Genomic DNA, 111,290 nt, shown 5'->3' with positions numbered 1-111,290 from the left:
GTTCCTGCTGAAGTGCAGACAGTGAATTTCAGAGACCCTCAGGCAGAAATGCAGATGTTCAGTCTCAAGTCATGCTTGTTGCTGTCCTGCTCTGCACTTATATGGAGTAATTAGGCGCTTAGCTTAGTCCTTGGAGCCAAGCCCTCAGAATGAGTCCTGGCTGCAGAAACTCGGTCTCTGTCTTGTCACATGAGTTCTTTCTCTCCCTCACTGTTTAACAAGGTCTTCTCAGAGCAGGGTGTTGCCTCAGATCATCACCCTAACCCCAGAATGCCTTCACTCTGACATCCCTCCCCTCCCCCGTCCCAGGTGCATAGCCCTCTCCAGAACAGCCCCTTGATCCCTGACAGGGGTGGGTCTCACTTTCAGATTCTGCCCCCTGATCTGGTCTGGCCCCGTACGTGCCACCAGCAAAGAGCAGCCATGATGGTGAAGCAGGCCAAGGGGCCAGGCCTGAATAGGAGGGCGGAGGGACTGAGACCTCGGGGTGAGTCTAGACCAGCCCTGTCTCAGAAGAACCTACCAGGCACATAGGTAGCTTTAAATTTTCTAGTGTCCACATTAGAAAAAAAAATCAAAAGAAACAGGTGAAATTAATTTTATGAACATTTTATTTAGCCCAGTATGTCCAAAATAGTATCATTTCAACTGTAAATATAAAAAAAAACTTTAATGAGGCATTTTGCGTCTCTGAAACCCTGTGAGAATTTTACACTTACAGCCAATTCAGAAATTAAATTTTTATCCAATATACTTAATCTGTATTTAGATTTCATTAAATTTATAGTTGAAAAAATAGATTCACATCCTCAATTGTTCCAAAGATACTTAAAAAGTTTTCCAATGACTGAATTGGGTACCAGTCTTCAAATGTCAATAAAATACAATTTTAATTTAAAATCAGTTCCTGGGTTGCACTAGCCACATTTCAAGTGGCCACCTGGGTCTAGTAGCCACTAGATAGGACAGCCAGAGTGCAGGATGTCTCCCTTGAGGGTTCATTGTGGCTCCTCCCACCCCTGGCCACTTGCCCAGAGCTGGTTGGTCATCATAGACCCTCCCCCCGCCCCCAGCCACCCCTCCCCCAGCGAGGGAACAGTGGCTTCCAGCATCACTTCATCCAGGGCAGACTTCCGGTTGCCCATGATAGGCGTTGCCCTCCTGGACACTGTCCTTAGAGGGAAGAGAGCCCAGCGTCTCCGATGGCTTCCCGGGTTCTTTCGTGCCTCAGTCCATCCAAAACAATTACAGCCCCAGCTGGGCGTTTCCCTCCAACCAAGCACATACCTACGGGAGGCCCGAGTCACCGTCTGCGTTTCATGTTTCTGCTCCCTGAATAAACGCTTTTACTCTGAAAGCACGTGGCCGGCGTGCTGTACAGGAAGCAACCACTAGCCTCGTGGCCAGTTTTATTCCGCGCTGTTCTATGCCAAGCCCTTGATTAGAGCACCTCCCCTCACAAGCTGCGCCAGGTAGGTGGACCAGCCCCCTCTACAGCAGGGCTCAGGTGACCCCAGGGCTGCTGTGCAACAGGGATTTGATCCCTGGTGTCCTGGCACCGACACCGCCCTTTCCACCTTATCGCTGTGCAGCTCAAAAAGCAGTCGAGCCCAGTCCTTAACAGGAGACCGAGCCCTCCTAAGACCCAGGATTCAAATGCCAGAAGGCTCGCGGGTTGAGGGGATGAGGGTGGGTAGAGGTGGGTGGTCATAGAGCGCTCGCCCCTTCCCATGTGCTCTGCCTTCTGGGGAACGCTGTGACCACTAGAGGGCGCCGCGCGGGCCAGGGAGGTGCTTCGGCGAAGCTTCGGACTGAATCCTGCTCAAGGTGGGCACATCCGCAAAGAAAAATCAGGGTCACGGTTTCCTCCCGTCACCCTGACAGAGGTCCCCGCCTAGCGCGTATCTGTGTGAGCCCACAGCTGACCTCGTTTGGGTTTTGAGATCTTTTGGGTTATTCCTGTATTTGGAGGGAGATAGTTGTTTATGAACAGAGCACTGGGTAAGAATTCTTTCTGTGGTTTTACTGTGTCCTAAGTGTCCTCTAAAAAGAGCACATTTCAGAGTCTTGGAGAGGGCAGGGGTTTCTGAGACACTGGTCTGAGTTCTAGCCTTGTGCCAATAACTAACTGACCCTGTGTTGATCCATTCATCCAACAAATATTTATTGAGCACCAGCTATGTGCCTGACCCTGTACTAGTTACTCTAGGGGACACGAAGATGAATAAGATGTGACTGTGCCCTTGAGTAGTTCCTTGTTCAGTTGGGACATAGGCAAGAAGACATGATTATAGCTGTGTGGGTAAAGGCTGTAACGGGACACATGGTGGGGTGGTCAAGGAAGGCTTCCTGGAGGAGGTGCTGGGGATGAGGGGAAGAGGCCTTGAAGACAGAGCAGAGAGCAGGTACTGAGGTCAGAGACAAGGTACCATGCCCGCACAGCCTTTTTGGGAATCGGAGCAGTTCAGGATGGCCAGAGTGTGGCACACAGGGCAGAGGGGTGGGACATAAAGATGGAGGGTAAGCAGGGTTGGATGAAAGTCCTGGAGAAGCTTGGAGGAGACAGTCCCTGCCTTCCTTGTTTTGGGTAGTGCTCCAGGCTAGCTGTGAAGAATGGCCTGGAGAATTGTGCCATGGTGAGCAGGAAGTCAAGGCTGTTGGGAACTGTTGCGGCCAGGAAAGAAGAGGGGGAGATGAATAGTGGGTGATGGAGTGAGATGGGAGGCTGGGCTGGTGTGAGAGAGATTAGGGAGGACCATATCTGGTGCAGACCAGGTTGGGGGGACAGAACAGTCTATGGTGCCCTCTACCCACCCTCTCCCTGGGGGCCCTGCTTCAGTAGCTGATGGATGCCCTTCATCACACTGGGATCAAGGCAGGAGACACACATGCAGCGGGGGTGGGGGGTGGGGCCTCAATGTATGCAGCTTTGAGGTCGTTGAATTAAGGAGCGTCAAGCAGAGATGCCTGGTAGGTGTGTGAGTCTGATGCTCTGGAGAGAGGGCAGGGCTGCAGGGGTACATTTTAGGGCCACCACCTTGTCCATAGCAATCCGAGGCATTGCACTCCCACAGCGAGAACGGGGAGTGAGAAGAAGCCCGTGCACAGAAACAGGGAAGAACAAAGCAGAAGAATAGAGCCCAAGATGGGGACTCGGGGTTTCAAGGAGCAGAGGCCGTGGTCAGAGTTGAATTTGGAAAAAGATTGCTCTGACTAAAGAGTGCAGAATGGAATGGAGAGGGAGAAGCCAGAGGCCTGGGACAGCAGAATGTCCAAGAAGAGAGGGACCTCTCAGAGGGCTCCCATGGGGCTCAGATGAGACTGTGGCAATTACAAGCTCAGCGTCCCAGCCAGAGACAGAATCGTCCTTCCATAGAGAATGTCTTCTTTTTGAAGAGCAGAGATGGCAAACTGGCCACCTCTCTGCTTTAAAACATTTAGAATTAGTTGCCAACATTTTTTTTTGAGATATAATTGACATATAACATTGTATTTGTTTTAGGTGTACAGCCTAATGATTTGGTATATGTGTATGCTGTGAACTGCTTATCACCCTAAGTTTAGTTAACATCCGTCCCTACACCAAGTTACAATTTTTTCTTGTGATCAGAACTTTTAAAATTTACTCTCTTAGCAACTTTCCAATATACAACTGTAAGTCGTCATGCTGTACATTCATCCCCAGGACTGATTTATCCTATAAATGGAAGTTTGTACCTTTCCACCCCCTTCACCCATTTCACCCAACTTGCCAACATGTACAATTCCGAGGATTTCACACAAAATTCCGATTTCTGGCTTTTCTTGGAAAAATCAGAAGCTCTCACGACAGTAGCCCTGCATTTGGCACTGCAACACTGTCGGCGCTGAGTAGCCATGGCTCTCTTTAGATGCGGCATCACCCTTCATTCTGTCACAGTCACCATCACCCCCTACTGCTTCCCTGACACTAGTGTCAGTTGCCGTGCACCATCCTGCTGAGCTGGTGTTTTCTTACACTCGGCCTGCTTCACTCATTCCCGTTACCTGTTAGCGTTTGTGTCTGATTCTTTTAGGAGTGTGGGGCGCACAATTATCTTTATGTGACGGATCAGCCAAAGTGCCTCTGTAAAATAATACTCCCACGCACTCAATCTGTTTGTTTTTCATGCACACCTCCAAGGTGAGTGTCTTTCAATCTGAGCTACAGTTTCTTGAAAAGTGTTTAATAATTATATTTAATATATTTTAACAACAATAGCCTAAGAATACTAATTTAAAAAAAATTCACACATGCCCTGGGACTTCCCTGGCAGTCCAGTGGTTAAGATTCCACACTTCCAAAGCAGGGGGGCGCGGGTTGGATCCCTGGTTGGGGAACTAAGATCTCACATGTCATGAAACTTGGCCACAAGAGTTAAAAAAAAAAAAAAAAAAAAGAATTCACACATACGCTCAAGTGTGTCATAAACCAAATTTTATTTCAACTGCAAAACATTGGCTTGTGCCACTGGGTTACATTGTTTCGAGAAGGCCTCAGAAATAAGCTTTAGTAGGTCACTATCCAGCTGAAGAGTAGCTTGATAAGGCTAGTGGCTTTAAAATGCCACCATTTGTCACAAATCTTTGTCAAGGTTTTCTCAGTACTGACTATGGAAGTAAATTGTTTAGTAAAGCTGGTACAAGACTGCAGATGGCTATCACAACAGGCATTCCAAATTAGATACAATAAAAAACAGGAACCTGTCGCTACGGAGGGAGAGAGGAACCGGTCAGATGTAAGACAAGAACGGAAAATTTGTTTTTCCTTCAGAACACTTTTCACTGTATATCTTTTTATATTTCTGATTTTTAAACCATGTACAGTATTAACTATTACAAATGTAAATAAAAACCTTCATTGTTCAATTTTATTATAAACCAGTGCTTGCTTAGGGATTCATCGTGCTATGATTGTAAAGCATTTATGTTTGGGTTTCTTTGGAAGCTGGGCCCTGGTTTTTAAAAAAAAAAGGAAAATCACCCTTCTAAGAAAACGCTCTTTGCCCTACCGGGATCCCTAAAGGCTTGGCTGGGGCGCGGGGTGGGCGCTGCAGGGAGACTTCCCGAGCAGCAGGTGACGCTACGAGCCCCGCGAGCACCTCTCCTCAACCCGTTTTTCTCAGCAATGGCGGGTGACGGTGGGGAGGGGGGAGGGAGGCCTTTCTCTAGGGGTGGCTATTCTGAAGCCTGATCTCAGGTGCGGACGACGGTTCCCATTCCCGCGGGATCGCTGACCTCGAGGAGGGTTAGAGAACACCATGGAGCTCTCCGTGCACCCTCCCTCGCGAGGCGGGGCGGCAGTGGCGGCACGGAAGACACAGGCCTGGGGAGAATTCGCGCCAGGCGGCAGGCGGGACAGCGGGCAGCCCCGGGGCGGGCGGGGTCCTGGATGAGAAGCGAGCCGGTGGCCTGAAGAGGCGACTGACTGAACCGGGCACCCGGGGAGCCAGGCGGCGCGGCGGAGCGAGCGGGCAGGGAGTTGACAGACGGCGCGGCCGGTGCGGCGAGCGAGCGAGGGAGCGAGCGGGCGGGCTAGTACGGGGCGCAGCCATGATCACTTCAGCCGGTGAGTGGGATCGCAGCCGGCGCCGAAAGGGAGGAGACGCCACGCCGGCTTTTAGCTGAGTCAGGGCCGGTGACTGGGCACCTCCCGGCGGAGCACCGACCTGCGCGGCTGCTCACTGCGCGAGGCTCACGACCCGGGCCGGGGGCTGGCAGTGTGGCCCGGGCTCTCCGGGGGACCTCGCGACCCCCTCCGGCTCGGGGGAATCGCGCTGGGTTGACCGGCTCGTTCTTCCTCCGCAGCCACACCCCCGTGCCCGGACACGAGGGGCTTCCTGGGCCCTTCTCCGACCCCGACGTGTTTTCCTTAATTCTCTTCCTTCGGCGGTTGACCATGTGGGCCCGTCCGAGCCCAGCCCTTCCTTGCAGGTGGTTAGGGTGGGATGGTCCCCCAGTGCAGCCGGACTGTAAGGCAGCCCATGCTACTTAAGTACTTCTCGACCTGACCTAGCACCTTTCTCTTTAGAGGGAAATCTAAATTAAACTAGGCTTGAGGCGGGTCGTTTCTGGGTCTGTTCTAAGGATGTTTAGTTAAAGCACCCAGAGAACTTTCGTGTTCGGTGAAGACAGCATCCTGAAAGCAGACATTATACTGAGAATCCAACTGTGTTTTTGAGGCTAGATGCTAACTATGCTGCCTTGAAGAAAGAACTCACGGGTGTCTGGGGCAGGTTTCCTACACTTAACCGTTGTGTGCGTAGATCGTGGAGTGACGTTTGCAGCGGGATAAGCTGTAGAAGTCAGGTTTCAAGTGGAGATTTTTAAGTCCCGGGCTGCAGATTGATGTGCACGTAGCTGTCCACAGCCTCGGTGCCTTTTTTCGTGCCTGCTCACAAACTTTTTTCTCGTCCTGTTTTACTCTGCACTTGCCCCACAAGTGCTTTGCTCTAAACAGACTGATAATCAGAGGGCGGTAACTTGTAAGGAGCTCCAAACCATGTGTTTATAAGGATTGCTTAAAGAAATTGGTGGAGACCCTGGGAGACATAATAGTTCTCTTTAAAGACTTGAAGAGCTGTCACGTGTACGTGGGATTAGAGTTTTGTCTCCAGTGGTTACAAATGATTGGGAGATGAATTTTAGTTCAATGTAAGGAAAATCTTTTCCATCCAGTCGGAGTTCTCTAAAGAGAAAATGAGCACTAAATTTCTTGCTGCTTGTAGACGTAGGCCTCACTGTTTTTCAGATCCCTCTACTTAGCCCACACCACCTTCATCTCTTGCCTGCCTTGCTTTGACAGCCTTAAGGTTTTGTTTTTCCAACAATTGCCTCCGTATAGTCCATTCTTCGTGCTGTAGTCAGAGTATTCTTTTTTAAACCGTAATCACATAATATTATTTTTCTGGTTAAAATCCTTCAGTGGTTTCCATTGTGCTTATAATAAAATCCAGGCTTATAGGCCTACATGATCTGATTCCTGGCTTGTCTTGTACTACTTTTTTCCTCTCTATACCCTAATCATACTGGCCTTTCTGTTCCTTGAATATGTCAAGTTTCTCTCCTATCTCAGGCCCTGTCCCATTCTTTTCCCCCTTTCTAAACTCCTCTTCCTCAAGTTTTCCCTTAGCTTCTCAATCCTTAGTTTCCGCTCAGATGTTAGTCTCTCCTGATCATTCTATTAAAACATGCTGCATCTCTCCCCCTCAGCTGTCCCCTCTCTTCATTACAGTCCTGTAATTACTTTGTTTACTTGCCTGACTACTGTTTTTCTCTCTGTGGTAGAATTTTGGGCGGGAAACTTTTCATAATTCTTAGAACAACTGCCAAGCAGATGACAGAAGTTCAGAATTATTTCTCGAATGAAGAAATCAGTTAGCTAATCAAATCAATAAATCAGTCACCAGAGTATTTTAAGTAGAGGCTGAAACAACACTTGGTGGGGATTTACTAGACTTTAAACCTAATGATTTTTGAGGTCTTACTCTGAGACTCGGTGGTGATAGCATAGTGTGTATTCGTTACTGTCATTGGTTACGTTTACTAGATTACTTATCAGCTTCTGCTCCAAACCTTTTGTCACTTGGTTTCCTGTCCTTTGGCTCTCTATGGGTTAGGATCTGTCCCGGGTGCTAAACAGAACCTAACAGGTACTAGTTTGGATTAGTCAGTTTATTTGTTCATTTATTGCCTAGGCACTTGCAGGGTACTAAGAACACAGTGGTGAATAAGAGGTCAACATGCACTGTTAAGTTTTTCCAAGAGGTTTGGCTGTGAAAGGGAGCGGAGAGATAGAGATAGGTGGTTACTGGAGGGAGACGTGAGAATGAATTTTTTTTTTAACATAATAAAGGAAAATTATGCGTAAAAGCTTTAAAACAATAGTCTCCCACTCCTCTTTTCCCTTATTCATTGAGGCAACTGTTTTCAACTTTTAAGCTGTGTCTTCTGGAGCATACCTTTATATTTATAAATAATATGCTATTTAAAATAATGCTATAAATTGATACAGCAACTTTAGGTAATATCTGCTGACTTCATATTATGGCATAAGAAACTTTTTAGCATCCTGAAACATTCCCCATTCCCCAGGTGCGCCTCGTCCCGCATCTAAAGGTGAGTTCTGTTGTTTTTAAGATGAGAAATATTTGTGTATGAAGTGTAGGTATTTGATTTAGTTGTGTTCCACGGACAACGGCTGCATTTCTAAGCCGGGACAACCATATAACATAGTCATAAGTGAAACCAAACAGAGTATACAGAAATCCATCACCTCTTTTGGTAAAAGCAGTTCAGACATACCGTTGATTGATGATAAGGGAATGGGTAGCATTTTTAGTGTTTCGATAAAGCATTCTGCCATTTATGATCTGTTCCACATTTAAGGTACTCTTGTCTATCAGCTCTTCGATGTCACTAGTTCACAATCCCCCTCCCCTCCCCTGATTGCATTCTTTAATCTGTCTTCTCTTCATGCTGTCAATTCAACCTCTCTGTTCTGGGTTTGTTATACCAACCTAGTGTACCAAGAAGTTCCTTTTATCTGCTTTAATGCTTTTTGAACAGTAGTATGCCCTAGCTGGAACCATGGCATAGTTTTGTTTGCTAAATTTTGAAGCTATTTGGCAGACCTACACTTACCAGTTAGAAATGGCTACATCTCCTAAGGAAAGTTGCCTTGACACTTTGTATCAGCTCACAGTTTCAACTCAGTGTTCCAGCTCAGTGTTCCGGAATGATTTTAAGACCTACATGGAAAACATATCTGAGAGACAGTTTAGTTTCCTTCATGGTCCAAGGACGGTAATTTCCCACGTCTTTTTTTCTAATAATCCCTTTGATATATGACTGTATTTCAGGGTGCATTTTTTTGGAGAGGACTGTTATTTCCTTTACTCCCCAGTGTTAGTGCTAATCACCTCAGGGTCACATGGGGAATGCTGTGCTTCAGTAATTGAAGTCAGAACAAGTGAGATTGCTCATCATTTAGCAAAACCTTCTAGGTTACTTGTGATTACAACAGAGGTGCCTTAATATAGGCATCTTGAAATAATCGAATTATTTTATTCTGTGAGTTGATGACTAAATACTCCTGCTTTTGTAAATAATTTTATAACTCTTGGTTTATTTTGTGTGAATAATTTTATTCTAAAATTGTGTAGGAAAGTTTCTCATTTTGGTCAGTAAATTAGGCCAGTGATTGACTGTAATGAATATCAGTATGACAAGGAAGGCTTATGGCTCCATTACTGGACCCTATCCCCACAATTTCTAATTCAGTAGATCTGTGATGCGGCCAAGAATTTTTATTTTTAACAAGTTCCCAGGTAATGCTAATGCTAATTGATCCAGGAACCATGCTTTGAAAACTGTTGAATTAGGCAAATAATGTGATATATATGGTATTATGAGGGTTTGATAACATAGTTAATTCTTAAAATTTGAAATATAAACCTTTTCAGTTTTAAAGAAAAATAATGATTCCTCTAGTGAAGTCACCCCTCAAAAAATACTTTTTTTCCAACTCTTGATATATTTTTGACTAAGCATTAGTTTATCTTAGGATATGTATTTCATAATCATATACCTTTTGTCTTATAGCTGGAATAATTTCTCTTCTGGATGAAGAAGAACCACAGCTTAAGGTATGAGTTGAAGAAAAATTAACTGGGCTTAATATGAGTACTTTGAAGCTCTTTGAATTTACTGATAACTGTATATCTTCCACCATTTAAAATAGCCGTCCTACTTAGTCTATCCCTAGTCACTGAAATCTAGCCCCAAAGGACAGGACAGTATTTTGGCAACAGCAGTGGTTTTCCCTAGAGTTTAACAAAGCTGAGGCAAATAAATCTCAGTGTGGCACCTGGAAACCACACACACACACACACACACACACACACACACACACACACACACACACACACACACACACACACACACACACACACACACACACACACACACCAGTTTTCTTATCAACGGCAATCACAAAAAGTTACTTCTGTATCACATATTTTAAAACTATTTTCATATGACAAAAATTTGGAATATACTTCAGTTGGCTCTAGGCACCTGAATTCATTTATATCCAAACCAGCAGCCTAGAGTCAATCTTACACATACTGTCAAAGAAGAAAAATGTTCAGTATGATAAGGAATGACATTATGTTTTATGATTGAAAACAGAAAGGAAGTATGTAAGCCCAATGGAAAGTCAGTTGGTAAACTTTTGTATTTGTCATTTAGTAAATATGACTTAGAATTTGGCCACTGATTTGTTGGAAACTTTTTTTTAAGGAAGTATAATGGTAAGTCTGTCTCAAAATCGAATTTTGGTTTTATCTTCTACAGGAATTTGCACTACACAAATTGAATGCAGTGGTCAATGACTTCTGGGCAGAAATTTCTGAGTCTGTAGACAAAATGTAAGAATTTACTTTATTTCTATAAATTGGAATAAAGTAGATCAACCTTAATTATCTGTGGGTCTTGTGGCTTATTAATTCATTTAGAGATTTGCTGCCACTAAATTGCGGCTTGAGTATTTAGATTTGGAATTTTTAAGGAGAACCACAGTTTGAACTAGGCCTATACTTCCTAATTTCTTTCAGAGAAGTTTTGTATGAAGATGAAGGTTTCCGGAGTCGGCAGTTTGCAGCCTTAGTGGCATCTAAAGTATTTTATCACCTGGGGGCTTTTGAGGAGTCTCTGAATTATGCACTTGGAGCAGGTGACCTCTTCAATGTCAATGATAACTCTGAATATGTGGAGACTATTATAGGTAATTATCTTCTATCTAGTAAGGCTTTATCTTGTTGGCTTCTTTCTTGCTCTAGTACATATAGCATTTTTTTCCCTGAATCTTTGAGGTTGCCACATTTCATTTTAATTGAAAGTTCATAATCTTTCTACAGTAATTTTATGCAGCCTGAGTTTTTAGATCTGCCTTAGAATTCTGTGCTTTTATTTTTTGTCCTAATGAACAATAATATGAATAACAGTAATAATAAAGACACTCTACTCACAAAATATTTTAAGAATGAATCTAAGAAATTATTCAGAAGCAGCCAACTTAACACAAAGATAGTTATCTCAGTGATTATGTTTATCTCTTTTCCAGTGAGCATACTGTTATATGAAAAAATTAAATCAGATTATTGTGAATATCAGAAATTAAATGATAGTAATTTATAGAGTTGTTTCTAACACAGGAAACCATTATTGAGTGTTTCCATTGTACTAGGCACTGTACTGGTCGTTCTTCATAGCATAGTTTATTCCACAGTTGCCCTGTGAAGAAGGAGCTAGCCTTGTTTTACAGATGAGAAAACTTGGGTTTCAAGATGATAAAGGCACATGGCTGTTAAATAGGAGGGTCAGAATTTAAAACCCAGGCTTCCTCACTACGAAATCCATACTGTTTCTACTAGTAGCCATTGTTTTTTTATTTGCTTCTGTATTTTTGAAGTGAGAGGGTAGCACACAGGTAAGGTTTGGGATTCTCTGTCTTGTAAGTTGAACCAGCTCTGTAAGAGTTCGTTCAAAGCTTTTGTAGCTTTAAAAATGTTTGAAAACTCCTGTTCTAATAGATGAAAGAAGGGATTGCATACCCTTCAGACGTGTCTTTTTGACTATCAAGCTTTAGATCATAGTTACAGAGAGCCCAAGAGTGTGTTCTCTGTCAAGTGTGTATAGTATAGTTTTTTGAATTGCTGATTAAGAGGAGATCTGCATTATTCACCTGAACCCTTAAAAGGAGAATATTGGTATTCTCTTTCAGAAATTGGGAAATGCTGCACAAGGCAGTCCAGAGAGGTACTTTTCAAATGTCCCTGAAGTTTGAAGTAAGATTTTGTGTTCACATTTAAAATTTTTTTGCCATGATGGTGTGAGAATGTTGCAAGTAAGTTTATTGTTGTTGGGAACTCACTGAATTGGAGTTTTCATCTGTGAATCCTGTGGGAAGAACAGATGATTTTAAAGAATAGACCGTATCATTTGAAACCAGAGCACTTTCCCTACATTAAGTTAGAAATGGTGAGTTAAGTGCATTTATCTCTTCTCTCTTATTTGAAGGATTTTTTTTTTGATGAATGTTGATAATTTTTTCCTGTGGTGATCTGCAAGTGCTTGCAATGTTAACATTTTACAAATGATGCTTTTAATCAGGACAGCTGGTCTCTAAGAGGCTATGAGGTGGTAGATGCCTTCCTATATATCATCTTAGTCTTAGCTTGTAGAAGGTGATTGTTGACTGGTAGACCAGTTCTGTTTGCTTTTCTTTGTGTGGAAATGGGGTTCACCCTTCTAGTTTTCTTGGGACTATTAGAATGGATTTTTTTAAATGTCAGTGAGATTTGTGAGAGAATATATAAAATAGAATTTAGGAAAGCCTTCCTAGGCTCTTAATGAATGTCATAAACAGTACACTCAGAAAATTCAAGGCTAGAATTTTCAATCTTCTCCCGATTGTTATAAGACTTCAGCTAGGAATGAAGCTCGGTTCTGGAATACAGTTATGACATAAACCTGGTAAGTCAGAGCACAGGTCTCATTTGAAACCTGGGAGGTAACATTTTTCTTCCTCAGTTATTAACTAAGGAAAGCTCCCCAAATGTTATAAATCTGAGATTCCTTTCTGATGAGGTAGGGGAATGTTTCCTCACAACTGCATTTGGTTCAAAAAGCTCATATTAGGGCCTGGTGAAGATTTTCTGCAACCAAACTTGTTTAAGGTCTGCTTGTGAGTGCCACTTAGTTCTTACTAACTGTACCTGAACCTGCCTAATCCTACCTGGATGGACCCTGAATGTGGTATATTCCAATTTATAAAAGTCCTCTGCTTCCCCCAAAATATAGACCCATTAACATGGGCCATCTAGTAGACCAGCAGTTCTTTATCCTAGTTCAAATCATTTCTGTTTCCTGGGGCTATAGTTTGCAACTAATTAACCTTTTCCTTGTACCTTTCTCTTTGAAAGGGAGGGTGACAGGCCAGTGAGTTATAGAGAGGATAACTATTATATATGTCATTCAGCTTGAGTGGCTGTTTTCCTTAAGAAGGTGGAAGAAGGTTTAGGGAAATTTCCTTTCTTGGTTGCTCCTAAAAAGTTTAAGTTATGATTGTAAAGTAGTGTAAGTTGTAAACATGATACCCTTCAGTATGTTGCCTCATCCTCCCCATTCACCCAAATCACTGTGAAATGAGAAAGCCAAATTATGCACATGCACCGCTGCATGAATTTTCAGACTCCCTGTTTGGGGGAGAGGGGAAGTATATGTGAATAGGTTCAACCTACCTCACATTGAGACTGAATATTTTAGCTGATTGCCGGAAAGGTTTTTGGAAATCTTCTTGGGATTGCCTTTAGAACCTGTGGCACATTTCAGGTCATAGACAGACTCTCTACTATCAAGGATCTGATAGTTTCATTAATGTGAAGAAGTGTAATTTATAGCCATGTGATAATTGCTACAATAGGGTTTTTGTTAATATCCTCAATCATGGCAAGTGTTTGTGTTTGAGAGTGAAAACAGCAGCTGTTTGTAGCCAACTCTGTAGAATAAGCAACTTAGTCAAGTTGAATAACATAATTTTGAATAATAAACAGTAAAAAGAGAAATTTTTTTTTAAAATTATTTATTTTGTGGCTGCATTGGGTCTTCATTGCAGTGCACGGGCTTCTCATTGCAGTGGCTTCTCTTGTTGCAGAGCACAGGCTCTAGGTGCGCAGGCTCAGTAGTTGTGGTGCACGGGCTTAGTGGCTCCGCGGCATGTGGGATCTTCCCGGACCAGGGCTCGAACCCGTGTCCCCTGCATTGGCAGACGGATTCTTAACCACTGTGCCACAAGGGAAGTCCTAGAAATGTTTTAAATAATGTCAGCTTACTGGAATTAGTGTGTAGCCCTGCAGTGTAACTGTTACGAACGGAACAATATTAATTTGAAGGTATAACTTACAGCATTTAAAAAATTTGAAATTTGCTCATTACTCCATAGTCATCCCATAAGTTATTTTTATGATTATAAATGTAGGCATTGTCCTTTCTAGTAGTATAGCCCAATTTACCATCTGATCAGAGTTATTTTATTTTCTCTATAGCAAAGTGCATTGATCACTACACCAAACAGTGTGTGGAAAATGCAGATTTGCCTGAAGGAGAAAAAAAACCAATTGACCAGAGATTGGAAGGCATTGTGAATAAAATGTTTCAACGATGTCTAGATGATCACAAGTATAAGCAAGCTATCGGCATTGCTCTGGAGACACGAAGACTGGACGTCTTTGAGAAGACTATACTTGAGTCGGTAGGTAGATGATGGGATTTTAGAGGTTGCTATTGATGAAGAATCAGCAGAGCAAATAATTAAAACTGAAAATTGCACGGATAGTGAAAAGAAAATCTAACTTAGATATAATAAGGTGCTCTTTTGCGAAAAATTTTATTTTTATATTTATAAAATATATGTATTTTATGTTTATAAATGAACCTTGGCTGTGTTTTGTGTTTGTCAAATAGTTGCTTTTATCTTACCACATTTATTCCTTTGAGATCTTGCATGGGGAAGTTGTCTTAATTACCCTGCCCTTTTTAAGAAGACTGTATGGGTAAACTACTATTGTAATGCATTTATCATGGTTAAAACTGTAAGCTACATTCCTGGTTTGGGGGTGTTTTGCAATAATTATGACAGTTGTAAGTCACCAACCAAAGTGGTCAGAGAGGTGCAAGACTGAGTTAAATGGACATTGATCTGCATGCCCACTTTGCCTGCCTCACTACCTATCGTTTTCCACAAGCTAGCTCTTTGCACTCCAGCCATTTTGACCTTGTCTCTTCTGCTAGATGTACCATACCCCATTCCCTTTGCCAAAAGTATTGCCCCTGCCAAAAACATCCTTTTCCCTTTCTTTCTTTACCTGCTGTATTCCTGTTCAAGATTCACAGTTCAGCTCAACTGTCATTTGTTTACAGATCCTTCTGTCAATCCCTGCCAGCCATACCCTCCTCAACCCTTAGGTCCAGCTAGGTCCACCAGATTATAACCTCCTTAAGGATAGGTACTTTCACCACTGGGTCTCCAAAGCCTAAGGCAGTGTTTAGCAGCAGTGGTAAGATTAGTTTAAATGAGTAAATGAATGAATGACCCAGTGTCATAGAACGGCCCTTATTTTGCTCTGTTTGATTTTTGTGCAGTTGTAGTTTCTCCTTGTCTTCAGGTGAATAGAACTAAAATATTTGTTTTTATTCATTCAACAAATATTTTTTGAGTGCATATTATGTGTCAGACACTGTTCTAGACATTGGAGATACAGTGGCAAACAAGACCAACAAAGTTCCTGCACAAATGGAATAATCCACTGGGGGAATAGGCAGTGAAGCCTTATTCCCTATAAGGTAAAGGGGTGATAAATTTTTTAAAAAAGAATAAAGCAGAGTGAGAAATGCGTCTTACTTTACATCCCAGTGCACATGTACATATAGATGTAACTTAGCATGAAATAATACCTACTTTTTCTACTTACAATGTAATCCTGATATTTTAAAATTGTATTTCATTTTTTAAAAAATGCTAGTCCCGTTAAGTTGATTTCATAATGTATACGCCGATAGGTCACAACTTGCTTTTTTAAAAAAATATTTTTTTAATCATTGAACAAAGCTATCTTTAAATTTTATAGTGCTTTACAGTTTTCGAAAGTTTCACACACATGATTTCATATAATCCTATAATAACCCTTTTTTATCCCCTACTCCTATATTGCCCTTCCCCCTTCCCTGTCCCCACTGATAACTACTAGTTTGTTCTATCTGTGAGTCTGCTTTTATTTTTTGTTTTATTCACTAGTTTGTTGTATTTTTCAGATTCCACATATAAATGATATCATGCAGTATTTGTCTTTCTCTGTCTGACTTATTTCACTTAGCATAATGCCCTCCAAGTCCATCCATGTTGCTGCAAATGGCAAAATTTCATTCTTTTTTGTGGCTGAGTAGTATTCCATTGTGTATATATATATATGTGTGTGTGTGACACCCCACATCTTTATCCACTCATCTGTTGATGGACACTTAAGTTGCTTCCATATCTTGGCTATTGTAAATAACACTGCTATTGGGGTGTGTATATCTTTTCGAATTAGTGAATTTTGTGAATTTTTAATTTCTCAACTCGCTTTTTGAGAAGTACACTTGTAGCTCTTCAGCATGCTTATCATGCTGAAGGACTTTTATAGGTTAGTATCTCAAATGTTGGGTATGCTTATTTATGTTGAAGGACTTTTTTAAGTTAGTATCTCAAATATTGGGTATGCTTTGAAGAACCACAAGGTAAACATAAATAATCTGGAGGGGCTTCCCTGCTGGCACAGTGGTTAAGAATCCACCTGCCAATGCTGGGGACATGGGTTTGAGCCCTCGTCCGGGAAGATCCCACATGCCGCGGAGCACTAAGCCACAGTAGTTGTGCGCCACAACTACTGAAGCCCATGCCCCTAGAGCCTGTGCTCCGCAACAAGAGAAGCCACTGCAGTGAGAAGCCCACGTGCCGCAACGAAGAATAGCCCCCGCTTGCCACAACTAGAGAAAGCCTGAGCGCAGCAGTGAAGACCCAACGCAGCCAAAAATAAATAAATAAAAATTTTTAAAAAATTTATTAAATAAATAAATAAACAAATAATCTGGAGTCAAAATTTCCTCGGGAGAGCACCAGCTAGATGTGACAGCACTCAAAGCTTGAGTCACTCAGAGCTGGAGAATAGTTCTATCACATTGTGTTCCTGGCCAGTGAGTATAGGCGGTAAGTCATGAGGATTAGCAAGACTAGAGGCAGACACAATTGAAAAGCATAGCCACTTGGTATATGTACAGCTGTATAGATCTTTTTATAATAATTAACAGCACCACCACAGTTATAGTATACTATGGTCATATAGTCATGATCCTGGATGATCACTAAATATTTAATTGTTTTCAACCTATTTTTTTTCATGAAGACAGGGAAATAGGTAATTTTCTTTTAAGATTTTCATCTAAAATGGTTAAAAATTTTAAGGTTTATTGTTTAAGTAGCAAATAAATCTTTAGCTGCCTAGAATGACTAAAGAATATCGATTAAAATAATTTGATTTCTAAATAAACATGCTTCAGTAACCAGATAATCATATCTCTTCAAATTATCTCTTTCAGAATGATGTCCCAGGAATGCTGGCTTATAGCCTCAAGCTCTGCATGTCTTTAATGCAGAATAAACAGTTTCGGAATAAAGTACTGAGAGTTCTAGTTAAAATCTACATGAACTTGGAGAAACCTGATTTCATCAATGTTTGTCAGGTAATAACATTGCATTACTTTACACTGTACTGCTGAGCCATGCCTCACTACATTATATTATATAACATCACGTCACTACAGTTTCATACATGTATCTCAATTGATCTTTACAACAGCCTTGTGAAGATACTTTATGCGTTTATATTCCATTTTACTGATAAGAAACTGAATCTCTCAAAACTAAAAAGCTGTTATAATATGTTATTTCTATGTATTCTTTTTTTCACTTTGAAAATAATCCAGGCATTTAAGGAAATTTTTGAAAATGAGATTAAAAAAAAAAAAGGTAGAAGAAAAGATAAAAACGGTACCTATGTTATGTCATTTCTAAAAAGAATTTCAGCTATAAAAATTATCTTTGGTTTCATTCCCCAAACACCAGACAAGACCTTTGGGTATATTTTCTTTATCTCTTCTATTGTATGGACTTGCTTGCACACTTTAAAAAAAATTAAGACAGTATAGAAAATATATAAAATGAAAAGTGTATCTTTCCCTTTCCATTGGCCTTTTCCCAATTAAAAGATTCATAACTGTTTTTCCTCCACCTACTAGCACATGTGGAGCTACCTCATTCTTTTCAATGGCTAGATTGTGTTTTATTGACAAATTTTTGTATTCTGCTTAGAGCACAGCATTTTATCACGCATTTGGTTTGTTATATTTTCATTATAATGTGTTCTCAATATGTGTTTCTATCCTCTATACATATTTAAAATTTAGATTAATACATCCTTTTTTTCAATGCTTTTTTAAAAAATTGAGTATAGTTGATTTGCAGTATTATGTTAGTTTTAGATGTACAGCAAAGTGATTCAGGTTTTTTTTTTTCCAAATTATTTTCCATTATAGGTTATTACAAGATACTGAATATAGTTCTCTGTGCTGTACAGTAAATCCTTGTTGCTTATCTATTTTATATATAGTTTTTGATGCTTTTTAAACCAAGTGTGAAACACAGAAAAAGCTAGAAGAAAAATATCCACCTTTATATCACCCGAAGTCCACCTAACAGTATATTTCCTTTCACTTTTCTCTGTAGAGGTTTTTGGAGTTTTGTTTGCTTCTAAATAGTTTTTAATAGTTTTAAAAATGGTTTTTAAAAACTTACATGAAAAACGGTAGTCCTTTGCTTTCTTCCTCTATGTATTTCAGTTTTATTCCTCAGAAGTAATTTTATTTCTTTTAGCTATTTTATTCCTTGTCCCTGTAAAATTTTTTTTAATTTATTTTACATTTTTAAAATACATTTTTGAACAGATAATATTACATTCACATGATTCAAAATTCGTGAAGAATCAAAGGATATACAGTAAAAAGTCTTCTTGACACTTCTTTCCTTTGGCTCCCAATTTCCCTTCCCTGGAAGCAAACAGTATCAATTATATATTTCCTTCAATTTAACATTTTTTCATGTTTTGACATTTCACAAATTCTTATACAAACTCTTTCTTGATTGTGCAGTAGTCATTCAGTGGATATACTTTGCCTTTCTTAACCAGTCTCCTGGTATTGGTCATTTATTTTGTTTCCATAATTTCCTATTCTTAATTTATAATAACTTTGGTTAATGTGTTCATTTTGAAATTGAGTTATTTGCTGCTTAAGGGAACAAGAAAATTTAAATTGAATTCTTAAAAGAAAAATCCTAAATTTATTGGGTGGATTTTGTTAAAACATGTGGCAAATCCTAAGAGTAGTAAGAGAAATACTTCAAAATGGTCATTTTAAAATGTGCCTCTTGTCCTGGCCCAGCACAATACAATGTGTTAAATGAATGAACGACTCCTACAATTTATGGTAAAGCAGAAAATAAGTTACTACAGAGCACTTGATAGCGATTTATGGATAAGATTTAAAGAAGCCAAGATTCACTCACCAACTGGTTATTGAATATTGCTGATTGCCAGGCACAGTGTTAGGAGCTGTGAATATAAGTTGTATGGATTTTCTTATGGAAGGCAGATTCCATTTTCAGGAAAACTTTGGTGCCAGGATCAGAAATAGAATGCTAGACTAGATAGTTAGTCTGCCCCAGTTTGCCTTTACTTATATTTGTTGACTATCACTCTGTAAGTATCTTGTAGACAAAGTTTTCAATTATTATGTAATTGTTCTTTATCTGCATTTCAGTGCTTAATTTTCTTAGATGATCCTCAGGCCGTGAGTGATATCTTAGAAAAACTGGTAAAGGAAGACAACCTCCTGATGGCTTATCAGATTTGTTTTGATTTGTATGAAAGCGCTAGCCAGCAGTTTTTGTCATCTGTAATCCAGAATCTTCGAACTGTTGGCACCCCTATTGCTTCTGTGCCTGGATCCACCAATACGGGTACTGTTCCAGGATCAGAGAAAGACAGGTAAAAGTATCTTTTTCTGTATCAGAACTAATTCAACAATCTTTATTTCATTTTGGGAATAGATATTTATAGACAACATAATCTAAGAATAAATTTCACCATTAGCTTTCATAGATTAGCCTCTTACTAAAGCTATTGCTCTGTTTTGCACTCTGCTGCATACATTAAGGAAAACCAAAGAAATGGACCCTTATGGAAAGAAATGGAAGTGGTTGTCTGATGGGGAGGGTGTTTGCCAGACAGCATGTGTGCTATTTAATCAGGTAAATTAAAAATCTCAGATAGGGCTTCCCTGGTGGCGCAGTGGTTAGGAATCTGCCTCCCAATGCAGGGAACATGGGTATGAGCCCTGGTCTGGGAAGATCCCGCATGCTGCGGAGCAGCTGAGCTTGTCTGCCACAACTACTGAGCCTGCTCTCTAGAGCCCGGGAGTCACAACTACTGAAGCCCGTTGCGCCTACAGCCCCTGCTCCACAACGGGAGAGGCCACCGCAGTGAGAAGCCCGTGCACCACAGCAAGGAGTGGCCCCCGCTCACCGCAGCTAGAGGAAGCCCACACACGACAACAAAGACGCAACGCAGTCAAAAATAAAATAAATAAATTAAAAAAAAAAACTCAGGTGGGGTAGGTTGGGCTAGATTTTAGGCATTTGGGTTACATATTTGTACAGTTAGAAACATTCTCAGCTTTTTTTTTTTTTTTAATTTATTTATTTTATTATTTTTGGTTGTGTTGGGTCTTTGTTGCTGTGCCCGGGCTTTCTCTAGTTGCAGCCAGCGGGGGCTTCTCACTGTGGTGCCTCCTCTTGTTGCGGAGCACGGGCTCTAGGTGCGTGGGCTCAGTAGTTGTGGCTTACAGGCTCTAGAGCACATGCTCAGTAGTTGTGGCACACGGCCTTATTTGCTCCACAGCATGTGGGATCTTCCCGGACCAGGGCTCGAACCCGTGTCCCCTGCATTGGCAGGCGGATTCTTAACCACTGGACCACTAGGGAAGTCCCCATTCTCAGCTTTTTTAACACTTTTATTAGAACTAATAAAAATTACTGTAAGTCAGTAATCTTGTAATCTTCATTTATTTAGGCTTTCTTTCATTTCTCTCAACAGTGTTTTTGTAGATTTTAGTACAGGAGTTTTGTACATTTTCCCTTAAATTTATTCCTAAGTATATTAGGTCTTTTAATGCTGCTGTAAGTGGTACGTTTAAATTTCAGTTTCCAATTGTTTGTTGCTAATATATAGAATTACAATTGATTTTTCTATGTTAATGTTGAATCCCACAACCTTGCTTAAGTCACTTATTAGGTCTAGTAAATTTTTTTTATAGATCCCTTTATAGAATTTTCTACACAGGAATCATGTCATCTGTGAACAGAGACAATTTTACTTCTTCCTTTATAACTTTCATATCTTTTCCACCTTTATTTTTTTCTGCATTGGTCAGGAAATCCAAACATTCTTCCTTTGTTCCTAATCGTGGGGTAATAGCATTTAATTTCTTTCTTTTTGATTTTAAAATTGTCTTTCTCCTTACCCTCTCCTGTTCTTGTGTTTATTTGCTTTCATGTTCTTTCTGAGTTGATCTTAATTTCTGAAGTAATTATCCTTCTTCTTCCATTCCCAGTTTTTCCCTAGTTATATTATTTCATTTCTGATATATAATATTCTTTTATATCTTGTAAAAGTTTTCTTCATATCTTTGACCTCTTTTCAAATAATCTTTTCTTATAATAGTGAATGGGATTTTACTTTGATCCTTTTCTGTGGTTTATCTTTACTGAAATTAGTTTTCCTAAATATTTACAAAGGAGGCTTGATTTAGGATAGTTTTCCTAATTTCCCTGTTCTCTAGAATTTCCTCTTTTATCGTGTTTGTGGAGTTTTAAACAAAATGGTGTCTTTGTGTTCTGAGATCTCCTGGCTCTGTTTCCTTTCTCACTTTTATTTCAGCCTTCTTTTTCCCTCATTTCTGCCGCTTTAATTTGGATTCTGTGCCCAGCATTTTCTCCTCAGTGTAGTGCTTTGACCTAGAAGGGGGTGTCGGCTGGTTCGTTTAAGAGTTGTTGAGGCTCCAGCTGCTTTGCTTCAGACTGGTCTTTGTGGCTCGTGGTGGTGTATCTTCACCTGACCGTGTTTTGGGAATCTGGGAGATACTTTGTCACCTGGTTTTGTTGTCGATATATTTTGCTAACCTAGTTAGTTGCTTTGCGTGTTTTTATGAATTTATTTGGTGGAAATCCAGTAACTGGGTTGCCTCCATCTTATTTTACAATCTTTTTCGTTTCCTAATGGCAGTACTTAAGAAGTAATTAACTGTTTTTTCCTTGCAAGATATTTAATTTGGACATGGTTCAGACCTTCAGTTTGATTAAAAGGAAAAAAAAAAGCCACCCACACATACTATTCAGAAAAGATTTATCACATTAGTAACTATTGGTTCTCTTCCTTTTAGTGACTCAATGGAAACAGAAGAAAAGACAGGTAGTGTACTTGTAGGAAAGACACCAGAAGTGGTAAGTGTGCTTTTTGAAGTTGAGGTTGCCATTTAAACATATATTTCCACACTATATTGTAAATTATTTAAAAGTGTTTCATACCTGCTTTTATGGAGGTTTATTATTAAGTTTGATACCAAAGTTATTTTATAAAAATGGATTTTCTATAAAAAGTAAAATTTTAAATATTCATCCCAGGGAATTCCCTGGTGGTCCGATGGTCCAGTGGTTAGGACTCGGCGCTTTCACTGCTGACAGGGCCTGGGTTCAATCCTTGGTCAGGGAACTAAGATCCCACAAGCCACACAGCACAGCCAAAAAAGAAAAAAGATCAATCCCAGAAGGCACTTGACTTAGAAGAAATAAAATCCTTAGATCCTTATCAAAGAATGAACTCTGTCCAGAATAACTCTGAATTACCTGTCACAGGGTGAGAAAAAAGTATGGCTTCTAACAAATAAATGGCAACTTATCATAGAGGGGGAGGGGGTAGTTTAGTTGTCTTTATTTTTAGTATTCATGGTGTGTGGAGAGTGGGGCAAGGATTAGAGCAGTGGTCTGTTGGATGTAAATGTTTCCTCCATCAGGATTTTTGGTTTCTGGTTATCAGATATATAAATTTCAACTCTTCTTCACATGGTTGGAGAGTTGTGTTGATGGCTTGGTAGTTCATGAGATCATATATATGTGTTGGTTAAAGGTGCTTTTTCTCAATTTGGAGGAGGGAGTTTCTCACCTAAACTATAAGTTGGTTGTGTATAAAGTAGTTCTCCTTGCATATCACCAGTAATTAGTTACTCTTTTACAGTTTTTTTTAATATTAAAATATTTTATATTGGAAGTGAGTTTGGAATGAATTGCATTCTTCCATCAAGCTGGTATCATATCTCAATGGCATCTAATAAAGAAATAAATTACTTTCTCTCAAATAAATGATACATGAGTTTGCTAGATCCTACTGTTAAAATATGGGTTTTGTTGTGTGTATGACTGAATTTCACTGGTTTAGTGCTGTTAAAATAAAGTTAGCTTACTGGATTTCAGTAATACAATAATTTTCATTCTTGTTTGTTCGGCAGAGTCCAGAGCCCAAGGATCAGACTTTGAAAATGATTAAAATTCTAAGTGGTGAAATGGCTATTGAGTTACATCTGCAGTTTTTAATACGAAACAATAACACAGATCTCATGATTCTAAAAAACACAAAGGTAGGAAATTCATCTGTAATGGAGGCCTTTTTTTATATTTATTTCTTTGTTGAATAAATACTTATATTTGTTATTGAATAATTTGTTGCATTTTATTCCTGATCAAGGAAATAAGTATTTAAAAAAAATAACAATGGGAGAAATGCTTGATCTTGTTGAAGAAGAAAAGGAATTAATATTGATTGAGCTCCTGTTTTTTGTGCTAGTCTCTCATTGGGAAGTTTAGTGGCTTTTTTTTTTTTAAGTTAGCTTTTATTTGAATGTATACGTGTGGCATTTGGACAAATACCACAATCAGAACATTAATACAGGTTATTTGTGTGTTTGTTTTTCCCACTGAACTGCAGACTCCTTGAGAATAGGGGTTCTTACCTTGATATTGTAACCTTTGTTGAGATATTGATCCTAACAATTATTAATATTAATTTTTGAACAGATAATCTATTCATCGGGTTCAAAAAATGTTTTAATATAAAAAGATACATAGTACAAAAAAATCTTCCTGCCTTGCCTGTGTTATTTACCCAGTATCCTTTCCCAAAGTCATTTATTCATTTTTTATTGTCATATACTATTCCATTACTAAACAGTTGTTTGATTGAGGTATATGTAATCGTGCTTCTCCAGACTTTCAAAATAATTTTTACAGATGGCAAAAAGAATAATATAATTTGCATTTATGACAGTTTTCTGATGTTTATCTTTATACCGCAGTCTCATTAAAAATAAACAAAATAGGGGCTTCCCTGGTGGCGCAGTGGTTGAGAGTCCGCCTGCCGATGCAGGGGACACGGGTTCATGCCCTGGTACGGGAAGATCCCACATGCCGCGGAGCGGCTAGGCCTGTGAGCCATGGCTGCTGAGCCTGCGCGTCCAGAGCCTATGCTCCGCAACAGGAGAGGCCACAACAATGAGAGGCCCGCGTACCGCAAAAATAAATAAATAAATAAAAATGAACAAAATAACTTTGGTGCTTGCCAGAGTTACAGTGCCGGAAGAGGTGCAGCATTGCTCCTCAGGTTACCCCAATACTTTGGAGACCTTGAGCAAGATACTGAAGAGAAATGGCGAACTGTTCAGAAACCAAAAATTAGAAAGTCTGCTGCATAAATTCCTACCCAAAATCTACTACTGACCTCAAGTTAAGACCACAAATAAAACTTTGTTTGACTTGCTTGTTTTTTATAAGCTAGCTATTTAATGTTTATAAAAGAAATATCCAAGGTTCATATGTTAAATACCAGTTCAGTTTATTCATGTTTTCACCACAAAACAGGGCCTCTTACTGTGTGTTCACATGCAAGCTTGCGTTTGTAGGAATACTTTGCTAATGATAAAAATCTGTATTTGTTTTTGTAGGATGCGGTAAGGAACTCTGTGTGTCACACAGCGACTGTTATAGCAAACTCTTTTATGCACTGTGGGACTACCAGTGACCAGTTTCTTAGGTAAATATGCTTGTAGGTTCCCACTTTGGTTTAAAATTGTCTTTGACAGAGACTCTGTTGACATTGTCACATGGATGTGGGGAACTTTCCCTGCCTGACAGTCCTGAATTTTAAATTCTACTTTTCTATTTTATAAATTTTTTAAATTGCATATGCCTACTTGTTTTGAGGTAAAATTAATTTTCTCTATTAGTTGCCTTGAATATAGGTTTTTGAATGAAATACGTTAAGCTTAGAAATTTGATACAGTTTTGCTTTTGTTCATAGTGGAATTACATGTCATGCATTTTTAAAGTCCTCAAAATATTAAGAACAACTTAGGAGGTAAAATGGAATCATCAGTAACTTGAGATCCATAAAGTAAAATGATTTGTAACAGCTCAAGGTGAACATTTTAATGCTTTGACGTTAGCGTTATAAAAAGCTTTATGGAGTTCATTTCAGTAGTGTTGCTGAATTTCCTTTTCTTACAGAGATAACTTGGAATGGTTAGCCAGAGCCACTAACTGGGCAAAATTTACAGCCACGGCCAGTTTGGGTGTAATTCATAAGGTAATATATACCGATCACTGTGAGCAGGCATCAGAACAGAAGCAATTTTCCTGGAGTTAAGAAAAAAACTAAAGTTTACTATAATTCATTGACAGGTACATTTTGTTAAATTGGGTCAGTCCTCATACAGGGAAGGATAAAGTAAAGAAGAAATGTGTGTTTGTTTTTTTTTATAAAAAGTGGAAGCCTTTTTCCTGTGAAGACTAGCTAAGACATTTCTCAAAATGAATTGAAATAAGTTATTTGCATTATCTAAGATGAATTTGGGGAACTGTTATAAAACAAGGAGGGGGTGGGAATTGCAGCATTTGTTTCTAACCAGGATGTGACTGGGTCATTTAAAGGCTGTCTTCTTGTGTGAGTGATAAAGTTGCTTAGGAGAGAGCCCCACTTCCCCCTTCACTCTGGAGAAAAAGCAATAATCATAGAAAATGTTACATCTTCTTTTCTCTAACTTTCTTTTACTGACACCTTTGTGGTGGCTCAAATTTACAGGGTCATGAGAAGGAAGCATTACAGTTAATGGCAACATATCTTCCCAAGGACACGTCTCCAGGATCAGCCTATCAGGAAGGTGGAGGTCTCTATGCACTAGGTCTCATTCATGCCAATCATGGGGGTGATATAATTGACTATCTGCTTAACCAGCTTAAGAATGCCAGCAATGATGTAAGTATTAGAATGGAAAAATAAATTCCCATTACTTAAGAGTCCAGGGAGGGCTTCCCTGGTGGCGCAGTGGTTGGGAGTCCGCCTGCCGATGCAGGGGACATGGGTTCGTGCCCCGCTCCGGGAAGATCCCACGTGCCGTGGAGCGGCTAGGCTCGTGAGCCATGGCCGCTGAGCCTGTGCGTCCGGAGCCTATGCTCCGCGGCGGGAGAGGCCACAACAGTGAGAGGCCCGCGTACCGCAAAAAAAAAAAAAAAAGTCCAGGGAAACATTAAATTTGCCAAATTATTTCAGTGAATAGAAATTTTGTAGGATTCCCAAACCAGTACTGTTCTCATTGAATCTTTTCTTTCTTTCTTTATTTGGTTGCATGCGTCTTAGTTGTGGCAGGCGGGCTCCTTAGTTGTGGCTCGTGGACTCCTTAGTTATGGCTGGCCAGCGCCTTAGTTGCAGCATATGGGCTCCTTAGTTGCGGCATGCATGTGGGATCTAGTTCCCTGACCAGGGATCGAACCCAGGCCCCCTGCATTGGGAGCATGGAGTCTTAACCACTATACCACCAGGGAAGTCCCTAGAATCTTTTCTTTTGAAGGTAGTTTCCTCTCCTTCTCTATAAGCTAAAATTGTGCTTCTCAGTCCTTTAAACCTTGTGTGTGAGGAGCAAAATAAAGTACCAGATATTTATATTGATAAAATATGTGTTGTATTCCCACACTTCAGAGTCTTGTTATGTTATATAAGTGACTTTAGTGATCATTTAGCCTAATTCTATTATTTTTCAGGAAACTAAAGCCCAAAGAAATTGCATGTACTCTTTTGGGAATCAGAATCTTGCTTGTTTGAACTTCGATGGTTTTTTAAATGTAACTCTTTTGGAAAAACTTACTAAGCAGCCCTGTTCTTTTTTTAAGGAACCTTGACACCTAGGATTTTAGACTTTAACTTTTATGTTAGTCTCTTTTAGAAGGTTATCGGGAGAGTAGCTAAGTGAGCCAGAAAATTCTGTCCTACTTCAGTGAAAAGACTGAGGCCAGTAGGAAGGTCTTTCTCAGCTAATAAACCCCCTATCCACAAATCATATAGTTTATACATATCTCTACCTCATTTCCTCTGTTGGTCTCAGGTAAAAATTTTCTTGTCAGATAAAACTTTTTGGTTACCAGCAATAAAACCCTCTGCTTAAACAAGGAGTTTATTGGAAGTAGCTTATTTAATTAAAGGAAAAGCTGATGAACCAGTTCTCACAAAGGTTAAGCACAGGGCAGTTCTAGGAATCTAGATAACAAGAAGTAATGGGATCATCTCTTCAGCGCACTACTGTCAGGATGAATGAACTTGAAATGTTTTTGGTCCTTGGGTCATTCCACCTAAGAAAGATTAAAATTCCAGAGGAGCATCTGATTGGCCTGTCTTGGGTCACAGGCCCACACTTTCGCTAGGGGAAGATGGGAGCTTATTTTAAGTGATGGTTCCACCAAGACTCGAACCAGTGGGGAGGAATATTCCCCAAGCAGGAGTGGGGTGCTGTCACCAATAAAAGGATACCGTACATTCAAAAGTAACAGATCACCACAAAAGTGTTCTTCAAATAAAGACTAACTTTTGGTCTTGACACCATTTTCTCCCACTTTCTTCATAACCATGAAGTTATGAAGAAACTTTTTTCTCCTTTATCTTCAGTTTCCTTCTATGCTGCCTCCCTCAGTCCACAAGCATCTTCAGGTCTCACCTATCCTAAAAAAATCTTTCCTCACCACTTGCTTCTCCCTTTTAGTTGTTGTCATCTTTCTCCTCCCCTTCTCATGTGAATTTATTAAAAGAGAGCTGTACTGTCTCCACTTTCATTTTTTTCATTTCCTTTTCAACCCACTATTATTTTGCATCAGCAAGCAGCATTCTTTTGAAACTGAAATTGGTGAGGTTACCACTGGCCCTCTGTATCCTTTGATCATACTTCCTAGGCCAGCTGCTTTCCATGCCTAATATCACAACGTATTTTGAAATTAGAATGAAAGTTGGATTTTAAGTGCAGTGTACCAAATAAATGGAGCCCATCCTTTTTCTCTAGATTGTTCGACATGGTGGCAGTCTGGGCCTTGGTTTGGCTGCCATGGGGACTGCACGCCAGGATGTGTATGATTTACTAAAAACAAACCTTTATCAGGATGATGCTGTGACAGGTAAGTGATTCTTTCCAAAGATAACAAACTCTAGGATTAATTAATGTAACTGTAATATTTGTTTTCTACCTATATTTTGTGGTCTCTTAAAAATCTAATGGATTTCTCTATTTGTAGAGAATTCTTTTTAGGAAGTATAGGAATAGATTTCTCTATTTGCCCCATTTATCAAACTCATTTTATAAAAATATGTTTTGTGATATATAGGCTTTTTAAAATGGTATGTCTTGTGTATATGTCTGTATAACTGACTTTTGCAAATAGAAGTTTATTAGAGTGATCTGCTTGTATCCTGAGGCTGTCTCTACTGCTAGGTGATAATGTAGAAAAAATATTGCCATAATGTCTCCTTTGAAATCTCTGTAGGATTTTGTAGTGTATCCTATCAAGATTTAAAAGGAAAATAGCTGTAAATATATGGATGTACTTCCACATAAACTATTCTTTATGTCTGATGACTTGAAACAATGCTCTCAGAAGCTAATGGTTGTTTTGATAGTTGATGCTAATAGTTAGCACTTCCAATAGGATATGTTTTATTTACTTTACGTACATAACTCGTACTCTTTAATGTTTTGCTTTTCACTCACTAGGGGAAGCAGCTGGCCTGGCCCTAGGTTTGGTTATGTTGGGCTCTAAAAATGCCCAGGCTATTGAGGACATGGTTGGCTATGCACAGGAAACTCAACATGAGAAGATTCTACGTGGTCTTGCAGTTGGCATAGCATTAGTGATGTACGGAAGGATGGAGGAGGCTGATGCTCTCATTGAATCTCTCTGCCGTGATAAGGTCACATATTATTCATCCTTTTTTCCCTGCATTTCCTCACCCTCCTCACCTGCATTATTATATCCAGCATTTACAGAAACACTTAACCTTTACTGGAAATTATCTTTGTTCCTATCAGAACTCTTAGGCACATTTGTTGATAAAACTTCTCAAAAGATATATAAAGCCTTATAGAATTTAGGAAAGAAAAACTCTGATTAAAAGAGGTGAGCAGGGCTAATTTGAGAATTTTAAATTTAATCAAGACTTCAGTGATTTTTCAAATAAGCAGATTTAGAAAAATTCTTTAGAAATATATAAGTTGATTTCTTTTAGAAATAATGTTTTGGGGATGATTTCATAATCATTTAATAAGACATAAAGTTTACTTCATTGTTTTTTCATCAGAAAACAGTGCCAATCTCTATACTTATTTATTTGGGTGAAATTTTTTTCCTTTGCCTTTTGTTTTGTTTTTACAATGGTATTGTATATGGTAGGTAGTCAGTGGTAAACAGTACTGTCCTCTGTAATCTGATAAAAACATCCACTGCTATAGTTTATTGATAAAACTAATTATTTTGCTCACCTATCAGACTACATATCTCTTCCACTCAGTGCTCAGTGGCCAAGAATTAAGTGGTAAGGTAAAAGCAAGTTAGAATGTAGAATTAGAAGCAAGCTTCTTTGTTGTTTGACAAATGGAAGTTGAGAATCATAGGGCAGTGAGTGTTGGTATTGGGCTTGAGTTTATACTTTATAAAAAGTGTGAGGCAGCATAGGCATGTTGCACAGAATATTGGGAATTAGAAGCAGTTAACTACTACCATATTAGAGTCTTTTAATTCTCCATTTGTGTAGAGAACTGCCAACCACAAAATGGTGCTCCTTGAGTTCATTTCTTACCTAAAACCAGCTCCCCTGATGGATGAAACTAAGCCTGTAGAAGTTACTATCTGAAATAAGTTGATGATTGATATTGAATTATTTCTTAGGATCCAATTCTTCGACGATCTGGAATGTATACCGTGGCCATGGCTTATTGTGGTTCAGGTAACAACAAAGCTATTCGCCGCCTGCTACACGTTGCTGTAAGTACTCTGACCTTTCTTGGATAGGCATGGAAGAGAAAGTTTGCAGACGGACACTAAATGTGCTGATGACTGCACACCCACACCACATAACTATCACCAGCGGCCCCAGGTTCAGATCCTCATTCATGGAGCACAGTCAGCCATAACCTAGCGCCAGGTTCACTTAGCTTTTCAGAAGGATACAGGAAAGGATGACAGTGTGTCTATTTGAATGAAAGTCCTTAAAGTCATTTAGGAGCAACTTCTGAAACTCTATTCCAAGGGGCACCCTCATTTATAAGGGACAGGACCATGTGAATGGATCCAGGAACTTGGACATGCACTAGAACACAGCAGGGAATGACACAGAGTCTTTGGCATCATTGAGCTTAATGGAATACATTGAGCTTAGGGAATACAGATGCCAGAACAAATTAATACAAGTGTAATGAGAGTTGCAACACAGAAAACTCAAACTGCATATTAGCTGCTTCCTTTGAGGAACATGATATGTCTTCCCGTCTGCAAATAAATTGTAAAGCATTCGTCTAGGACTTCAACACACCTCAGGAGAATTGTTCCTGGGTATTCCATATTTATTGTTATGATTGTGTATGGAATTTTCCTCCCATTACATTTTCTGCCAGGTTATTATTGGTGTAAAACAAAAGCTATTGATTTTTTTAGATTTATTTTGTAAACTGGACACCTTATTAAACTCTTTTATTGTGTTTTAAAAAAAAAGACCATGTGAATGTGTGCAGCCACCCCAGGGTAGGGAAATCTAATGAACAATAGGAACGACTTCTTTTTCCAGCCTGTGAAGTTAGCTTCCAGGTACCCCTAAGGGACATGCTCTATGACAGGAGACACGTTGCACAGGAAAGCCAATGCCCATGTTTTCCAACAGGCTTTTTCCACTCAGAGTCACCCAATACAGGTACAGTTTTTCAGTGATAAATAATGTTGCCTGATAACACAGTGGACGTTCCATATGTCTTAACCCAGTAGGTTTCTACCATCTTGGTGCTGGGAGATGGTAGACCCAAGGTCATCTTCCCATGCAGAAAAGATTTAGAGCTATTATTATTTCTTTCTTCCTAGAGATATTCACTTGACACAGTATTTATTAATAATTTATTATTTATCAGTGCAGCATGTGGTATGTTATAGAAGGTTGTATTTTGCTTGAGTTTAGGACATACAGTTTTGAAAACAACATTGAAGGAATGGTTAGATTTTCAACGTGGCCCACAAAAGCTATGGTAGAGCTGAAATAGTCTTTAGAAGTAGCCCTGCATCTTAAACTTCACCAAACTATAAAGGCTTCTAAGCCTTGAAATGAAGAAATTCTCAGATGAATTTTTCTTAATTGGGGTAAGACATTCTAATAGAGGAATACAGTAGTCCCCCCTTACCCACGGGGTATATGTTCCAAGACGCCCAGGGGATGCCTGAAACCACGGATAGTCCATATACTATGTTTTTTCATATACATAACATACATACATACCTGTAATAAAGTTTAACTTATAAATTAGGCACAGTAAGAGAATACCTGAATTGCAGCATCACTACTCCTGTGCTTTGGGGCCATTATTAGGTAAAATAAAGATTATTTGAATATAAGCACTGCAATACCTCATCGATCTGATAACTGAGAGGGCTACTATGTGACTAGTGTGTGGATAGCATATACAACTGAGACACACCAAACAAAGGAATGATTTACATCCCAGGCGGGACAGAGTGGGATGGTGTGAGATTTCATTAGAATACTCAATGACATGCAATTTAAAACTTATGAATTGTTTATTTCTGGAATTTTCCATTTAATATTCAGACCACAGTTGACTGTGGCTAACTGAAACTGCTGAAAGTGAAACCATGGATTAGGGAGGTGGCTACGGTAATATACTAATGAGATCTAGTTTACATTTAAATGATGTGGGCCTCTCATATCAGTTTATTCTACTAATGTGATGAATGTAGTAATAGGATGCATGTAGTATAATGTAATTATCCTTTAAATTTTTTCCTAGGTAAGTGATGTTAACGACGATGTCAGGAGGGCAGCAGTAGAATCACTTGGGTTCATTCTCTTCAGGTAATAATTTCTAACTTCTGATTCTATTTATATTCCATTTCTATTTGTAGTTAGTAATTAAACAGAAACTAAATATCTGAGGAAGTATGTCTAGGTTCAGAGTGAGGACCATATAACATTAAAGTTAGTACTGTTCCTCTGAAAAAGAAGCCAGTATGTTTTGAGAGTCTGAGATGCTCTTTGAGAAGCAGTAGTCCTCTTCCCATGTATATTGGTAATTCAAAAGGGATGCTATCTCTCACACAGACTTGTAGAGTTCTTGAAGCTCTTTAATGAGAGTGAAAGGTATTAGGTTTTGTTTAAACGCAAAGGAGTGGAAAATGTGCAGATTTGGAGATGCCCTTGGCATTATAGTATGGTTGTGATTTAGAGGACACACTCTGAAACCAATCTGCCAGGATTGAATCTTGGCCCTGTCACTTACTAGCTGAGTGACTTTGGGCTTGTTACTTAGCGTCTTTGAACTTCAAATTCCTAAGGGTATAGTAATAGTACCTAAGACTGTTTTTTGACAGTTAAGTGAATTAATATGTCTAAAGTCTTTCGAACTGTATCTGGCACTAGTAAGTGCTATTCAAGTGTGTATGAGTAGTGGCAGTTGCAATAGTTGTGGTAGATGCAGTAGTACTTCTTACAGTAGTTCTTCTCTCCAATTTCATATACACTGTTTCTTTTCGCTTAGGTACTTTATCTTAAAATGCAACATAGGAAAATAAAAAGTATTTCTTTCAGTTCGTTTTTGGGCACTGCTTATTAGAGTTTACTTGTGGTGAAATTACACAGTAAAATAAGTTCTGAAGGTGCATGTAAGATGAGTTTCATGTACTTTTCATCTTTGGTATAGATTGTATATATATTTTTTCCAACAAATATTTACTCAACATCCACTGTGAACTGGTTAGAGGACCTTCTCTAAGATGCAAGATAGGAAGTTAACCATTTACTGCAGGCACTAAATATATTTTTCCTATTGTGGATAAAAATGTTGAATAAAACAGCAAAGCACACATCCATATAGCATGTTAATAGGTTTCTCCTTACACCAGTCAGTTTTGTTGAATGAGGTTGTTCAAAAAAATACTAATCTCCTTTACTGTATTACCTCTAACCTCATTTGTCTAACTTGTTCACAGAGAGACTAGAGAACTTTCACTAAATCCTAAAGTCATAGTATTTATACAGATCTACTAGTCTGGTACCTCTAAAACAGATTATGTGGTTAATTGGTTATTATTGTTTTTAGTAAATTCATAGAAGTATCACGTGTTCATTGATTCCTTTTCTGAGATCTGATAAAAGCTATTTGTGTTAAGCTATTCCACATTTTTTCAAAAGATCTACAGCAGGCTCCATAGTTTAAATTTCTTGAGTCCTGTCTCTTTTTGAACACTGGAATATTTAGCCACGTACAGTCCTTTTGTATCTTTGCCATTTTCTGTTTTTGCTCAGATTTGTCAACAGTGGTTCTACAATTATATTCACAAGTTCTGTTTCAGGGAAGTGATTCATTTAGCTTAGAGACTTGAACTCATTTAAGGCACCCAGTCTCTTCACCTGTTTTGCATTTTGATCAGTCTTAACAACGTTACTTTCTATCTTTCTGGTCTAAAAAGCATTCTCCTGAGACAAAAGATGGAAGCAGAATAGAGGTTGAATAGTTCTGTTTCCTTCCTGTCATCTTTGGCATATCATTCTAGCCAACCTGTGATGCTAACCTTTCCTTAATTTTGTTCTAGAGATTAGACACAATTGAAAACCAAAAACAAATGGTTTTATTATTGCTATTCGGGGAGGTTTTTTTTTAATTCTTATTGGAAAACTAGATAATTTGTATATGGAAAATATATTCTTCTAGGTGTGCCCTTAGTAACTATTGGCCTGTATAAAGAATCCTACTCATCATGGTCTCTTCCTGTGTTTTATCTATTCAGTCGGCTACTAACTGTTCCTATTAGTCACTTTATATTTTATATCATATAAATCAGTCACCTAGTGTGTGTATTCTGCCACACAGGAAGTTGAGCTTTCGTGAAAACTGTTTTTCTTCCATTTTTAACCTGACAGTGCTTTGCTCTCTAATTATCAAAATTCATTTCTGCCCTTGTGTTTACTGTAGCTTACACATGTGCTCAGTTCCCAGTTTCAGCAGCAGATGTCTTCCATGAGCTGCTTTTAGGCTTTGCTAAGATCTCTACTACCTAGGATACTCAGATCCAGCTAATGAGTTGTTTTTGTGCTCATTATTTCTAAGGGACCATTCAGAGTTCTGTTGCTGTTGTTTTCTTTTTTCTTCATAATATGATTCTTCTAAGAGGTAGAAACTGGAAAAGACTTTATAGGTAACTTTGTCTAAAACTTCATGGATGAAGAAAATTAAATGTAATCAACTTGTCTAAGGAGTTGCAGTTAAAGCCAAGTTCTCTAATTTTAGATTGTTGTCAATTCCCTGGAGTGATTTTTTTTTTTTTTTTTTTTGCGGTATGCGGGCCTCTCACTGTTGTGGCCTCTCCCATTGCGGAGCACAGACTCTGGACGCGCAGGCTCAGCGGCCACGGCTCACGGGCCCAGCCGCTCCGCGGCATGTGGGATCCTCCCGGACCGGGGCACGAACCCATGTCCCCTGCATTGGCAGGCGGACTCTCAACCACTGCACCACCAGGGAAGCCTTGGAGTGATAACTTTTAAAGGTGAAAAAAACCTTAGAAATAAAACAGTATTCCCATTTTTTTTTGAAGAGAAGAAAATTGAATTCCAAAATTGTTAACAAAACTTCCTGTTGTCATAGAGCTGAATGGTAGAACAGAAATTCAAAACAAGTCTCAGGATAGACCAATGCTTTCTCTACCATGCCTTTACTTCAGAGCGCCTTCTTTCTGAGTGTCTGTGATAGAACATTTTTATTCTCAAATTTCCTTATTAAGTTTAATATTTGGAAAGTTTCTGTACTGTATCCTAAGAATTAGTAAATGTTTTCTGATGTGTCATCGGTTGCTTTCTTAGTGTGCTCCATTTTATCATTTCTTCCCTTTTAAATGATACTTCTAAAATAACCACAGACATTTGGCCCCCTTGAATTGTGTTTTAAGGATTTATTTCTTCTTAATTTTTAAAACTTCTTTTAAAGTATACTTATTGGACACAAATACTGAAAACATATCAGTAAACACATATTTGTACTTCAGCAACTAAGGTGAAATTGTCTTTGTAGAAAACTAAAAATTTTCATGTGTAGGGCTTCCCTGGTGGCACAGTGGTTGAGAGTCCGCCTGCTGATGCAGGGGACACGGGTTCATGCCCCGGTCCGGGAAGATCCCACATGCCGTGGAACGGCTGGGCCCATGAGCCGTGGCCGCTGAGCCTGTGCGTCCAGAGCCTGTGCTCTGCAACGGGAGAGGCCACAACAGTGAGAGGCCCACGTACTGCAAAAAAAAAAAAAAACAAATTTCATGTATATTATCTCCTTTATTCTTAGGATAGTCCAGGGAGTTGTAGTGTTTTCACTGTTTCTTTCTACTGGTATTTGTGGGTTATATGTTCATAATCTGTATGATAAAAATAGAAAATTAAATTGAAAAACATTCTTGCCAAGTTGAAATGAACCTAGTGTAATTTTAATCCAGTAAATAGGTGATTCGTGGGTCCATTGTTATTAGTCTAGTCAGCAGGTTTATTGTCACTACTCTGTACAGTACTGTGCTTGGCATTGACTGAAAACTCAGTTGGAATTGAACAGAATCTGAATTATTTCATCTTCACATCGGAAAGGAAAATGAAGAAAGAGGCTAATAGAAGTATTAGTTTTTATATACTTGTTGAAATTAAGTTGCTATAATGGTGAACAAGGTGATGATCTGATATAGACCTTTCTTAAAATTAGATAGGGCTTCCCTGGTGGCACAGTGGTTGAGAGTCCGCCTGCCGATGCAGGGGACACGGGTTTGTGCCCCAGTCCGGGAAGATCCCACATGCCACGGAGCGGCTGGGCCCGTGAGCCATGGCCACTGAGCCTGCGCATCCGGAGCCTGTGCTCCACAACGGGAGAGGCTAAAACAGTGAGAGGCCCACATACCGCAAAAAAAAAAAAAAATTAGATAATCTTTGATATCCGTGATCATCTTTGCTATGACTTAAGCTTACAATATAACACTAAATATTTCTCAATTTATACATTAATTTACTTGCAGATATGGATGGATCTCACAAGATCAGAGGGAGATTCTTGGTGCAGATACTTTTTAGACCACAAAAAATGGTTTCTTGAATAGAAATATGTTGCATCATCATAGATCCTTAGCATTTGAAGGAACCCTAGCAATCAGATAGTTACCACCAAATGTGTAAATTATCTTTACAATATCTCCATTCACAATTTTGTATCAATTTGATACATATTCTCTGTGTGCTGTTTTCTGTTTCTGCCTCAGTGTCTGGATGCTGTAACTTCCTTTAGTTTTGTTTTTTTAATTCTTCCTTCTATCTGCATCTTTGTTTTCCCCTCGCATTCAATTAACAATAATAATGGGGCTTCCCTGGTGGCGCAGTGGTTGAGAGTCCGCCTGCCGATGCAGGGGACACAGGTTCGTGCCCCGGTCTGGGAAGATCCCACATGCCATGGAGTGGCTAGGCCGGTGAGCCATGGCCACTGAGCCTGCGCTTCCGGAGCCTGTGCTCTGCAGTGGGAGAGACTACAACAGTGAGAGGCCCGCGTACCGCAAGGAATAAATAAATAAATACGGAGTAGAGTGAAAAAAATTTTTTTCAAAATTATTCTTCTAAATAGGTACAATCTATTCCTTTTCTTTGAAGGTAGAACTATTAAAGAGAGTCCCTTTGTTGCCATAGCAGTGGTTAACTTCGAGATTTGCTTTTAAATATAGATTTCCTTAAAATGTTTTAGAATAGAAATATCAGTTATGTATCAAAATGCTAAAAATTTTGTGCTGTGTTGTACTTTTTCAGGAATAGTTTATATTGGAGTTGTATTTCTTTTTCTAGAACCTTCTGGAAATACTAGAATGATCTCATTAACTAGCTCTCAGCTAACTGTAAGCAAGGAATTTTTTTTCAGGAATTGAAGCTGAACAGCTTAAAGGTCTTATAGTTAATTCTGTGGGTGTGCATATGTTTAAGCACATACACAAATTTGAAGTCAGTATAGAGCATGTGGGAAGATACTCCTTCTAATCTAGATTGTCTAGGGATAGAGCTTTGCCAGTGAGATTGCCATCTCTAGTATTTAAATTTTCTGAAACAATTTTATATGCCATCAGATACCTAAGACACAGTTTGGAATACTGTTGGAGTGATATCTGAAAACTTAATCTCTGACTTGGCAAGAATGTAAATCTTAACATACGCCAAACACTTCATATTAGAGACTGGAACCAAAATAGATAAGAATGACTTTTTTTTTTTTTTTTAAGGAACGTAAATTATTTTGCCTCTTATTCGAGATAACCCATCCCTTTTTTTTTTTAACATCTTTATTGGAGTATAATTGCTTTACAGTGTTGTGTTAGTCTCTGCTGTATAACAAAGTGAATCAGCTATACATACACCTATATCCCCATATCTCCTCCCTCTTGTGTCTCCCTCCCACCCTCCCTATCCCACCCCTCTAGGTGGACACAAAGCACCGAGCTGATCTCCCTGTGCTATGTGGCTGCTTCCCACTAGCTCTCTGTTTTACATTTGGTAGTGTATTTATGTCCATGCCACTCTCTCACTTCATCCCAGCTTACCCTTCTCCCTTCCTGTGTCTTCAAGTCCATTCTCTATGTCTGCGTCTTTATTCCTGTCCTGCCCCTAGGTTCTTCAGAGCCATTTTTTTTTTAGATTCCATATATATGTATTAGCATATGGTATTTGTTTTTCTCTTTCTGACTTACTTCACTCTGTATGACAGTCTCTAGGTCCATCCACCTCACTACAAATAACTCAGTTTTGTTTCTTTTTATGGCTGAGTAATATTCCATTGTATATATGTACCACATCTTCTTTATCCATTCATCTGTCAGTGGACACTTAGGTTGCTTCTATGTCTTGGCTATTATAAATAGAGCTGCAATGAACATTGTGGTACATGACTCCTTTTGAATTACAGTTTTCTCAGGGTATATGCCCAGTAGTCGGATTGCTGGGCAGTATGGTAATTCTACTTTTAGTTTTTTAAGGAACCTTCATACTGTTCTCCATAGTGGCTATATCAACTTACATTCTCACCAACAGTGCAAGAGGGTTCCCTTTTCTCCACACCCTCTCCAGCATTTATTGTTTGTAGTTTTTTTTGATAATGGCCATTCTGACCAGTGTGAGGTGATAACCTCATTGTAGTTTTGATTTGTATTTCTCTAATGATTAGTGATGTTAAACATCCTTTCATGCGGAGATAACCCACCTTTAACACTGCTGAAAAAAGAGTTATCACAAAAATGCCTAAAGTTTTAGTGATTTAGGAGTTAAATTTGTAAGGTATACTCTTTCTGGCAGATGACATAGAGCCCATAAGATCTGTAATAGAACCATGTTCTAGGAAAGGATTCTGCAATTTGAATTTTATATACCTGGTTTTCTTATGCTGAGTGAGCTTCTCCATAGCCAGCATATTTCTTGTGATAATTTTCTTAAACTGTGTTGCCTGGAAGGGAGCAAGGATGGAGCAATAGGTTGAGGCATAAGAATGGGTCAGCCTGAAAAGGAAAGGCTAAGATATGGGCTGTCTTCACTGCAGATTCCCTCAGCCTAAATTTATTCACCATTTATGTGAGTAGCATAAAAATAAAATATCAAGGGCTTCCCGGGTGGCACAGTGGTTAAGAATCCGCCTGCCAATGCAGGGGACACGGGTTCGAGCCCTGGTCCAGAAAGATCCCACATGCCACGGAGCAACTAAGCCCATGCACCACAACTACTGAGCCTGCGCTCTGGAGCCCACAAGACACAACTACTGAGCCCATATGCCACAACTACTGAAGCCCACGTGCCTAGAGCCCGTGCTCCGCAACAAGAGAAGCCACTGCAGTGAGAAGCCTGCGGACCGCGATGAGGAGTAGCCCCCACTCGCCACAACTAGAGAGAACCCGCGCACAGCAATGAAGACCCAACGCCGCCAAAAATAAAATAATTAAAAAATTAAAATATCGGGGCTTCCCTGGTGGCACAGTGGTTGGGGGTCCGCCTGCCGATGCAGGGGACGCGGGTTCGTGCCCCGGTCCGGGGGGATCCCACATGCCGTGGAGCAGCTGTGCCCGTGGGCCGTGGCCGCTGGGCCTGCGCGTCCAGAGCCTGTGCTCTGCGGCGGGGGAGGCCACAACGGTGAGAGGCCCGCGTACCGCAAAAAAAAAAAAAAAAAAAAAAAAAATTAAAATATCAAAAGTAAATAGAATTGGCTTCCATTTACAGAGTACCCACATGAACTCATTCTCATAAGAACCCTATGAAACGTAGATGAGGAGACTGAGAAATTAAGTATTTTTTGTAAATTCAATCAGTTAGTAAACAGCATAGATTGGATTTATTCCAGATCTTGTAGTGCAAAGTAAAGTAACAAAAAGATGAATAAAAAATTTTGTACCAGAAGTTCAACCAAGTCTTTGGGGAAGCTTGGGCAGCCATGATCTCATTTATAAGATCATTAAAATTTAGGTTCCTGGATTAATAAGGTCCCATGCCTTATTGCATGCTCTTTGAGAAACATAATGAGGTTTAGGTACCCAAGACTGGTTTCATTTGCTTTCTCCTTCTCCTCCGGTAGACGCACCTCTGCTGAGTAGATGCTTGGTGTGAGCCATCTAACAAACAGCTCTAGTTCTAAGACCGTGTCACTTTGTGTGATATCCAGCTACTCTCCCTACCCCTTCCATCAAGACAGTTTCCTGATCAGTGCAAAATTGTGACTACATTTAACTAAGCCAGACTATGAATGGCAATCTCAGCTTACCTTCAGATGTGATCATTATTTTATGCACTTATTTTTAGTCCTCTGTTCAACCCTATCACTGTTGTTCTGTGTTATGCCTTATGTCTTTAACGCCTTGAAGACAAGGTTAATACTTGTTTTGTTTATTTCATTCTTAGCATAGCTTTGCATACAATTAGGAACTAAATAAATTCTTATGGTGACATTGTTTTTTTGTAAGCCAGAAGTTTATTGATTTATTTAATTTTATTTCATTTGACTATCTTAGCATTTAACTAGTGTGCTGGATTGTTTTTTAATTTGCAACTATACAAAAATGATTTTTTTCGTTAGAATAATTTTGCCCAAATAAAATTGGGTAATCTTAATACATAATTCTTAAAGAGATGATTTTTGATACATGATGTAATTTTTTATGTAATTCTTGGTATATTTATATCTTCTTTATCTTACTCATCATTGTATTAGTTACATAAAAACTGTGCCGTTACTCTATACATAACTGATTTGCTCTTCAGTTTTGTCACCTTCATTTTCGGTGAGAAGTGTATCTAGTAAAATGATTGATGAAAACTGAATGGTTGAACTTCGGAGCCTCATTGGACTCTGGTACATGGCAGGATTAATGCCATTTCGCATTCTATGTTTCATAAAATATTTAGAGTTCTCTGCCATTGGATTCTGGAAGTACACATTACCGGAGCATTTTCTGAGAGTTTTTACTGATTTTGTGGCCCAGTAATTGCAGGTGATGTACCGGCCAAATGCATCCCGAAATGTCTTGTTGAAGAGGGTGTAGACCAGAGGATTCACCCCTGAGGAAACATAGCCTATCCACACAAATATCTCCAGGAGCATTTTGAGAGTCGTCTGGTTGCAGGAATCACATAAAGCTAAAGTTATATTTGTAATAAAAAAGGGGCACCACATAAGCAAAAAGAGGAAAAACACAATCCCTAGAACCTTTGAGGCTCTCTGTTCATTGGAAATGGTATGCACTGACTTTTTTCCTACTGTGGACGTTCTTCGCATAAGTATGTTATCACTTGCATTAGGCAGGGTTTTGTCCTTGTGAGAACCATCCAGCATTGCCACTTTTTCTGGTGTTGAGCAAGGTGTTTCATCCCTTTGGAAAACTGTGGACACAGTCAACCACATTAGGCGTTGAGGTGGCTTGTTTTTGACCAAGTAAGCTTTCTTCTGTAAAGCATGGATAGTGAGAAAGTAGGTGACAATCATGATCGCCAGAGGTGTAAAGAAGGAAGCCAGTGAGCCAAAGAGCATGAAATTGCCAAAACGATCCTTTGTCAGCCCACAAGTGATGTTGTTTGGGTTACCCACATCAGTGTCTATACCTTTAATAGGGATTGGAATGGCAATGCCTAAGGAAGAAGAAACAAGATAAATTGAATTATTTTATGACCTTTGACTCTTAGATTAGGTCCTTTTAAAGTTTATCTTACTGACTTTACCTATTAGTGTATTGTAATTCCTGGTACCCACAATGCAGAATCTGTCAAGCAATAGATCAGTGGAAGATTTGACAAATAGAACCTAAGTAAGCAAACCTGCTGTTTTTAAAGAGATTGGTTAGTGGTTTCAGTTTTGTAATTAAAGCTTCCCTAAAACCATAGTGTATGCATGAAATAGTAGAGAATGTCTTCATTTATTCTCCATTTCTCATTATCTATTTTTGTTTGTTGATCTATCCCAAGTTAAGGAAAAGAATTCAGAAGAGAAGCTGCTTTTATCTTAATATCCAGTGTAGTTGAGCTAAAGAGACTTAAGAATACATTCATGCAATATCTTAATTCTGAGTAGATACCTATTTTATAATCTTTGAGGTTACACAGTTTCATTTAACAGACAGTTTTATCTTTTGATATTTGTGAATGTCTTTTAACCTTTTCTTTCTGACTTCTTAGGGAAAACTCAGGGTTTATTGTTTTTTTTTTCAAATGCTACTTAAAAATTTGAGAGCGAGTGGATCATGAAATTTACTTGCTTTTTAAAAAATATTTATTTATTTTTGGCTGTGTTGGGTCTTTGTTGCTGCATGCGGGCTTTCTCTAGTTGCAGTGAGCAGGGGCTACTCTTCATTGTGGTGCACGGGCTTCTCATTGCAGTGCATGGGCTCTAAGCACGCGAGCTTCAGTAGTTGTAACACTTGGGTCCAGTAGTTGTGGCTTGCGGGTTCTAGAGTGCAGGCTCAGTAGTTGTGGCGCACGGGCTTAGTTGCTCTGCGTCATGTGGGATCTTCCCGACCAGGGCTCGAACCCGTGTCCCCTGTATTGACAGGCGGATTCTTAACCACTGCGCCACCAGGGAAGCCATGAAATTTATTTTCAAGATTGAAGGTTCCTCTAATAAAAATGAAAGAAATGTACCTCATGCTAATTTTATTATACTTTAAATACCATGAAGTAGGTATTTAAATATGACCTTGTTTATTAGTGAAGTAGCTTATTAGCAAGATAGCACAAGGGTTAACCCTAATCCTTTCCCTTTGAAACAGCAGATACTTTAAAATAAGTCTGAATTAATTGATCTTTAGACAACTCTAGGAAGTATCATGAAAGAATTCACTTTTATGAATCTAAAAGTACTCCTATCACCTGCATAGCCTTTTTATGGTAGCAAAGAGACCTTGACAAGACTATATTGCTCAAACCCTTTCTAATGGAGGCCACTGCTTTTTCTGCTTTTCCTCAGGTATAACACCAGAAAGAGGATTCTGTATACTTTCTTTTCTACACTAGGGGTCAGCAAACTATAGCCCAAGGGCCAAATCTGGCCTGCCTTCTGTTTTTTAAATAAAACTTTATTGGAACACAGCCATACCCATTTGTTAATGTATTATATATGGCTGCTTTTGTTCTGCTGCAGAGTTGAGTAGTTCTGACAGAACCATATAACATCTGTAAGACCAAAATATTTACTGTCTTGCCCTTTATAGAAAAACTTGGCTGGCCCCACCTCTACCCTGTTACTTGCAGGTAATCATTACACTGTTCTTTCCCCACCCCAAAGCACTTCCCTTTTAAAGTATTTAAGCTACTTATACCACTCTATTCTCCATCTAGATCATCTACCAACCTCCAGGATATATGTCTGTCTTCCTTAATGGTTTTGGCCCCTTGCTATAGTTTTCTATCCACTGTTAACCTTGCTATCATCTTCCATGACTTCATCCCATTTATTACTCTTCTAACACCTAATTTTATATTTCTTGAACTCTTCAACTCCAGTGCACTCCTGAAGCCATCCATCCATAAGTCCACTTAAAACTACCCCATAGGGACTTCCCTAGTGGCGCAGTGGTTAAGCATCTGCCTGCTAGTTCGGGGGACATGGGTTCGAGCCCTGGTCCAGGAAGGTCCCACATGCCGTGAAGCAGCTAGGCCCGTGCACCACAACTACTGAGCCTGTGCTCTAGAGCCCACGAGCCATAACTACTGAGCCTGCATGCCACAACTACTGAAGCTTGTGTGCCTAGATGCTCCACAACAAGAAAAGCCACTGCATGAGAAGTCTGCACACCACAATGAAGAGCAGCCCCCACTCACTGCAACTAGAGAAAGCCCGTGCGCAGCAACAAAGACCCAACACAGCCAAAAATAAATAAATTAAAAAAAGAAAAAACTGGCCCATATCGAAAATCATGAATTCTGATATTTCCCTTTCTTGTCCTGCTGCTCTTCATTACTTCTCTTTACAGTTATCTTGACATCTAGTGCATCCTTCCTTCTCTTTTTTCACATTCCACTAACTCCCATCAAGGCTCAGGTTACCTTCCCAACCAGCTTGTTGGTCAATGACATTTAAGTTTTCACTAGTATTTTTTATACCTTACCCTCTTATTCTCCTTTCGCCTTACTGTTGTCAGATGTTACCTAGGATAACTGTAAATTCAGAAGAAGAAAGTGAGCTTTTTTTTTTAGCACTTTGTAGAATTTAAAAACTGAACTAACCTCATTATTTGCCTTTTCTTTTACAAAGTCACTAAATTGTCATTGGTTCTACAACAAAGTGTGATGAAATGAAAATGGCATTGATCTTGGCCTTTGTGCTAAAAAGCTGTTAAGTCTTTAAGCCAACTGTTTAAAACCTCTAGGTTTCTTTTCTCATCTGTAAAAGGAAAAAGTAGATTTGTAAGATCCTTCTAAGCTGTAATTTTGGGTTCATCTTTTTATTCTTTTCTTCCTGTATACATATCACTTAGTATTAGTCCATCTTCCTGAATGCAAAGATTCTTTTTCTTATTTATCTTTGTATTCTTAGTACCTAACATATCATAGGTACTCTATAAATTTGATCAATTTATAAATTCATGTCATCCAGCCTTGATTGAGGTACCAACAGGCTGTTTATTGGCTTGATTATATTTCAGTTTCAGTGTTTTAATTCTCTTAAGGAGCCATTTCTCCTATTTTCCCTCTACCTTTGCCCTATTGTCTCCCCCCCCACCCCCCCCCGCCTCCAGCCTACCCTAACACACACTGTTTCCCTTTCCTTCTCCCTTATCACACTGAGCTTACCAAAAAGGTATGGGTTGTTTGATATGAACTACTTTAGTTTTCCTTCTCTCCACTCTAAATTTTGGCAGTTGTCACCCATCCATGCCTTTTCCGTAGCTTCTTTTTTAGAGGCCTCTTCTATCAATCAGCCTCTGTCCCCAAAGCTAGCCTTTTCTCTCTACTTGCAGATACCTCCATTCTGAATAGAGTTTTCCTTGACCCTAATTTCCTCCCAAGCCAGACTAGTAACAGTCCTTAGTTTTACCTCCAAATTTTTCAAAAGAGGTTTGGCCTTGGTATCTTTATTCCGGGAATATAAAGGTCATTTTCAGTGTCTTGCTTTCTTGATTTTTCCCCCAGCGTTCTTTTTTCTGATTAGGGAGAGAAGTCACATCTTTTTCTTGCTTTCCTTTTAGCATTTTCAGGTCTCTCTTGATTTTTTTTCTTCTTTGAATTTTTCCTTACTAGGAGAATGTGAATCTGCTGGCAAACCGTTAATGATCATAGTAACCGTTGTGAATCTGTTTTTCTGATACTAACTTATTTAAAAGATTTGAGTTATCATTTATGCTGTACTTCATGCTAAGATACTCTAATATAGCAGCTATCTTTGAGTATTAAACATGGGCACAGGGGCATAAAAACAGTTTAGAAGAAATACAATTTCTCCCCAAAATTATTTCTGAACATCGTTTGTGTATCTCTTAAAACTTGTAATTAAACATGTTCAAAACACTTAGACAGTAATGCCTTTAGTCTGCGTACATACTGGTTTCCAAGGTGAATATATGAACTCTGATACCTGCATACAAAAAGTTTGGGTTCTTTTTGTTTTTGTTTTTTTTTTCCTCTTTTCCTATTTATCTTCTTAGGTGTGATTTAAGATGCATTTCATCTTTTTAAATTGTTGTTACTTTAATAAAATTTCAAGATTCTGCATGCTACCCAGACCTTAATGATCGGTTGACATATATGAAAACTGTTTTCAGATTTAGTCTTCCTGCATGTCAAAATCAAGCCTTGAACTTTTCTTCTTTTTCACACTTTTTGCTGATAGTGTGCTTTAGAGGCTGTACGCTGAATGTAATGTTGTGAGGAGCTTGTATTGGTGTAACAGTGTCTACCAGGCCTGGTAATCTCCTAGCCAAATGGAACCAAAGCCTATATACACCACCCCACACCCTGACATTCCCCACATACCTATTGAAATTAACCACACCACTGTAATCTTGATGAATGCTGTAGCTCGTGAGTTATATTGATTGGCCTGGATTGGCTTTTTGATGGCTATGTAACGATCCACTGAAATGGCACAGAGATGCATGATGGATGCAGTAGAAAAAAGAACGTCAAGAAATAACCAGGCAGGGCATAGAACGAGTGGGAGGGGCCACATAGCCTCTGAAAGAAAGAAAAACAAAACAAAAACATATTCTCCTCAAAATGGCAACCTTTAATCTACAGTTTCTTTTTTAAGTGATACATATTTTTTAACCTTTTTCTGTATTCATCTGAAATTTTACGACTTAAGCTCCAAGGTAATGTTTGACTTCAGATAATGGAGTCAGTAATATTAAATACATTCTGTAGATGGTACCCTTTAAATACATTTTCTGTTTTGTATAATAATTACAGCTCTTTTCCTAAATCAGTTTAGCATTTTTAGCATTATTTTGACCTTTGCTCTTTTGTGTATTCCTTTTGTGATCTGTTAAAAATGTATACAGTGTTGCAACTGGAACTTAACCTTACTATTCAGATAAAATTTATTTTTAAACTGCTATTGTATTTAAAAAAAAAAAAACATTTACCGAATAGAGGAAGCAATATAATGTGGCAAAAAGAATATTAGCATGGCAGTCTCAGTGAGGCCTGGGATTTTGGCTTACTTCTAGCATTAACTAGCAGTATGATCCTTGTTTATAGCAAACTCTAATTTGGTGAAATAATTAAGTGGAATGACTTGAGTTTTCCTTTTGACAGAAGTAGTTCTTAAATAAAGTTTGCAAAAGGAATGGCTTCAGATTATTCCAAAGAAAAATGGGTTGTTACCCTTCCAATATAGTCCATCCTTCACTCCAAGCAAGGAGATGTAATAAACAGTACAGACTTGGGTTTAAAATGAAAATCTCATTATTAAGCATAGTACTTTATTTAACAAATTTTTATTTAAAAAGCATTTATTCTATACCTCATACAGTCTGAAACACTTTAGAAATATTAACTTTTGATTATATAAACCCTTTTTATGGTTTAATTGTATGTCCACTGACATGTAAACTACTTTTCTTTTCCTGGTTTTTGCGAGTGTATCTGACTTTGACAGGTATAAAATGATTGAGATAATTGAAGAGGGAACCAAGATAACTATCTCAGGATTTCAGAGCACCAAGAGACCCTTTAATTGTAAACTGTTTAAATTCAGGAAGCCTGGGTGTGGAGAAAGGTTAGTATCCCAGATCAAAAAAGGACCATAATTTAGGGAAAGAGGTTTTAGATAGACTTGAATATGTCTTTTTCAAGACTCAAGTGGGATCTCAGTGAAAAATATTTGGATACTTCACAAAAAAAGGTAGATAGCAAAAAAAAAAAAAAAAAAATAGGTAGCAAAAAAAAAAGGTAGGTAGCAAGGCTGACAAACACACCATTTGGTGCCTTCTGTTTCCAAAGTTGGTATGTGGCATGCTTAATAGAAATATTAAAATATTTCTTTTTAAAACAAAATCAGTATGAATTTTTTATTGAAAAAAAGATAAATGATTCCTTGGTACTTGGTTCCATGCTCAGCAGATTCTTTCAAAAGGATTTAAAGCATTAGGTGGAAGGAGTAATTCATACTTTTAAGTAAATTACTGTAATCAGACTTTTCCTACTTCACTGAATTGGGGGTGGGGATAAGGGACAGAGATGATAAATTATAATCATTGAGCTGGAAGAGACCTTAGAGATTATATCATTGATTTTGTGGATGAGTAAATTGTGGTACAATTAAGTCTTTGAATATGAGAGGGAGCATTTATTTATCAAAATTTAAATGTTAATTGAAAGTGTTCTTTAGGGCCTTGCTACTCAAGGTGTGCTCTTCAGATCAGCAAGGATCAGCATCACCTAGGAACTAGTTAGAACTGCAGGCTCTTGGGCCTCATCCCTTAGGTACTGAATCATACTGCAGTTGAAGGAAATACCCAGGTGATCTGTATGCAGATTAGTGTTTGAGAAGCACTGCTTTCTTGAAAAGGTTGTGTATTGAGTTTGCTGGCGTAGGATAGGCACTCAGAATTCCTCACAGAAACAAACTTATGCAAGACCGCTCAAAATAAACAAAGAAATAAAGTATGGCAGAGAAACGTGTGTTTAGAATGAATCTAATCAATCAGACTTTCTCCCTCTTAGCCGTAGTGTTCAGTTTTCCTGTTAACTAGTGGAAAAGGACCTTGAACAAAGGCAGCAATGTACTCTTTGACCTGAGCTTAAGCAAACTTATGGTCTAGAGTGGAAAGAATCATCCATGACAGATAGTTTTGCAGTGGAAGCTACTTGAAGTGAGGCTTCATCTTCAACTATCCTGAAGTTCAGATTTAGAACTGAGTAGGAAGTAGAAAAATACTCAAGCCTAGAGCTACAACCAGAGATGTTAATCATAGTTAAGGATTTTAAAAGGCAGATAATTAATGTCTTATATCTTATATCTTCTTATAGGCTTCCTTTTTTTAAATGCATGATCTCCATCATCTTTCAAAGTGGGTTGCTAATAAATTTAAACTTGCCTATTTAGCTATTCTAATTATGGATTATATTTTTTTAAATTAAGGTCTGGAAAATTCTAGTCATAAATCTAGTAGCCGTGAGTAGGAAGCCACAATAGAATTCTCATATGAAAAGTACATGTCTTTGGAATTGAACTGCCTGACCCACATACTTCTAATTGTGAGCTAAGAGGGAAAGCTCTTTAGTGCTGGTTTTCACAAACCTGTGAAACCTTGTTAGCCTCCTTTTCCAACATAATGAATTTATTTTATAAACTTCAATTTTGGAACAGAAAGTGGATAGTGGATATTAAAATTAATGCAGATCATTAAAATTTTATTACTTGAGTGCTTTCTTAATTGATAATAGTAGAGATGTTGAAACGTGATAGAGAAATTTCTTTAAGAAAGAAAGAGACTGAGATTTAGAATTAAGAGTGATGGATCTTTTTGATTAACCTTTATGATTCCAAGTTTCATGAAATACTAGTGAATAGACTGTTTTTATGAAACTAATATAAAAGTAACAGATGACTGCATTAAATAGGTATCTTTTATACAAAGCTAAAATAATTGCCTAAAGTAGAAATCACATGATACAATAATTTATACAAGTTAAAAACAGTTCTAGACATTCTCAGTTTATGAAAGGATTTTTTCTAGTCCAGATATTTTCATTCTAAATAGTATTAATTTGATAGGCTCAAGGTCAGAAAAGTTTTTTACTATTCAGAGTAACTGAAAAAGGTTAACTTGGTATGGTGAGATAGGTTAGCTATTCAAAAACTTATATGTTATTTTTATTAGGAGTTTTAATTTGGTTTAAGGATTTATAATTTCATTTATTTGTTATAATGTATTATGTCTAACTTATTTCCATAAGAATGTAATGTATTATTTTAAATGGAACATAAAAAGAAAGAAAGAATCTAAGGGAAATAAGTTATCAGGTACTTAAACTAAATTAATTACTGCTGGGGCTCTAAATTAGACTTTTTTTTAATAAAAGCTAATACAGAAAGGGGAAGACATTTAAATTATATAGTATTTGTTGTCCCACAAAAAGAAAGCACACAAAATTTCTCTGAAAAACAAATCCCGGGCTTCCCTGGTGGCACAGTGGTTGAGAGTCCGCCTGCCGATGCAGGGGACACGGGTTTGTGCCCCGGTCCGGGAAGATCCCACGTGCCGCAGAGGGAAGACCCCACATGCCGCGGAGTGGCTGGGCCCCTGAGCCATGGCCGCTGAGCCTGCGCGTCCGGAGCCTGTGCTCCGCAACGGGAGAGGCCACAACAGTGAGAGGCCCGCGTACCGCAAAAAAAACAAAAACAAAAACAAATCCCACTTCCCACCTCGTTGCCCTATCCACTTCATTAAACTCAAAGAGGAATTTACTTCCAATAAGGTTTGAATAATGGCATTTCTTTGGGTGCCTAAAATAATTACAAATTGATAATTATAGGAGCAAAACAAGTCTTAGATGAGTCTTGGATCATGGACAGTTTGTTATTTATCTAAAAATATTAGTAGCACAAATATCTTGTTTAAAATGAAGACTTGTGTGCTGTACCATCATACATAAGGGGTGGTAGAACTGCCGTTCAGTTACATACGTTTCTATTTGTCTCCCAGGGAAGGTTCAGTAACTTCTTAGACCTATGTCTAATATCTTCCTCAGAAAAGATGTCTGGCAATCATTTCAAGGATTCATGCAAGTATTGGTTAAGACCCACATATTCTGTATCATTTAATATGAAATATAACCTTAAAAAAATATTGGGTTCTGCCTTGTCCCTGGAGAAAATTCTATGGCCCTCCTGTTCGATAGAGTTATTTGAGATATAAATGTTGTCTTTGCCAAATATTATAGTTTTGGTTGATATAATTTCTCATTTCATTTGAGAAAGCAGTGTAACAGAGGTTAAGAGTGTGAATTCTAGAATCAGTTCTCCTAGGTTCAAATTGTATCTCTGCCACTTACTTATTCTTATCTCCTCTCTTGTAAAATGGGGATGATAATAATAATACTGATTTTATAGAGTTGCTTTGAGGATTAAATGCAATAATACATGTAAAGTGTTTAGAACAATATCTGGCATAGAGAAAGCACTCAAAATGTTAGTTCTTATTACTATTATTGTTTGACAGAAACTAGCCAACTAGCCCAACCATTAAAACACTCCCACTTAGAAACAATGAGCCATATCATCAGTATAAAACCTGGTATGTTTGTCTTCCTGCCTGCTGTAGCAAGAGTGCGTGCATCCAATTAAACTTAAAACTGTACTTCAAAAAAAGGGCATGAGAACATGTTTAACTGTTCAACTTTTAATTAAATTTGTCATGAAAGTATGCCTTTTACTAAAGTTGAATTTTAACTATGTTATATATGTGGCAAAGAAGCATAAGTAACCTATGTGCATTGCCAGACATTGCCATGCCTTTTTGTTCGTTTTTTTGTTTTGGAAAGTAATTGACATTAATCTCTGAATCTGGCACATAAAAGATTTCCCTTTTAAGGATTTAAAGACTATTTTTAAAGCCATCCCAAGAGGACTATGTTCGTGGAGGTAAATAGTTCATGAATGTATTGGAGCAGGACAAATCCTAAATGGCTCTAATGTCCAAAAAGGACATAGTTTTCATAGTTTTTTTAATCTCAAATTCTTATGTTTCTATATTTATCTTCTGGAAAAGACAGACCTAGACCAATGCTTAAATTTTTATTACAAAGCTTCTGCTTTGTTTTTGTTATTCTTGTTTTTTCGTTACATTTGAGCATATGAGGTATCCTGGGGTTAGATGTCCAATATAGTGTTTTAAGCGTTTCGAGTGATTTAATACTTACAAAAATTTTTCCTTGGTTTTTTAAAATTTCCACTTTCCAAAAAGAAGTGCCTTTAATTGCTTTGCTCCCTCATTTAAGAATTAGGTAGAGCAGCATTTCACTGCATAAATGAATAACTGATTTGTTTTTCTTTTACTGCTATACATTTATCTCATCTCTGGTGAAACTCACATCCAAACTAAATCTTATATTTAAGTATATAAACCCTTTGCATGTTGTACTGGTACTTGCCAATTATTAGTGCCTAAAACGTGCTGGGACCTACTTGACAATTTCACAAGATATTGGCAATGGAAGATGTAGCATAACCATTTTACAGACAAGGTGATTGAACTCTGATATGTTGTTAAGTGACTTGCATAAGCCAATACAAGAGAACCAGGATTCAAAGCCTAGGGTATCTTGCTTCAAACCCCCATCTTTCAGCCATTTTATACACCCTCTTTCAACTGTACCACAGATACTGTTTCAACTTACAGATCATGAGACATGGATTAAAACTTGTTGTAAATAAGCCAGTAATGACCAATGAATGACCAAATGCTGTATTTACTCCCTTTACATTTTTAATCATTTATTTCATGAGAGAAGGCAAAGTTCGGAGACGTTCTTAAACTGTGAATAATCTTTCTTTTTTATATCGGCATATGATGTTCTGTTTTCCTTTGCGTCCTACTCAAGTATTTCTAACCTAGGCAACTTCAAGCCTTATGTTATAAGCTACTAATTTGTGATCATGATTTTTAAGAATTATAGACAAAACAGTAAAAAACTGGAAAGTAAAGGTTAAGTCCAATGCTCCCAAAGAGGAAGAAGTGACAGAAAAGTTGATGTAGCACAATTTGAAAGACCATGTTTTGCCTGCCAGTCATAATAATCTTGGAAGAAATTCAAATAATATATAATCAAATATTATACAAATTTTTGGTTCAATAAAATGTTTCTCAGTATAAAAGCCACTTTAAAATTTTCAGTGCTCTCTTTTTTAAAAACTACATTTTATTAGAATATAAAGTTTCAGTGTTACTGTCATTGAATTTCCGTGAGATAACTAAAATAACTTATGTCATTCATAGTGGTAATTAGTTTGTTTATGTTTACAGAGCCAGGGACACTTTTGTTTGTACAGACTTCAGAAGTTCTGAAGATTATCCCTATAATGAGAGAAAAATACACAAAATCTACTTCTGCATTTTAAGATTATAGAAATTCTTATAAATGCATTAATTTAGAAAGTCTTAGTATTTGTTAACACATGAAAGGCTATCAAAAACTCTTAGTGTTTGAAGTCAGGTCCCCATTTATAATATGTGCAGTTCCCAATTTATGAATGCATCCTTTTGAAGCTTTTTAGAGGGCAACATGCATTTTCTCATATATTTTCTCATAGAAATAGAATAATGTTTTCAATAATGAATTAATTCAGTAATATTTTGAATAGTGGTTAAGTTCCCAGGTTAGTTTATTTTTAAAAATCTACTAACCTTTCTATATAGCTTAATTACTGATAGTAGAAGTGTTTCAGTCTATGAAAGAGTTTATTTTGTAATTAAAAATTTACATTTGAAAGAAGGAAATTAGGTTAAAAATGTAATAATTATTTCAGACATAGGAAGACATTCTACATATTTTGTGTTAAAATATGTTGGATTTTCTGCTGACTCTTACAGCTAAGAATATCTTGGGCCCCAAATATTTAAATATAAACTTAGTTTTCAGCTGCTATGTACCTACTGTTTTCCTGTGGAATACATGGGATTATCACTGTTGTCTGCTTTTGTGTTTTGTTTGTCAGCTTATTTAATGCCATGAAACTTTGCCTTTTAAGATTCCTTAACTGTTTAGTTGTTGATTTAAGTATCTACCACAGTATTTTGCAAAGACTAATAGATGTTTGATGGACTCATGGATTTTAAAGTTAAAATTCACTTCAATCTCATTTATTCAACATAACGTCAATTAAATTTTGTGGTAGTATGAGACGAGCATTTTAATATTTTTTGTACGCCTAGCAAAGCACAATTTAAAGAGTGATTTGACACATTAAACTATTGTGTGCATGGAGATAAGAGTTTGAATCAATGCCTATACAGTCTTTACCATATATGCATAAATGTTCCTGCATAATCCTCATTTATTTCTTTTAAACTTTATTCAGAATTAAGATTGTTTAGGTTCTCCTTTAGAGTAAGATTTCTTAATTATTTTCCATGGTTATGTGTAGCACTAGATTATTCAAAAGGTTGCAAATTTGTAAAAGGGAGGGGTATAGACAGGCAATATTAATGATTAGAGAGTCTTCTAAAGCAGAAAACCTTATTCATTACTGCATGTCCTACCACAGAATTTAAAGCCTGGATAAGAGTTGATTTAGAATGGGAAGTTTTAGCCCGTCACCATCCGATTATATATGGGGGATCAAGTACTTACTTTTAGATATCTTTCTGTACTTACTTATAAAAATGTAACATTTAAACCTGAATACAATAGTTTGAATGGCAGTTTTTCTTCACCTTCTAATATATATTCTAGTTAATAAATTTTACTTCTATAACCTGAAATATTTTTATCTTCACCATATAAGCAATTCCAAGAAGCCCTATCTGCTACAAATAATCATTTTTTCTTAAGCAATTAATGAATGGAATATCAATTAATGTCAAGCATTAAATAAGTTAAATATTCTCTTAATGCTGATTCTTAAGAGCCCTCATAATTCATCATCAGAATTATTTGTGTGTACCCAAATTCTCTAACTAGAGATGATATGCATGAATAGGAAACTACTTATATCCTTTTAATATCGTTATCTTTTTTATCAATATTATAACTAAGATTTCAGTTCTAATTATATTTTAAATTATTGTAATAACTCAGGTTTTGATCCCTTATTTTAGTAACTTAGAGGTCTGATTCCTCTAACATATATCAAGGACATAAATGGTCAGAAATCATAAAAATTAAACAGATGGATCATCTCTTGAGATGCTCTGAGCCAGACCATTCCTTCAGCAACTAAACATAGTTTTTTGTTAACAAGACATATGTGTAAGACTTGTGTTTAAGTCTTACGTACACAAACTATAAAGAGATATAACAAGACTTTTTAGAACAATTCCAATTTAAATTGGGGTTTAGAGATTTATATCGGAATTCAGTGATTCAAAGACCTTATTATTAATAATTAACCCAGCACACTAACTGTCACAGCAGTGTCCTAGATATTGCTTTATCAAGAAAAAAAAAAAGTACTAGTAATGGGGTAAAGTATAGGTCTGTTCTTCACAATAATTTTTAGGTAATGTATGCAGAATATATGAATATTGCTAACTTGGATGACTTTTTAAATGATTTTGTTAGGTGGCTGAGGAGGGAATGGAATTGTTTCCAAGAAATTATTTTTTGCTCTTTAAAACTGATTATCAGCCATAGAAAATGATGAAAAATGAGGGACTGTTTACTCACTGTACCTTTAAATAGTGCAAGTCCATATTTAAAGATTAAATGAGTATCTGTTTCTCTAATAGTATACCATAGTTCGGTGGTTTGATGGCAGGAACAAAATGAAATACTTACCAAACATTATTGTCAAGAGGGCAATCGGCATCACAAATAATCCAACCAGCAAATCAGCCACTGCCAGGGACATTAGGAAATAATTGGTAGCATACTGTAACTTTTTCTCCAGTGCAACAGCCAGAATAACGAGGATGTTTCCACCAATTGTGGGTATTATCACCATGAGTATCAGAAGAGCTGCCCAGTGCAGCTTATTTCCCTGTTCCTCAACAATCTGTTTCATTTCGTCTGGTATCGATTCTGTCTGTAATCCAGACCAGTTAGAAGAGATTAAATGGTCAAATGAGCTCTGCAAAATGTGCTCAGGAATTGTGCGTCATTCGAATATTCTATAAGAGAGAGCCATTCATTGTTTCTCTTTAATTTTTTCCGATTCCAGACAGTGGTCAGCATGGTCAGTAGCTAAGCTGGTCATCTGCATTTTTAAGCCTTTGTACCCATGCCAAATACTCAAGGCCAAAGTTGACTCCTTCCTTAAAAAAAGAATTTCAAGTTCTATAAAATGAGAGCATACGTACATTTGTCCATGTCTGTAGGTAAGGCCCGAGTGTTTAGTATTCTGCAGAGGTTCCGGTTTCCGAAGGCTTAGTGAAAGAAACTGATAGCTGTGAAAAAAAGACTATATTTTTGGTTTCTCTCTCTCCCTCTTTTTTTTTCTTGTAGTGGTGGAGTCGAGTTTGAATTTGAATGCCAGAGAGCTTCCCCTAGATATAAAAATATGTCAATTGCATTATTTTATTTCTTTATTTTCAAAACCCAGTTTAAAAAGTTGAATTTATTAGTAGCCCCTCCCTTCTCAATAGGTCTCTTGTGCATTTGTGACAATGCAGCCAATCCTCATAAACGTATGCCTGGTATGCTCCAATTAATGAAACGAGATATATTAATTTTTTCAGTGGTATAATAAAAACCTAGGTGTTTCCTGACCCTTGAATGTCTTTTTACCTTTACTTTAGAATATGTACAGAAGATTAGAAACATCAGAGCACCAAATAGTTCTGAATAGAACTTTTCATACACACTGGCCATCTACCTAGAAACACTCCAAGCCCCCCTAACGTATAAATAAATGATTTACCAGCTAGGAATCCTTATTTGTAATTGGGTTTTGTCTGAGCAGGTTTATTTTAATACTGATATAAATGCCATTTTTGTAAAACATTTTATAACTCCTTTAGTTTGAAAGAAGGGGAGAAAATACGTATTACTAGAATCCAGATACTTGTTTTTACTTATTTCATCCTTCGAAGAAAGCATGTTTCTGCAACAAATATTTTCCAAATTTATCACTTTATGTTTATCGCTTTATGCCAAATTTGAACCAGTTCTTTTTTGGTTTTAAGTAGTAATTTTTTTCTTAACCTTCCCAGTTTCCGAGGGAAGGAGGGGAAGCTGAGAGGAAGATTAAATCATTTATTCATAAAATCTACAAATCCCACGTTAAAAATCTCCCCTTTAACATTTGTAAATTTTTCATTTTGGTTTTTTTAACCACTGAATAGAAATAAAAGATTATGGTAGCAGAGTTTGTGAAGAAAGTAAAAAAGAAAACTCTTTAGATCAACTCTATATTTATTTGTTAAATACTTACCTCTTGCTTGCTCTTTACTCTCCCAAGCATGTCATCTTATCTGCTCAGTAGACCAGATGCTGCTGTGGCTGAAGTCCTCCTCCCATTGACTTATTCTGAGCCTCCAGCACTGGTGCTTGAAAGCAATGAAACAAATGTGTTGTATAGCTGTAAGCGTGCCAAGGAGGTTATTTCATCTTTGATACATTCATTTTTAGAGAGTAGCAGCATGCATTATAACTCATAAAATCACTAGTTAAGTATGTTAAACCAGTTCGTGACCCTTATTCAAGTTATATTCTTAAGAGCTCTCTTTAATATTGGGGGGACTGTAATAAACTCTGTCATTTTAGCTTAACGTAGTTCTGTTTTAGATTAACCCTAGGCTGTTTTTCCCATTTGAGAAAGAATAAGATACAATCTAGAGATACTAGAGCTTTAATTCCGTGAAGGTTCTGCCCAGTGAACCTTAGAGTGATTTCCAGAGCTCTAATTTCTACCAGTGAAACAAGATTCTTATCCAGCTTTTATGCCTTTGTTGTGGAACACAATTAATTTGCTCTGGTTACAACCTTATATAGAAGAACACAGAAAGGTTTGAATTCTACATGCTTACATAAGTTTTAGAAGAGACTTTTTCATTGCTTGCTTTTAAAAAGATGGCCTCTGGATTTGGGAGTTGGTTCATTGGCAGTTTTTTTTTTTCACAGATACATTGGGGAAAGTATGTGATATATAATGAAAATACATTTCTGCCTTATTTCAGAAAATTAGTGTAAAAGTCTTATCAGCTATTCTATCTGAGTTTTCCTTAAACTGTAAGACTAGCTTAGTACTAGAACTTCAGCATTCTCAAGGTTTCCTTTTAAAAGGTCATCATAGGGGACTTCCCTGGCGGTCCAGTGGTTAAGACTCTGTGCTTCCATTGCAGGGGGGCACGTGTTCGATCCCTAGTCAGGGAACTAGAGCCCGCATGCCATGTGGCAAAAAAATAAATAAAGATCATCATAGATTGCTCATAGTTTAAAATTATTTAATTACTTCTACATTGGCAACAGCATTTATGCCCTGTTTCAAATTTATATTCCTTCCCTTGTGTGAAAGTTATTGGAAAATATTTTGTTCATTTCAGTTCTACTGAGCACTTCAGATTTTATTCAATATTTGTTTTATTTTAACTCAAAATTCAATATTTTACAAAAAATATTTACTAAGAATTTTGGGTGAAAACGAATAAAATAATCCTCAAGAACAATCAGATGGATTTTAATGTGCCAGAATTTCTCTTCAGGACTATGAAAATATCTTAAAATAACTGCTTTATTCTGAACCACAATTTGACCCCTGTGCTCATGCAGGCAGATAGGTATCTGCAAAACAAGTAATGTCAGATTGAAAATAGCATCATTATATTTAATGAAAAGACTTGTATGAAAGAAACCTTCATTGATTTGTGTTTACAGATAAATTTATTAAAATATTCATTGAGTATATTATAAAAATACCAAACATTATTATTTTATAATACTGTGCCAATGCCGACCCTTCTCACCCACATTCACTCACTTTCTTTTTTTTTTAATATTTATTTATTTATTTTATTTTTGGCTGAATAGGGTCTTAGTTGCAGCACGCAGGATCTTGGTTGCAGCATGTGGGATCTTTTCGTTGTGGCACGCAGGCTCCAGAGCACGCAGGCTCTCTAGTTGTGGCTCGCATGCTCAGTAGTTGAGGCTCATGGGCTTAGTTTCCCCACGGCATGTGGGATCTTAGTTCCCCTGCCAGGGGTCAAACCTGTGTCCCCTGCATTGGAAGGTAGATTCTTAACCACTGGACCACAGGGAAGTCCCTCACTTTTTTTTTTTAAACCTTAACTAAAAGTAGTTAAAATTGGTTCTTGGAATGTTTTTATTTTATTTTTGTATTTTTAATTAGTTTAATGGCTAAAGGACATAACTAGCTAGAACAACTACTTATTTGGCAACCTTGAGTTATTAGAAGCATAGCTGATAATCGGAGAGAAAGCAAGATAATAATAATAAAAGGGTAGATGAATCTCTCAGTTGGCAAATAACTAAACCTGTGTTCTAAGACCTCACGCACATTAGGCAGAAGGCTGTCTGTAAGTCCCCACTCCAAATCTTCTTGCTCTGAACACACTCACAAAAACTTCTGTCCCCCATCTTTAATGAAAACAAACATTTGCACATGGTGGTAAATCTAAATAGTACAAAAGAATATCCATTGATAAATTCACTCTTCAGACGGTTTTTTCTGTTGTTATTGTTTTAATATTTGAGACAGTTTTAACAAACACGTTTCCCTCCCTTCTCCAGAGTAGAGTAACAGATTAAGAGGTGGACAAGCACTTTGGTAATAGCAAAGGGGGCCAATTAAAAAACAGGAATTAACAAGTGTAGGCGTGTAGGTCTACTCACAATAGAGACTTGTAGCTCTCATAACTCAGCCCTCCACAACTCTGTGGTGTAATTGATACCATAGTGTTGACTACCATATATTTAATAAAGGTTAAATCACCTTTATTCAGCTCTGTTTTGGATGACAGGAATACGTGAAATGCATTTTTTTTAATTTTCATCCAAAATGACAAAAAAATATAAAAGTATGATTCTAAATGGTAGAATGAGATTTCAAATATCTGGAAACTTTATTTGTGTAGAATATCTCATTTACCAAGAACTCCAGATAAATTAATTCTTACTAAAGTAGCTTAAAGGTCAAACTCAAACTCTGACCATAACCAAAACACCTAATTGGTACTTTTTTTTCTAAAATACTTATTTTTATCCCTGATGCCTTTTAATTTATTGAACAGATTCTGTCTTCTACTTCAAGGGACAGTCTAATATCTTGACAACTTAAATATCAGTCAAAGATATTTTTTATCTCTCAGTCATAGTATCTTTCAAACACTAACACACTAAGGAATTTTTGACAATATGCGGATTGTGTCCACTACATATTTATTCATTTGCGAAGTATTCATTGAGTTCCGTTAGCTTGTGGAGATACAGTGATGAACAAGATAAACATTTTCTGCCTTTATATCAATATAATTTATAATTTCATGAGGGGTGCAAACGCATATACTGATAATTATAGATATGGTACAGCTAAGACTAACTCACTTCAACAGGACCCTCAGTGCAGCTCAAATATTTCTTGGCTTTTTTTTTTTTAATTCCTTTCTTGTTCACTCTCTTTGACGAGATCAGTGAAAGAGCTAAAACTTCGCTCATTCTTCCCTGGTGACTGAATTTACCTCTTATTATTATTTTTTAATTAATTTATTTATTTTTGGCTGTGTTGGGTCTTGGTTGCTGCGCACGGGCTTTTTCTAGTTGCGGCGAGTGGGGTCTACTCTTCCTTGTGGTGCCCAGACTTCTCATTATGGTGGCTTCTCTTGTTGCAGAGCACGGTCTTTAGGTGCTCAGACTTCAGTACTTATGGCACTCAGGCTTCAATAGTTATGGCACGTGGGCTTAGTTGCTCCACGGCATGTGGGATCTTCCCAGACCAGGGCTTGAACCCATGTCCCCTGCATTGGCAGGCAGATTCTTAACCACTGCACCACCAGGGAAGTCTCTTACATCTTATTTTAATGAAAGACTTAGACCCATTTGAAAGCTCTGTCACCTTTCAACTTCTTAAAATGTCTTTCTTTTCATCCATCCTATCGTTTGGGATCATGTTGTCATTCCTCTTTACCATAACTAACTTCTACTTAAATCCTTAGTCCCAACTCTTTATGGTAATTCTTTGCAATCTTGCTGAATAAAGTATCTTCTTTTTCACACATAGAATCCATGCCTTGAATATTCATTTCCTCAGCTTTAAGTTCTTTCTTGCAGACATGCTCAGGTTTACAGTTAATGAAAAATAAAAACCTTTCCTTATCCCTTAAGTCTCTTTCCTTCATCATTTGACTTCTTTAGAGAATTGCCTATCCTTTTTCCTTCTTACTACCCACCCAATCTATAACCCTTGTAATCAGATTTTTATCCCCAACATTCTATTAAAATAACTCTTAGAAAGTCACTAATTAACACCAATTGTTGATTTTGTGCAGTATTCATCACTATTGACTGAGCATTTCTCTTTAAAACTTGTATCTTTTTTTTTACTTCAAAGACACCTTATCTGAGGGGCGGGGCCGTCAGCGCTAGGGCCGCCGGTCGGGGCTGGATTTGGGTCGCGTTCCGGCACTTTGGACCGTGGGATTCCGGGACCTCGAGACCCCGGAACCTCTGCACCCCGGAACCATGGCACCCGGCACCCCAGTGCAGCTCCGGGCTCTGGGTGCCCGGGAGCCGTTAGAAGCGACCTGTCACCGCTGGGCCTCAGCCCATCGCCCCAGTTCTAGGTTCTGTTCCATCAACACAGTCCGCTCCGCCGCCTGCAGGTCCCGTGTTCAGTGCGGCCTGAATATACTACACAAGACTGCGGTCGTGGGCTGGATCCGTGTCCTGCAGTTTGCAAGGAACAGCTGCAGCTGTCAGAAGTTCTTTTTTAAAGCTCCCATTTCATTTTGCACCCAACGTAGGCAGTACCTGCTGCTTTAAAAAATCTTATTCAATCCCCACCATAATCACAGACTATCAGTATCTTGTTTTACAGATAAGGCAGCATGCTCAGAGAGGGAAGGTCAATTTCTAGTAATTCTGAGAGGTGTGTTTGCCACAGTATTTCCACCCTGCAGACTGCGCGGGGAACAGGGCGGTCCTCTGCGCAGTGTGATAAATGCTGTTACAGCTAAAACAGGAGGAATACTTCGGGAGGGACAGGTGCCTAAAGATGAGCCCAGAGGGTGTCAGACCAAGGGGTGGGAGGGGATGGCCTAGGCGAAGGTCCTGAAGGCAGCACGAAGGCCTGCTTCCTGTGGCTTCCATGCACCTCAGGGGAAACCTGCTGTTGGGCAACAGAGTAGAGAATGGACTGGGGGGCCGTGGGGTGGGTGGGTGGAGAGAAGGGGCTGGTCCAGGAGAGGGAGGGAGGTTCCTACACACACACACAAAAAAACCAAAGACACCTTATCCTGCCTGCGTTCTTTGTCTTTCTTACAGAATCTTTTCTAAGTTTTATTCTACCCTCTTAATATGTAGATTTTCAGAGGTTCCTATCCTGTTGACTTTTCTCCTTCTTCATTTTCTCCTTCCATTCACTCTTACGGTTTTCCATTAACTTGTTGAAAAAAACTCCTAAAACTCTATTTCCAGCCCAATGACTGTGATCTTGTGGTCATGAGATGAGACAAGCAGCATACTTAAGGGTTAGGAGCTCAGACAAACCAATTTCTCTGAGCTTTAATTTCTACATGTGTAAAAAGGAGGTGATGTAACCTGCTCTGCCTACTTCACAGCAGCATTTGACCCAGTTGATCATTTCCCCTTCCCCTTCCTTAAAATAGTTTCTTTGCTTAGCTTCCACTAGACCACACTGTTGGATTTTCTCCTACCTCATTACTACTCCTGTGTAGTCTCCTTTACTTGTTCTCTTTCATGTCAACCTGTTTAATATTGGGGCTCCTCTGGGACTCATTTCTGGATCTCCTCTCCCTTCACACTTGGTGATCTCAGACACACTTAAGGCTTTGAATACTACCTATATACTAAAACTCCCAAATTTGTATCTCTAGCCTAGGCCTTTCCTTCAAACTCCAGACTGTTACATTCAATTACCTACTCAGTATTTCCCTTAGATGTCTAAAAACATCTCAAACTCAAAATGTCCAAAATTGAACTTTTGCCCTTTCCCTCCAAATCTGTTCTATCTATTGGTTTCTTTATCTCAGTTAAAGGCCGTTGCATTCTTCCAGTCTCTTTTTTTTCACGTCTTACCATCAGGAAATCTTGTTTATTCTACTTCAATATATGTACCAAATTTCAAACTTTTTCCCCCATGTTCATGACTACCACCGAGTCACAGTTATATCTTAACCAGATTTGTGAGATAGCCTCTTAACTCATCTTCTTTCTTCTACCTTTGCCCTCTGGTCTCAGTAGAGCAGCCAAAATTACCATTTTTAAACAAGTCAGATCATATCATTCCTTTGCTTAGAATCCTGACTGCCCTTCACTTCACTCATAGTAAAAACCAAGTTTCCTATAGTCTGGCCCTGTTTTCAACTACTCTTCCCCTCTTCACTACACTTGAACTATTGGCCTCTTTGCCACTCCTCAAACATGCTGGGCGTCATTCCCCCACAGGGCCCTTGCTTGAGCTGTTTCCTCTACCTAATATACTCCTTCTCTGGATAGCCACTTGGCTCACTTCTTCACTGCCTTCTTTTCTTTGCTTAAATATCACCTATCATTGAAGCCTGCCTTGACTACTCTAATGAATACTGCAAAATGCCCCCTTCTCTTGGCTCTTCCAATACACCTTACCTTGATTTACTTTTTTGGTTCTCCTTAGAACTTCACCTTTTTACTTACTTTATCATTTATTGTTTATTGTCTTTCTCCTACTAGAATGTAGTCTTTGTCTTTTTTGTTCACTGTTCTCTTTGAGTTTATCCTGCTTGGAGTTTGTTAAGTTTCTAGTCTCTCATCAAAATTTGGGAAGTTTTTGGCTATTATTTCTTCAAGAGTTCTTTCAGCCTTCTCTTTCTCTTCTCCCATTGGGACTCCCATTATGCGTATGTTGGTGTGTTTTGTGTCACCCACAGGTCTCTTAGGCTCTGTTCATTTTGCTTCATTCTTTTTCTGCTCCTCAGATTGGATAATCTCAACTAACCTAACTTCAATTCTCAATTAACCTAACTTAATATTATCAGTTAACCTTATTTGATTCTTTTTTCTGCCTGCTCAATTCTGCTGTTGAACCCCCTCTAGAGAATTTTTCATTTCTTAGTTTGATGATTTGAAGGGCAGGGGGAAACATGCTGATAATTCTGTAACTTTTTGAATGTTACACATTTCTCTAGGTTCAGGAATGCAATCTGAGATTTTTCAGAGCCATGTTTCTTATTATGGTGAAGTAGCAATTTCTTTATATAAATCTTTTCAGTCTACTTTCTTCTCACCTATTTGAGATATTTTCACTCCATTTTGGCAGCACCTGAAAGAAATTAATCTGTTTGGAAACTTACCAAAAGCTTGTCTAAAACTATAATTATTTTTAGTTTTCTGAAGTCCAATAAGATGTTAAAAAAGAAACATTAAAGATTGCACTAAATTTGTAAGGTTTGGGGCAAGATCTGTGTGGTTTTGTTTTCCTTGTGGTACTTTACATGTAGTAGATAGATAATTCAGTAAATACTAAATTGATGGTAAAAAAAAAACTCATAAAAACGGTAGTAAAAAACTACAAATAGCAGTAGCTTAGGATACAGAGTTTCATAGGACAGAAGTGTTTTTGGGAAATGAAACTGTTTTCTTCTTTTTCAGTTATTTTTGTGATAATATTTTATGTATGTTTTATGTTGTGATGAAAACAAAATTCAAAATGTTAAATATCTCCCCTCTTTTAATGGTATTCACTTTTTAAATTTTTATAAACTAGCCAAGAAATAAAGAGAGCAAGAAATGTTGCTAGAATTCCCACAACATGTAGCTCCATTGTTGAGAACAAATGCAGCTAGCAAATTTGTAATTGTCTGAGTAAATATACTTTTAAATTTAATATATCAAAATGTAAATATGAGGAAAAGCTAAGTCATAGGTAACACATTTTGTGCTAATCAAAGTGTTGAATTCCTTGCTCTCTAACTATCCCCAGCCAATATAACAAAATCCACGATTTTTCCTGTGACTTGAACATTTCTAGACATTTATTTTTCTAAATATGTTCACAGAGACATAGAGATGAACTTGTATTGCTGATCAGGGATTAGTCATTTAAATACTTAGTTTTAAATGTTGATCCAAAGCCATTAAAACAAACTACAGGAATTATTTTGTGACATTATCTTAAAGAGATAAATGTTTACATAGAAAAGCTAACATTCAAGGAGAGTCAGAATTATCTAAAATAACTGAAAAAAAGCCTTATGAATTGTTATTAAAGAGTTAGTGTATTTTCTATTAATTTGCAGGTTCTTTCTCCTTCCCTTGCCTTGCCCCCCTCTTTCTCAGTTGCATCCCTGTGTGTAATATAATGTTTTTTGGTCTTCTATATTTCCTGTAAATTGATAGTTAGATCTAGAGGCTTGGTCACATTCTGGTTCAATATTTCACTCTTTCTCTTCTCCTTCTCCTCCTTCCCCTTCTCCTTTCTCCCTCTCCTCCTCCTCCTTTTTTATTAAGAAGGGGCTGGCAGTGCACATAAGGTGTAAGGTCTAGTTGTTTCTCTTTTCATGATGTTAGCGTCTTTGATAATGATGCTGTTGTCCATTAATTCATTACCAGTTTCAAGATGGTGATGATATAATTTTATCATTTATTAGCTTAGTTTTAAAAATTAGACATATATACCAACATGTATTATGTATTTGGATAAAGATTAATGTAAGTTTCGCTTTCAGTGAATGTTTGCATTGCGATCATTGCTTAGAAAAATTCTTTTGTCCTTTTAGAGCTGCCTGTTGAAAAATTAAAATAAACCTAGAATATTATGATTTTATTGTACTCTTGAAGAGGTTGAATGTCTAAGCTAATTAAAGAATTTGTCATTCCTTGTCTTAACAAATTTTCTGAAGAAGGTGTCAGAGTTGGAACTATTATTAGACTGAGAAACATAAAAGAATTTTTTATGTGCTTTTGAGTTTATAGCCCTCACAACCTATATCAGTCTTTTATGGTAATCAACTAGGTAAAGCTCTTTGCGTTAGGCTCCCAGGCAAAGCTCTGTATTTATGTTCGCAGGCAAAATTTTTTTCTAAACCTCATGAAATTGTTAATGCCCTATTCTAAGTATAATACTTTTAACAAGTGGGAGATCATAAAATAAATGAAGTTTTAAGATACGTTTAGGATAAGCTCTTTGTGAGTCACTTTTCGCTGGAATGTCCTGTCCTTGCTGCAGCTGAGGGGCAAGGTAGGTAAAGTGTTCTCTGTGCCATTAGCTCCCTAAAAAGTTGGTGAGGAAATCTGGAGGTCAGAACCCTGTATATAACCAGTTTTCTAGGTTTAATATCCAACTTGTTTTACATTGTTTTGAATGAACTTTTGGGTATGAGTTGCCTTACCTTTCTTAAAAAATAAGAGCCCAAACTACAGCATACTAGTAACCAAATTCCTGGTTCTGGCCCAAAGGCAATTTCTGGTTATGCATTAAGATTTTAGTAATTATAGTATAGTATTCTACTCTACCACACCACTAACTCCCCAGCATAAATAAGGTGGAGCAGATATCATTTTATGCATGAAGCAGTTAAGTCTCAGAGAGACTTAATGATTGCCATTCTATTAATAAATGGCTGCACTAGAATTGGAATCCAGGTTTTTCAAATTCCAAGCCCACGTTCTTTCTACCACAGCATGTTGAAAACGAAAGGGAGAGGAGGAAGAGAGAGATCGTTTAAGGAATCACTGTATTATTTCAAGTGAGAGATGATCAGGGTCTAAAACAAGCAGTGCAAACACAAACAAGATTTAAAGGTTTCACTTGAGTGGGCAGATTAGATGTGGGGAATGAGAGAATAGAATGATTGAAAATGTGAGTTTTCTTGGTGTATAGATGAATAGTCATGACGGAAAGAGAAGCAGTTTAGGGGAGGGGTGCCCTTTGTTCCTCTTTCTGTACAGAATTCTGTGTATTGACTGAGGTATTTGTGGACTATTTAGTTAAAGATGTTCAACGGGCACTTCAAAATTCAGGATGCTGCTCAGATTATTTGGAGTCTGTTGGTAGGGAGTACAAGGGACTTAAACAGAGGGAATACTCTTAATTCCTTTGTCATTATGGTAATCCTGTGGCACCTACCTAATGAAAATATAAATTCATAACTCTGCCAAGGGACTACCGTGAGGTTTATGTCCTCACCAAATTCCCGCTGCGATGGACCAAACCCACGTGCTTAGAACAGTGTTTCTGCCTGTATACGTATAGTGCTATATTTTTTCCTTTTCTAGGGAAGATAGATTAGAAAAGACACATATTCTTGAAAGCATTTTGATTAATACAATTTAATATTGAGGTTGTGCAAAATATTCAATAAACAGTAGTTAATAGCCAGTATGTTTTTAAAAAAAGGAATTCATATGTGCACTTTATGGTTGGATAATATGGTAGTGACTTGTGCATATGCCCTTGCACAATTCCTGCTCTCTGGAAGGTTGTACAAATAGTAAGTTGGTAAGATGACTGTTAGCTACAAGCCAAGAAATTTTATTGAAACAACAAATCAGAACTTAGTTACCTGTTTCAGTGTTTTACTTTTTAAAGTAGGCCTTCCCTAGCCCTTTATGTGGTCTCCCTACTGGGAACTTCAAAGCACATAAAATTAAAAGACACACAATTAGCCCTTATGAAGTAACTCAGAGGTACTTGTTAACTCTCTCATTTTTGATTATCTAGCTGAGTTAAAAACTTAAGTGAGGAGGGGAACAAGGAAGGGCCTGATATTTTTCCCAGTGATTAACCCTTAGGATTTGAACCTAGTAGGAAATACTTGTTGGTCAAGTCTCTAAATATATATTTAGTTTGGCTCCCTTTGTCTTTTATTAAGTAATAAAAATTATTTTATCTTTAGTACCTAGCACTGTGCCACTAATTTATGGGAAAAAGTACAGAAGACACAGTCTCCATCCTTGCCCCTTGAGACGTGCAGTCTTGAGTGGTTTTATTTATAATTTGTTATGTGATAAGATGTTTGAGTTTGTCAGAGGATTTGAGTATCAAAGTATGGACAGAACTGGGCTTCCCTGGTGGCCCAGTGGTTATGAATCCACCTGCCAATGCAGGGGACACGTGTTCGAGCCCTGGTCCGGGAAGATCCCACACGCCTCGGCGCAACTAAGCCCATGCACCACAACTACTGAGCCTACGCTCTAGAGCCCGCGAGCCGCAGCTACTGAAGCCTGCACACCTAGAGCCCGTGCTCCGCAACAAGAGAAGCCACCACGATGAGAAGCCCGCGCACCGCAACAAAGAGGTAGCCCCTGCTCGCCGCAACTAGAGAAAGCCCGTGCGCCGTAACTAGAGAAAGCCCGCGTGCAGCAACAAAGACCCAACACAGCCAAAAATAAAATAAATAATAAAAATAAATACATTTAAAAAAAAATTATGGACAGAACTTTTAAGTTCTTAGCCCAATGCAAGTGAAAAATAAAAGTTAAATAATGATGGGACTTAACCTTATGGTGCAGTGGTTAAGAATCTGCCTGCCAATGCAGGGGACACAGGTTTGAGCTCTGGTCCAGGAAGATCCCACATGCTGCGGAGCAACTAAGCCCGTGCACCACAACTGCTGAGCCCGCGCACCTAGAGCCCGTGAGCCACAGCTACTAAGCCTGCATGCCTAGAGCCCATGCTCCACGACAAGAGAAGCCACCGCATTGAGAAGCCCGTGCACTGCAATAAAGAGTAGCCCCTACTCACCACAACTAGAGAAAGCCCGCACACAGCAACGAAGACCTAATGCAGCCAAAAATTAATTAATTATTTATTTTTAAAAAGTTGAACAATGATGCTGTCAACTACAGTAATTCTCCAGCAACCTCTTTGGTATGATATCACCTTTAAAATTTCATTTTTATTTCATAGGAATATTTCTCATTGATGAAATGTCCTGTAATAATGAACACTGATTTAAAACCTTTGATGATTGATTCATTTTTAAAAGCCATGGAATTGTAAAGTGGAACAGACCTTATGGAACTTTTAGTCCAATTCGTTCTTTTTCCGATGTGAAAAGGGACCCCAAAGTGTATGGTTAATTGAACCTTGTCTAAAATTATCCCAGCTTATTTAGAGGCAAAACAGGAACTAGAACATGGGTTTTTTACTTCTTATATAACTTACTGTTATTTACCTCAGTACTCATTAACTGAAAGCATATGTGTATTTGTTCATTTGTTTTTATATTATTCCTGCATGATAGTCAAGAAATATTATCTCTAGTTACAGAAAAGAAAATTTAAGTGATTTGCCTGATGTCATGTACTGAGAAACTAACAAAACTAAGACTAGAACCCAGATCTTCTGTTTCCTAGTACATTGCTTTCTTTATACTGTTCTTCTGTATTGTTGCCACTAGATTGTTTACAGATTTTTCGTACTAGGAGCTAGCTTCATCAAACTGAGAAAGAACATTTTCAAGAAAGAGTGATAGCAGAGTTCTACCTTTTTTTCTTTTTTGAGGTATGGTTGATGTATAATATATGTTTCAGATGTACAACAGTGATTCACAATTTTAAAAGATTATGTTCCATATATAGTTACCATAAAATATTGGCTGTATTTCCTGTGTTGTACAATATACCCTTGTAACTTATTTATATTATACATAATAGTTTGTACTCTTAATCGCCTACCCCTATCTTGCCTCTCCCCCAAAATTCCACCTTTATAGACAATTTGCATAAACTTGGCTCTACTCCATTTGAAATTTGAATTTACCATTCACTGGAGTTTGAGGCTAGAGGACAATTTCAACATAGAATTATAGATTTAAATTGGTCTGTAGGTAATAACTGCTTTTATTCACAACAGGATACTTTTTTTAAAAAACGTTCTATTGGGCTTCCCTGGTGGCGCAGTGGTTGAGAGTCCGCCTGCTGATGCAGGGGACACAGGTTCGTGCCCCGGTCCGGGAAGATCCCACATGCCGCGGAGCGGCTGGGCCCGTGAGCCATGGCCGCTGAGCCTGCACGTCCGGAGCCTGTGCTCCGCAACGGGAGAGGCCACAGCAGTGAGAGGCCCGCATACCGCAAAAAAAAAGAAAAAGAAAAAAGAAAAAGCGTTCTAATGAAACGTAATATATTAATAGTCTCTTTTTAAGTTTTTATTGAAGTGTAGTATACATCTAAAAATATGAACATAATTAACCTACAGCTTGATGAATTTTCGTAACTGAACACACGTGTGTAACCAGCACCTAGTTCAACATCAGTACCAGCCTTCCAGAAACTCCCCTTACAGTCTCTTCTAGTTACTACACCCAACCTGCTGCCCCCTCAGGAGTGACCACTATAACAGGATAGTCCTTCAAAGATGAGATCAGATACTTCATTTGTCAAGGTTGTCCTCTCTTCTGTATTTGCTGCAAATATGAAGAAGGTGAGAAAAGAACAATTTCTCTATTCTTATCAACACAAAAATAATTGCTGAAGACAAAAAAAATCAGAATTTTTTCATACCAAGTCTTATTTAACAATTTAATATTCAATCAGAGTAATACTGGGAGTTTTAAATCTTTTGTGCAGCTTTGGAAACACCTTGGAGTCTCTGTAAGTGACTTTTGTCTTCTGAAACAAGACACAGAATAAGCAGGAGTTATAAGAATGGACGTAGGGCAGTGTTCCCCGTCCCCATTACCCCAGCCCCCCACCCCCCGTAGGGCTGTTCCCCACCCTGGAGAAGACAGAAGGGAATGAGTAATGCTGTGATGCAGAGCTGTGGTTGAGGGATCACTGATATGTTCCTCTTTCTTTTCATATATTCTCTGAATGTTGAAGATAGCTTTCTAATATCAATAATTAGAATTCTGTTGGAGATTTTTAATTCTGTAACTTCTGTGTTAAATATAACTCTGTTGTTTCCCATAACTTTCAAAAAATTGATTAAAATTCTTCCATCTTGATTTAAAATATGTTATCTATACCACTGTCTTCACTTTCTCTGTTTCTTATCAGGACCCCTGAACAGTGCCCCAGTGTCGTTTCATTGTTGTCAGAGAGTTACAATCCTCATGTGCGTTATGGAGCTGCAATGGCCCTGGGCATCTGCTGTGCTGGTACAGGAAACAAGGTAAAGGCCAAAGCCAATGCGGTCAGTTCTTTTCTGGCGCCAGACTGTTTTCTGTAGCCGAAAAGTTTATGTAACAGTTGTAAAAATACAAGTGTGGTGTGATCTGTAAGACTTAACTTGCCTCACAAGTTAAGCTTCCCAGAACTTCCTCACTTAACTATTCTGGATTGCTCAAAGCCGTTTAAGAACAAACCACCACATTACATGGATGGCTCTAATGAAAACAATGCTGTTGAATTTTTTATGAAAGCATTGATTTCTTTAAAAAGAAGAAATAGTATTTTTTTCTTTGAAGAGCTACTCTGGCTTTACATTGTTATTTTACATGTTTAATTTGCATAATAAGTATTGTGGAAATCAAAGTTCTTATTTGAGGCCACCACAGTCAACTCAGTTTGATTTTTTTGTGTGTTTGTTTTAAGTTTATATTTAACTGCTGTTTGCCTGTTTTCTCAAGAACATAATAGATAACCTGGTATTTGTTAAGCCCACAAAAGTGACAAAATAAAGGCTTGGGTTAGGTACATTGATGATTTGAAAACAGTTTGTCATGAGAGTCATAAAGAAATGCACCAATGCTTTAGTAACAAGTATTCTTGATTCACAGCAATAACATAAATCACCACATTTTGCCTTTCATAGAGCACATGAACACACCTTGGCCAGTTCCCCAAAAGGTGCACTTTTCTTTTAATAGCACACAGGCATGTGTGTGTGTGTGTGTGTGTGTGTGTGTGTGTGTGTGTGTGTGTGTGAGAGAGAGAGAGAGAGAGAGAGAGAGAGAGAGGGAAGAAGAACATGATTATATTCCCAGTGTCTTTACATCAGAAAGGAGCCACTTTTTAAAAATCATCTCTTGTCCGAACTAAAGTAAAGCATAATTATTAGTTTATTGATTGATTCCAGGAATTACATTTTAATTTGCTTGACTTTTTCTCTAATAAAGAGTATTAGTATTGGATACAAATAATTTTTTTCTAGTCACATAAAACATTATTAAAGCTAGGAATTAAAATAGGCATTTTCACTATATGTGGCGAGAATTGTATAAAAATTTATAGAGACATGCCCTTCCAATATTCTTATTCTGTCTCCTTACCCTGCTTTATTTTTCTTCATCACCACCTGACATTGTTTTTCTTTTTTTTTTTTTTTTTTTTGCGGTACGCAGGCCTCTCACTGCCGTGGCCTCTCCCGTTGCGGAGCACAGACTCCGGACGTGCAGGCCCAGTGGCCACGGCTCACGGGCCCAGCCGCCCTGCGGCATGTGGGATCCTCCCGGACTGGGGCACGAACCCACGTCCCCTGCATCGGCAGGTGGACTCTCAACCACTGCGCCACCAGGGAAGCCCCACCTGACATATTTTTACACCTATTTATTTATTGTCTGTCTTCTCTCCACTGAAATGTAAGGTCCCTGAGAACAGAATGTTCACTGCTAAAACCTAAAGTCAGACCTGGCACATAGTAGAGTTTCAGTAAATATTTGTCGAATGATGAAGGGAAGATCATTTTAAGGATATGATGATGAACAAGTTGGACGTGGTCTCTGTCCTAACAGTTTTGTTTTTTAAATGTTTTCATTTCTTTTGGAGGAGAATTTCTTACATGAGAATGTATCTTCAGTGTTATTAGAAAAGTCATTGTGTGTATAAAATACAGTTTATAGAAATAGGCCTTCATTTTTTTCTAGGACACATCTGTTCTATAAACAAAGGAAAAATATAGTTGGATGTTTTACTAAGTATTTTCTCCCTCCGGTATTTAGTAGACATTTATGTCAGACCTCATAAGTTAAATGTAAATTAGATTTTTTTCTTTCCAGATTATTCTAAACTTAATATGCTATCTAGGAGCAAATGTTCTTTGAGACACAGTATCTGACAATTTAATTCAATGAATATTCTTCATTACTCATACTAAACAAGTCTGCTTTATTTCTAGATAGTTTGTATGATCTACGTATCAATACGTATCTGTCTGAAACTTGGCACGTTAATTTTGTTTCTTAAAAGCCTGAAACACCTATTTAGTCTAAAATGTATCTTTGAGGTCATATCACATACCTCAAAGGCCAAGTTAGTGTCTTTTAACTTATAAGTTGGAAATTTTCTTATATTTTTATCATGAATACTTCATAAACAATATTGACAATATGAGTAACATTTGCAAAACTTTCTCTTCTAAACAACGGCACTACATTTTTCAGGGAAGTGAGGAAAAGGAATACATTTATATGGTATTTGTATTATTTATTAATCGCTCTGATTTTTCTCTTTTGAATTTTATTTTTTTATACAGCAGGTTCTTATTAGTTATCTATTTTATACATATTGGTGTATATATGTCAATCCCAATCTCCCAATTCATCACACCACCACCATCCCTCCGCCACTTTCCCCCCTTAGTGTCCATACGTTTCTTCTCTACTTCTATGTCTCTATTTCTGCCCTACAAACCGGTTCATCTGTACCGTTTTTCTAGGTTCCACATATATGTGTTAATATACGATATTTGTTTTTCTTTCTGACTTACTTCACTCTCTATGACAGTCTCTAGGTCCATCCACAAATGACCCAAGTTTTTTCCTTTTTATGGCTGAGTAATATTCCATTGTATATATGTACCACATCTTCTTTATCCATTCGTCTGTTGATGGGCATTTAGGTGGCTTCCATTACCTGGCTATTGTAAATAGTGCTGCAGTGAACATTGGGGTGCATGTGTCTTTTTGAATTATAGTTTTCTCTGGGTAAATGCCCAGTAGTGGGATTGCTGGGTCATATGGTAATTCTATTTTTAGTTTTTTGAGGAACCTCCATACTGTTCTCCATAGTGGCTGTATCAGTTTACATTCCCACCAACAGTGCAAGAGGGTTCACTTTTCTCCACACCCTCTCCAGCATTTGTCGTTTCTAGATTTTCTGATGATTCCATTCTAACTGGTGTGAGGTGATACCTCATTGTAGTTTTGATTTGCATTTGCCTAATAATTAGTGATGTTGAGCAGCTTTTCATGTGCTTCTTGGCCATCTGTATGTCTTCTTTGGAGAAATGTCTGTTTAGGTCTTCTGCCCATTTTTGGATTGGGTTGTTTGTGTTTTTAATATTGAGCTGCATGAGCTGTTTATATATTTTGGAGAGTAATCCTTTTTCCCTTGATTCGTTTGCAAATATTTTCTCCCATTCTGAGGGTTGTCTTTTCGTCGTGTTTGTAGTTTCCTTTGCTTTGCAAAAGCTTTTAAGTTTCATTAGGTCCCATTTGTTTATTTTTGTTTTTATTTCCATTACTCTAAGAGGTAGATCAAAATATCTCTTGCTGTGATTTATGTCAAAGAGTGTTCTTCTATGTTTTCCTCTAAGAGTTTTATGGTGTCTTTCCTCAGATTTAGGTCTCTAATGCATTTTGAGTTTATTTTTGTGTATGGAGTTAGGGAGTGTTCTAATTTCATTCTTTTACATGTAACTGTCCAGTTTCCCCAGCACCACTTACTGAAGAGACTATCTTTTCTCCATTGTGTATCCTTGCCTCCTTTGTCATAGATTAGTTGACCCTAGGTGTGTGGGTTTATCTCTGGGCTTTCTATCCTGTTCCATTGATCTATATTTCTGGTTTTCTACCAGTACCATATTGTCTTGGTTACTGTAGCTCTGTAGTATAGTCTGAAGTCACAGAGTCTGATTCCTCCAGCTCCATTTTTTTCCCTCAAGACTGCTTTGGCTATTTGGGGTCTTCTCGGTCTCCATACAGATTTTTAGACTTTTTTGTTCTAGTTCTGTAAAAAACGCCATTGGTAATTTGATAGGGATTGCATTGAATCTGTAGATTGCTTTAGGTAGTATAGTCATTTTCACAATTTTGATTCCTCTGATCCAAGAACATGGTATATCTCTCCATCTGTTTGTATCATCTTTAATTTCTTTCATCAGTGTCTTAATAGTTTTCTGTATACAGGTCTTTTGTCTCCCTAGGTAGTTTACTCCTAGGTATTTTATTCTTTTTTTACAGTGGTAAATGGGAGTGTTTCCTAATTTCTCTTTCAGATTTTTCATCATTAGTGTATAGGAATGCAAGAGATTACTGTGCGTTAATTTTGTATCCTTCAGCTTTACCATATTCATTGATTAGCTCTAGTAGTTTTCTGGTAGCATCTTTAGGATTCTCTATATATAGTATCATGTTATCTGCAAACAGTGACAGTTATACTTCTTCTTTTCCAATTTGTATTCCTTTTATTTCTTTTTCTTCTCTGATTGCTGTGGCTAGGACTTCCAAAACTATGTCGAATAATAGTGGCGAGAGTGGACATCCTTGTCTTGTTCCTGATCTTAGAGGAAATGCTTTCAGTTTTTCACCATTAAGAATGATGTTTGCTGTAGGTTTGTCATATATGGTCTTTATTATGTTGAGGTAGGTTCTCTCTGTGCCCACTTTCTGGAGAGTTTTTACCATAAATGGGTGTTGAATTTTGTCATAAGCTTTTTCTGCATGTATTGAGATGATCATATGGTTTTTCTTCTTCAGTTTGTTAATATGGTGTATCACATTGATTGATTTGTGTATATTGAAGAATCTTTGCATCTCCGGAATAAACCCCACTTGATCATGGTGTATGATCCTTTTAATGTGTTGTTGGATTCTGTTTGCTAGTATTTTGTTGAGGATTTTTGCATCTATATTCATCAGTGATATTGGTCTGTAATTTTCTTTTTTTGTTGTATCTTTGTCTGGTTTTGGTATCAGGGTGATGGTGGCCTCATAGAATGAGCTTGGGAGTGTTCTTTGCAATTTTCTGGAAGAGTTTGAGAAGGATGGGTGTTAGCTCTTCTCTACATGTTTGATAGAATTCACCTGTGAAGTGATCTGGTCCTGGACTTTTGTTTGTTGGAAGATTTTTACTCACAGTTTCAATTTCATTACTTGTGATTTGTCTGTTCATATTTTCTGTTTCTTCCTGGTTCAGTCTTGGAAGGTTATACCTTTCTACAAATTTTTCCATTTCTTCCAGGTTGTCCATTTTGTTGGCATAGAGTTGCTTGTAGTAGTCTCTCAGGATGCTTTGTATTTCTGCGGTGTCTTTTGTAACTTCTTCTTTTTCATTTCTAATTTTATTGATTTGAGTCCTCTCCCTCCTTTTCTTGATGAGTCTGGCTAATGGTTTATCAATTTTGTTTATCTTCTCAAAGAACCAGCTTTTAGTTTTATTGATCTTTTCTGTTGTTTTCTTTGTTTCTATTTCATTTATTTCTGCTCTGATCTTTATGATTTCTTTCCTTCTGCTAACTTTGCATTTCGTTTGTTCTTCTTTCTCTAGTTCCTTCAGGTGTAAGGTTAGACTGTTTATTTGAGACTTTTCCTGTTTCTTGAGGTAGGCTTGTATAGCTATAAACTTCCCTCTTAGAACTGCTTTTGCTGCATCCCATAGGTTTTGGATTGTCATATTTGTCTCTAGGTATGTTTTGATTTCCTCTTTGATTTCTTCAGTGATCTCTTGGTTATTTAGTAACGTATTGTTTAGCCTCCATGTGTTTGTGTTTTTTAGGTTTTTTTCCCTGTAATTGATTTCTAATCTCATAGTGTTGAGGTCAGAAAAGTTGCTTGATATGATTTCAGTTTTCTTAAATTTACTGAGGCTTGTTTTGTGACCCAAGATGTGATCTATCCTGGAGAATGTTCTGTGTGCACTTGAGAAGAAAGTGTAATCTGCTGTTTCTGGATGGAATATCATATAAATATCAATTAAATCTATCTGGTCTATTGTGTCATTTAAAGCTTATGTTTCCTTATTAATTTTCTGTCTGGATGATCTGTCCATTGGTTTAAGTGAGGTGTTAAATTCCCCCACTATTATTGTGTTACTGTTGATTTCCTCTTTTATAGCTGTTAGCAGTTGCCTTATGTATTGAGGTGCTCCTGTGTTGGGTGCATATATATTTATAATTGTTATATCTTCTTCTTGGATTGATCCCTTGATAATTATGTAGTGTCCTTCCTTGTCTCTTGTAACACTGTTTATTTTAGAGTCTATTTTCTCTGATATGAATATTGCTACTCCAGCTTTCTTTTGATTTCCATTTGCATGGAATATCTTTTTCCATCCCCTCACTTTCAGTCTGTATGTGTCCCTAGGTCTGAAGTGGGTCTCTTGTAGACAGCATATATATGGGTCTTGTTTTTGTATCCATTCAGAGAGCCTGTATCTTTTGGTTGGAGCTTTTAATCTATTCATGTTTAAGGTAATTATCGATATGTATGTTCCTATTACCATTTTCTCAATTGTTTTGGATTTGTTTTTGTAGGTCCTTTTCTTCTCTTGTGTTTCCCACTTAAAGAAGTTCCTTTAGCGTTTGTTGTAGAGCTGGTTTGGTGCTGCTGTATTCTTTTAGCTTCTGCTTGTCTTTAAACTGTTGATTTCTCCATTGAATCTGAATGAGATCCTTGCTGGGTAAAGTAATCTTGGTTGTAGGTTCTTCCCTTTCATCACTTGAAATATATCATGCCACTCCCTTCTGGCCTGTAGAGTTTCTGCTGAGAAATCAGCTATTAGCCTTATGGGAGTTCCCTTGTATGTTATTTGTCATTTTTTCCCTTGTTGCTTTCAGTAATTTTTCTGTCTTTAATTTTTGCCAATTTGATTACTATGTGTCTTGCCATGTTTCTCCTTGGGTTTATTGTGCCTGGGACTCTCTGTGCTTCCTGGGCTTGGGTGGCTATTTCCTTTCCCATGTCAGGGAAGTTTTTGACTATAATCTCTTCGAATATTTTCTCGGGTCCTTTCTCTCTCTCTTCTCCTTCTGGGACCCCTATAATGCGAATGTTGTTGCGTTTAATATTGTCCCAGAGGTCTCTTATGCTGTCTTTATTTCGTTTCATTCTTTTTTCTTTATTCTGTTCCACAGCAGTGAATTCCACCATTCTGTCTTCCAAGTCACTTATCCGTTCTTCTGCCTCAGTTATTCTGCTATTGATTCCTTCTAGTGTAGTTTTCATTTCAGTTATTGTATTGTTCATCTCTGTTTGTTTGTTCTTTAGTTCTTCTAGGTCTTTGTTAAACATTTCTTGCATCTTCTCGATCTTTGCCTTCATTGTTTTTCTGAGGTCCTGGATCATCTTCACTATCATTATTCTGAGTTCTTTTTCTGGAAGGTTTCCTATCTCTACTTCATTTAGTTGTTTTTCTGGGGTTTTATCTTGTTTTTTTATCTAGTACATAGCCCTCTGCCTTTTCATCTTGTCTCTCTTTCCGAGAATGTGTTTTTTGTTCCACAGGCTTCAGGATTGTAGTTCTTGCTTCTGCTGTCTGCCCTCTGGTGGATGAGGCTGTGTAAGAGGCTTGTGCAAGTTTCCTGATGGGAGGGACTGGTGGTGGGCAGAGCTCAGTAAAACTTTAATCAGCTTGTCTGCTGATGGAGGGGTTGGGTTCCCTCCCTGTTGGTTGTTTGGCCTGAGGCGACCCAACACTGGATCCTACCTGACTCTTTGGTGGGGCTAATGGCAGACTCTGGGAGGGCTCACGCCAAGGAGTACTTCCCAGAACTTCTGCTGCCAGTGTCCTTGTCCTTAGGGCGAGACACAGCCACCCCCTGCCTCTGCAGGAGACCCTCCAACACAAGCAGTAGGTCTGGTTCAGTCTCCTATGGGGTCACTGCTCCTTCCCCTGGGTCCCAGTGCGCACACTACTTTTTGTGTGCCCTCCAAGAGTGGAGTCTCTGTTTCCCCCAGTGCTGTTGAAGTCCTGCAACCAAATCCCACTAGCCTTCAAAGTCTGATTCTCTAGGAATTCCTCCTCCCGTTGCCAGACCCCCAGGTTGGGAAGCCTGACGTGGGGCTCAGAACCTTCACTCCAGTGGGTGGACTTCTGTGGTATAAGTGTTCTCCAGTTTGTGAGTCACCCACCCAGCAGTTATGGGATTTGATTTTACTGTGATTGCCCCCCTCCTGCCATCTCATTGTGGTTTCTCCTTTGTCTTTGGATGTGGGGTACCTTTTTTGGTGAGTTCCAGTGTCTTCCTGTCAGTGATCGTTCAGCAGTTAGTTGTGATTCCAGTGCTCTCTCAAGAGGAAGTGAGCGCACATCCTTCTACTCCGCTATCTTGAACCAGTCTCTTGCTCTGATATTTCTTAAGTAAATAAATCAACGTGAAAGGAAATCTGAAGTCATTCCCCCACGCCCCCCAAAAAAGGATTCAATTTATTCTTCCTTTACTTGGCTTTGGATCAAAGGACATTTGAGAAGTGACATACTGTATTAAATTAAGTTTGATAATCATATAAAATAATTGCTTTGTTCCTCCAAATTTATACCTACCTAAGGATCTTGTAAGGGGTACTGAACAAAGGTCCTGCAGGGTGTGTAATAGAAATTATATGGAGCAAAAGAGTTCTTGGTCAAATACAATGAACAGATGCTGGGCTATGCAAAGGTCTAGTAGTTTCTTTAATAAGGTTTCTTGAACCTTTTGTTATGATATGTACACTCCTGGAGCCCTTGGTGTGCTAGATACGTTTTTGAATCGCAAGAGGGGGTGATACACAGTATGCAGGAGCTCCCAAACTTATTTAATCAAGGAATCCTGTTTTCATAGAACTGGTATTCTGAAGAATATGATATTGGGGATATCCTGGTAAACATTTTGGAAAATCCCACCATATGTGGGAAGTGTAACCATGGAATCATTTCTAGTCCTATTTGACTTAATTTGTGTTGCCATTCTCCTAGCAGGTAAAATCTTTTTTGTTTTGGGAGTTTTGTTTCTCTTTGTTTTTTGTTTGTTTCAATTTACATTCGATTTATTTAATTTTTTAAATTAGATTTTGTAAAATCATCTTAAGATATTATCTTACTCTAGTATTTGAAGGAAGTTGGATACTTAGAGTCAGACTGGCCTGAGTTTGCTACACTTATGTGATTTTTGGCAATTTACTTTACCTAACTCTGTTTCTTTGTTTTTAAAGATTGTTTTGTATTGCTGTTATTGTTGTTTTAGGATGAAGAGGATTAAATGGATAATATATATAAAATACCTCCCACTGCACCTGGAAAATAATAGGTGTTTATCAAACATTAATCTCATTTTTTCTACTTTCTTTTTTATCTCTTTTACCCCAAGACAGGAGCACTTGTGTTGTAAGCTTCCTTTTCACTTACCATCAATTATATTGAAACTTAAAGCATACTCAGTTTTGACTGTTGCATCCAAGTTGTCTTAAATTAACTTGTGATTACAATGTTAGATGAAAATATTGACTTAGAAAGACAGTAACTAATCTGAAAATTTAGCTATATAAACTTTATTAAAAGTTTTTTTTGTTAATGCTTTCAGGAAGCAATTAATTTGCTAGAACCAATGACAAATGACCCTGTGAACTATGTGAGGCAAGGAGCTCTCATAGCTTCGGCTCTCATCATGATCCAGCAGACTGAAATCACTTGTCCCAAGGTGAGCAAACAAAAAAATTCTCTAGAAGAGAGCTGGTTCAGGCTTTTCTTTGGTAGCTTATCTTCTTTTGAGGACATTTCTACCTCAAATATGGTGTACACTGAACTCACAGAAAGTAAAGAGGTAGGAGAATAGGAGAACTTTAAGTATATAATACTCTTTGATTGCATTTTTTATAAATTTATGGTCACTTTGTTAATTTAGTTATATAGCCATACTTGAAAAATTAGAACTCATGGGTTGACAAAATCATAAAAATCAACTTGAATTTTTGCCTCCTGCTGTGCTTTTAAAATTTATTCAGTAGGATAACTTGTTCCTGTGATACAAGATGCAAACTAAGTGGTCTGTGATTTTTTTTGATCCATCCTTCTGAGGTAATAAAAACTTTATATAATATATACAATCTCAGTTTAGAAATGAGTACATCCAGATTCTCTGTTAGAATGTCATTGCCGTCATTGGAGATCCCTTGGGCAGGGTTTCAAATGGCTCCAGGAAGGCTTTCTTTCTTCTTTGACCCACATCTGTCCACAGAAACACTATTGCATTTTTTGCCCTTCTTGTAGGTAGGAGTATAATTGGCTCTCAGTGCACCTTTGCCTGCCTCTCCCTCTCTCTCCCCCTCTCTCTCTCATTGCTTGTGCCTCAGTCAGTAGCTAATGCCTCATAACTCATGTGTCAGATGTCAGTGCACAATGACCACTGATCATACTAGGCTCACCACATGCTCACCACATGGTCTCTCTGAAGCCCATCTCTAGGCTTAGTGTTAGTGGGAAAGACTTAAAGCCCAGTTTTCCCCGTAGAGAAATCCTTTTCACATATCCTTCTATTGATACAATCAAGTCCTCATATATACCTTGTGGATGGCCCCCTAACAGATTTTGAGGCATCTGTTTTAAAATTTCCTCATGTTAGTCTCTCAGACCTCATTTCAGACTTCGGTAACTAATGTATCTTGGCACCTCACCCAGAACTTCTCATTTTGTTGAGAAACAGAAAGTGCATAAATCTTATTACATATACTAAAAATTACCATGTGTGACATGTTTAATAGATGTATATAGCTTATGCAGTAATTTCAGATCTTTAATTCTTAATTTAAAGTTAGGGCATTTAACAACCTTGTATAATTCTGCTCCTATATAAGAAACAGTCAAAGAAATTGACAACAGAAAAAGCCACTGGTATACTGTCTTCTGCCTCATTAAGCAGATTCATTTTTAGCAAAGTATCAATAGATAGACTGGGGAGGAGGAGAAAAAAAATTTCAGAACTCATTGATTATTCTGTGGAGCTTTAATAGATTTCCTTTTCTGAGCAGTTGCTGTCATTTTTGTTGTTGTCCTTTTTTTTTTTTTATCCAGTCCTACTCTCTCCTAAAATCACTTTTAAGACTTATAAAAATTGGATTATTGCAAAAATAGAATCAAACTTCTCATCCTCTTTTAATAATACATTATTTAATATATTGTATCTTCTAGAATATAAACATCTTTTCAAGCAGACCACATTTCTTTTTGGTTTTTGTTTTTAAATAGAGCAGTTATGAGTAGCTTTTGCATCTTTTATTTCTACTTTTGATCTTCTGTTGAGCTTTATCAGCTGGAGGTTATCCAACTGAGTAATGTCATTAAAGAGGGAAGTTTGACCATGGAATGCACGTCCCCTAACAGTAATATATAGATATTTATTCACTTTGACCTCGCATGTTGCTTTCTTGTTATGTGTATTGTGAACATGACAAATGTTTTCCCATCTTCCCATCCTCTGCTATAGGATTTCATTGATTTTATAACCATAAGCTCTGTACCAACAATGGCAGAGTACTTTGTAATGGGGGTGGGGTTAGGTTAGGGTAGGCTGTATAGTTTCAAAAACCTTTCAACTATTTATTCTAATAAATAAAACTTTTTCATATTTAGAAAATATAAAAAATACAGCAGTTTAAATAATTAGTATTTTGTAATCATTCCATAAATTTTGTTGAATGAAGTCTTAGCTGATGTGAATATGTGGTGTACACTTGCGTCTTCACATTGTATCAGAATCTTGGGTATTGATAAGAATGTTAAAATGCAGTTATAGCTGCTAGGCTGTGCCATTAATATAAACTCAATGGGGAAAGTTAAATGTGTACCCCAGTGACTACAAAAGCGAAAGTGTATACAACAGATGTTCTTTCTGGAAACACTATCCCTTAGAGTAAAATGTTACTCACTTCATGAATCCTTAAACTTTAAGTTCTGTTTCATCGTTTTCTGCTCTTAAGCATGTGATCAAGAGCTTTGTAGGCTATATATAGTTTATATCTCTCTCTTACCTGATAATTACGAAGAAGGCAACATTGATATTCTGGGAATTCCCTGGCGGTCCAGTGGTTGGGACTTCGTACTTCCACTGCAGGGGGCATGGGTTCAGTGCCTGCTCCGGGAACTAAGATCCTGCAAGCCACGTGGCGTGGCCAAAATTTAAAAAATTGATATTCTTTTGGGGTGGTATGTGATATTGCTGAAAAGAAAAAGCTGTTAACAAGCTTGAAGAGAAGTAAGTTCTCAAGGCTACAGAGTCCTAGTCACAAGGTTACAAACCAGTCCATGAAAATGCCTTGAAATCAAAGATCAAGTGTTAATTTCATCAAGACTATAACCCCCTCCTCAAAGGAATACAGAAGGGACATTTCTCAGATATTTTGTGAGATTTTTAATGGAAATTTCCAAAGGAAATGTTTTTTATGCAGTCATGATCTACCTCACATCCTTTTACAGAATGCTGTCTAAACACTAAGCTCTACACATTGTGGTCTTAGCTTAACTAACTCCAGTACATCTTTGCTTTTCTTCTGCCAGTTTCTTGCTCACTCACTCTCACAAACATAGACCCCAGAACATACATACACCCTTGGGTGATTACAAACCCAATTTAGAAGGCTCTTAGACCAGAGGTTCAGAACCATTTAACTAGAATACTGTTCTTTTATGAGTCCTTGGAGTTATTTTGTCTCCGGAACCCAACTCTTTATGAAGGATCTATCTTCTGTTTTTCTTATTAAGTGAACTCCACTGTTAGCAGTTATTTGAACATGTATATAACAAGTATCATATATAGAATCAGATAAAAATATTAAAGTGTAAGAATGGGATCCTGTGCTCCTCCTTGCCTAATATCATCTAGCCTGAGGCCTATTACAAGGAAGCTTCTCCCACCACTGGCATGTACCCTTTTTGGAAGTAGGATCATATTTGGCCAAGTTTGATCAGCTTTTGCAGTTTTAAAATAAATCAGCATGAACGTTTATATTATAAGGTTTTATTTTACAGCATAACACATTTTTAAATAGTAATTTGTATTACCATACTGTTGCCTTAAGTAAGACAGGGATTTGGACCCTAAAAGTGTTGGTGATAATATAAAGAAAAGGCACAACCAACTACCATGAACAAAATAATACTAATAAGATTGAGGAGGGAGCTGAAAACATCACTTGGGATATTGATAGTGGGAAAATCATGATAGCATTGCCAAGAATCTTGAAAAAGAATAAAGATAATTTTCACATTAGGCATGTTAAGTTTGCGATTATAGCAAGTCAGTTGGATTTAAGATGAGAGCATAGGAAAAAAAACAGAACTAAAGAAAGAGATGGGAGCTAGCCCAGATAAATTATATAAGTTCATGGCCTTTATCTGCAATTCTAATTTACAGAAAGGTCTGAAAACTAAGAGTTTTGTCTGTCTTTAAGGACTCGTTTGGCTGTAAAATCTGAGCCAGTATGAACTCATTTATAGCCTTTATCCCATTTAGTAAACATTCATTTTGCTGCTTCAGAAATATTAATTTGGTTGATTACGGGATATTACCCCCACGCTCCACTGAGCATATTGCATAACTTATGGTGTGTGCACCATGTCACCTTTCTAAATTCTGAATTCCAAAATTCTTCGGGCCTCAGTGAGTTCATGGAAGGAATTATATACCTAGTTGAAGTCATAAGAGCTAATGTAATGTCATAGAAAGAGAAGAGGGGGAAAAAAACCTCTAAAACTGATCCCTGATGTACAGCTTCATTTCTATATCCAGGAAAACAGGAAAAAAAAAAAAAAAACAGGAAGAGACACACCTAGGTGATAAGTAACCACAGAAAAGACGTTTATGGAACTTTATGCCCTTCTCCCATCCTTTATTTTTCTCGCTGACATAGAAGTATGGGTTTTGTTTTTTTCCAACAGTATAAGGTGTACAGAGTTAAAAACATGATGAGTGTTTTAAATGCAGGATTTGGAGAAGGTAGATTTTAGATAATCAGGCACAGCAGAAGGCATGGGTCACGGCATTGTCTGAAATTTAATTGTCTTTTCTGTGAGATTATCATAATATAAAATGGGAAATTAATATGATTTTCTCCTACAAATTCTAATTTGTTTTATGTGGGGGCCATACTATTCATAGCGATGAAATTGAGTCAGAAAATCATGATCCTTAGCCATGACTGCAATAAATTGTTTGTAATCACAAGCAAGCCAGTCATTTTACCTATCTTGGTTCCATTTTTCACATCTGTAAATTAGGCAGAGTAGACCAGATGGGCTCAAAGTCGCCTTCCAAATAAGATACTATCCTAACCTAATATAATAATTCTTTATGAAGAATCGTAATAATGAAAATTAAGTTACTGCTGCATAAGTAATAAAATGTGAGGAAAAATTTTTAAGTGATGAACAAAAACTAGCTTTTTTAAAGTACTAGTCTACTTAATATTGATTGGATAAACCCGTTATGTATTTGCATTGATTTTTTTTATTCCATCTTTTAGTTTCACCAAATGTCCTGTTGTTTGGGATGTGGTTTTATATTTAAGTTCTTCCTTATAATGTACATACAGTGCTTTGTCCAACGTTTCTTTTTGTAAGTTCATGTAAACTTAGCACATAAAATTTCCATCCTATATAAGGTAATATAAGTGTTCATGTAAAATAAGTTAAGAATCAAAGGAATTTGACTTGTTGAACCAGAGTAAAATCATCAAACCTTAGGATTTTTAAAACTAGAAGGGAATTTTGTGATGATCTCATCGTGCAGGGTTTTATAGTTAGAGAAAGTAAGATGTAAAGAAGTGAGTGGATTGCTAATGGTCATATGCTGGGTAGTGGCAGAGTTAGTTCATTGTTTTCGCTATCACATTCTGTCGTTGCCTATGAATAAATAAGTGAGAACCATTTTAAGGAATATCATTTTGATAGCAGTATTTAGGTTGCAGAGAGGATAGTCATGGAGGACTGGTAGGACTCTGCTCTGATATGGTAAGACAGCCATGCTTACTGAATCATAAAATGTCTTTTGCACATTACTTTTACACATTACTTTACATATGTATTACTTCATATAGTCCTTACAGCAGCCGAAGAAACTGAGACTCAGAAAAGCCAAGTAACTTACCCAAACAGCTTATTAGAGCAGAGGTGTTTATAAGCCAGTGTTGTCTGACCCTATGTTACTCTGCGCTGTATCACAGTGTGGCCTCCCCGACCAAGATAAATGAAAAGAGTAAGAGATTCTGAAAGAATATGTAATGCAGATAAAATCATTATATTGGGAAACTCAAATTCAATATTTTCTGCCTTTGGCAGATTTGGGGAGCTCTGGTGATCATGTGCTTCTTGAACAAGCCGACTCCTTTCTGGGTGCTTACCATTTGAAAAGCACTTGGTGGGAAAATAGAGAAGTGTAAGACATGGAGGAAGCATAAAATATTTCCCTTATTGTCACCCAAAAATCAGATATTTTGATGAGAACATATATTTTATAAATATTATTTTCTAATTATAAAAGTAATATATGTTAATTTTAGAAAATACAGAAAATAATAAAGAAGCGAACAAAAATTACCAGTAATCCCTCCCTGAATGAGTCAGCATATATTCCATTTTGCTGTGTTCTTTTTTTTTAAGATTTTTTTTTCCCTTTTTGTTTTTAATTAATTTTATTTTTGGCTGCATTGGATCTTCATTGCTGCGCGCGGGCTTTCTCTAGTTGCAGCGAGTGGGGGCTACTCTTCCTTGGCGTGCACAGGCTTCTCACTGCGGTGGCTTCTCGTTGCGGAGCACGGGCTCTAGAGTGCAGGCTCAGTAGTTGTGGCTCGCAAGCTCTAGAGCACAGGCTCAGTAGTTGAGACACACAGGCTTAGTTGCTCCACGGCACGCGGGATCTTCGTGGACCAGGGATCCAACCCATGTCCCCTGCATTGGCAGGCGGATTCTTAACCACTGCGCCACCAGGGAAGTCCCTTGATGTATTCTTTTGGTAAGAGTAATTATTGTGATGTGTCCTCTGAAAATTGATGTGTAAGCATAATGAAAATCTTTATTGTATATGTGAATATAAATCCAAAATATGCCTCACACAGCTGCAGTGAAAGGTAGTTTGTTGTAAGGTAGAATTGAAGGACTGTGCCGATGAGGAAATCTGGAGGTTGGTGGTGAGCAGAAGAGGTGTAATTCAGAGTTCACTGAACGCCTTAGTGTTCACTTGAACTGTTTAAGCCTGCTGACTAACAGTGGTACAATATGAAATCACACTCAGCATTCCCCCGAGTCTGAATCATCCACTGTGGAATGAGGATTGAAAACAGAGCTGGTGCTCCCATACCAGAAAAGTCATGACATCCATGATTTCAACCATGGGACTGTTCTGCCTTCAAATCCGGTCCAGAACCCTCTCTTTTTTTTTTTTTTAATAAATTTATTTATTTATTTTTGGTTGTGTTGGGTCTTCGTTTCTGTGCGAGGGCTTTCTCTAGTTGCGCAAGCGGGGGCCACTCATCATCGCGGTGTGCGGGCCTCTCACTATTGCAGCCTCTCCTGTTGTGGAGCACAGGCTCTAGGTGCGCAGGCCCAGTAGTTGTGGCTCACGTGCTTAGTTGCTCCGTGGCATGTGGGATCTTCCCAGACCAGGGCTCGAACCCGTGTCCCCTGCATTGGCAGGCAGATTCTCAAACACTGCGCCATCAGGGAAGCGCAGAATGCTGTCTTTTTGAATGTTGTGAATCAGAACTCAGGTTTCATTGCCATTTGAGCAGTCTATTCCCCGCTCGAAAATGACACAGCAAGTGAATAGAACTAGACTATAATTGTTTTTCTTGTTCCTTCAGGTGAATCAGTTCAGACAGCTGTATTCGAAAGTCATCAATGATAAACACGATGATGTCATGGCCAAGTTTGGCGCTATTCTGGCCCAGGGCATACTGGATGCAGGTAAATGTTTTTAAATCTTCCATATTAATTTGTCTGTTTAAACTAAATCTAATGAAATATATGTTCTAACTATATGACAATGTAGAAACGGAGTCTGGGACAAATTACTCCTGGAGAAAATTTGGAGCCTATAGTTCATAGAAATAATTTAGTAGAGTTAAGACTGCAGACTATTACGGTTTGAATCCCAGTCCCTTTACAGTACTAGCTATATTTCCCCTCTTTATGTCTGTTTTCTTGTTTCGTAAGGTCTACCTCATAGTGTTGGTGGATTAAAAATACATGTAAAGCAACTAAAACAGTCCCAGTCACTTAGTAAAGTGCTCAGTGAGTGTTGGCTGATTTCTTTTCCTTTAATTTTCTTAATATATATCAGTTTTAAACAGTTTGACATTGGAATTTTTTTGAGGAAAAAATTAGGTTTTAGACAAACTCTAGCAGCTAAATCATCCTGAAATAAGATACATGGAATATTTGCCTAGTAAATGCATAGCACACTGTACCAACTGGCTCCTGACTTCACATTCTTCACCACTACACTATGGTTTATTTAGAAAGAGATGGGCTACCCTTTCAAGATAGAATGGTGGGGCTTCCCTGGTGGCGGAGTGGTTGAGAGTCCGCCTGCCGATGCAGGGGACACGGGTTCGTGCCCCGGTCCGGGAAGATCCCACATGCCGCGGAGCGGCTGGGCCCGTGAGCCATGGCCGCTGAGCCTGTGCTCCGCAATGGGAGAGGCCACAACAGTGAGAGGCCTGCGTAACGCAAAAAGAAAAAAAAAAAAGATATAATGGTGTGCTTTAGTACCTTGGACTTGGGGTTCATTCAGCCTATTCTTTAACTGTTATTACTGGTGATATCTCACTCAGTAGGGTAGAAGGGAGGAAGCATAACTATTTCATTCAAGTGTGAGATTCTTTTTCTAACTGTACCCTAGGCATGTAGAATATAATCTTTTTCATTAATCTTTGCTAATTTGGAAGGTAAAACGATAGTATCTCAAGGTTTTCATAGTAATTCTATTACTAGATGAGCTTTTCTAAAACTTGTTGGTTATCTTAATTTCTTCTAATAAAAACACTGTTAGCCATATTTATTGCAAATATTCTTTTATTGGTCAACTAGAAATGTGTTTATATTTCTAGTGAAGGAAATCAGAGAAAGAAGCTGAAGTTTTTGATATTGTAAGTTTTTTTTGTTAACCTTGTCAGGTTTTGTACTTAGAGTATTTTTAGTCATATTAAGATTTTCAGCATCCTTATTTTTTAATTTTAGGTAATCTCCCTTATATATAAGGCTTTTTAAAAAAATCTGTCTCCTTTCTAATTTGATTATATTATCTTTTTCTTAATTAGATTTGCTAGAGATTTCTCTTTTTGTTTATATGCTATTGCTAATCTTTTTTCCCCTAAATTCTTTATTTTTGCTTGACTCTTATTGCTTTTTCGTTCTTAGAATGTTGGTGCTGTTTTCTAAATTTTTTTTAATTAATTAATTTATTTATTTTGGCTGAGCTGGGTCTTAGTTGCAGCACGCAGGATCTTCGTTGCAGCATGTGGGATCTTTAGTTGTGGCATGCGAACTCTTAGTTGTGGCATGCATGTGGGATCTAGTTCCCTGACCAGGGATCAAACCTGGGCCCCCTGCATTGGGAGCGTGGAGTCTTAGCCACTGGACCACCAGGGAAGTCCTTGTTTTCTAAATTTTTGAGGCAAATACCCTTCTCTTTTAATCCATTTGTCTAGTAAAGTTTGTTCTGTTTTAATTTTCCAAGAAGTTGAGAGTTTTCTGCTTAAATTTTTAGTGTTTAACGTACAATTTATATTTTTCTCTCTTTTTAATTTAAAGATAGTTCGTTGCAGCTGTATATAAATAAGGACAGTATTCTATAGATACTTTAGATGAAGTAAACCATTTCAGTTCTTGATGGTATTCTCTCCCATGTATAAATGATACAGACATTGACATGCCATAGTTTCTCCTTTCTCATTCTTTGCCACCTTCCAAAATTTTTATGTTTACATTGTCATAGCTCGTAACATTTACATACTCTTGTGAAATCATAATTCTCACAGTTTAGTCTTAGTTTCTTATTTAAAGGGATTCAGTGCTCACCACCATTTCTTTTATTGCTGTTTCTTTTTCCAAGGTATCTATACTAAGACTTAACCCTTAACTGACTGGATTTTGTCAGTCTCTAGTTTACATTCGGGTTCACTCTCTATGGGTTTTGATAGATGCGTAATGATATGTATCCACCTTTACAGTATCATACAGAATACTTTCACTGCCTTAAAAATCCTCTGTGCTCTACATTTGCATCCCTCCCTCCCTCCCCACCCCCGCACCCCCAGTCCCCGGGCAACCACTGATCTTTCTGCTGTCTCTATAGCTTTAGTTTTTCCTTTTCCAGAATGTTATATAGTTGGAATCATACAGTATGTAACCTTTTCAGATTGGCTACTTTTGGTAACTGGTTTTTAAATAGGATTTAGAAGTAACATTTTACTACTCCATAATCTTTTATGTTTTCTTTTAGCTGCTAGTTTTTGAAGTTTGTGGTTTTAGGCTTCAACCCTTTACTCATTCTTTAGTACTACTAAATTAGAGTCATTTGTTACGAAATTGGGGAGAGAATAATTCTTTGTTTTAGCTTTATTCTGCCATCTTTACTAGAAGTCCTCTCTCTGGTTTCCCCTCCTTCCTCTTTGAGCCCTTCGCTCCTTCCATCTTTTTTTTGGGGAGTGTCTGTTTGATCTGTGGTGAACCAATCAAGTTTTGATGCTTCTTTCCATTTCTCTTTTTAGTGTCATTAAGTACATGAAAGTCGTGCACTGCCATATTTGCTATTAGGAGCATAAGATTATTTTCTTACCCTTTTTCACTTTGCTAATATCCTTTCTTCCTGGAAAACATTTCTGCAGCTGCATTAGAAAAAATTTTAGTCCTGTAATTTCTCTCTCAGAAGTGAATGGTAGTAGAGAAAATCTGGAGAGGGCAACTTCAAAGGAGTGAGTAAAGTTTATGAGAACTCACTCAATGATTTGGTTTCTTCAAGGAGAAAAGCTGAAGATTAAGAAAGTTTATGGTGAAGTTTGTAAAACTGTGCAAACACTATCAACAGAATAAACTTGCCCTTGTTTCATATTAAATCTCAAACTATTAGAACTAAAGGCTAGTTTAGTTTCTAAGTCTGAAGAAGATAGGTTTCATTGAAATAAAAGAAAATTCAGCTTCAAAACTTAGATCAAATATCACATTCTCTAGGAAGCCTTTCCCCCCTCTTCTACTGTATTCAGCCTCCACCATGTAGGTGGGCCTAGTACCCAGTTATACCTAACATAATACTTTTGTGCCTTATTTTAATTATCTAATTATCTGTCTTCACTAGATTGGAGGCTCCTTGGAATCTTTTTCAGTATTTCAAAATTTTTAATATATTGTAAGCATTCTGTGAATGTAGGGTTTAGAATAGGGAAGAATATAAGTAGACAGTAAAAGTATAACTCATTCCTGTTGGAAAAACACAATTAAAGTATACCTGATTTATTTCTAGGTAAAATCTTAAATGAAATATCTGTAGAGGGAGTATTAAGAAAATCTAGGTTATTTGGTTGAACAGTAGAACGCTGATTCTTATAAAAAATGCTTTTTGGCTTAGTAAAGTTAGTACTCACTTCCTAACTCCAAGCAAAACATGAAGGCAGGACTTCCCTGGTGGCGCAGTGGTTAAGAATCGGCCCGCCAATGCAGGGGACACGGGTTCAAGCCCTGGTCCGGGGAAATCCCACATGCCACAGAGCAACTAAACCCGTGAGCCACAACTACTGAGCCCACGTGTGACAACTGCTGAAGCCCATGCACCTAGAGCCCGTGCTCCGCAACACGAGAAGCCACCGCAATGAGAAGCCTGCACACCACAACAAAGAGTAGCCCCCACTCACCGCAACTAGAGAAAGCCTTTGCATAGCAACAAAGACCCAACACAGCCATAAATAAATACATAAAAAACATGAAGGTGTCTGTGTGATACTGAGATGAAGAGAAGTGAAATGTGAGCAATGGAAATCCAGAATTGGAATTCATATTAGGATGGTGACTAGGCACAAACAAGCCTTATTTTTATGGGCTATATTATATAAACTAAAAGATTCGTGTCTCAAAGTTCTGGGGTCCAACACTAACACTGTTACTATAGGCCAGAGGCTGCAACACAACAGCCCATGGGCCATACCTGCCTTAAATACGTTTTTGCCTGCCTAGCAAAATTTGCAAAATTTTGTCCGAAATCCAGATTCAAGTGTACTCTTAAAAACAAAATTACATAGTGACTCTGGATCTAACACCCCTAGTAACATGTCCTCTTTAAATATGACACGAACTTTTTTTTTTTTTTTTTTTTGCAACACACGGGCCTCTCACCGTTGTGGCCTCTTCCGTTGCAGAGCACAGGCTCCCGACGTGCAGGCTCAGCAGCCATGGCTCACGGGCCCAGCCGCTCCACGGCATGTGGGATCTTCCCAGACCGGGGCACAAACCAGTGTCCCCTGCATCGGCAGGCGGACTCTCAACCACTGCGCCACCAGGGAAGCCCGACATGAACTTTTCAGTTTGCTTCAATTCACACTGCTTTCAGTCCAACTCTTCTCATTTGTTTACCTGACCAGTTCCTAAAGACATTCAAGTTTGCAACCCCTAAAGCCTCCTAGAATCTCAGCCTTATGAGGTCCCAGTAGAGATCTTAGCTAACTGATACTTGGATCTTAGTTCTTGTTCACTAGCTTTCAAACTGTGTTTCTCTGCACTCCCTCAAGGGAAAGTCTAGGGGACGTGGAAAGAGGTAGATTTACAGGTCAGATTCAAGCCCCAAATCTCTTCTGATTTAACAGAATTAGCTCTGATTTCATTGTTTTACATATTGTGCTTCCTCAAAAAATTTTTTCAGTTGAATCAAGGATTGGATATTAAAATTTTTCTTTTGTTAGTGGTAGTGCTCTAGTTCAAATGCTCAAGTTCAAACTCTCATTTTGCCAATGGGAAAAAAAACTTTTAGAGGTAAAGTGATTTGTCCAAGATCAAAAGGCTAGTTAATCTTGGAGCTGCCTGCATTCAGACATGACTAAAGCAGAAAGAATAAAAATAAGCAAACAGTATTTACCTCTTGTCTCTTTGCCACTGTTTACAAATATGATATGTACTAAAATTTTACTTTTTGTTTGCACATTAAAAGCCAATGTACAATATAGATTAATATTTAATTAAGCATACACGTTCTGATATCCTTCAGGCTTAGTTTTTGAAAAATGCCTATCTATATAGAAAGAAGTTCTAAATTACCCTTAGTCCAGTATTTCCAATTTTGGACACCCTAGATAGCTCATTGGCTAACTAATTCCAGTGACTTCATATTAGATTTTAGAACTATACTCTCAAAATAATCACCAAATTTTTCCCTAGTGTAGTAGTTAGAAATCTTTATTATTGCTCAACTAGATTCATGTTTATGATTTCTCTCCTTTTCTACAGGTGGACATAATGTCACAATCTCCTTGCAGTCCAGAACTGGGCACACCCATATGCCTTCTGTGGTTGGCGTCCTTGTCTTTACCCAGTTCTGGTTCTGGTTTCCTCTTTCACACTTCCTGTCATTGGCTTATACCCCTACCTGTGTCATTGGCCTTAACAAGGACTTAAAGGTATGTTTGTGAGACCTCAGTTTTATATTGTATCTTCACCATATCCTATTTGCCACCCACTCACGAGGATTTTCATAAAATCTTAAAGATTAGTTGGCATCTTATTAATAAAGTATTTTCCCTTCAGACTGAATCATCACCTTATTGAGAGGAGTGTGTTGGTGGAAGTTTTGAAAATGAAGTCTTTTTACTAACTGCGTAACCTTGGGTAAATCAATTGAGAGGGATTGGTAAGAGGGGGGCAAAATATAAAAATATGCAAAGGATTTATAATCACTGATGAATTTTATTTAATATTGAAGGTCTGTGAGAGCTGTTGTAGGATTTCATGCAGATAAATGAGATTTGCATTTTAGAAACATTCTGATATCAGTGGAAATTTGTTACAATGCTATTGCAATAATCTGGGCAAGGAAGACCTAAACTAAATCTTATTAAGGAAGGAAGGTTTGAGACAGGGATATGTTTCAGTGTTATGTGATGCTAGAGCATTTGATGGAAGAGAGGATTGTTGCTAAAGGGAAAACAAGATAGGAGGATGTCCGTTTGGTAGTGGCAGAAAGCAAGACCAGCAGTGAGGAGCCAGGGACACTGACAGAAAACTAGTCACTTAAGTCAAAGACTTAAGGTGATACATTCCCTGTCATCACACTATCCTTTTTTTTTTTTTTTAAATGAGATTTTTGCTTATGTCTTTTTTCTCAGTCCTATGGCCTGATGAATCACTTTCTTGGTCTTGCATCCTCTCAGAGGCTTTTTGATCTTTAAATAACTCTTACATTTGGTCATCGCCATTGTTAAAACATTCTGTTAAGTTTTCAGAGTGGAAAAATTTTAGGCCAAAAAATGGCTGGTAAAGATTGAGTATTTCATTGAATTGATTTTTTTCAGTATCTGTATAGCCAATTAATTATCCTCTAAGTGTTTCAGTATTAAACTACTCACATGTGTAAATATTGAGCAGTTTTATCTCTCAGAGCAAGAATCTTTTGTTTTCCCAATCCCTAACATTTAACATTGTGGTTAAACATACTGTATAATCTTTAGGGACTTCTTCCTCTGGCACACAATTTTATGATCTCTGTTTCCATTCCTTACAGTGAAAGTGGGATGGAAAAGACAAGATTGCTTGTCCTAGTAAATGTGATGCTCATTACCATTCTCTTGGGTAAATAGAGAAAAATTCAGACTAGAGAACTTTAAACCTGGTCAATAAGTAATGCAAAGCCGACTTTTCCATTAGGCTCATGCTAGACTCTTGTAAGTTGTGATTATATGGTGTAGAAACTGTATATGGACGTGTATAGGTTGTTACTGTGGTACAAGGAAGGGACATGGAAGTTAGGAATGCAGGTTAGATAATCAGATGACACTTTACAAAGAAGGTAACAGTTGATCTGACGCTCACACTGTGAGTGGGACTTAACGCTCTGACGCAGGATGTGTGGTCAGTAAAAATGAAAGGGATGCCTGTTTAAAGGCACAGAGCTTGAAGAAAGTATAGGGAACCACAGTAGTTCTGTAAAGCACCTCAAAACTAATTCAGTGAAAGAAGAGAGATGCCTTTAAGGGAGGAGTGGTAACATAATTGAATAACTGTGTAATTTAGCCAGGATTGAAACTTCTGGCACCCCTTGGCATCTGTATGCTTGTTAAGAGCATAGAATACTTAAATCTTGATTTTGATTATTTTAATAGAGGGGGGGAATTCTCTTATTTCTTCAGATGCCGAAAGTTCAATATAAATCAAACTGTAAACCATCAACATTTGCATATCCTGCCCCTCTGGAAGTACCAAAAGAAAAAGAAAAGGAAAAGGTAGGTTTTTTGCTACTTTGGGCACCATTTGTACCTATATAGGAGCTGCTTAGTGTTTTACTTGGGTTTGTTTTAAATATTGTTGTTTTAAAGTAGGTATTTTTAAAGTAATACTTCTCATAGTAAAATCGAACGTTACACAGGAATAGAAAGTGAAAGCCCTTTTCTCTCCTGGTCATCCAAGTCCCATGTTGCAGGAATCACAATTTGTGAATCCCTCCAAATGTTTTTTCTGCACATAGCTATACTTTTTATACCACAAATCGAATTATTCTGTGTGCTGTTCTGCATCTTATTGTTTTCACTTTAACAGTTTTTTAAAAAAACTTTCAATGTGTATTGATCTCTTTTTCCAAAGCTGCAGAGCAATCCCTTTATGTATATATCATTGTCTTACCAGTTCTTTATCTAATAGACATTTAAGGTTATTTCTGATTTGTCACTGTTACAAATGGGACTGGAATAGAGTTTTTATACGTGTATATTTGTGCACTTGTACAAGTATATCTATAGGTTAGGATCTTAGATATGGAATTGCTTGATCAAAAGTAATGCACATTATTTATTTTTATAAGTGTCAACTAAATTTCTTTTCAAAATGGATATAACCAATTTATACTCCTCCCCACAAGCATGAAGACACTCATTGATACGTGTTAAGTTAAAGTATGGTGAAATTGAGAGCTGTGCTTGCCCCTGTAGTTTTCTCAGTAAAATTACCCTTTATGACACTTGAGGTTTAGGAAAATGATTTTTTCCCTCAAGAAAATGTTCCATATTAGCCAGTTGACTATTTGCTGTAAATGTTATAGTTAAGTAGGGATAATTATATAACTGACCAAATTTGCGGGTGGTAGGTGATGGTATCCTTTGACAACAGTATCTTGTTCATCAGCTGTGTTTCAGGGCCCTCTCCCTTTTGAGTCTAAAACAAAGGCAGCTTTACACCATTACTGCCCAGCCTTTCGAAGTACCTGTTTCACCTTTGATTTCAATGAGACCCATCAAGGAGGATAATTCTAGGTTAACGACTCACCTACTGTGGATTACCATTGTAGGGCATCTAGTCCAGTGAGAGATCTTTACGACCAGGTTTGGAGAAAATTTTTGTTTTCCAGTGCTTTCCCTATGAAGTAAAAAAGGATGTGGCACCCAAATCTCTATCTTAGAAACTTATCATAGCAAACTCACATCCAAGGTATACTACAGATCAGAAAAAATTAGAGTTATATTGGACACAGGCCTCTAGGAACTAAAGATTTACCTGATGACTGTAACAGTAAGTTATCTTTATATTCCCAGATTATTTTGTTCTTTATGATACTTACTACCAGGAAACAGAATAGTACTGTAGAACTGAATTCTCATTGGGCTTGTACATTTGCGTGTAAGTAAGGGATTAAAATGATTTACCCTGTTCACTCCTCTAGGTTTCCACTGCTGTGTTATCTATAACTGCCAAGGCTAAAAAGAAGGAAAAAGAAAAGGAAAAAAAGGAAGAGGAGAAAATGGAAGTGGTAGGTATAACTTGGTGGTCATATGGGTTGATGTAGCTTTCTCTGTCATGGTCCAGATTCTTCCTTAGTTGAACATTGTTATACCTTGCTCTTGGCTTCCTTTAAATAATTATCCTGTTCCAAGCATGGAGACTCAAAATTTTAATTGGAAGAGACTTTAGAAATTATACCCATTCATGGGAAGAATAGAAGGGTACAAATCAAAAATGAGTTCTTGGAGGAAATGACAACTAAAATGAGTTTTGAAGGGCAGAGTAGGATTTTCATTAGACAGTGAGATGATGGTGGTAGAGAGAAAAGCCCTTTCAGGCAAAGGGAACATCATTTATTTTTGAATATCTCTGATGATAGAAAAACCTTCTCACTCTTTACAACTAAGTTAAGTATCATTCTCACCCCCAAGCAGAGTTACCATCTCTCTTGTCTGAGTCTGGTATCACTTTACTTCTACTTCCGTTATGTCTAATCCTAACTACCTTTTGCACCCAATAGTTGCTCAGTAAATTTATTAAACATTATTCAGTGATGTAGAACAGAAGTGAACCTTTATGGGGCTATTTTTTCCCCCGTAGGATGAGGCAGAGAAAAAGGAAGAAAAAGAGAAGAAAAAAGAACCTGAGCCAAACTTCCAGTTATTGGATAACCCAGCCCGAGTTATGCCTGCCCAGCTTAAGGTCCTAAGCATGCCAGAGACCTGCAGATACCAGCCTTTCAAACCAGTAAGTCACCAATGGCCCTTAACTATATACCAGTAGGATGTTAATCTGTAGGGCAATGGAATCTTTATAGAGAAGGATAAATCTCCAAAGTATTGGGAAAAGCTCTGTAATACTAATAAATCTCTTAGCAAAAGAGGACATTCCCTTGCATTCCATATAGATTTGGGGAGACTTTTCTTTGTGTGACCCTGCAAACATCCTTCATCTACCAAAGGCTTACATCATGGAAGTTTCTAATACAGCATAGTGATTTGGACTACAGACTCTGGAGCCAGACATCCTGAGTTTGAATCCTGATTCTACCACTCTCAGCCTGTGAGACCTTAAGCCAAGTACTAATCCTCTCTTCCTCAGTTTTCACTACTATAAAATAAGAATTATCATCCTTAACTCATAGGAATGTGATTGAACAAGGTAATACATTTAATACATAAGCACTTAGAGTGTTCTATTTTACAATTAGAAAAGGATCTTCACGCCATTTAATTTATTCTAGGGCAGAATGTTTCATGTTAGAAACGAATGCTGATCAGAAATTTGAGCCATGATAATGTCTTTATTTTCTAGGTTCTTGTATCTCGAAAACTAGAGAACCATTAGTAGACATATTTAATACATTCAAATCCTGGACCTGTCTCAAATGTCATAGACAAGATTTCTAGATCCTTATAGAAAAGTAAACCCATTCTCATCAGCTTGAAGGTGGTCCCTGATGGTGGTGACAACTCTTAACCACAATTGTGAGTCAAGCTCTTACGTGATTAGATTATCAGCTAGAGGAGACAAGCGCAGAGGATGGAAGATATTTAGTGGAAGAGCTAGAATTGGGCGGAACTGAGTTTATATTGCAGATCTGCTGTTTCTTAGCTGTGTAACTGAGACAAGTCATTTGATTGCTTCGTCTTTCAGTTTCCTCATCTAATAATTGGGATGGTGATACTACCTACCGCCTAGGAATATTGTAAAGATTAAATAGGTTGTTATATGTGAAACACTTAAAACAACATGTGGAACATGGTAAATCCTCAGTCAGTGAATATTACTTGGTGGTGGTGACAAATCATCAGCCATCTGTGGGCAGCAGGCAGTCAGGCCGGGAAAGACGGAATAGCTTGCAGGTTTTCTCCCATCTCCTATTAATTCTGCATTACTAGGACCTAATACAGCTGGTCTGTAGTGTCGAATGAATGAATTAATAGAACCACTAATGGACACATTAAATGTAGTCGCTATCTAATCTGCAACCCAGCTCGCTAAAGTGACATGTTTCTGGAGAATATATTCTAACAGCATCCTTTCAAAACTGCTCATGCTGGAACAGGTATATTAGTACACAACTAGTGAGTACTTTAAGCACACAAAACACCTAGTGATTTTGACAATTATGAAGAACTAAAGAGAGCAAAGTATATGCTCAGTGTCATGAGGCCATATGAGGAGACTGGTTTTCCTCAGCTGGAACTTAAATGATTGTTAAGCCTTTGCTCAAAATAAATCCGAGGAAGCTGTAACAGTTGTTCATTTACAAGCGAAAAGATTTCTTCTGTCTGTGCCTGGCTGACTATTGAAGGTGTGCCCCAATCACACACATAGCCCCTCAGCAAAGACTCGGAGACTTATTGTTCCACGTGTTTAAGGAAATCCCTGGCTAGTCATTAGCTGTCCAATCAGGTAACTGAGAGAAGACTTCAGTGATCACACACAACAGAAAACACTTTATAGAAAAGTCACAAAACAGACAACAACAGCAAACCCTGGGGAGAGGTGAGAATCTGATTTCCAGAGTTGCCACATTGTATTATTTAAGTGTCCAGTTTTCAACAGAAAATTATAAGATATACAAAGCAATAAAACATGACTCATACACAGGAAAAAAGCAATAAATAAAACTCTCTCTGAGGAAGCCTAGGTGTTGTACATAATAGGCAGACTAAATCAACTAAAATATGTTCAAAGAACTAAAGGAACTATGTCTATAGAACTAAAGGAAAGTATAAGAATGTTATCTTAACAAATCATGAATATCAGTAAAGAGATAGAAATTGTAAAAAATAATCAAATAGACATTCTGGATTTGAAAAATACAATAACTGAAATGAAAAATTTGCTAGAGGAGCTCAACAGCTGATTCAGGAAGACTTGAGCAAACTTGAAAATAGGTCATTTGAGGAACAACAAAAAAAGGGTGAAGAAAAAATGAACAGACCTGTTAAAAGCCAAGCATACCAACATACACAGAAATGGGCTAATGGGAGTCCCAAAAAGAGAGAGAAAATTATAGAAGAATATTTGAAGAAATAATGACTGAAAACTTCCATAATTTTATGAATAACATTGATCTACATATCCAGGATGCTCAGTGAATCCAAGTAAGATAAAGAGATCCACACCTAGACACATCATAATCACACTGTTGAAAGACAAAGAAGGATTCTTTTCTTCTTTTTTTTAACTGAGGTAACATTGGTTTATAACAAATGTAAGTTTTGTGTATACCACATTATAATTCACCTTCTGTATACACAGCAGTATGCTCACCACCAAAACTCTAGTTTCCATCCATCACCATACAGTTGACCCCCCTTTCTCCATTTCACCCTCCCGCACCCCCCAAGAAGTTACTGTTTTCTCTATGGTTTTTTTTTTTTTTTGCTTTGTTTTGTTTTGCTTGTTCATTAATATTTTTGTTTTAGTCCATATATGAGTGAAATCGTGGTATTTGTCTTTCTCCATCTAACTTATTTCACTTAGCATAATACCCTCAAGGTGTATCCATGTTATTGCAGATGGCAAGGTTTCATCCTTTTTTTATGGCTGAGTAGTAAGTATTCCATTGTGTGTGTGTGTGTGTGTGTGTGTGTGTGTGTGTGTGTGTGTGTGACATCTTTTTTATCCATTCTTCTATCGATGGGCACTTAGGTTGTGTCCATATCTTGGCTGTTATAAATAATGCTGCTATGAACAGAGGGGTACATATATCTTTTCAAATTAGTGTTTTCATATTCCCAGAAGTAGAATAGCTGGATTATTCTTTGAGGAATCTGCATACTGTTTTCCACAATGGCTACATCCATTTACATTTCGACCAACAGTGTACCAGGGTTTCCTTTTCTCCACATCCTCTCCAACCCTTGTTATTTTTTGCCTTTTTGATAATAGCTGTTCTAATGGGTATGAGGTAATATCTTGTGGTTTTGATTGATTTGCATTTACTTAATAATTAGCAATGTTGAACATCTTTTCATGTGCCTGTTGGCCACCTGTATCTTCTTTGGAAAAATATCTATTCAACTCCTTTGCGTTTTTTAAATTTAGTCATTTGTTTTTTTATTGGTCAGTTGTAAATTTCTTTATATATTTTGGATATGAACCTCTTGTATGATGGATATATGATTTGCAAATATCTTCTCCCATTTGGTAGGTTTTCTTTTCATTGATGGTTTCCTTTGCTGTGGAGAAACTTTTGGTTTGAAGTAGTCCCATTTGTTCATTTTCACTTTTGTTTCCCTTGTCTGAGGAAACATATCCAGACAGATACTGCTAAAAGCAATGTCAGAAAGCATACTGCCTGTGTTTTCTTCTAGGAGTCTTACGGTTTCAGGTCTTACATTCAAGTCTTTAATACATTTTGAGTTAATTTTTGTGTATGCTGTAAGAAAGTGGTCTGGTTTCATTCTTTTGCATTTGGCTGTCCAGTTTTCACAACACGGTTTATTGAAGAGACTTTACTTTCTCTACTGTATGCTCTTGGCTCCTTTGTCGTAAATTAGTTGTCTGTATATGTGGGTTTATTTCTGAATGTTCAGTTCTGTTCCATTGATCTGTGTGTCTGTTGTGTCTATTTTTCTGCCGATACCATGCTGCTTTGATTACTACAGCTTTGTAGTATAATTTGAAATCAGGGAGTGTGACACTTCCAGCTTGGTTCTATTTTCTCAGGATTTCTTTGGCTATTCCAGGTCTTCTGTATTTACATTTTAAAATTTAGGATTTTTTTGGTTCTATTTCCGTAAAAACAAATGTCATTGAGATTGTGTTAGGGATTGCATTGAACCTATAGATTGCTTTAGGTATATGGACATTTTAATATTGTTAATTTTTCTAATTTATGAGCATGAAATGTCTTTCCATTTCTTTGTATTTTCAGTTTTGTTCAACAATGTCTTATTCAGTTATCAGTATATAGGTTTTTCTCCTCCTTGATTAAACTTACTCCTAGATATTTTATTCTTTTTGTTGCAATTGTAAACGGGATTGTTTTCTTAGTTTCTCTTTCTGCTAGTTCGTTGACTTATTTCACTGAGCATAATACCCTCCAATTCCATCCGTGTTGTTGCAAATGGCACAATTTCATTCTTTTTTATGGCTGAGTAGTATTCCATTTATTCTTTTTTATTCATTCACCTGTTTATGGATGCTTACATTGCTTCCATATCTTGGCTATTGTAAACAATGTTGCTGTGAATATTGCAGTGCATATATCTTTTCAAATTAATGTTCATTTTCTTCAGATACATACCCAGGAGTAGAATTGCTAGATCATCTGGTAGTTCTAGTTTTAGTTTTTTCAGGAACCTCCATACTGTTGTCCATAGTGGCTGAACCAGTTTACATTCCCACCAACAGTGCACAAGGGTTCCCTTTTCTCCACATCCTTGCCAATATTTGTTATTTGTGGTCTTCAGTAATTCTTAAGATTATGAAGGGATCCAGAAAAATTCTTTATCAGATGAGTTGGAGTTCAGAAAATGTGGTCACAGAACTCTAGACCAGAGGGACCCCACCCTGTGGCCCGAGTCTGCTCTCACCCTGTCCCCAGGGTGGCCAGCTCACCACCCACTCCCTGGTCTTTTTTCCTCTTATCTGATTTAAAAGACAAGTGTACAGTGCAATCATAAATTGGTGTTGATGTGTACACACTGTATAAAAATGTAATTTGCATTAAAATATGTCTTAGTCTGTTCTGGCTGCTATAGCAAATTGCCACCTACTGTTTAAGACTGGGTGGCTTAAACAACAAATCTTTCTTTCTCACAGTTCTGAGACTAGAAGTCCAAGAACAGGGTGCCAGCATGAGCAAGTTCTTGGTAAAGGCCATCATCCCAGCTTATAGACAGCCCTCTTCTCATTGTATCCTCACATAGCAGAGAAAGACAAAGCAAACTCTCTTCATGTTTCTTCTTATAAGGGCATGAATTTCATTCCTGAGGGCTTTGCCTTCATGACCTAATTGCATCCTAAAGACCCAACTTCTCATACCATTACACTTTGTGGGGGTGGGGTAGGATTTCAACATATGAATTGGGGGAGGGGACACAACATATAGGTATGTTTGGCACATACGTGAGCCATACAGAACCATGTCTGGCACACAGTATGTGTATACTAAAGTTGGATATTGTTATGATTCTTACTATATAGGGCAAATAAATTTCTATCTGTTTAATCAAAAAAAGGGGAAAGACTCAAATTACTAAAATCAGGAAACAAAGAGGAGACATTACTACCAGCCTTACACATTACTACCAACCTTACAGAAATAAAAGGATTATGAGAGTATACTGTGAATAACTATATGTCAACAAATTAGGTAATTTAGATGAAATTGACAAAGTCCTAGAAAGACACAAACTACTACAACTGACTCAAGAAGAAATAGTAAATCTGAATAGATATATAACAAGTAAAGAGATTGAATTAATAATCAGGAAGCTATAAAGAAAAGCCCAGGGCCAAATGGCTTCACTGGTTAATTCCATCAAATGTTTAAAGAAAAAATAGCACCAATCCTTTACAAACTGCTCTTAAAAAATACAAGAGGAGGAAACACTGCCAAACTTATTCTGTGTGGCCAATATTACTCTGTAGTAAAACCAGGCAAAGACATTACAAGGAAAAAAACTACAGAGCCAATAATTAATGTTCACAAATTGGAAAATTGAGTATTACTCAAGATGGCAGTACTCCCCAATTTGATCTATAGATTCAACACAGTCCTTATCAAAATCCCAGGTAACTTTATTTTGCAGAAATATACAAACTGATCCTAAAATTCATATGGAAATACAGGGGACCCAGAATAGCCAAAACAATCTTGAGAAAGAAGAGCAGAGTTGGAAGAATCACACTTCCCAATTTCAAAACTTACTACAAAGCTACAGTAATCAAAACTGGTATTGGCATAAGGATAGACATCCAGATAAATGACTTTAAATTGAGAGTCCAAAAATTTATGGTCAATATGACTTTTTTTTTAATTGAAGTATAGTTGATTTACAATGTTGTATTAGTTTCAGGTATACATACAGCAAAGTGATTCAGTTATACATTTATGTATATATCTACTCTTTTTCAGATTCTTTTCCATTATAGGTTATTATAAGATGTTGGATGTAGTTCCCTGTGCTATACAGTAGGTCCTTGTTTATCTCTTTTATATATAGTAGTGTGTATCTGTTAATCCCAAACTCCTAATTTATCCCCCCCCACACCCTTTCCCCTTAATTTATCCCCCCCCCACACACCTTTCCCCTTTGGTAACCGTAAGTTTGCTTTCTACAGTATTATCTGAGTATACTTCTGTTTTGTAAATAAATTTGTACCGTTTTTTTAGATTCCACAGATAAGTGATATGATATTATATTTGTCTTTGTCTATCTGACTTTCTTCACTGAGTATACGATAATCTCTTGGTCCATCCATGTTGCTGCAGATGGCATTATTTCATTCTTTTTTATGGCTGAGTAATATTCCTGTGTGTGTGTGTGTGTGTGTGTGTGTGTGTGTGTGTGTGTGTGTACACATATATATACCACATCTTTATCCATTCATCTGTCAGTGGGCATTTAGGTTGCTTCCATGTCTTGGCTATTGTAAATAGTGCTGCTATGAGCATTGGGGTGCATATATCTTTCTGAATTAGTTTTTGTCTTTTCCAGATACATGCCCAGGAGTGGGATTACAGGATTATATAGTAACTCTGTTTTTAGTTTTTTAAGGAGCCTCCATAGTGTTCTCCATAGTGGCTGCACCAATTTATATTCCCACCAACAGTGTAGGAGGGTTCCCTTTTCTCCACACTCTCTCCAGCATGTATTATTTGTAGGTTTTTTTGATGATGGCCATTCTCACCTGTGTGAGGTGATAGCTCATTGTAGTTTTGATTTACATTTCTCTAATAGTTAGTGATGCTGAGCATCTTTTCATGTGCCTGTTGGCCATCTGTATGTCTTCTTTGGAGAAATGTCTATTTAGGTCTTCTGCCCATTTTTTGAGTGGATTGTTTGTTTTTTTGATATTGAGCTGTATAAGCTGTTTATTTTAGAAATTAATCCCTTGTCAGTCACATCATTTGCAAATATTTTCTCTTATTTTGTATGCTATCTTTTTGTTTTATAGTTTCCTTTGCTGTGCAAAAGCTTTTAAGTTTAATTAGGTCCCATTTGTGTATTTTTGCTTTTGTTTCCATTACTCTAGGAAATGGATCTAAAAAAAAATTTGCTGCGATTTCTGTCAAAGAGTGTTCTGCCTGTGTTTTCCTCTAGAAGTTTTATAGTATCCGGTCTTACGTTTAGGTCTTTAATCCATTTTATGGTCGATTGGTTTTCTTCAATGGGGAAAGAATAGTATTTTCAAGACATGGTGCTTAAGACAACTGGCTATCCATATGCAAAAGAATTAAATTGGATCCCTACCTTACAACATATATAAAAATTAATTGAAAATGGATCAAAGACTTAAATATAAGAGCTAACACTATATAAACCCTATCTGTAAATCTTTATGATCTTGGATTAGGCAGTGTTTTCTCATATGTGACATCTAAAGCAGAAGCAACCGCAAAAAAAAGATAAATTGGACTTAATCAAGTTAAAAACTTTTGTGTTACGAAAGACACTATCAAGAAAGTGGAAAAAAACCCCAGAGAATAGAAAATATTTTCAAATCACATACCTGATAAGAGACTTATACCCAAATACATTTTTTAAAACTCTTAAAACTCAATGATTTTTTAAAAAATGTATATTTTAAATGGGCAAAGGATTTGAATAGACATTTCTCCAAAGAAGATTTACAAATGACCAAAAGCACATGAAAAGATGCTCAACATCATTCATCATTAGGGAAATGGAAATCAGAACCACAAGGAGATACTTCATAATACCCTAGGATGGCTATAATGAAAAAGACAATAGGGGCTTCCCTGGTGGCACAGTGGTTGAGAGTCTGCCTGCCGATGCGGGGGATGCGGGTTCGTGCCCTGGTCCGGGAGGATCCCGCATGCCGCGGAGCCTGCGCGTCCGGAGCCTGTGCTCCACAACAAGGAGAGGCCACAGCAGTGAGAGGCCCGCGTACCGCAAAAAAAAAAAAAAAAAAAAAAAAAAGACAATAGGTTTGTAGGTTAAAGTTAGCAAGGATATGGAGAAATTGGGAGCCGCATATAGTACTGGTAGGAATGTAAAGTGTTGCAGCCTGTATGGAAACCAGTTTGGCAGTTCCTCGAAAAGTTAAATATAGACTTACATGACCCAGCAATTCCACTCCTTAGTATATGCCCAAGTGAATGTCCACACAAACACTTGTACACTAATGTTTATATCAGCTTTATACATAATAGCCAAAAGGTAGAAACAACTTAAATGTCCATCAAGTGGTGGATGGATAAACAAAATGTGATATGCACAATGCAATATTATTCAGCTGAAAGAAATGACATACTGATACATACTCCACCGTGTTTGAAACTTAAAAACCTTATCCTAAGTGAAAAAAGCCAGACGCAGAAGGCCACATAATGTATGGTTCTGTTTATTTGAGATGTCCAGAATAGACAAATCCATACAGACAGAAGTTGCTTTAGCGGTTGTAGGAGCTGGGAGTGGGGGATGGAGAATGACGGCTGGCAGATGCAGAATTTCTTTTACGTTGATGAGTGTGTTCTTGAATTAGATAGTGGAGGTGGCTGCACAATTTTGTGAGTATCCTAAAAAAAAAATCACTGAATTGTATACTTTAAAAGAGATCATTTATGTTATGTGAATTATATCTCAATTTTTTAAAAAAGGAAGGAAAGACTGCCTCTGTGTGTATGCAGTGAAGAAAGAGGTGCCCCCTGACTCATTCCCTCCAGAACCCTCAATGGCAGGGTCATCAGATCCTTCCTCAGACATTACATTTGAAAGAGGCAGCTTTAGGGTTGTTTTTTTTTTTTTTTAATATTTATTTATTTCATTTTTTATTTTTTGGCTACGTTGTGTCTTGGTTGTGGCATATGGGATCTTCTTTGTGGCACGCGGGATCTTTTGTTGTGGCTTACGGGCTGTTCTCTAGTTGTGGTGCGCGGGCTCCAGAGCACACAGGCTCTTCATTGTAGTGTGTGGGCTTCTCTCTAGTTGCGGCACGTGGGCTCTGTAGTTGTGGCATGTGGGCTCCAGAGTGCATGGGTTCTGTAGTTTGTAGCACGTGGACTCAATAGGTGCGGTGCATGGGCTTAGTTGCCCCACAGCACGTGGGATCTTAGTTCCCCAACCAGGGATCAGACCCGCGTCCCCTGCGTTGGAAGGCAGATTCTTAACCACTGGACCACCAGCGAAGTCCCAGCAGCTTTAGTTTTGAAAATGGGTGGCATTCCTACTCTGTTTCCTGTCCATCTTAAAAGATGTCTTATAGAGAGTGTGGAACATTTGGCAGCCAAAGTGCCCCATTGCCTCTGTCTTCCATTGTCACTAGCCTTCTCAGAAAACAGAATGTCATATATCTTATTCTCTGCTTAGAGAGTGTGAACTTTCTCTCTAACATATAAGGCATTAATAAATCTAAACCATGTAGCTATAAAAAGCTCTTCCCATATGTTGATTATATTGCAGGATTTGGGCTGGAGCATTCCAGTTAAGCATGAAATAGTTCCATTGTAATCTGGAGCCATGTATTTCCAAAATGCAGGAAGTCCTTTGGTGAACATGGGTATTTTCTGTTGAGTAAAAGATTGATCTCCATTTGGTCCTTTAGAAGGTTCAAATAAACTTTTAGACCATGGAGTATTAGGATAGTGGCCATGTTACTCTGTTCTTGGATGAATATTGGTATTAAAGGAAGGGTCCATTCATAAAATGGCTTTTCTTCAAGGAAAGCAAGCTTTTTAAGTGAAAGGATTATAGATTAATGTGTATGAATATGTATGTATTGAGAGAAGGGAAATAGTTTAGAAATTCATGAAGGCACACCAGTTTTATAGCGTGGCAGAGCAGAGTTCTGATGAGTAAAAATTAGATTAGGTTGAACTGCAGAGATGCTTATACATATATGAATCATTTTCCTAACATGCTTGGGCTTTTTTTCCTTCCCAGTAATGTGCTTTGGTAGAAATATGTTTTTGCCAGATGTTCCCTTCACTGTTGACTGATTTAATTACAGAGAGCAGCTTTCCATTTCCTTTGACACAGGCAAGCAAATAGAATAAGATTAGCACACCAGAGAAGGGCAGACAGTTTGATTTTTGAATTTACCTTTTGCTAATATGTTTGGGAGAGGGCTTAATAGAATTGCTTCTATACTCTACTTCCCTTTTGTTTCTAGTCTAGTTTTTCACTGTCTCGCATCACAAGGATTTGTAGATTATAGTGAAAAACACTCAGATATTTGTGATACTTATATTGCTCTATCATTCTGAAATTGCTGAAGAAAAATTGGCTTTTCATTTCTAGGTTGTCTCTTGTGTCCAAAATGATGGTTTTCTCACAAATGATAAAGTATCTGTTAGACTAGTGTGCGTCTCAAACTTTAACATGCATATAAATCACCTGAGGATCTTCTTAAAATACAAATTCAGAGATCTAAAGCGGGACTAAGTTTTCTGCATTTGTAACAAGCTCTGAGGTAATGAGGATGCTACTGGTACAGGACCACACACTGAGTAACAAGGCATTAGAATACCGTCTTTGGATAGTAAACATTCTCCCTGCAGTCCGACTGAGGCTAGTGCAGTACTGAGAAATACTTCTTAAATTGGGATGCATCATCCAAACAGCAACACCACATGTTCTACCATCCAGAGCCACTGGGTTAAGTTTGCAGGTACTCCTATAGATTACAGTTATCTTTATCCTTTCTTATGCACATTGGCAATGATGTCCTCATTCAGCCCTCAGACTAACCTGAAGGAATAGATCAGGAAGATTTTATTAGCCCCTTCTTACGTTTGAACAGTTTAGTTAAGTCACTAGTGTAGCATCACACAGGCACAAATGCCCAGGTTTCCTGACTGTCATCAAGGAAAGGTAGTTCCATCCCAGTTCTTTATTTCCAAATCATTCTAGTAGCCTTGAGGTACCATTTAACAAATATGCACTCAAGATTCTGGAGCATTCTGGAAATATGAGTGGAGCTTGTGCTTCTTCATTCCTTGCTCTGTTTAATAGCTGTCCATTGGAGGCATCATCATTCTGAAGGATACCAGTGAAGACATTGAAGAGCTGGTGGAACCTGTGGCAGCCCATGGCCCGAAAATTGAGGAAGAGGAGCAAGAGCCAGAACCCCCAGAACCATTTGAGTATATTGATGACTAAGGACCAGAGGTGTGTGTGGAACAAAATTGTGTATCAAGGGAAATCTTAGTCAGTTCTTCACAAATGTTTTATACAGAGACATGGTCTCACTTTTTCCCTTTTGTACTTAATCCCTGTTTACCTAAACAGTATTAAAATTTACCCTTCTTTGACCTCTTCATGAATATGGAATATACCAATTCCTTTTTCCTTCTTTGACTCTCTACCCTCTAGTGTTCTACCAGTGCTATTCAAAGTGGCTGGACTGCAAACAGATTTCATAGGTCCATGACGAAGTAGGGAGCTTGCTCCAGAATGTAACTCAATGCTTCTCTCATCAAAAAAGCCTTGCTACCCACTAACCCCAAAAAAGTCAGCTGAACTGACAGCTCAGTGACGGAGGTGATTTCCATTTTGATGTAAGCTCCTTGTTGTGGATCAGTTATAGTTTGTGGACGGGCACTGGTCCGTAGATCACACTTTGAGTAGCACAGGTCTAAATTCCTCACTGATTCTTCTCTCTCTCCCTTTCCTTTGGCAATACTTTTGGCACTAAAAGCCTTACCATTCATTTATTTGAGAAGCTATTGAACATCTAATATGTATAAGCCATAGTGCTTATAGGTACTTTGGGGTCAGTTAGACTGTAACACAAAGCTTTGTCCAGTTGAAAAAGATTATTATTATGCTAATGTCCTAACAATGTTGAAGGGGGTTTTTAGATGCAAAAAGATTGCAATTTCACGAAATTGTCATTCTGTTTCCTCCAATTTTTTTTGAATGGTCATCACGTATCTGAAGATACATATAAACTGTATAATCAAGGTTCTCTAATTCCACCCTACTACAAGTACGTTGTCAAACAAATATGAATTTATTCTACTCTTTAAAGAAAGTAAGATCAGTACCATTTATTACATTAGGACAAAAGAAAAATACATTTGAAATGTCAAGTTGCAAATCTAACGCTGTGAGTGTTACACACTAAGTAAGCAATTAATGAAAGCTTTTATAGAAATCTCAGATAAATGTTAAGGCAGAAACCCTGCTATTAGTAGAAAAATATATTCAAGCCTCCAAGACACAGTTTGGAGATTTATAACTTGCCTTCCTGCCTTTGAAAATTGTCTTCCAGCTCTTGATGGTTTCCTAAGCTTTACCCAACCAGCACATGACAATATTAATACCCTGAGCTCTCAGTCTGGGTGCAGAACTGAACTCACATTAGCCCTCTTCAGCCTTTCACAATACCTTACTGAAAACCCCCTGATTAAGTCTTTCAAGACAGCTAACTACAAAATGGCTTAGAAGTTTTCAGTTGGAAATTAGATTCTTGTTAGGTTTTTTTTCATATTTATTTATTTATCTATTTACTTTTGTATTTAGTTATTTAGTCTGCGCCAGGTCTTAGTTGCGGCACGCGGGATTTTAGTTGCAGCACGCAGATTTTAGTTGCAGCATGCAGGATCTTTTAGTTGCAGCATGCGGACTTCTTAGTTGCAGCATGCGGACTCTTAGTTGCAGTATGCATGCAGGATCTAGTCCCCGACCAGGGATCGAACCCTGGCCCCCTGCATTGGGAGCGTGGAGTCTTACCCACTGGACCACCAGGGAAGTTCCCCTTGTTAGTTTTTAAAAGGGTAAAATATCCAGTCAAATGAGAATTTGGAAACTATAGTCTGTCTTAGCACGAACTGTCGTATTAGGACTGCATCAGCAGAGTTAGGGGCTATTTTGGTTTTGTTTGTTTGTTTGTTGTTTTGGTTTTTTATTTTGCGTGTTTTTTTGTTTTTTCTTTTTTTGCCACACTGTGCAACGTGTGGGATTCTAGTTCTCCAACCGGGGATTGAACCCATTACCCCTGCAGTGGAAGCGTGGAGTCTTAACCACTGGACCACCAGGGAAGTCTATAGGCTAGTTTTAGACTTCAACATCTAGTAGTTTGTTTTGGGTTTTTTCAATGTTTTTAAAATAAAGAATAACCCTAGCTTCTCTCTCTCCCCGCTTCCCCAGGATTTTATTACTCACCTGAAGAAGATTGTCCAAGCTCATATTGGAAACGCCTGTGAGGAAGTTCATGCTGAGACCTGCTATTCACTGCATGTATCATTGCCTCTGTGCGGACCTTGTGTCCAAGTCTTTGGTTGAAGAGATGGTATATGACTATTTAGTGTTCTCTTTCACACAACTTGGTTTTCAAATAAATATATTAAGATCTTCAGATGGACAAGGACTTCTTGTTTGTTTTTCAGCCTGGATTTTAAATAAATGGATCTAGTACTCTTTCCTCCCACCATGAAACGCCTAAACCCAAAGAGCTAAATCTTTGATTGCTGGGATAAGTATGCATGACTTTAATATTGGTGAAAGAGTTAAACTATTTTATAGATTATTTGCAAAATAATGGAAAAAATAAGAGAGAAAAACAACCACCCTTGTTTATTACTCCAAGAATTGTCTGCATTTTTATTAATGGGATTCAAGGTGTAGGGTGGCGTCACTTATTGAGGTGGAAGTCCCTTTAATGGTCCAAGGGAAATGTAGTCTGTTTAGGCAGCTCAGAAGCTTTTTTTTTTTTTAAATAAGCTTTGCTTATTGTTTCCTGCTTTTGACCCTGTTAAGGACAATAGATATAAATTATTTCAGTTTATTTAGCCACAAGATTTAATAATGTACCCTTTTTTTCTCCTTTTCTGACATTTTTTTCATGTTTTTTTTTATTGAGGTATAATTTAAAGGTAATAAAAAATGCAGACATTTGGTTATGTAGGGCCTTTTGTGCCTTGGCCTTCAACTATTAAAGTAAAAGTAGGTAGTTTCCAACATTTATACACGAATAACTCTTTATTCCAACCTTGATTCTTTCACTTCTTAATTTAAGATATAGCCTTCTGAGTCTGGAAAAGAAAAAAAAAAACCTGTTTTTAGAGGAAACAAACTCCTGGGTAGATCAGCTCTATCCGTTCATCCACCACAGCTTTGTTGTTAGGTCCAGGTCTAAAGGTTACTGATCCCAAAGGATGGCTCCACTCGT

At 37.8% G+C, this 111,290-nt stretch overlaps 2 protein-coding genes across 2 annotated transcripts; one reads left to right on the top strand and one right to left on the bottom strand.

Moving 5' to 3' along the window:
- Window positions 1–5,435: 5,435 nt before the first annotated feature.
- On the top strand, window positions 5,436–110,541 carry PSMD1 (proteasome 26S subunit, non-ATPase 1). The gene is made up of 25 exons (XM_082658132.1): window positions 5,436–5,587; window positions 9,622–9,665; window positions 10,375–10,448; window positions 10,635–10,804; window positions 14,127–14,332; window positions 17,215–17,358; window positions 19,492–19,718; window positions 22,171–22,231; window positions 23,293–23,421; window positions 24,781–24,869; window positions 25,343–25,421; window positions 25,917–26,090; window positions 28,159–28,270; window positions 28,864–29,060; window positions 30,035–30,130; window positions 32,155–32,219; window positions 70,155–70,269; window positions 79,594–79,710; window positions 86,861–86,963; window positions 92,490–92,659; window positions 94,385–94,477; window positions 95,908–95,994; window positions 96,567–96,713; window positions 108,131–108,286; window positions 110,270–110,541. Exons 1-24 carry the CDS (start codon window positions 5,572–5,574, stop codon window positions 108,275–108,277), a joined length of 2,862 nt encoding a protein of 953 aa, XP_082514258.1. The 5' UTR covers window positions 5,436–5,571; the 3' UTR covers window positions 108,278–108,286; window positions 110,270–110,541.
- HTR2B (5-hydroxytryptamine receptor 2B) lies at window positions 39,071–55,188 on the bottom strand. Its single transcript, XM_082658815.1, is given in 4 exon segments — window positions 39,071–41,519; window positions 45,855–46,055; window positions 54,825–55,143; window positions 55,147–55,188. Coding segments are annotated over 4 exon segments (1,437 nt in total). The 5' UTR covers window positions 55,174–55,188; the 3' UTR covers window positions 39,071–40,629.
- Window positions 110,542–111,290: the final 749 nt, after the last annotated feature.

The sequence above is a fragment of the Grampus griseus genome, assembly GCF_964374135.1.
Source record: "Grampus griseus genome assembly, chromosome: 7".
NCBI classification, from domain to species: Eukaryota; Metazoa; Chordata; class Mammalia; order Artiodactyla; family Delphinidae; genus Grampus; species Grampus griseus.
Note: the sequence above shows the minus strand (reverse complement) of the source record. Positions and strands in the feature narration are given on the sequence as shown.

Bases quoted from the DNA above. Each gene is read 5' to 3' on its own strand.
- PSMD1 (XM_082658132.1), top strand. The intron at 25,422-25,916 runs GTAATATATACC...TCAAATTTACAG, and splicing joins GTTTGGGTGTAATTCATAAG to GGTCATGAGAAGGAAGCATT. The intron at 96,714-108,130 runs GTAAGTCACCAA...TCTGTTTAATAG, and splicing joins GATACCAGCCTTTCAAACCA to CTGTCCATTGGAGGCATCAT.